Here is a 144,179-nt window from a genome sequence, read left to right as displayed (position 1 = left end):
TCTGGAAACCCTGCCCGGTAGCACTATTGCCGAGCACATGATGCAGCAACCAAGGAGGCAGAAAGCTACGTCACACCATGGAATTCCCAGGTGGGTTACAATAGCGAGCGAAATATTTGATTTAATACTATTCCTCAGCTTGCCCTTGGAAGGGACATAGTCCTACTCTTTGCTTATCGCACCATCTGTATCATTCTGCTTTAAACGCACCTTTTTGAATAAACAATGCATAACATTATGACTATTATTGCATTCTTGTCATACATATATGTGTTCATTAATGACGCCTTGCAACCGTACACTTTGGTACGGCCAATACACCAGGGGCTTACGTACCCCACAATATGGTGTGAAAAGTCCAAACACTTTCACAAGTGCGGCACCCCGAACTTATAGCATTATATGCATCAGCTCTGAATCATGTCTTTGGTCAAATGTTGGGTTTGCCCAGCTCCTATGTTTTGGTACCTTACGTTCCGCTCTATCGGCTAAGGTAGCGCTAGGAGAACTACTGCGATTGTGCCCTAGTTCTGCTGGGCTAAGCACCTCAGTAGAGAAAGCTAAAACTGACTATCATGATAAGGCGAGAGACTAGTCGCTGTTCGGCGAGGTTTTCGAGTCCCTAAAGACTTATGACGCTTAGAGCGAGGGGTCGGCCCTGACCGGCTTAAAGGCGTGTATCGCGCCCCGAATTCGGCCTTCCGAATACCAGGAGCTTCGCCGAAATTTAAAATTATAGAATTCTATGGCTAAGTGAGAGTGATAAAGCATTATTAGTCTGGTTGCCTTGTTCGTTGTGCTGAGCACCTCCCTCGAAGGACCCAAACATGGGAGCAAGAGTGCTCAGGTTTATCCTGAACACCCCAGCACTCGTGGCATGGGGGCAGAAGCCGAGGACTAGCCATCTCTCAGATTGGATAAACAGCCAAACAGAAGGTAATATTTTAAATTCACACAAGCGTTGCATAGCGCATATGAGACAAGTTTTCATGATACAGGATCACACGAGCAAGTTTACTCAAATATTACATCCTTTGAACATTCGTCCGCTACAAGACAGGCACCCTTTAGGACACCCTCATAATAAATTTAAGGGGTGCGATGCTCCTTGCCCTGCGGCGGTCCTTCCTTGATCAGCTTCATGACGTCTAGCTTGGCCCATTGCACCTTCACACAGGCGAAAGCCCGGCGTGCACCTTAGATGCAGACGGACCGCTTGACGACTTCCATCCGTGGGCAGGCATCCACAAGCCGCCTCACCGGGCTGAAGTAGCTGTTCGGAAGGGCGTTGCCAGGCCACAGCTGGACTATAAAGCCCTTCATGGCATGTTCGGCTGCCTTGTGTAGCTCGACTAGCTGCTTCAGCTGGTCGCTCATAGGCACCGAGTGTTCGGTCCCAGTATACTGAGACCAGAACAGCTTCTCCGTTGAGCTTCCCTCCTCGGCCTGGTAAAATTTTGCGGCATCCGTCATGCTGCGGGGCAAATCTGCGAATGCTCCTGGAGAGCTCCGGATCCGGGTAAGTAATAGGTAATTTACTTTCACATGCTTTCTTTGCATATAGAATGCCTTACCCGCCGCTATTTTCTTCATTGCGTCAATATCCTGGAGGGCCTTTTGGGCTTCGGCCTTGGCACCCTTTGCGCTCTCGAGGGCCGCGGCAAGCTCAGACTCTCACGTCTTCGAGTCAAGCTCCAACGCCTCGTGCTTTGTCACGAGAGCCTGGAGCTCTCGCTGCACCTCACCCACCTCGGTGCACTCCTTGGCCGCTTTATCTTCGGCCTCGGATAGCGCTTGCTTCAGGGGCGCCACCTCGGTTGTGGCCCCTGACAAATATAAGATGATCCTGTCATTCTGCAATCGCGTCTTCTTTTATATATACATATCTATAGACAGGGTATTACTTACCCTTGTTCTCCTTGAGCCGCCCCTTGGCAAGGCCGAGCTCTTTCTTGGACCCCTCGAGGTCCCGCTTCAGTGTGGTGACCTCCGCAGTCAGTGCGGCTGAGGCCAGCAGCGAAGCCTGCATACGCATATAGACGTACTTATGTTAGACTCCTACGGTATTATTTGATCCTCTCTTCGGCTTTTCTTTTCAAACACCGAACAGAGCATCAGGGGCTACTGTCTATGCGGTAATATTTTTCCTATATTTCAAAATACTTACCTCAAAGCCTGTTAGAAGGCTGGCACAGGCTTCAGCCAATCCGCTCTTGGCGGACTGAACCTTCTGGACCACCGCACTCATAACAGTATGGTGCTCCTCGTTGATGGAAGCGCTGCGAAGCGCTTCCAGTAGATTGTCCGGTGCCTCTGGATGGACAGAGGTCACCAGCACAGGCGTATCGCCCCTCTTAGAAGGAGGCCACCTGCCTGAGTCCGGAACCACTGAAGGTTCCGACGCGGTGTTCGACTAAGGGCCGAACTCGGGGCCCTCAGGGGCCTTGTCCCCTCGGCTCCCGGAGGTCGGAAGGTCGCCTTGAGGCACCACCGGGACTATCTCCCCTCAACCCAGTGCCTCTTGAGACAACACCTCAGCATCGTCTGCAGGGCAAGGGGAGGTGGCGGTCAGAAGTGGATCGCTATCCATATCCGACGAGCCCAGGGAGCCGTCCGATGATACATCGATACTGGCTCGTGGCGGCCTGCATAATCATATTCGGCGTTAGGGGAAGTAGTGCGAAAAAGGATGCTATGAGTTACTCTGGTACTCAAATACTTACAACCTCCCCAGGGGCTTGGCCCTGGGTAACCACTCGTCTTCGCCTTCGGCGGCGGCGGTGGAGCTGTCCGGAAGGAGAGTCCTTCCCTTCTTGGACCCTTCGCCCCCCAGTTGGGACGGCCTTCCTTTTCTTGTCTCCCCCGCCTGGAGGGGGGGCATCTTCTTCTTCCTCCTCGTCTTCGGGGGAGGAGTGTGCCACAGAGTCATCGAACGATGAGTCCGATAACACCTGGTGTCGGGAACTCTTTTGGGTTCCCTTGGCCTTCTTGGTCTTCTCTGGCACCTTGTAAGGAGCCGGAGTCAGCATCTCCATCAGGAGAGCGTTTGCTAGGCCTTCGGGCAAAGGAGCCAGACGGTCGATCTGTCAAGCCATTTCCTGCCAGTCCTGTCAAAGGAACGGGAGCTTAGATCCCGCATAGAGTCAAACTATGTAAAACAAGTATCTTGTAAGAGGTAAAACAACTTACCACGCTAGCTTGGCGCTTCGCGCAGAATCCGCGATCCTCGGTAGTAGGAGGAGGAACCTCAGCGCCCTTGAATAGCACCTTCTAGGCATCCTCATGTGTTGTATCGAAGAGCCTGTTCAGAGTTTGGTGCTGGGCTGGGTCGAACTCCCACAAGTTGAAGGCCCGTTGTTGACACGGGAGGATCCGGCGGATGAGCATGACCTAGACTACGTTGACGAGTTTGAGCTTCTTGTTCACCATGTTTTGAATACATGTTTGGAGTCCGCTCAGCTCTCCCGAACTACCCCAGGACAAGCCCTTCTCTTTCCATGAGGTGAGTCGCGTGGGGATGCTAGATCGGAACTCAGGGGCCGCTGCCCATGCAGGGTCACGCGGCTCGGTGATGTAGAACCACCCCGATTGCCACCCCTTTATGGTCTCCACGAAGGAGCCCTCGAGCCATGTGACGTTGGGCATCTTGCCCACCATGGCATCTCCGCATTCCACTTGGCGGCCACCCACTACCTTCGGCTTGACATTGAAGGTCTTCAGCCATAAGCCGAAGTGGGGCTTGATGTGGAGGAAGGCCTCGCACACGACGATAAACGCCGAGATGTTGAGGATGAAGTTCGGGGCCAGATCATGGAAATCCAGGCCGTAGTAGAACATGAGCCCCCGGACGAATGGGTGGAGAGGGAATCCCAGTCCATGGAGGAAATGGGTAAGGAACACTACCCTCTCATGGGGCCTGGGGGTGGGGATGAGCTGCCCCTCATCTGGGAGCCGGTGCGTGATGTCGTCGGGCAGGTATCCGGCTCTCCTCAGCTTCTTGATGTGTCCCTCCGTGATGGAGGAGACCATCCACCTGCCTCCCGCACCGGACATGGTTGGAGAAGGTTGAGGTGGGAAGTGCGGACTTGGGCGCTGGAGCTCGAGTGTGCGAAAATGAATGAGCAAAGGAGGAAGAAGGCATGGATGAAAAGGTGAATCATTATCCCTTTATATGGGTGGACGAAACTATGCGTCCCCACTAGCCTGGTAAAACTCGCTTATCCCCCAAGCAACGTAATCGATGGCGCGGTTGGGTTACCCACGCCCGTATTGATGAGAATCCCGTGATAAGGGGACACAATCTCTGCTTTGACAAGACGTGTCAAAAAACTACCTCGCGTTATGTGCGGGGCTAGTTAAAGGAAAGGGTTCGAGTAATCACCGGGCCATGACATAATGTCGTGTTGCCAAAACAAGTCAGCAATTTGGATTTGTGGAAATATTATTCTCTCTATGGTGGTATGTGGAACTTATTTTGCAGGGTCGGACACTATCCTTATATTCAAATTCTTCCGTGGAATATTCGGAGGAGGAACCCGCCTTGCAATGCTGAAGACAATACTGCGCGCCGGACTCATCATCATTGAAAGCCTAGTTCAGGGGCTACTGTGGGAGTCCTGGATTAGGGGGTCTCCGGACAGCCGGACTATCTCCATTGGCCGGACTGTTAGACTATGAAGATACAGGATTGAAGACTTCGTCTCGTGTCCGGATGGGACTCTACTTGGCGTGGAAGGCAAGCTAGGCAATACGGATATGTGTATCTCCTCCTTTGTAACCAACCTTGTGTAACCCTAACCTCTCCGGTGTCTATATAAACCGGAGGGTTTTAGTCGGTAGGACAACATACAATCATACCATAGGCTAGCTTCTAGGGTGTTGCCTCTCCGATCTCGTGGTAGATCTACTCTTGTACTACCCATATCATTAATATTAATCAAGCAGGACGTAGGGTTTTACCTCCATCAAGAGGGCCTGAAACCTGGGTAAAACATTGTGTCCCCTGCCTCCTGTTACCATCCGCCTTAGACGCACAGTTCGGGACCCCCTACCCGAGATCCGCCGGTTTTGACACCGACAGAGGTTGTTCCACGTTCCCACATACGCCTGGATTGTCGGGTGGTTGTTCCCGTTTCTCCAGGTTTCAGGTAAAATGATTGAGCATTGAAAACAGATTAATGTTTGTCTCTGTATCTTCTGCTGACAAGGACGCAGAGAAGACATTCGACAGTTTCAATAGAATGCATATGATTTGGATAGATAGATTTGAGACGGGAGCATAGAAAGGTTAGGGTCCGATCACATTCACTTAGTTCAAAAGATTCAACTAGAAGACATAGATATAAGTGAATGTTGTAGAGGACAGAAACCAAATCAATATAGTGAAGATAAACATGAAGCCATGTTAATATTGAAGACAAACCAAATGCGAAGACTTTGCAAATGTAACTCCAACAGAAAGTATTCTAAACAAAAGTTTGGTGGTGGCGTTACCCACCGTATAGGAAGTATTAGACCCAGGCATGGCGCACAATTATCGTGGTGCTCCGAAGTCAAATTCCACGTTAATGTATTCACACTTAGAGTGTAAGTCTCCACTAGTTGAAGATATACGTTACTTTGTGTGTTTGCACATCTAAGTCATCGATATGCATAAGTGTTAGGATGTGTGCATGATCACAGGACATTTGAGGATTCCAAGATATTTAGCTCATACCGCAACTTGCAAAACCTTTTCTCATCCAAGGGCTTTGTGAAGATATCTACCAGTTGCTCTTTAGTGCTGACGTGAATGATATCAATATCTTCCTTCATGACATGATCTCTGAGAAAGTGATGACGGATCTGAATGTGCTTTGTCTTCGAGTGCTGAACTAGGTTGTTGGCGATCTTGATAGCGCTTTCATTGTTGCAGTAGAGTGGCACCTGCTTCATATGAATGCCATAGTCTATGAGTGTTTGCTTCATCCATAGAAGCTGAGCGCGGCAAGATCCAGCAGCAATGTATTCAGATTCAGAAGTGGAGAGATATACACAGTTCTGCTTCTTTGAAGACCAACACACAAGTGATCGTCCCAGAAAGTGACATGTGCCTGATGTATACTTGCGATCCACCTTGTCACCAGCATAATCAGCATCCGAGAATCCAACTAGATCAAACTCTGAGCCCTTTGGATACCATAATCCTAGTGTTGGGGTGTAAGCCAAATATCGAAGAATTCGCTTCACAGCTACGTGATGTGATTCCTTTGGTGCCGCTTGGAATCGGGCACACATGCAAACACTAAGCATGATATCTAGCCTAGATACACATAAATAAAGCAAATAACCAATCATGGAGCGGTATACCTTTTCATCGAACTCTTTACCATTGGCATCAGAATCCAGATGACTCTTGGTAGGCATTGGCGTCATATAACCCTTGCAGTCTTGCATTCCAAACTTCTTCAGGCAATCTTTGAGCTATTTCTCTTGAGATATGAAGATGTCGTTGCGTTGCTGCTGTATTTGAAGACCGAGGAAGAACTTCAGCTCACCCATCATGGACATCTGATATTGCTCTTGCATCATGTATCCAAACTCATCACTGTATTTCTGATTAGTGCAGCCGAAGATAATGTCATCCACATATATTTGGCACGGAAAAAGTTCACCATCATATGTCTTCGTGAAGAGTGTGGGATCCAAGGAACCAGGTTTGAAGCCTTTTCTCTTCAGGAAGTCTTTGAGTGTGTCATATCAAGCACGAGGGGCTTGTTTGAGGCCATACAGTGCCTTGTTGAGCTTGTAAACCATGTCAGGATGTTTTGGATCTTCAAAGCCAGGCGGTTGTGCGACATACACTTCTTCTTCAATCTTGCCATTGAGAAAGGCACTCTTCACATCCATTTGATACAGAAGGATGCACTACAAAAAAATACACTTCCGTGATGATACGTGTTTGTCACAGTAGGTTGCTTTTTTGTCATGCATGTACATCCATGACAAATTTATGACAGAATCAAGATAGTCATACCTGTGCTGTTGTAGAAGTGTTCCATGACATTACCAAAATTATCATCACGGAAGTGTCCACTTCCATGACGATAAATCGGGCGTCACAGAAGTGCTTTCGTCAAGGGTGACCGACACGTGGCATCCACCGTAACGGAACGCCGTTAAGCTATTGGGTCGGGTTTTGGATCCGATAACCCATTAACAGCCCCGACCAATGGGGATTTTGCACGTGTAAAATCATCATTGGCTGGAGGAAACACGTGTCGGCTCACCGTTGGGACAGATGTCAACCACTCATTGGACGGAAGGCGCCTATGATACATCGACACGTGGCACGGCCCAGCAGAGGCCCATTCCTGTGAAAAGGCCGGCCCGTTTGACTTGGTCAAAAGCTGGCGGGCCGGCCCATGGAAAGCCTGTTAACGGCCTATTCGAATATAGCCCATTTACAGCCCGCTAACCCAAGGCCTGTTACACCCTATCCGAATTAGGCCCAGTAGCATCATCTGGGCCATCCAATATGATTCCAGCCTGTTTTCACTTCTGGCCCATGTATGGCCCATGACGTCTTTCAACCCATATGAGGCCCTATGTAACTCTTGGCCTACTAATGGCCCGTGGTGAAACTGGGCCGTAATGAACAGTGTATCACTTTACACCCATTAACGGCCCGTGGTGAAACTGGCCCGTAATGAACAGTGTATCACTTTATACCCATTAACGGCCTGTTATTCCGTTGGGCCGTTTCCAGCCCATGTTATCTTTCGGCGTTCTCAAAGCCCATTTATTCTTGGGCTCATTTCCAGCATTCGTTTACTTATGGCCCGTTACTGTCATTTTCTGCTTGTGGGCCAAATTCAGCCCGTGGTTACAGTTGGCCCGTTTGTGGTCCGTTAATACGTTGGGCCGATTTCATAGCGTCATCAAATACGGCCTATTAACATGGCCTGTTATGGTCGGCCCATGAACGGACGATTCCAACTCTAGCCCGTTTACGGCCATAATGCGGTCTGTTTGGCCCATGTTTGGCCAATCGATTATACGGCCCGTATAAGGCCCATTGATAATACGGCCCATAGAAGGCCCATTGTTTCTACGGCCCGTAGAAGGCCCATTGTTTCTACGGCCCGTGGAAGGCCCATTGTTTCTACGGCCCGTAGATGGCCCACTATTTCTACGGCCAGTCGGAGGCCCAGTGTCACTACAGTAAATATTAGCCCATGGTTATTGTGGCCTAGTTTTAAAAAATAGGTTATTGCAGCCACTAGCTAACCGCGGACAAAGAACTGCAATGACTACAAGCAAACAAATAAACAAGACAAGAAGGAAATAAATAAGCAAGCAACTAACGCTAGGCTATCACGGCTATTACACATATTACATCCACTGGGCATCAAAGTTCGCCACCAGTGCAAATATAGGGAACAAAGAAGCATATCATATACACTGGTTGTCAAAGTTGGCGACCAGCGCAAATAAACGCCACAGCAAAACAAATCCAGAACTGAAACCACTTCAGAAGATCTCAAGAAACAATATCCTGGGTACCCATAATGCTGGCAAGATGCTTAGCAAGCTTATTAACTTTCTCTTGTTTGGCACTTAAATCCTCCAGCGCTTGCTGTTGCACCAGAAAATATGCATCTGAATTCTGCAAGGACTTCCTCAGTCCTTTAGCTTCCTGTCGCAGCACATCTGATCGATGTCTTTCAACTTGAAGTTGAGACTCAAGAAGACGAACTGATTCAGGCAGCGAGTTCGAAGAGCTTGTGCCAGCAGTAGTGGCCAGTAACTCGAACACTACATCAAGACAGGACTTTTGGGTTCCCTCACTGTCGTCAAGATAGTTTTTATCAGCTTTCTTGGAGACCAACAGGGATGTCTCACTATCTTGAACCTTATCTGCATTACTTCCTTTACCATTGGATAACGCGGTACTGTTCTCCAATATTTTGTTCGCATTCTAAAAGAGAAACAAGCAGACACATCACATGTTTACCATGTTGTATATGAAACTCATTTTGGTAAATGAGTTCAGTAGTAAAGTGGACAGGATAACAACATGAAACAAACATATATCTATGTACCATGGTCACTTTATGGTCTATACCATTCTAGTTTTTGTTGCCAAATCAAGATAGAGACACAGTTCAAATAATATTTGTTCAAGACAAAGCAGAATAGACAGAATATAAGTGTGGGTAACTAGAGAGCAATAACAACACTTGTAATGTGCATGACATGAGAACATAACTGTTTATTCAATTGAAACTGAAATCAACATAGAGCAGGTTACAACAGCAAACCAGTTAAAGAAACAGGTTTAAAACATATCTATTGCGCCATTGGAGTTTCAATTCCATCCTTCAAATTTGAAAATAGTTGGTATGAGTAAATACAGTCATGCAAGAGCAAAGGAGTATGAACCATAGCTACAGAACCTGACCTGAGAACAAATCTACTTCTCCTTTAAGCATTGAGTTGGGATTCGGAGTGGTGGTCCTCGTGCTGTGGGCACTGCAGTTCCCTTACTAACTGCTGGTGTTTGGGTGCTCTGTGGTGGAGACGATGCTGTGTCAACTAGAACTGGGTTACTATCTGCCGGGGTTGGGGTTAGAAGGGGTGTAGCTGGTTCTCTGTCCAACTGGGTAGGGGTACAATCTGCGAGAGTCTGGGTTATGTGTGGTGGATCTGGTCCTTGGGCAAGTACAACCGTGGTTCTATCTGCATCAACTGGTAGCACTATCTTTTCTAAAGACCGTGTTGTTACTCCCTTAGATACTGCTATCACGCTCTCCGATTCAAATGGCTGATAAACAAGAAAAGTAATTGAAAGTATAGACATTGTATGATAGACAGGTGCAATGGATAGTGGGGTATAAAAGAGGGCATGAAATAATTCATATTTATGTTGTCTAACCAAACAGGATAGCATGACACAATTTCACATATATGATGGCTAACTAAACAGGATAGCATGACACAATTTCACATTATGATGGCTAACTAAAAAAGATGGAAAGACATAGTTCAAAATATGAGACTATGTAAATAGGATGACATGACATAACTATATAATAACAACAACAAACAACAACAACAAAGCCTTTAGTCCCAAACAAGTTGTGGTAGGCTAGAGGTGAAACCCATAAGATCTCGCAACCAACTCATGGCCAGACGCACCCCTGTCCATAGCTAGCTCTTTGGTGATACTCCAATCCTTCAGGTCTCTCTTAACGGACTCCTCCCATGTCAAATTCGGTCTACCCCACCCTCTCTTGACATTCTCCGCACGCTTTAGCCGTCCGCTATGCACTGGAGCTTCTGGAGGCCTGCGCTGAATATGCCCAAACCATCTTAGACGATGTTGGACAAGCTTCTCCTCAATTGGTGCTACCCCAACTCTATCTCGTATATCATCATTCCGGACTCGATCCTTCCTCGTGTGGCCACACATCCATCTCAACATACGCATCTCCGCCACACCTAACTGTTGAACATGTCGCCTTTTAGTCAGCCAACACTCCGCACCATACAACATTGCGGGTCGAACCGCCGTCCTGTAGAACTTGCCTTTTAGCTTTTGTGGCACTCTCTTGTCACAGAGAATGCTAGAAGCTTGGCGCCACTTCATCCATCCGGCTTTGATTCGATGGTTCACATCTTCATCAATACCCCCATCCTCCTGCAACATTGACCCCAAATACCGAAAGGTGTCCTTCTGAGGTACCACCTGGCCATCAAGGCTAACCTCCTCCTCCTCACACCTAGTAGTACTGAAACCGCACATCATGTACTCGGTTTTAGTTCTACTAAGCCTAAACCCTTTCGATTCCAAGGTTTGTCTCCATAACTCTAACTTCCTATTTACCCCCGTCCGACTATCGTCAACTAGCACCACATCATCCGCAAAGAGCATACACCATGGGATATCTCCTTGTATATCCCTTGTGACCTCATCCATCACCAATGCAAAAAGATAAGGGCTCAAAGCTGACCCCTGATGCAGTCCTATCTTAATTGAGAAGTCATCGGTGTCGGCATCACTTTATCGAACACTTGTCACAACATTATCGTACATGTCCTTGATGAGGGTAATGTACTTTGCTGGGACTTTGTGTTTCTCCAAGGCCCACCACATGACATTCCACGGTATCTTATCATAGGCCTTCTCCAAGTCAATGAACACCATATGCAAGTCCTTCTTTTGCTCCCTATATCTCTCCATAAGTTATCGTACCAAGAAAATGGCTTCCATGGCCGACCTCCCAGGCATGAAACCAAACTGATTTTTGGTCACGCTTGTCATTCTTCTTAAGCAGTGCTCAATGACTCTCTCCCATAGCTTCATTGTATGGCTCATCAGCTTAATTCCATGGTAATTAGTACAATTCTGAACATCCCCCTTGTTCTTGAAGATTGGTACTAATATACTCCGTCTCCATTCTTCTGGCATCTTGTTTGCCCGAAAAATGAGGTTGAAAAGCTTGGTTAACCATACTATTGCTATGTCCCCGAGACCTTTCCACACCTCAATGGGGATACAATCAGGGCCCATCGCCTTGCCTCCTTTCATCCTTTTTAAAGCCTCCTTCACCTCAGACTCCTAGATTCGCCGCACAAAACGCATGCTGGTCTCATCAAAGGAGTCGTCTAGTTCAATGGTAGAACTCTCATTATCCCCATTGAACAGCTTGTCGAAGTACTCCCGCCATCTATGCTTAATCTCCTCGTCCTTCACCAAGAGTTGGCCTGCTCCGTCCTTGATGCATTTGACTTGGCCAATGTCCCTCGTCTTCCTCTCTCGGATCTTGGCCACCTTATAGATGTCCCTTTCACCTTCCTTCGTGCCTAACCGTTGGTAGAGGTCCTCATATGCCCGACCCCTTGCTTCACCAACAGCTCGCTTTGCGGCCTTCTTTGCCATCTTGTACTTCTCTATGTTGTCTGCACTCCTATCCAGGTATAGGCGTCTGAAGCAATCTTTCTCCTCTTTAATCGCCTTCTGGACGTCATCATTCCACCACCAGGTATCCTTATCTTTGCTTCTCCTTCCCCTGGACACTCCAAACTCCTCCGAGGCCACCTTACGAATGCAAGTCGCCATCTTCATCCACACATTGTCCGCATCCCCTCCTTCCTCCCAAGGGCCCTCCTTAATGACCCTCTCCTTAAACACCTGAGCTACCTCCCCCTTGAGCTTCCACCACTTCATTCTAGCGACTTTGGCATGCTTATCCCGCTGGACACGAATCCGAAAGCAGAAGTCAGCAAAGACCAGCTTATGCTGGGGTACAACACTCTCTCCAGGTATCACCTTACAGTCTAGGCACGCACGCCTATCTTCTCTTCTCGAGAGGATGAAATCAATCTGGCTAGAGTGTTGGCCACTACTAAAAGTCACCAGATGTGATTCTCTCTTTCTAAAGAGGGTGTTAGCTACAATCATGTTGTAGGACAGAGCAAAGCTTAAGACATCTTCTCCTTCTTGATTCCTGATGCCATGGCCAAAGCCCCCATGCGCCCTTTCAAAACCTGTGTTAGATGTACCCACGTGGCCATTGAGGTCTCCTCCTATGAAGTGCTTCTCACCAATCGATACACTCCTAACCATGTCTTCCAGGCCTTCCCAGAAATCCCTCTTGGTGTTCTCATTGTGGCCTACTTGCGGGGCATACGCGCTGATAACATTGAGAACCAAGTCCTCAACTACCAGCTTGACCAAGATAATCCGGTCCCCACGTCTCTTGACGTCTACCACTCCATACTTGAGACTCTAGTTGATCAAGATGCCTACGCCATTTCTGTTTGCAGCCGTCCCTGTGTACCACAACTTGAAGCCAGTATCCTCCACCTCCTTCGCCTTCTGTCCTCTCCATTTGGTTTCTTGGACACAAAGGATATCAACACCTCTCCTCACCATTGCATCAACTAGCTCCCGAAGCTTCCCTGTCAGAGACCCTACATTCCAGCTACCTAAGCGAATCCTCCTAGGCTCGGCTAGCTTCCTTACCCTTCGCACCCGTCGAGTCAAATGCGAAGACCCTTGCTCATTTTCCACTACACCCGGGCGCCGATGTAGCACACCACTAAGGATGCGACGACCCGATCCTCGCTCACTTGCCACCGTATCCGGATCAAGATACGGCGCGCCACTTGGGGGTGACGGCCCGGCCCTTGCCCACTTTCCACCACACCTGGGTTCCGATGTGGCGCGTCGCTGAGAGGGTTACGCCCCAACGAAAATCTTTTGGGTTTCATCTCCATCAGAGTGGCTGAGTTTTTACGTTGGCTCGCCAAGCCTATCACAACCCTCCTCCTTTACCCGGGCTTGGGACCGGCTATGTTGAGACAACATAGGCGGAGTTGACATAACTATATAATGTGTTTATTAAATAGGTTGGCATGCCATAATTCACATACATTCACGGATAGAATGCCATAATTCAAAATATGATGATTGTAAACACTAAACAGGATGAGATGATATAACTATATGATGTCTTTATTAAATGGGTTGCCATGCCATAATTCAGATAGATGATGTGTATGTACTATATAAACATGATGGCATGATATAATTCAAATATATGATTTATATAGTAAGCAAGTAAGCAGATGGCAATCCATATATGATGTAAAAACTAAGCAATGCAAGACAACATGCATGACATGGGTAATATAACCCTGCCAAGTTTGAGCATAGACCTCAGGGGGAAAATAGTACTGGTCAACAATCTCTGAATCCTCCTATGAGGAGCTCTCTATAACCAGCAAGATGTCTGCTTCAGCAGGTAGCATTGTTTGCTCTCAATACCTTGCTTTCGTTCCAGATACTTCCATCACCGCTTCAAATGGTGGATGCATAGGAAGAGTAGTTGAATATACAAACGTTGTCGCCAAATGGAACACGTAATACAAAAATATGATAGCATGATATAATTCACATACATGATGATTGGCTAAACAGCATGTCATTGCATAATTGACATATATAATGCCTTTGCAAGAAGATAACATTTTATAATTCACATATATAATGTCTTGCAACAAGATGGCAATGCATAATTCACATATATGGTAATTAGACACTAAACAAGTGCATTCACACAAAGCATGTCTAAACTAATCAAATGACATAGCAATGCGAGACACCATATGCACGATATGAGCAACATAACCCTGCCAAGTTAGAGCATACACCTCGGGGGGAATAGGACTGGTCATCTGTCTCTGAATCCTCCTCTGAGGAGCTATCCGTAACCAGCGAGATATGCGCTTCGTCAGATAGCATAATCTGCTATGAAGACCTTGTTTTCACTCTAGAATTTGCCATCACCGTGTCAAATGGCTGATGCACATGAAGAGCAGTTGAATGTAATAACATTGTAGACAAATGTAATATGTAACGAAAAAAGGATGGCCTGATATAATTTACATATAAGATGACTGGCTAAGCAGGATGGCATTGCAAAATTCACATATATGATGCCTGGCTAAACAAGATGGCGTTGCAACGATGGATAAACTAAACAGATGGCATTCGCACAAAGGATGTCTAAACTAAGCAATGCAAGACACCATATGCATGATATAACCAACATCAGCATGCCAAGTTAGAGCGAAGACCTCAGGGGGTAAATAGGAGTTGTCTTCTCCTTCTGAATCCTCCTCAGAATAGATATCTTCCTCTTAATTACAATCCGAAATGCGTGGAGGGGGCTGCCTTTGCGCCTACCATGGAGCGACGTCTGCATGAAATTTTATTGCCACACAAGGCTCGTCTCTTTTGATCTACATGTTCAGTTCCATTGTTTACAATAACTGTCATGCATAGGAATAGAACATAGTGAGATTATGTAAGGAGTGCATGCAGAAATCCAGAGTGATGGTAGCAACCTGTGGATAGACCCAAAACCAATAATAGCAGGCAGATAATGGCTTCAGTTAAAAAATACAGATAATGGCTTGTTTACTGTTTGTTTCCCACCCAACATGAAACTCATAGTAGACACCAGAGATTAACCAGATAGTAGATAGACACTATTGATAGCGGCCCCGATATGTACCCCACAACCATTTAAAAACTCAAGTTTGACAATTAGTTTGGAGCTGACTCAGAGTCTAATCGGTGAACAGGATGATAAAGTAGCATGTAATATTAAGCGATGCAGAACGTAAGCAGACACGAAAGAGTGTGACCTCTCTTGCGGACCCATGTAGTCCTCGAGGTCATCTTCTCGGTTGATGACGGTAGTGCAGTTTTCATGGCTGCCAGCGGCGGGGAAGAAGATATGAGGCAGCGAAAGACAGTCTGGAGGCCGGATCCCTGCTGTGCTGGACCCTTCTGTTGTTGGAGCAGCTGAGCTGGGGTGGACGACGGCGTAGCAGGAGCGGGACAAACCACGCAAGGTTTTCTTTGACAACTATCTGTAAGAGAAGTAATTCTGTAAGGGCTCATTTGAATTGGAGGATTACAACAATGCAGGGATAGGAATGCATGTGCAAAACAGAGAATTTAAAAACACAGGATTTTTGCCAATCTGGGTGTTTGATTCACAACAATTGGAAGATCACTGGATGCAAAGAAGCATGGTGAGATTAAGTCAAACCAAAAGAAAATGTACGGTTATAATGCTATTATGCTACTATCTCTTAGTCTTGTGCTTCATGAATAGGAATTTGAAAAGGAGGACAAGTGAAAATTAAAATTCCTACGTTTTTTCTTTCAAGGAGACACTAAAGGAACAAATCCGTGTGCTCAATGGACAATATATATAACATGTAGAGTAAAAACGAGATGCAACAAGTTTACAACCTCTTTGGCGGAGCCATGTCGATCTCAGTGTGATTGGGTTGGCCGGTGAGGATGCTCCGGCAGACTTGGCTGTCGGAGGAGGGGAAGAAGATCTTAGGCGTCTGGAGATGGAGCCCGAGGTATTGCTCCGCTGTGATGGAGGGTTTCGTCATTGGAGCAGCTCCGGTGAGTTGTACGACGTCGAGGCTGAAGCAGGACAAGAGACACAACGAACAACGTTAACCTGGGTGGAATTCTAATAGCTTCTCCAATACATGACGTAAAATACATAACCACAAAGTGCTAGATGTAAAATACATCAGCCGCTCATCTCTGAACTTAACTGTCGAAACTGAATTTAACTGTCGAAACTGAACTTAACTGTTGAAACTGAACTTAACTGTCGAAACTGAATTTTGCTGTTGAAACTGCATTTTGCTGTCGAAACTGGACACACTAGCAAGGTGAGGCTACACGTCGGTCGATTGACTTTTTCATCTCTGGTCAGTCGATTTTGCAGCCGTTGGATATGAAATCAAGGGCTTGCGGTTCATCTTCAACCTCCACCCCCTGAGCCGGCCAAACAGCAGCCCCCCGCTGCCCGCGGTGCGCCGCCCCGCCTGCCCCGAAAACACTCCCCACCGCCGGTCCGCCGCCGCCCCGGCCATCCCTCTAGGCCCCCCGTGCCATCGTCCCGCCACCGCCCCGCCACCGCCGGCGACCACCGCCCCCATCCTAAACCCTAAGATAGATAGTGGGGTACCTCTCCAGCGAGCCCCCCTCCCAGCTGCGGCTGGTTCTTCCTTCACCCCGGCGGCATCGGAGTGAAGTGTAGCTAAATCGGAGCAGCATTGCAAGCAAGAGCAACAACGAGAGCAGCAGCGCGAGCAAGAGCAATAGCAAGAGCAGACGAGGCAGGGGACCGAGAGCAAGAGCAGAGCAGCAGCGCGAGCGAGAGCTAAAGCAGCAGCAGGTCCTACTGATGTGGACGTTGCCGCTGAGGGAGCGACGCCGTGGAGGAAGTGGCCGGCGACGCCGCTGTGGATGGAGCGGCGCCGTGTCGGCTCAGGAGTGAGCATCGGCAGCACCGTGAGATCGAATCAAGAAGAAAATGCGGTGATTAGTGTACAACCTCTTTGGTGGCGCCGATTAGGCCGCAACTTCATCCGATGAAACGGTGATGATGATGCTCTTCTGGTGGTGCAGGTGAAGACGGCGGTGTGGGAATGGAGGTGGCGCGAAAGACAAGGGGAACGTCGGGGCAGCTCCTTGGAGGTGTAGTACGGTGTGACTGAACCAGCGGGACGATGAGATCGACGACGGATCCTCATCCGGTACGGTGGATGAGGGACGTCGAGGTGTTGCTGTGGAAGACGTCGTCGGGGAAGAGGCTCCGGCTGGGTGGCGGACGTAGCAGGGTGTGGGGTTTTGTCACGGGTTTTCGCGGCCTCAGTGTACGAATGGGTGGGCGGATGGGATGGTAGTGGGGAACCATGGCTTAGAGACGCTGAGGGAGACCTGGATTAGGGGGTCTCCGAACAGCCGGATTATATCCTTTGGCCGGACTACTGGACTATGAAGATACAAGATTGAAGACTTCGTCTCGTGTCCGGATGGGACTCTACTTGGCATGGAAGGCAAGCTAGGCAATACGGATATGTATATTTCCTCCTTTGTAACCGACCTTATGTAACCCTAGCCCCCTCCGGTGTCTATATAAACCGGAGGGTTTTAGTCCGTAGGACCACATACAATCATACCATAGGCTAGCTTCTAGGGTTTAGCCTCTCTGATCTCGTGGTAGATCTACTCTTGTACTACCCATATCATCAATATTAATCAAGCAGGACGTAGGGTTTTACCTCCATCAAGAGGGCCCGAACCTGGGTAAAACTTCGTGTCCCCTACCTCCTGTTACCATCCGCCTTAGACGCACAGTTCGGGACCCCCTACCCGAGATCCGCCGGTTTTGACACCGACATTGGTGCTTTCATTGAGAGTTCCTCTGTGCCATCCCCAGAAGGAAGGATGTCTCGTCTTGTCTTTAAAGACGGTACTACTGTCGGGGGAGCTTTCGCTGTCGGCCAAACTCTCCGGTTAGGCGGTTTCATCATGACCGCCTGTTTGGCACCCGCACCGACGATGACTTCTCGGGTCATCGAAAACAGCCTCCACGTCAGATCGGCATTCGCCGAACAGATGGATCCAATGGAGCTCGCCTCCTTAAACGAGCTCTTGGATCGCATCACCGCCTTGGGAGTCGCTACAGACTATGATCGGATTGGGCTTAAACCCGATCAAAGGGAGATTAACTCTCCACCGGTCACCCATCATATTGTAGTGGTGCAGGAACAATGCGGCGACCTTTCCTCTATCTTGAAGACCAACTATGTCCGGATTCCCGAGCTCTCTGAGCCGGACGCCCGTTCGCGGGAGGACAACATCCAATCCATGAACTTAGAGTCACACAGCGGACCAGGATTATCGGGTAGCACACCGGAACCGGAACTTCCAAAATTGGAAACTCCTCAGCCCCTGGATCCCAGATCGGGTAAGGGTTCGGATTCAATTCCACCTACCCACCCAAACATAAGCGATCTTTCCCACATCAGGCAAGAGCCCCAGGAAACAGTACATCACTATTGGGCCAGATTCCTCCTTGCGATAAACAAGGTTAAGGACTATCGTGAGGAAGACACAATCCTTTTTTTTGCAATAATTGCATGGTCAAGGGAATCCTTAACGCCATAAATCGCCGTGAGATAACACGCTTCGCTGACTTGGCGTCCATAGTACGAAAGTACTGTGTGATGGAAAGTGCCTGGAAAACCGAAACAAACTTTTGGGATAATCCGGCCCTGAATACTAACCCAGTCCGAAATAAAAGGGTGCATTATCACAATACACCCGGGTTAACGACCAAAATGCAAAAACCCTCTACAGGGCATGGAACCGTACTGGAGGGATGGCTCAACAGACCCTGCAAAATTCACGGTACAGCGGATACAATACCAACGCACAGCCTTAGAGCATGTTGGATACTCCGGCAGGTGGCCAAAAGTGGTGAGGATCTTCTTATCCCAAATACCACAAAGCACCATCCCGTGGATAACAATACGGTGTTAACAGTCTTTGAGACCTTCGCATCAAATAATAGGCGCAAGCGAACACTCCGAAGCATGGCCGAAATCTGCCACATAGCGGCAGTAAATCCATGGAGTGACACGGCTATTACCTTCAATGCCAGTGACGAACCTAAATTCTGAACAGCCCGAGCACCAGCCGCACTGGTCCTCAGTCCAATCATGGACGGCTTTCGACTCACCAAAGTACTCATGGACGGCGGCAGTGGATTAAACCTCATCTATGAGGAAACTCTTCAAAAGATGGAAATAGACTAGAGCCGCATTGAGCAAAGTAGCACAACCTTTAGAGGAATCATACCCAGCCGGGAAGCACACTATGTTGGGAAAATCACACTAGATTTGGTATTCGGCACGCCGGATAATTACATTCCAAGTGGCCCCGTTCAGCAGTGGTTATCATGCTCTTTTAGATGGGAGGCGTTCACAATCTTCCAAGCCATACCCCATTATGGGTACATGAAGCTCAAAATGCCCGGGCCCAACGGAATCATCACTCTCCCCAGTGATCCGGAAACAGCACTCCGCGCCGAAAACAAAACAACCGCACTAGCCCTCGAGGCATTATCCGAAGCCCTCTCGGCCGTGGAATTAACCATGCTACGCTCTACAGTGGACAGGGATGACGTGATACTCGACAAGAGATCCAAGTCCTCCACTTTTAAACCAGCGGATGAAATAGTCAAATTCCATGTCCACCCAATGGACCCTACAAAAACAGCCTCCATCGGGGCAGAGTTAAACCCTGTTGTGGATGCCGCACTACGAGAGTTCCTGCGCGAGAACTAGGACATATTCGCCTGGCATCCCTCAGATATGCCAGGAATCCCACGCAGGTTGGCCGAGCATAGCCTCAATATCATAAAGGGATTTAAGCCGGTCAAGCAAGCTCTCTGGCGTTTCTCTGAACCTAAGAGGCAGGCCATGGGAGAGGAACTAGCCAAGTTATTAGAGGCCGGATTCATCAGAGAAATAAAACACCCGGACTGGCTAGCAAACCTGGTAATGGTACCAAAGAAGGACAAATCCTGGCGCATTTCTGTCGATTTCAAAGACATCAATAAATCTTGCCCAAAGGATCCCTTCCCCCTCCCACGCATCGATCAAATCATTGATGCTACTGCAGGACACGAGTCATTGTGTTTCCTCGACGCATACTCCGGTTACCACCAAATCAAGATGGCGGAGTCCGACCAAGCCGCGACGGCATTCATCACACCATACGGTCCCTTCTGTTTTAACACAATGCCTTTTGGGCTCAAAAACGCCGGCGCAACATATCAGCGCATGATTCAAACATGTCTAGAGAAACAAATCAACAAAACAGTAGAGGCATACGTAGACGATGTGGTCATCAAAACTAAACACGTCGACTCTTTGATAGACGACTTGAGGCTCACATTCGACAACCTCCGAACATACGACATCAAGCTCAATCCGGAAAAATGCATTTTCGGCGTACCAGCCGAAAAGCTCCTGGGTTTCATTGTCTCCAGTAGAGGTATTGAGGCTAATCCAGCCAAAATCCGAGCTTTGTCATAGTTGGCTACCCCAACAGACCTCAAGCAAATCCAGAACTTAACTGGATGCATGGCGGCTCTAAGCCACTTTATCTCCCGCTTAGGAGAAAAGGCTTTACCCCTTTATCGCCTCCTTCGGCGGACCGAACACTTCGAGTGGACGGCCGCGGCCACAGCCGGACTGGAAGAAATAAAGGCCGTTTTGGCAACCAACCCAATCCTGGCCGCGCCAAACATCGGCGAACCAATGTTGTTGTACATAGCGGCAACTCATCATGTTGTCAGCGCAGTGCTCGTTGTCGAATGAGAAGCAGACGGACACAAATTCCCTCTTCAAAAGCCGGTATACTATGTATCCACTATCCTCACTCCATGCAAATCACAGTACCCACATTATCAAATAGCCTATGCGGTATTGATGGCATCCCGGAAGCTACAACACTACTTTCAAGAGTGTTCGATTACAGTAGCCTCGGAAGTACCACTTAATGATATTATAAACAACCGCGACGCTACGGGCCGGATTGCCAAATGGGCCATTGAGCTCCTACTGTTCGACATAACATACAAACCTCGACGAGCCATCAAGTCGCAAGTATTGGCCGACTTCGTCGCCGAATGGACGGAGGCCGAACACCCTAAAGAGTATGGCGCATACTCCAATTGGATCATGCACTTCGACGGTTCTAAAATGTTGGCTGGTCTAGGGGCTGGCGTCGTCCTGACGTCCCCAACCAGAGATACCGTTCAGTATGTACTGCAAATATTGTATACAGACTCTAACAATGCAGCCGAATACGAAGCTCTGTTGCATGGTCTTCGGATGGCAGTCTCCATGAGAATTCAACGCTTGGAGGTGCGTGGGGATTCAAACCTCGCAATATCCCAAATAAATGGATATTTTGACGCCAAGGATCCGAAAATGGCGTCCTATCGAAACGCCGTCCTAAAAATGTCAGCTCGGTTCGAGGGGCTCGAATTTCACCATGTGGCTCGGGAAAACAATCAGGCGGCGGATATCCTCACCCGCATCGGTGCAAAACGCGATGCAGTCCCCCCCAACATATTTTTGGAAAGGCTGTTTAAACCATCCGTAGTATGGGAAGGGGACACCGGTAACAACAGTTCGGACCCGGCCAAAATACCCGATACCGAACTCTCTGACACAATCGGAGGCTCCGCCACCGAAATAACACCTTCAGCCCACGAAATAATGGCCATTATTGCCCCGTGGATTGAACCATTCCTAGCCTACCTAACTAGACAGGAACTTCCGGAGGACCAAAACGAGGCACACTGCATAGTGCGACGATCCAAGGCCTACATGGTCCATGAGGGAGAATTGTACAAAAAAAAGTACTACCAGAGTCCTTCAAAGGTGCATCTCCGAAGTGGAAGGGCGGAATCTTTTGGCAGAAATTCACGCCGGACTCGGCGGTCATCAGGCCGCAGCCCGGGCTCTTGTAAGCAAGGCCTTCCGTACAGGATTCTATTGGCCAACGGCCCGGGCAGATGCACAGGACTTGGTCCAACGTTGCGCCGGTTGCCAGCTCTTTGCAAATCAAAGCCACATGCCGCCCACCGCCCTCCAAACAATCCCCATTACATGGCCCTTTGCGGTCTGGGGGCTTGACATGGTTGGACCCCTTAAAGGGGGAACCCGCAAGAAAAAATACCTATTGGTCATGGTGGATAAATTCACCAAATGGATAGAGGCCAAACCTGTTAAAACAGCCGAATCCGGACCGGTGATAGACTTCATATCCGGGGTTGTACACCGTTATGGCGTCCCGCACAGCATCATCACTGATAATGGCACGAACTTCACGGTCGACGAGGTAAAACTCTGGTGCAGTAAAATGGGCATCAAGCTCGATTATGCTTCAGTCTATCACCCACAAAACCAACGGTCAAGTCGAGCGAGCAAACGGTCTTATAATGAGCGGCATTAAACCCAGATTAGTGCGCTCCTTAATGGAGTCTAACACACACTGGGTAGAGGAGCTCGACTCCGTACTCTGGGGGCTGCGGACCATGCCGAATCGTAGTACCGGATATACACCCTTCTTTATGGTGTACGGCGCAGAGGCAGTCTTGCCCTGTGACATAATTCATGACTCACCTCGAGTGCGCATGTACGAAGAAAGAGAAGCCGAGCTCGATCGGCAGGACAGTCTAGACACCCTAGAAGAGGAGCGCGACGTAGCCAAAGCACGTTCCGCATTTATCAGCAACAGGCTCGCAGATACCAAAGCAGAGAAGTACGGGCCAAAACTTATAACATTGGCGAACTAGTTCCACGCTTGCCGGATAAGAAAAAGAACAAGCTTGAGCCCAAATGGGAAGGTCCTTTCATTATTGACCAAGTTTTGACCGGTGGAGCGTACCGACTGCGAGATGCATTGATTAGTCGACTCAAGCCGAACCCATGGAACGCGGCGAGGCTCCGAAGATTCTACGCCTAGCACCGGACTCTATGTTAGTCTCCTCCCTTTGTTCATTTTCTGCATATACATCATCTGTCTTGTTTCTCTTTCTTTCCTTCTTTTATTATTTCCCTAGGCCTTCAAGGGTCACCTTGTGCCTCACTTGTACATTACAGATGCGCTAGCTGCACTCTTCATACTTGGGGGCTTCTTTCATAGAAGCTTAAATTACTTATCTGGGCCTCATGCCCAACACATGTGTTATACTTCCGCATGTACCTTTTTTCACCATTATTTGCATTGATATGACTTAAGTTTTGGCCAAGCTGGGTTGCCTGGCTCTTGTATTTATGCCCTACGTTCCCGTTAATTCGACTAGGGCATAAGGGGAGCACCTCTGCGATTGTTACTGCCGGGTTAGCCGGATGTGTACCTCAGACTGGGTGAAGCCGAAAGCTAGCATTCTTAAGGGAATATTCGGTCGCTGAACAAAAGATGATTTTTATTTATTGTCCATACCTGCCCCCAGATGTTTTTTCTACGTTTCCTATCGCAGTCCGGACATGCACTTTAGGGCATGCTTACCCAGGGAAAGGAACCCTTAACGGAACTATTCTCCCTGGAAGATGTTTCTTACTACCCATGTAATATAACATAACTAGTTGGGCACTTGTCTGATAAAGCACTAATGACCCCTACACCTGGTCTCTACGCATACCCCGGTTTTATATAACTGAGCACGTATTCGGATTCACTCCGGACTATTGGGCCCGGAGGTTGAAGCGAAAAGGTCCGCAACGACAAATGATCTACAATCCGGCTAGAAGGCACTATACATGTCACTTTAATTACATAGTCATGCAGACTGACTAAACTCCTCCTCTATACCATCCAACAGGCGGTCTAGCTTACAATCCTATTGGGAATACTTCGCGGCTAATTCTACTTGCACATAAACTAAGCTAACGGGGATCTCTTTTCCGTCAGGCCCCACAGGTCCGACCTCGGCCATGTGATTTGGGTCTGCCTTGGTATACCGCGTCTTCACCATGGCCCAGGCTTCTCTGGCACCCTGTCGGCAGGCTGATATCTTCCATAATCGGAAGCGCCGCCATGCTCCCTTCATCTTCTCCGCAAGCTCTGCAATGCCTTCTGGCAGGAAGACGGACGGCCCAAGGCCTGGGCAACACCCTGCATCACCTACCGAACTTGTTCGTGCAGATGTGACAGCTCAGACAGAAGATCACCCGCAGACCCAGGCATTTCCTTTGCGGGACAATCCATTAGCATACCTACAGACATAATGCTGTTAGTCGACTTCTTTGCCGAACTCCTTTAACAGGATTCGTTCAAGCACTTACTGAAAATGCTGCGCCGAAGCCGCTTATTCTCCTTCTCGGAGTCTGCAAGCTGGCCCCGAACGTATTTTAGCTCAACACTCAGTTTAACATTGGCATCTTGGAGATTGTTTTTCTCCCGCCTAACCTCAGTCAGCACGCATTTGCCAGCTTCTAGCTGTCGTATAACATGCTGGTCCTCTGGATTCTCCCCAGAATCATCTGCAACATCTGTTGTTAGAACTGCAGCTATGCCACACCCGTACATCCTTTACAAACTGATCCGTGGCTCTAGCTAGACCATCTTGAGCAGCACGGAGGTACGCCTCTCCAGAATTAAAGGCGTCGAACGCCTCTGGTGAGAAACAAGCATCGTGTAGTATGGCCGACGGCGCCTATGATTCATGGCGCTTTCCACTTCTGAGTTTGTAGCGGATAATCTATCCGCATCCTCTGTAGGGCGATTATCCGGCGCCTGCCTCCATATCAGCTTCCGCCTCCATGTTCGGTCCTGGCACCCGACTGGTGGAAGCTTGATTGGCAGCATCGTCGGACATATTCCGGCGAGCGTTTTTTCTGTTAAAGAAATGCGGGCGTCATTACATTTTGAGAAAGACGACAACCACGGAGCGGGGTTTTTCCTATACCTTTGCGCCGGCGTCTCCGTCCTGACCGCCTTCCTTTTTTGCATACCCGGCCTCGGCGCCTCTTGTTCGCGAGTTGCTGCGGGTTCGGCAGGGCGTCCCGAATGCCTTCCCTATAAAAGATGCCATGTGTATATGGTGGGTGAAGTGCCTAAAAGGGGATCCTAGTTTTGGAGTTGGGACTTTTTGATTTTTCTTACCTGTGATGCAGGGAGCAGTTCGGGATAGTCGGCCGTAATGGCCACCAGGGCATCGTCGCAGCTTAACTGATAGAACTGCCGGTCTATCAGTTCCACATAGATAACCGGATCTTCTTCAAGTCTGGAGTCGAGGGCCTGGTCAGGGTCCTCTAGTTGTGGAGAAGGTCTGCTGACCTCCTTTATGGCTTTTCGCAGTTCCTGCCGCAAAGTGGCAAGGTGAATACTTACGACTACGAATGCAGGAAAAATGGGAGCAGGGAGATATAACTTACCCAGCTTGGAGGATTGTACATGGAGAATCCATCCCGTGGCTTGATGCGGGTGAACTCCTCTTCCTCACCCTTGAACAGTTCGGACAGAATCTTCGCTAGAGCAGCAACATTGTCCGAACCCTTACACCCGCAGCGGGTGGCGTCATCCGCCCCGTTATAACAACATAAGGGGTGCCCACGATATTGAAGTGGCTGCACTCCCCTCATTATGCAAATCGACATAACTTTGATTATTGTCAATCCTGATCGAGCCAGTGCTTTGACCTGGTTCATCAGATAGAGGACTTCTCCATTGTCTTCCGCCTAGGGGCTCTGTGGGCGCCAACTTCGGCGCTTCTTCAGAGGAGCATTGTTGAACTCAGGAAGACCCCACCGAACAGGGTCCGGAAGGGGGACGTCCTCCATATATAACCATTCTGAAGGCCAGTCTTCGGGCGGCTTCTTCGGGGTACCGGACAGGTATCCGGTATCTGTGATGCGCCATATTTCGGCTCCGCACACTTGATAAAGTGATTCCCTCTGTGTGTGAGGGACAAGGCAGAATAGCCTTTTCCACAGCTCGAAGTGAGCCTCGCAGCCCAGGAACAACTCGCAGAGAGCAACATAGCCGGTGATCTGTAGAATGGAGGCAGGGGTGAGATTGTGTAATTGGAGGCCGTAGAACTCCAGGAGCCCGCGGAGGAACGGATGAATTGGAAATCCGAGTCCCCTTAGTAAATAAGGAACAAGGCAGACCCGTTCCCCCATGGAGGGACAAGGAAGGCTCTCCGCTTGCGCCCCGCCACTGTAGGTGGCGAGCCTGCCTCGAATGGGCACCATATACGCCGGAGGGAGAAATCCCTTAGTCTGCAGCTCGACTAATCGACTGTGCGGGACTGAACACCTCTCCTAATCACCGGGCTTAGGGCTACGGGGGCGGGAGGAGGAGCTGCGGAGGTCGGCCATGCTGGAATGGATCTTTCTGAAACACGCTCTGATGAATTCTCGCTGGGGGAGGATGATATGGATCGGATCTAAGAATCCCCATCCCTTTAATAGACAATTTACTTATCTGGCTAGGGGGCCGAATGTAAAAACACCCTGGCGCCTCGCATTCGTTCGACGCATGGGAGATACCCTTATTGGGCACAGAAGCCAAGAGGTTCAACATTTATGCAGCCGGACACTACTTACGAACACTTGAAAGTTGGAGAAGAACCCGCCTAGCAATGCCGAAGACAACACTGCGCGCCGTACTCATCGTCATTGAAGCCTGGTTCGGGGGCTACTGAGGGAGTCCTGGATTAGGGGGTCTCCGGACAGCCGGATTATATCCTTTGGCCGGACTGCTGGACTATGAAGATACAAGATTGAAGACTTCGTCTCGTGTTCGGATGGGACTCTACTTGGCATGGAAGGCAAGCTAGGCAATACGGATATGTATATTTCCTCCTTTGTAACCGACCTTGTGTAACCCTAGCCCCCTCCGGTGTCTATATAAACTGGAGGGTTTTAGTCCATAGGACCACATACAATCATACCATAGGCTAGCTTCTAGGGTTTAGCCTCTCTAATCTCGTGGTAGATCTACTCTTGTACTACCCATATCATCAATATTAATCAAGCAGGACGTAGGGTTTTACCTCCATCAAGAGGGCCCAAACCTGGGTAAAACTTCGTGTCCCCTGCCTCCTGTTACCATCCTCCTTAGACACACAGTTCGGGACCTCCTACCCAAGATCCGTGGTTTTGACACTGACAGACGCGCTTGTCCGAAATGTGGGGTAAGTTACGAAAGTACCCCCACCGAATTGAGGCGGTTCTTTCGGTTCAGGGGTACCACGGGCATTTCACGTGTCGCTATTTCACAGGAGGTGGGAGTTTTCACGCGCGTTGTAATTTAGGAATAGCAAGGCGCGGGTTGAGATGGAGGGAGTTGTCGGAGCACAACGAGACAAAGATATATCTTAAATATTTCGGGCTAACAAGGCGCGGGTTGAAATTTCTGGACAAGCCTAACGTGTACTGTACCAAATCAATGCACCCTACAAATGTCATTCAAAACTTTGAATTCATGTTATGTTCAATTAAAATATTTCACTACGTGTATAATGCATGCAACCTACTACTCAAATGAACGTTTTAGTGCATTCCAAACGTATATACTACCGCTTCAATATGAACTAAATTTGAATTCGTTTCTCTATTTCAATAAGATCTACAGTAATGATTGTTGTGAAGTCAAAGCATTTGAATTCGTTTCTCTGTTTTAATAAGATCTGCAATCATCATTATTGTCAAGTTAAACCATCGTTTGTGTATTATCTTCACAGCACACCACATGATTAGTCTTGAGTTACATATGAACTATGTGTACTATATGAACTCGAACTAGATTTTTTGAATCCACTTTATTTTGATTTCAAATCACATTACATTTCTAGCTCTAGCTAGATCTTCATAATCTAAACCATGTCTCATATGTATAATGTGTTTATCACATTATGTATGGTGCCCCGCCCCATACACAAGTATTTAGATGTGAGTTGCAAACACCACACATTACCACAAATTCAAATAAAATGTGAGAATGTTTGATATATATATAGTATTGTTTAGATTGTTCGATATTTAGTTGTAAGCTGCAAACGCCACACATTATCACAAATTCAAATAAAATGTGAGATTGTTTGATGTATAGTATGGTTTAGATTGTTCGGCATTTAGCTGTGAGTTGCAAACACCATGCATTATCACATTATGGTATAACATGTGCACAGCACGTGTATCACCGCTATATTCATGCATGCAATGTTTAAAACCCTATGATCTCCTATTCAAATATATGAATCTGCTTTCATATCAAATTATGATCTTTGCTAGTCTCTTACACCCACACAATCCTCTAACCTTTGTAGCTACCACTAACATTCTATCGTGCATGCACACACCCTCCTCGCCCTCCCCCTCCCTCGGCATTCTATCCACCGGGCACATTCATTTTTTTCTTTAGGTCGTTCTCCTAGAGTCTCCACAACTCCTTTCTGACACACACCGATCGATAAACCTCTCCAGCGATGCCTGCCTACAACATACAAACACACCTTCAATATCCTCCTTTATGTGTCCTTGCCTTGTGTCTCTCATATGATCAGACACACGTGTAAACTCTCACCCCTCTTTTCATCGCTCTCTCACAACCACACACTCCTCCCCCTATCTAGCTAGTAGTTGGGCCTCTCGCACCACCTCCTAGCTCCATTCTCTCTGTCTATCCGTCTCGCTGGGCCTTATTAGCCTCTAACAAATGGACGTACACCGACCGATCTCTCGCTATACATATAGCTAGCTAGGTCCTTATAATTCGTTTTTACCCACACGTCAATCGATCTACCTCATTAGTTGTGTCTCTCCCTTCCTCCGACAAACAACAATTGATCTACCGATCTAGTTAGGTTTGCTTACAAAACACATGGTTCCCCTTCATCATCCATGGATGCGCCCCGACAGATCTATCACGCACAAGCACACACAGAAACACATCCCCACTCTTATTGATAACATTGCAGTTCCACCCTCAGTTTGTCTAGTAGGCCTCTCCCACCATCTTCGAGAAGCAACTCCATCACCCATCCAGCACTCTACCCCTCTCCCTCCCTCTCCCTCCCTCTCTCTCTCTCCTCTATCTCTCTCCCATCATATTTCCTGTCCTTCAGTTATGTATGGATGTCGACCGATCTCCCTCAAGACATAGCTGGGTCTCTCCTTCTCAACACATATAAGAGTCGTTCTACCTCTATAGTTAGGCCTCTGCCTACCCCTCCCATAACCCCCCTCCCCCCCACACACACCGATACATCGAGCGCTCTAGTCATGTCTCCCTGCCACACACAAACTTGACGTGTGCCCTCTAACGTTCCGGTAGGCCAGTCGCCCTATATCTTTGACTTGTACACACACACAATTTCGATGGCTCTATTCATCGATCTCGCACCCACCCACTTGATCCTCTCTTCGACTCTATCGATAGCTATGACCCCTCCCTCTCTTCTCGTGGATTGCCCGACCCTCTATGTATGATATGGATAGGCCTCCATTTCACACACATTGCATGCAAAATTTTGTTTGAGATGTCATCGACACATATTCCCACAAATATTTCATGAAATCAACCCCCCACCCAACCCCCCACCCCAAAACAAAAAACAATCATGAATGCGGTTTGTATCTCTCTCACACACCCACGTAGGTGGGGAACGTGCACGAAGAGAAGAGGTGCATGCATGACGCACGTACTCCCGTCTCTTTCCCAACCACACCCGCGCGGGTACACGGTGGAGCTCATTTCTGTACGAAAAAGGCAGCCCACGTGGTAATTTGGCACGTGTACTGGTTGTCCACTTGGTGGAGGGAGGATCGTCTACCACGGGTGAACAAACAAATTGTGACTTGACGTGTTTTGTTAAAAAAAGAGGCAAACCATGTGGGGCCTACCTTAGAGGCAAGGCTCTATACACTGGAGTACATTTGATGTGTCCCGTCAACTCGCAGAACGAGGAGAAGCTTCCTTAGTACGCCGTCTCCCCCGCCCACGGGCGCGGTGGCTCGCGGGATGAGGTGAAGCTTGCTTACTATGCCTTACGCCCGCTCCCTCGCCCATGCGCGCGGTGGCTCGCAGGACGAGGAGAAAAATTTACTAATCCCTCCGTTTACTCCTCGTCCCTACTACCTTGGTGATAGAGATTATATCATATTGTTTGGAATATATATGTCCTTTAGTAGATTTCAATATGAACTACTAGTACATACTCCAAACACTTATGTATATAGACGTATTTTAGAGTGTAGATTCACTCATTTTGCTCCGTATGTAGCACTCTCCCTCGCCCCTCGACCCTCGCCCACGTGGTGGACGTGCAGCAATTCATTCGGTCTCATATAGCCAGAACAATATATACTGCACTACCATTATTGCTCGACTTCCCGGAGAGGCGAAGAGCCAATCGCAAGGTCAATATTTTGGAGATGCCAAGCGCGAGGTTATGGGAGAACTAGTAGTAGGTGCCGCGTCATTTATAAATAAAGTTTTTTTCTTCAGTGGCACGTACGCAATATGATAGGTTCATATGGAGAGAAAAGGAGTACATAGTCAGGACGGGCCAGCCTACACGGTTGCTTGCTGGGGTTGCTCTCTTCACACTCTCTCGCACAAAACGACTGTGGCCACATCTCTAACATCCCGTCGGATCACGTCCGCTTGGGGAAGGGGTGGATTCTTAGTGTAGATGCGGTGGCCGTCGCCGACGGTGAAAACCCACGGTCGGCACGTCCCGATCAGGGGTCCCCACCGTTCTCTCTCACAAAGCCGGTGAGGTTGCCTTCGTCCCTTGCTCACTGCCGCAACATGGGCAGTTGCCGCCTCCCGCCGCCCTCCTCAAGGTTGAGCTATGTACCTCAGGTACAACTCCCTTTATAGCCGGCTTGCACCACTACTGGCTTCTATGTACTGTATTTGTGATGAGTTTATGTCTCATCAACTAGTCCCAGTAATCTTATTCTAATCACGCTTGTTCAATTTCTTTGCCACAGGGATGCTCATCTCGATTTTGGTGAAACTGTACAAAATGATCCGATGGTCAAAAGGTTGCAAACTTCATTTATTAAGAAGCTCGAACGTTGCCAGCAAATTGAAGCCTGGTCAGGGTTCACTGTTCAAGGGCTAGGGACTGCATGGATCGTTTTTTTCTTTAGCTGCCTCTGTTCCAAAATAAGTGTCAACTTTAGTAGTAGTACAACTTTGTACTAAAGTTTGCACAAAGTTGAGAAACTTATTTTGGAACGGAGGGAGTACATATTTGCTATGAACTGTCAATCATTGAGATGCAATTGCATGCATGTTAGTCTCCTTTGTATTTGATGAAATGTTGCAACGGGCAACCTTGGACGCAAGATACATGTAACAGAAGCTGGAAGCTTCATAGCATTGTACAAATTTATCTTGCTGATAAATTACAGTACGTACTATACTAGTACTTCCTCCGTTCCTAAATATAAGTCTTTGTAGAGATTTCACCATGAACAACATGCGGATGTATATAGATGCATTTTAAGTGTAGATTCATTCATTTTGTTCCGTATGTAGTGGAATCTCTACAAAGACTTATATCTACTAGTAATAGCTAGCCCCCACTACTAGGAATTCTCTATCCTCTCCTTGAGCCACGTCATCAAAATTGATGTAGCCGTTAGATGAAGTAAATCAGTCCATAATAGCCGTCTGATCTTGACGTTGAGAGGCTCCGCACTAAGCCACATGCAAGCATGCAAAAATACCGTGCCACATGCATGTCAGTGGGTTTTAGATCACATCAACATGTCTGCATGCAAGCATGCACCGGTAGCATGCATGTAAGTGAGATTTTAAGTCCCATTAACATGTCAAAAAGAAAAATATAATCCCATTATGCAGTAGGAGTTCAGGAGTTGGCTGATCTTTTTTCCTTACATGGGATGATCTAAATGATGATGGGAGTTTATTTAGTTTGGCTACCACATTTGTCATGCGGTTATAGAGTTTTTTTTGTTCTATGAAATCGATAATTTTGCGCAGAGAGATATACTGCTGTTCCGCGCCAACGCGCGGGGACTCATCTAGTAATATTTAGGAACGGAGGGAGTACTATGTAAAGAGTTAGGTGTCGCACGGTGATAGTAGTGTGAGGTGGGCCATGTAGTCACTGAGCCTGCGTGTTTTCACTGCTCTTGCACGCCTCCGCTATAAGAATGGAGAAAATTGTAATCTAGTAGTAGTAGTATACCTCCTTTCGCCGAAAGCGTGGGACATCCAGCAGTCCTACCACCTCAGTAATAAAGACCAATGAGCTGTCAAATCACATAGACCCAGCAGTAAGTTGGACGGACGAAGCAACCATCACTCTTGCGCCAATGAGAGGTCGCGTCCGCTCTGCCCGGGCATGAATGCGGCACCGATTCTTTGGAGCGGCGCTGACCGTTTCGGGCGGGAAGCGCGCGCGGGTGATGGAGGGGCTTTGGGTGGGACAGGCTGGTCAGGAGTGGGCGTGGTAGCTGTCCGCATGTCCCTACCGGACACGCCCGCAAACGAGAGGATGCACCGACTCTCGCGGCTAAAATCGTACACTACACAACATCTCTCTGTAGGAGTAGGTCGATCTGTCGCTCTCTCTAACACACACATGGTGTTAAACACACACACACACATACACACACGCACGCACCTTGGTACCGTTGCACCTTCTAACGTGACTTATTACACCTAGACGGAGGGAGTAGTAAGTATACGAGATACGGTGGCACACTGACTTAAGTCGAATACAAGTGGCCAAAATTTGTGTGCATGTTATAATAAGGATTCACTTAAAGTAGTACATGAGCGAACAGAGGGATCAATTGGACAGTGTTCCCGAGTAGTAGCGAGATGTGTGAGGTAAGATACACCGCTGGCGCTTTTAATTTTTCTTATTAATTTGCTTGTTTCACCCTCTGACTGGTGGGACCCAACGTACTACATGGAGAGAGGTAAGGTGACTAAGGCTGCATTATTTCTGCACCACTGTGGATAGTCTTACCACCAAAGCCACATTACACAATTATGATTGAAATCCCAATGACTCCCACACACACCAAAAAACACGGCATGCTTGTCACACGAATGCAGGAATGTATAAAAGGTTATTTCCCTCTCATTGAACATAACGGGAGGGTTGTGTAGCTGGTTAGCCTGTTCGCTCACTCTCTCGCCCTCTCCCGCTGGAGCCTCAGCGCTTGTAGTTGCTCTCTTCACACTCTCTCGCCCTCTCCAGATCTAAACAAGACTTCCTTGGCCTCTCTCTCCCCTCACTGCTGCTTAAAGAGCCGGCAGGATCCGTCCGCCGGGAAGGGAAGGAGGCTTAACGCTGTCGCCATCGGCGAGGGACTACCGGCGTAGCTGCTCACTTTCCACCCAACGGCGGCGCGGGAGGGCCTCCGACCCCTTCTTCTTCGCCGCCGTCCCGTCGCCCACCGAACCACGCCCCAAGAACCTTAAGGTATAATTTACTTACTCCACATGCATTGCTCTAGCTGCATGTATACCATGAATCTAGGATGTGGTTCAAAGAGGAAAGGAGTGGGGGAAAGTAGTGGGAAAAGTTGTATATAGCATGAATCTAGGACGTGGTTCAAAGACGAAATGAAGGGGGAAAGTTGTATAGCATTAATCTAGGACGTGGTTCAAAGAGGAAAGGAATGGGGGAAAGTACTGGGGAAAGTTGTATCGCATAAATCTAGGACGTGGTTCAAAGAGGAAAGGAAGGGGCGAAAGTACTAGTTCAAAAAGGAAAGGAAGGGACAAGGCTGTAGAGTTTGAGCAGGACTAGATGTGTTGCGCTCACATAGGGAAAGGTGTCTAAAGATAACAAAACTGGGACCAACACAAATATGCTCCTTGGTTGCTTGTTCTTTGTTGCAACAGACTGTGCATGACCACAGTACATCAGTAGATGCACATGGTGCTGGTGCGTCCACTGTCCCGTGCAACTCATTAGCTGTTGTTAATCTAAGGCCCTGTTTGGTTAAAAACTCCCTAGTCCCTACCTGCTGGGTTCCAGGGACTAAACATGGACTAGAGGTTATTAAATGACATGCTGAAAGACCATGTTACCCCTAGTAATGAACTAATAGAGACAAGGTGCGATGCGTGGCAGGGGCAACTGTTGGAAAAAGTCCCAAAAAGACTCCCTCGGGGTCTTCTTTCTTTAGTCTGAAATGCCCACTTTTAGTCCCTAAAAGTCCCTCCTCATTGGTTTAGATGGGACTGACACGGAGTTTTTTTAGTCCCTACACCAAAATGTCCCTGTAAACAAACACCCTCTAATAATGCCACTAGAAAATTGATGCAATGCCACAGTTAAAAGCAAATTACATGTTTAACGAATTTTATTGTTAATATAATATCTATGTTAATATTAATCAATGCCACCGTTTGAGAAATGCTACTGTCTTGCTTTCTTTCCCATTTAGATAAGGTAGATGCTTATTTTTGTTGGCTTCTATGGCATCCACCGTTATTGACCACTAATTGTTTTCTTTGCACCTCTGTGTAAACAGGGTTATCTGCTTCACCTCGTTGCCATTGTGACCTTTTGTTGCACTGCATACAACACTTTTGTTTTAAGAGTGTTTTGTGCAGTTCAACCAAAATGTCACACCGACAACGTTGCTTGATTGCTTGATCTTAGTGGAACTGCATAAGAGGAGATCTTACTTCCTGTCTGTTAAGGCGGATTTGGTTCAAATCTTCTTATTGTGAGTTGTTTGAATTCCGCATCATGAGAGGTTAGTACTAGCCTTCTTTCACATGATTCTGCAGTGTGCATTCATATGTTGTGCTACTTGTACAATAATGTTGCTTGATTTTAGTGAACTGCACAAATGGAGACAAGACTTCCAATCTGTATGTGCACCGTAATATCCCATTGAGGTAAGATAAGGATATTTCACAACTGCTGGCCTGTATTTTGCCACTTTCATCAGAAAATTAAGTTTAGTACTATACTTGTGCTCCTTAATTGACATGCCAAATCTTACATTGAAGGCGAAGCTTGTTTGTTATTGAAGCAAGTGATGAAGGGGAAGAACTAGGGGAAGAAAAACAAAAATCAACTCCCAGTGCTGTCATGAAAAAGTGGTATTGTCCTTGAGAAGTGCTTCATCTGTGATGTTTTAAATATTTCCTTTCCTTTTTTTCGAGCAAACAGTGATGCTAGAATTTAATAGTCCTCTTGTCTTTGCACAACAGGATCATCCTCCTCTGAAGAAGAATATGGAGTACGTGAAGTGACTAGTTCAGATTATTCCAGGATGAAGAAGCCCTGTCTATCTTATCATCAGAAGGAGCAGTTGAAGGATGGTTACATTACTCCCCACAAGACCAAACTAACTTCAGCTCAGAAGGACTGACAAAATCTCCATTTTTTTGCTCTGATGCGCGAGTACAATGTTGTTCTAGGATTCTTTCTGGTGAGCTCCATTTTTCTAAAAGTGTGCTCTACATCGACCATGTATGTGCCTGTTGAAACTGTCAATTCATAGTACAATTTGCTCTATACTAATCAATTTTTTGTATTTGTGCAAACAGGGGTGCTCAGCTTGATTTGAATGGGAACTGCACAAAATGTTCATGAATACATCGAATCATTCATTTCCACCACAAGAAAGGAGGTGCCGATAAGTTCAAGGCGTTGCAACATATAAGGGCGATATCATACAAGCTACGCGCGAATTTGGTTGATTTTGGTGGAACTGCACAAAAAGAACAGCTGGTTTATTTAGCACGAGGTGCCATGTAAATGTCCGAACTGATGGCAAACCCTGCCCATTCCACAATCGTAGGCATTTGATATTTTGGAATGGGACAACCTTGTCAAATTTTTCTCATTGATTTTAGCAAGACATGCATTTGATATTTTCGAATGGGACGCCCTTGCTGTCAGCAGCGTCGATCAATTTTTTCTTTATTCTTTAGTTGTGAAGTAAATATTGCCTCTGACATGTGAGTCGCTGAGATGCATAATCATCGATTTTTTTGAATTTTCTCTATGAATTGCTAGGCCTGTGTGTTTGATTGCAATGTATCAAAACGCTAAAAATCTGCTCAAACTCTTCGTACTCCTTCTGTTCCTATTTACTTCACACATTGTGAAAGTGCATACTTTTTTGTATAAGATTGGTCAAAGTAGAGATACTTTGACTGCAGACAAAACTTGAATGCAGACTAGAAAGGACCGGAGGGAGTACATGTGAAACTGCTGCAAACGAGGTGATCACCCTGGGAAGAATGCTAGTACATATTGTTTTGCATGTTCATCCAATGCCAGTGATACAGGAATACAAACTAATCAAAATAAATTCATTCATACACGGTCGGATTTCATATAAACATGCCAGATTTCATTACATTTCATACATTCTTCAACTAAAAAGGGGTGCGTTGGACGTATAATTAATTAACCGAAGCTACCCACCTGTGTCCCGCTGAGCCGAACAGAAGCTTCAGTGACTTAACTGCAAGTGTAGTTATGTAACTGACATGTGGCCTGTTGGGCCCACGTGTCAGTCAGCCAACTGCACCAGCAGTTAAGTAGAAGCAGCGTTATTCTCCAGCAGAACTCCCCGACTCCACGTCGCCGCCAAGAAGCTAACCGGCCGTCAATGGTCAACCCGCCTATCTCGTTGCAGCAGTGGCCTTACTTGGACCCGAGTGGTGGCGACCTACCGTGTTCTACTCTTCCTCGTTTTCTGTGTGGCGCGGCCTCGGCGGAGCTGGCGATGTCCTCTATCTCGTTGCCGGCGGGCGGCGCCTCAGCGGAGCGGTGGAAATCCTCCCCCGCGTTGCCGGCAGGGTGGGGCCTCGGCTGAGCCGGCGATGTCCTCTGCCTCGTTGTTGGCGGGGTGGGGCCTCGGCGGAGCCGGCGGTGTCCCCTGCCTCGTTGTTGGTGCTGCGGGGCCTCAGCGGAGCAGGGCCTCGTCGAAGCCAGCAGAGCGGGGACTCGTCGGAGCCGGCATTGTCCTCTGCCTCATCCTCGGTCTCGCCAAACAGCGCCTCGCCCGCTTCATCGCCCTCTTTGCTAGCCTCTTTGTAGGCGGCCGCAGCTTCCGCCACCCGCATGCGCTCCTGCCAGCGCTCGAGGCGGCCCTTGTGGGCGGAGCCATACGAGTCGAGCAGCGCCTCCTGCTCCGCCCGCTCCGCGACGATCTGCTCCTCCGCCTGCAGATGCTCCTGGAGGAGATGGTGGTTGTAGGCGGTGTCGGCCTGCGCCTCCCGGAACTGCTTCTGACGCATCTTCCTCACACTGTCCATATATTGGGCACGGGCCTCGCCGATGGTCATGGTGTAATGCACCGGCGAGGATGGCACGGAGGAGGGGGTTGGCGCCGGATCGTCGACTACCATGTTCTCCATTGGGACGTCGTCATCCTCCAGCTGGCTGCCGGCCAGCCGATCAGAAGAAATGGCTACCATCTCCTTGTGGTCCGTCGTCCGCCCGTCCCGAAGAGCGCTGAAGCATGAGGAAGCCATGGTGGGCAGTAGTGGTGTGGACAGGAGAAAGGGAACAGATGCAGATGACTGTGGCTATGGCCGGCACAGCAGTTTATATAGCAATGGTGGGCGGGCGGAGGGACGGACGTGTGGCGCCGGAGTAGCCGCCTCGGCAACCGCGTATCATTAATGTGGGCGGCAGATGGACGGACGGACGACACTTGTGTCTTTTGAAGGCAGAGCAATAGCCTGCACCAAGAAGCGGGGCGGGCAGCGCTGACTGTTTCGGGCGGAAAGTGCGCGCGGGCGAGGAGATGACTTTACTTGGAGAGGATGACAGCGGGGACTGTCGGTGTAAAAACCGGCGGATCTCGGGTAGGGGGTCCCGAACTGTGCGTCTAAGGCGGATGGTAACAGGAGGCAGGGGACACAATGTTTTACCCAGGTTTCAGGCCCTCTTGATGGAGGTAAAACCCTACGTCCTGCTTGATTAACATTGATGATATGGGTAGTACAAGAGTAGATCTACCACGAGATCGGAGAGGCTAAACCCTAGAAGCTAGCCTATGGTATGATTGTTGTTGTGTATGTTGTCCTACGGACTAAAACCCTCTGGTTTATATAGACATCGGAGAGGGTTAGGGTTACACAAAGTCGGTTACAATGGTAGGAGATCTACATATCCGTATCGCCAAGCTTGCCTTCCACGCCAAGGAAAGTCCCTTCCGGACACGGGACGAAGTCTTCAATCTTGTATCTTCATAGTCCAGGAGTCCGGCTGAAGGTATAGTCTGGCCATTCGGACACCCCCTAATCTAGGACTCCCTCAGTAGCCCCTGAACCAGGCTTCAATGACGATGAGTCCGGCGCACAGATTGTCTTCGGCATTGCAAGGCGGGTTCCTCCTCCAAGTACTTTATAGAAGATTTTGAACACAAAGATAATGTCCGGCTCTGCAAAATAAGTTTACACATATTGCCATAGAGAGAATAACATTTACACAAATCTAATCTGCTGACGTATTCCATAGTGTGACACACCACGGCCAAGCCTTTATCCGTGTCATTTTATTATCCCACCTCAGCGCGTCATGCGAGGCGGTTTCCTTGGCAAGTCTTGTTAAAGCAGAGATCGTGTCCCCTTATTCCGGGATTCTCATCAATACGGGCGTGGGTAACCCAACCGCGCCATTGATTACGGCGCTTGGAGATAAGCGAGTTTTACCAGGCTGGTTGGGACACGTAGTTGCGTCCACCCATATAAGGGGATAAGGATCCACCTTTTCACCTACGCCTTCTTCCTCCCTTGCTTATCCATTCCCGCGCACTCGAGCTCCAGCGCCCAAGTCCGCACTCCCCACCTCAACCTTCTCCAGCCATGTCCGGAGCAGGAGGCAAGTGGATGGTCTCCTCCATCACGGAGGGACACATCAAAAAACTAAGGAAGGCTAGATACTTGTCTAATGACATCGCGTACCGTCTTCCCGAAAAGGGGCAGCTCATCCCCACCCCTAGGCCCCATGAGAGGGTGGTGTTCCTCCCCCATTTCCTCCGCGGACTAGGCTTCGCTCTTCACCCATTTGTCCGGGGGCTCATGTTCTACTATGGCCTGGATTTCCATGATCTGGCCCCGAACTTTGTCCTCAACATCTCGGCTTTTATCGTCGTGTGCGAGGCTTTCCTCCGCATCCGCCCCCATTTTGGCCTATGGCTCAAGAATTTCAATGTCAAGCTGAAGGTGGTGCGCGGCAACCAGGAGGAGTGCGGAGGCGCCATGGTGGGCAAGATGCCCAACATCTTATGGCTCGAGGGCTCCTTTGTGGAGACCCTGAAGGGGTGGCAATCGGGGTGGTTTTACATCACCGAGCCGCGCGACCCCGAATGGGTCGCAGCCCCCGAGATTCGATCCGGACCCCCTACACGGCTCACCTCCTGGAAGGAGATGGGCCTGTCGTGGGGTAAAAAAGGAGAGCTGACCGGACTCCAAATATGCGTCCAAACCCTGGTGGACAATAAGCTCAAACTTGTCAACGTAGTCCAAGTTATGCTCATCCGCCTGATCCTCCCGTGTCAACAACGGGCTTTCAACCTGTGAGAGCTCGACCCGGCGCGACACCGAACTCTGAGCAGGCTCTTCGACACGACGTACGAAGATGCCTGGAAGGTGCTTTTCAAGGGCGCTGAGGCCCCCGCATCCGCTACCGAGGATCGCGGATTCAGTACGCAGCGTCACGCTCATGCGGTAAGCTGTTTTTTTCCTTTTACAGGGTATTAGTTTTTCATAGTTTGACTCCATGCGGGATCTAAGCTCCCTTACCTTTGACAAGATTGGCAGGAGACATCTGGACAGATCAACTGTCCGGCTCCTTTGCCCGAAGGCCCAGCGGACGCTCATTTGGCGAAGCTGCTGGTTCCGGCACCCCATGTGGTGCCGGAGAAGAAGGCCAAGAAGAGGTCCACGGTGACTCGAAAGAGTGCCCGGTGCCTGGAGGTGTCGGATCCCTCATCCGACGACTCCAAGACGCACTCCTCCCATGAAGACGAGGAGGAGGAAGAAGAGACCCCTCCCCCTCCAGCGGGGGAAGGAAAGAAAAGGAAGGCCGCCCCAGCTGGGGAGGCCGAAGGGTCCAAGAAGGGGAAAACCCTTCCTCCGGACAACTCCACCGACGCCGACGATGGCGGAGAGGAGTGGCCGCCTAGGGCCAAGCCCCTGGCTAAATCGTAAGTATCCGGATACCCGAGTAATTCATAGTATTCCTTTATTGCACAGCTTTCCCTTATGTCGAATATGTTTATGTAGCCCACCCAAAGACCGGCTCGACGCATCGTCGAGCGGTTCACTGGACTCGTCGGATGTGAATTCGCATTCGACGGCTTCCTCCCCCCGCCCTACGGACGACACCAAAGTGTTGTCCCAACAGGTTCCAATCTGGGAGGAGGTGGTCCTGGAGGTGCCGCCAGGCGACCTCCCGGACCCCAGGAGTGAAGGGGACAGAACCCCCCAGGGCTCCAAGTCTGGCCCTAGGCCGGACACCGCTCCGGAACCTTCAAAGGTTCCAAAGTCCGGCGGCGACCTCCTTCCAAGAGGAGCAAGCCCACCGTGCCGGTGACCCCCGTCCAACCGGAGGCGCCGGACAATCTGTTGGAGGTGCTCAAAGGCGCCTCCATCGACGAGGGGCACCGCACCATTATGAGTGCGGTGGTCCAGAAGGTTCAGTCCGCCAAGAGCGGACTGACTGAAGCTTGTACTAGCCTTTTAACAGGCTTTGAGGTAAGTAAAAAATGTGTAAATAATATTACCGCATAGACAGTAGCCCCTGATGCTCTATTTGGCGTTCGGGAAGAAAAGCCGAATAGAGGATCAAAATGAAATTCGCAGGTGTCTAACAAAAAGGAGTCAATATGCGTATGCAGGCTTCTCTGCTGGCGCCCGCCGTACTGACTATGGAAGTGGACATGCTAAAGCAGAACCTCGAGCAGTCAGAGAGAGAGCTCGGGCGTGCCAAGAAGCAGCTCGAGGAGAAGGAAGGTAAGAAATACCTTGTTTTAAATATATATATATAAAAGTGCAATTGCAAGAAATCACAGGATCATCGTGGCTATTGTAGGGGCCACGTCTGAGGTGGCGACCCTTAAGCAAGCGCTGGTCGAGGCCGAGAAGAGGGCGGCCATGGAGCGCACCGAGCGGGAGAAGTATGAGGCCGAGGTTGGCAAGGTGCGGCAAGAGCTCCAGGCTCTCATGGAAAAACATGAGAGTTTGGAGCTTGACTCAAAGACGCGAGCGTCCGAGCTCGCGCTGGCTATTGAAAATGCCAAGTCTGCCAAGGCCGAATCCCAGAAGACCCTCCAGGAGTTGGATGAGGCGAAGAAGATAGCGGCAGGTAAGGCATTCTTTATGCAAAGCAAACACATAAACGTGAGTTACTTGTTACTTACCCGAATCCCGAGCTCTCCAGGAGCGTTCCCAGATCTTCCCCGGAGTGTGTCCGATGTCGCTGCATTCTATCGAGCCGAGGAGGGCAGCTCGACAGAGAAGGTGTTTTGGTCTAAGTATGCTGAGGCCGGACACCCCGTGCCCCTGAGGGACCAGCTGAAGCAACTGGTCGAGCTCCACAAGGTGGCCGAACAGGCCATGAAGGGCCTCATAGTTCGGCTGTGGCCTAGAGAGGCTTTGCCAGGGAGTTATTTCGGGCTGGTGCAGCGGCTGGTGGAGGCCTGTCCAAGGCTCGAAGTCATCAAGCACTCCATCTGCATTGAAGGTGCCCGTAGGGCCCTTGCCCGTGCTAAGGTGCACTGGGGCAAGCTGGATGCTGAGAAGCTTGTGAAGGACGGGCCACCGCCGGGAAAAGAGCATCGCAAGCCCGAGAATTATTATAAGGATGTTCTGAAGGATGCCTGCCTTGTGGCGGATGAATGTTCTAGGGATGTAATTTTTGAGTGAAACTTGCTTGTTTTGTCCTGTGCACCGAAAACTTGTTCATATGCGCTAAGCAATGCTGTTGGAATTTAAAATATTACCTTCTGTGCGGCTCTTTATCAATTCTGAGAGATGGCGAGTCGTCGGCTTCTGCCCCCGTGCCACTAGTGCTGGGGTGTTCGGGGATAAACCTGAGCGCTCTTTTTCCCATGTTTGGGTCCTTCGAGGGAGGCGCTCAGCCCAATGAACAAGGCAATCGAACTATAATGCGTGAACACTCTCACTTAGCCATAGAATTCTATAATTTTAAATTTCGGCGAAGCCCCTGGTATTCGGAAGACCGAGTTCGGGGCGCTATCCACGCCTTGGCCGGATAGAGCCGACTCCTCGCTCTAAGCGGCATAAGTCTTTAGGGACTCGAAAAACCTCTCGAACAGCGACCAGCTCTCTCTTCATCATGACAGTCAGTTTTAGCTTTCTCCACTGAGGTGCTCGACCCAGCTCAACTGGGGCACAATCGCAGTGGTTCTCCTAGTGCTACCTTAGCCGATATAGAGGAACGTAAGGCACCAAAACATAGGAGGCGGGCAAACCCAACTACTGACCCAAGACATGATTCGGAGCCGATGCATATAATGCTATAAGTTCGGGGTGCCACACTTGTTAAAGTGTTCAGACTTCTCACACCATGTTGAGGGGTACTGAAGCCCCTGGCGTATTTTGGCCGTACCAAAGTGTACGGGTGCAACATGTCATTAAGGAACATATATTAAAAAAGAGTAATGCAAAAATAGACAAAAGCTAGGCATTGTTTATTAAAGAGGGTTGCGATCAAAGCAGAACGATACAAATAATGCGATAAGCAAAAGGTTGGACTATTTAACATGTCCGTTCCAGGGGCAAGCTGCGGAATAGTATGCGAAACAGGTATACTGCTCGTGTTAGAGACCACCTGGGAGTTTCGTAATGCGGCGTGGCTTGTCTGCTTCCCTGGTTCTTGCATCGTTTGTGTGGCAATTGAACTGCGGAACAGGCCTTTCGAAGAGTGGAGCCCTGAAAGTAAGAGAAAATTAAAAAATTGGCAGCCCCTGGTGCGGTTTAAGCCATGTTTCGGGCGTGCCGTGATGGAGCCCCTCCCCCTGTACCCATGGTATTTCTAGAGCGTAGTTATGTACGCGAAGTACTGGTGTCGCATTTTTGCGAGGGCTGGGGTTGGGGCCGCATTGCTACGCCTGCTCGGATCGTGCCAGGCAGTCTTGTTGTAGGTTACTCTGGGCACGCTTGACGGTGTCCGGTCGTTTAATGGCCGGACTGGAGAACTGCCTGGAGAGGCTGCTTTGTAGTTCCACTGTAAGGGCCGCCGTGTGCTCCTCCGTTCGGAGGGAGCGTTCGGTGTTTCCATTGACCGTAATTACTCCTCGAGGGCCTAGCATCTTGAGCTTAAGGTATGCGTAGTGCGGTACCGCATTGAACTTGGCGAATGCGGTTCGCCCGAGCAGTGCGTGATAGCCACTGCGGAATGGGACTATGTCGAAGATTAACTCCTCGCTTCGGAAATTATCCGGAGATCCGAAGACCACTTCAAGTGTGACTGAGCCTGTACAGTTGGCCTCTACACCTAGTATTATGCCTTTAAAGGTCATTTTGGTGGGCTTAATCCTTGAGGGATCTATGCCCATTTTCCGCACTGTATCCTGGTAAAGCAGGTTCAGGCTACTGCCGCCGTCCATAAGGACTCTAGTGAGATGAAATCCATCAATAATTGGGTCTAGAACCAATGCGGCGAATCCGCCATGACGGATGCTAGTGGGATGGTCCCTTCGATCAAAGGTGATCGGGCAGGAGGACCATGGGCTGAACTTTGGGGCGACTGGCTCTACCGCGTATACGTCCCTTAACGCGCGCTTCCGCTCCCTTTTGGGGACGTGGGTTGTGTATATCGTGTTCACCGTCCACACTTGTGTGGGGAAACCCTTTTGTCCACTGTTGTTCGGCGGCCAGGGCTCCTCGTCGTCATCGCTATGCAGCCCCTTGTCTTCATTTTCGGCATTTAACTTGCCTGCCTGCTTGAACACCCAACAATCCCTGTTGGTGTGATTGGCCGGCTTTTCGGGGTGCCATGTATCTGGCACAATCGGTCGAGTATTCGATCCAAACTGGACGGGCCCCTAGGATTCCTTTTGAATGGCTTTTTCCGCTGACCGGATTTAGAGCCTCTGAATCCGGCATTAACTGCCGTATCCTCAGCATTGTCGCCGTTAATGCGGCGCTTCTGCTTGTTGCGACGTGACCTGCCACTACTGTCCCTGGTATCCGAATTACCAGGGTTCTTGGTCATATTGTTGCTACAAGCAAGCCAGCTGTCTTCTCCCGCGCAAAAGAGGGTCATGAGTGTCGTGAGTGCTGCCATAGACTTCGGCTTTTCCTGTCCAAGGTGCCGGGCAAGCCACTCGTCACGGATATTGTGCTTGAAGGCTGCTAGGGCCTTAGCGTCCGAACAGTCGACTATTTGATTTTTCCTTGTTAGGAACCATGTCCAGAATTGCCTGGCCGATTCCTCTGGCTGCTGAATTACGGGACTTACGTCATCGGCGTCTGGGGGTCGCACATAAGTGCCCTGGAAATTGTCGAGGAATGCGGCTTCCAGGTCCTCCCAACAACTGATTGATCCTGTTGGCAAGCTGTTAAGCCAATGCCGAGCTGGTCCTTTAAGCTTGAGTGGGAGGTATTTGATGGCGTGGAAATCATCGCCGCGGGCCATGTGGATATGAAGGAGATAATCCTCGATCCATACCGCAGGATCTGTTGTGCCATCATATGATTTGATGTTTACAGGTTTGAAACCCTCGGGGATTTGATGATCCATTACTTCGTCTGTGAAGCATAGTGGGTGTGCGGCGCCTTTGTACTAGGCTATATCACAACGTAGCTCCAATGAGCTTTGTCTACTATGTTCGGCCCTACCGGATTTATGTCTGGCGTGACGGTTATTGTCTCGAGTCGTGGGGCGCCCACGCGATCCGTAGATCGATCTTGTTTGCCTTGCCTTGTCCTCCAACATATCTCGCAGGTCTGGCGCATTTTCCCCTGCCTTGGTACGGGGTGCGGCTTGAGTGGAGGACCGAGAGGCCTCTCTGTCGCGGCCACGAGGTGGCCGGTCGGCCGTATCAAGTGCTTCCTCCTCTAACCGGGGTAGCAACCTGCGCTTTGGGTAGCTCTTGGAGGGGCGTTCGAGTTTATGCTCTTCGGCCGCAAGGACTTCAGTGCATCTATCGACTAGCAAATCTTGATCAGCTCTAAGCTGTTGCTATTTTTTCTTGAGGCTTCTTGCCGTGGCCATAAGCCTGTGTTGAAAACGCTCTTGCTCGACGGGATCCTCTGGTACGACGAATTTGTCATCGTCGAGGCTTGCCTCATCTTCGGAGGGAGGCATATAATTATCATCCTCGACCTCTCTGTCTGCCGCTCTCTCATGAGGGCTGGTTTCTCCATCCTCCTGTGCTGAATCTTGCGGGAGGGGGTTTTCTTCGGCACTCTCCGGAGTGTTATTATCTCTCGTGCTGGAATCGCCGTATTTGTCTTGGCGGGATTTTGAGCGGCGCTGCTGGTGCCGGCGCTTAGGCTGTTTCTTGGAGGGGTCATCCTCCGCTGTTCCATCGCCATCTCCTTCTTTTGGGGTGTCCACCATGTGTATGTCATATGATGAGGTGGCTTTCCAGGGCCCGATAGGCGCTGGTTCTTCATCGTCTCCTTCATCGGCGTCCATACCGTCGATGTCTTCGGAGTCGAAGTCGAGCATGTCGGTTAAATCATCGACAGTGGCTACAAAGTGGGTGGTGGGTGGGCTTTGAATTTCTTCATCGTTCGTACCCCAACCTTGCTGACCGTAGTCCGGCCAGGGCTCTCCTGATAAAGAGAGAGACTTTAGTGTCTTCAGAATAGCGCCGAAAGGCGAGTGCTAGAAGATGTCCGCGGCAGTAAACTCCATGATCGGCGCCCAATCGGATTCGATCGGCAAGGGCGCGGAGGGTTCGGAGTCCGGAGAGGAGTCCGGCTCCTTGGAGTCACGAGTCTCACGGAGTGCGGGGCTGATGTTCGGCTCGATCGCCGTTGGGATCGCAGCCCCCGAGGCGCCATCCAACCACCCATCCTCGATCGGCGCAGTTGGCTCCGAATTAAGGGTCGAAGCCGATGCGGGTGCGGCCTCCAGGGCACTGTTCGGCGGCAGAGCTAGATCATGCTCATCGTGACAGTGCGGCACGCTCGGCAGTGGCTCGAATCCGTCGAAGATCAAGTCCCCGCGGATGTCAGCCGTGTAGTTTAAGCTTCCAAATCTGACCTGACGGCCAGGGGCACAGCTTTCGATCTGCTCCATATGGCCAAGTGAATTGGCCCGTAGTGCGAAGCCGCTGAAGACGAAGATCTGTCCGGGGAGGAAGGTCTCACCCTGGACTGCATCGCTATTGATGATCATATGAGCCATCGAGCCTGACGGCGACGACACAGAGGAACTCTCAATGAAAGCACCAATGTCGGTGTCAAAACCGGCGGATCTCGGGTAGGGGGTCCCGAACTGTGCGTCTAGGCCGGATGGTAACAGGAGGCAAGGGACACGAAGTTTTACCCAGGTTCGGGCCCTCTCGATGGAGGTAAAACCCTACGTCCTGCTTGATTAATATTGATGATATGGGTAGTACAAGAGTAGATCTACCACGAGATTGGAGAGGCAAAACCCTAGAAGCTAGCCTATGGTATGATTGTTGTTGTGTATGTTGTCCTACGGACAAAAACCCTCCTGTTTATATAGACACCGGAGAGGGTTAGGGTTACACAAAGTCGGTTACAATGGTAGGAGATCTACATATCCGTATCGCCAAGCTTGTCTTCCACGCCAAGGAAACTCCCTTCCAGACACGGGACGAAGTCTTCAATCTTGTATCTTCATAGTCCAGGAGTACGGCTGAAGGTATAGTCCGGCCATCCGGACACCCCCTAATCCAGGACTCCCTCAGGGACCCACCAGTTCCATAGCCTACGTACGCAAGTGCCTCCGTCTAGGTGAATAAGTCGTATTGGAAGGTGCATCATGACCTAGGTGCAAGCAGATTGGTGGAAAAGAAGAATATTTCTCTCTTCTAAACACAACATTTAATCACAGTAGTTAAGAGGATGCCTTATTAGCTACCCATGCAGTCCATCGTAATTCATAGCATGCAAAGCGCTTTTATTTCTTGCCTAATAACCGCATGGACGTGCTGCATGCATTGGTCCTTGCCCGAGCAAAAAAAAGGGAGGAAATGGGTTTCCACGGGAGACAACGAGGCAGAGGTGGAAGCGCTCGCTGGAGTTATTTATTTTGCTTCCCCCTGGTTTCCTGACATCACGGTCCCACACCATTGTCAACCTATGTTGTACTAGTCAATAAACGAGAGAATTGCACAAGAAGCGGCCGACAGCTAGGACCAAGCAGCTCGAGCAGTATTTGTGTTTTTGAGGTGTGAGCACTGCAGAGTTTTTCGATGTTTAGCCCAGATATTAATTTTTCTCCTCTAAACAACAACGAAAACATCGCTGCAGGTATTAACTGGGCGGGCTGTGGTCCGTCTAGCCCAGGCTAGATATCCAACCAAGATATTAATTTTTTTTCAAGCTGAAAATGGCTAGCCCAGCTATACTTTTTTTAGGAATACCCAGGCAAGGTCAAGTTGTTATTCTCCGCCCCGCTGGGCTGCAAATCTATCCTAGGAGGGATGCATTAGGCTTAACAAGAAAATGGGCTTTAAGAAATAATAAATGGGATGTAATTACAAAAACCGTGCAGTAACTATAAAAAATGCACCAAACACGTGATTACTTTATAAAATATTATTTTTGGATATTGAAAATTTTAATTTCATTAATTGTTGCGAGCGCAATGTTTCATTGGATTTTTATGTAATATAAATTTATATTGAAATTGTATTTAATTTGAATAGAAATTTTGGGATAAAAATATTTTGGATCCCATCAAAATGTGGGAAATTTTATTGAATTCTGTTTTGAACGGTTGGTTGAAATGGGCTGTACTTTTAACAAACTGTAAATGGGTTGTAGTAAATTCCATTAGAATTCAAAAATGGGCTACACATTCTTACAAATCTCAAATGGGCTATAAGTTTTCTGCCACACACTTCTGGCCTTACTAAGTTGACGCGTCCCCTAAAAAACAGAGTTGACGCGTATGCAAGGCTTTGTCAACTTATAGTCAACACACGGTTCTAGGAGCAGTGGCCGTTGGTGAAGGAAATATGCCCTAGAGGCAATAATAAAGTTATTATTTATTTCCTTATTTCATGATAAATGTTTGTTATTCAAGCTACAATTGTATTAACCGGAAACATAATACATGTGTGAATACATAGACGAACAGAGTGTCACTAGTATGCCTCTACTTGACTAGCTCGTTGAATCAAAGATGGTTAAGTTTCCTATCCATAGACATGAGTTGTCATTTGATTAACGGGGTCACATCATTAGAGAATGATGTGATTGACTTGACCCATTCCGTTAGCATAGCACTTGATCGTTTAGTTTGTTGCTATCGATTTCTTCATGACTTATACATGTTCCTATGACTATGAGATTATGCAACTCCCGTTTACCGGAGGAACACTTTGTGTGCTACCAAACGTCACAACGTAACTGGGTGATTATAAAGGTGCCCTACAGGTGTCTCCAAAGGTACTTGTTGGGTTGGCGTATTTCGAGATTAGAATTTGTCACTCCGATTGTCGGAGAGGTATCTCTGGGCCCTCTCGGTAATGCACATCACTTAAAGCCTTCAAGCATTGCAACTAATAAGTTAGTTGTGGGATTATGTATTACAGAACGAGTAAAGAGACTTGCCGGTAACGAGATTGAACTAGGTATTGAGATACCGACGATCGAATCTCGGGCAAGTAACATACCAATGACAAAGGGAACAACGTATGTTGTTATGCAGTTTGACCGATAAAGATCTTCGTAGAATATGTGGGAGCCAATATGAGCATCCAGGTTCCGCTATTGGTTATTGGTCGGAGACGTGTCTCGGTCATGTCTACATAGTTCTCGAACCCATAGGGTCCGCACGCTTAAAGTTTTCATGACAATTGTATTATGAGTTTATGTGATTTGATGTACCGAAGGTAGTTCGGAGTCCCGGATGAGACCGGGGACATGACGAGGAGTCTTGAAATGGTTGAGACGTAAAGATTGATATATTGGACAACTATATTCGGACATCGGAAAGGTTCCGAGTGATTCTGGTATTTTCGGGAGTACCGGGGAGTTACGGGAATTCATATTGGGCCTTAATGGGCCATACGAGAAAGAAGAGAAAGGTCTCAAAGGGTGGCCGCACCCCTCCCCATGGGCTGATCTGAATTGGACTAGGGAGGGGGGGCGCCCCCTTTCTTCCTTCTCCTTTTCCCTTCCCTTTCCTTCCCTCCTACTCCTACTACTTGGAAGGGCTCCTAGTTCTACTACGAAAGGGGGAATCCTACTCCCGGTGGGAGTAGGACTCCCCTAGGGCGCGCCATAGAGAGGGCCGGCCCTCCCCCTCCTCCACTCCTTTATATACGTGGCCAGGGGGCACCCCATAGACACACAAGTTGATCAGTTGATCTTTCCCAGCCATGTGCGGTGCCCCCCTTCACCATATCCCACCTCGGTCATATCGTAGCGGTGCTTAGGCGAAGCCCTGCGTCGGTAGCAACATCATCATTATCACCACGCCATCGTGCTGACGGAACTCTTCCGTGAAGCTCTGCTGGATCGGAGTCCGCGGGACTTCATCGAGCTGAACGTGTGCTGAACTTGGAGGTGCCGTGCGTTCGGTACTTGGATCGGTCGTATCATGAAGACGTTCGACTACATCAACCGCGTTGTGCTAACGCTTCCGCTTTCGGTCTACGAGGGTACGTGGACAACACTCTCCCCTCTCGTTGCTATGCATCACCATGATCTTGCGTGTGCGTAGGAAATTTTTTGAAATTACTACGTTCCCCAACAGTGGCATCCGAGCCAGGTTTTATGCGTAGATGTCATATGCACGAGTAGAACACAAGTGAGTTGTGGGCGATATAAGTCATACTGCTTACCAGCATGTCATACTTTGGTTCGGCGGTATTGTTGGATGAAGCGGCCCAGACCGACATTATGCGTACGCTTACGCGAGACTGGTTCTACCGACGTGCTTTGCACACAGGTGGTTGGCGGGTGTCAGTTTCTCCAAGTTTAGTTGAACCGAGTATGGCTATGCCCGGTCCTTGAGAAGGTTAAAACAGCACCGACTTGACAAACTATCGTTGTGGTTTTGATGCATAGGTAAGAACGGTTCTTGCTAAGCCCATAGCAGCCACGTAAAACTTGCAACAACAAAGTAGAGGACGTCTAACTTGTTTTTGCAGGGTATGTTGTGATGTGATATGGTCAAGACGTGATGAGATATAAGTTGTTGTATAAGATGATCATGTTTTGTTGAAGTTATCGGCAACTGGCAGAAGCCTTATGGTTGTCTCTTTATTGCATAAGATGCAAGCACCAAATAATTGCTTTACAATTATCGCTATGCGATAGCAATAGTTGCAAGAGCAATAGTTGGCGAGACGACCATGTGATGACACATTGATATAGATCAAGATGATGGAGATCATGGTGTCATGCCGGTGACGATGGAAATCATGACGATGTCTTGGAGATGGAGATCAAAGGCACAAGATGATGATGGCCATATCATGTCACATATTTTGATTGCATGTGATGTTTATCTTTTATGCATCTTATCTTGCTTTAATTGATGGTAGCATTATAAGATGATCTCTCACTAAATTTCAAGATAAAAGTGTTCTCCCTGAGTATGCACCGTGGCCAAAGTTCGTCGTGCCCAGACACCACGTGATGATCGGGTGTGATAAGCTCTACGTCCATCTACAACGGGTGCAAGCCAGTTTTGCACACGCAGAATACTCAGGTTAAACTTGACGAGCCTAGCATGTGCAGATATGGCCGCGGAACACTGAGACTGAAAGGTCGAGCGTGAATCATATAGTAGATATGATCAACATAGTGATGTTCACCATTGAAAACTACTCCATTTCACGTGATGATCGGTTATGGTTTAGTTGATTTGGATCACGTGATCACTTAGAAGATTAGAGGGATGTCTTTCTAAGTGGGAGTTCTTAAGTAATATGACTAATTGAACTTAAATTTATAATGAACTTAGTCCTGGTAGTATTAGCATATCTATGTTGTAGATCAATAGCTCGTGTTTAGCTCCCCTGTTTTATTTTTGATATGTTCCTAGAGAAAACTAAGTTGAAAGATGTTAGTAGCAATGATGCGGATTGGATCCGTGATCTGAGGTTTATCCTCATTGCTGCACAGAAGAATTATGTCCTTAATGCACCGCTAGGTGACAGACCTATTGCAGGAGCAGATACAGACGTCATGAATGTTTGGCTAGCTCAATATGATGACTACTTGATAGTTTAGTGCACCATGCTTAACAGCTTAGAATCGGGACTTCAAAGACATTTTGAACATCACGGATCATATGGATGTTCCAGGAGTTGAAGTTAATATTTCGAGCAAATACCCGAGTTGAGAGATATGAAGTCTCCAACAAGTTCTATAGCTAAAAGATGGAGGAGAATAGCTCAAGTAGTGAGCATGTGTTCAGATTGTCTGGGTACTACAATCGCTTGAATCAAGTGGGAGTTAATCTTCCAGATAAAATAGTGATTGACAGAATTCTCTAGTCACCATCACCAAGTTAGTAGAACTTCGTGATGAACTATAGTATGCAAGGGATGATGAAAGCGATTCCCGAGCTTTTCATGATGATGAAATCGATGAAGGTAGAAATCAAGAAAGAGCATCAAGTGTTGATGATTAACAAGACCACTAGTTTCAAGAAAAGGGCAAAGGGAAAGAAAGGGAACTTCAAGAAGAACGGCAAGAAAGTTGTTGCTCAAGTGAAGAAGCCCAAGTCTGGTCCTAAGCCTGAGACTAAGTGCTTCCACTACAAAGGGACTGATCACTGGAAGCAGAACTGCCCCAAGTATTTGGCGGATAAGAAGGATGGCAAAGTGAACAAAGGTATATTTGATATACAGATTATTGATGTGTATTTTACTAGTGTTCGTAGCAACCCCTCGGTATTTGATACTGGTTCAGTTGCTAAGAGTAGTAACTCGAAACGGGAGTTGCAGAATGAACAGAGACTAGTTAAGGGCGAAGTGAAGATGTGTGTTGGAAGTGGTTCCAAGATTGATATAATCATCATCGCACACTCCCTATACTTTCGGGATTAGTGTTGAACCTAAATAAGTGTTATTTGGTGTTTGCGTTGAGCATGAATATGATTTGATCATGTTTATTGCAATACGATTATTCATTTAAGTAAGAGAATAAATTGTTGTTTTGTTTACATGAATAAAACCTTATATGGTTACACACCCAATGAAAATGGTTCGTTGGATCTCGATCATAGTGATACACATATTCATAATATTGAAACCAAAAGATGCAAAGTTAATAATGATAGTGCAACTTATTTGTGGCACTGCCGTTTAGGTCATATTGGTGTAAAGTGCATGAAGAAAATCCATGCTGATGGGCTTTTGGAATCACTTGATTAAGAATCAGTTGATGCTTGCAAACCATTCCTCATGGGCAAGATGACTAAGACTCCATTCTCCGGAACAATGGAGCAAGCAACAGATTTGTTGGAAATCATACATACTGATGTATGTGGTCCGATAAATATTGAGGCTCACGGCAGGTATCATTATTTTCTGATCTTCACAGATGATTTGAGCAGATATGAGTATATCTACTTGATGAAACACAAGTCTGAAACCTTTGAAAAGTTCGAAGAATTTCAGAGTGAAGTGGAGAATCATCGTAACAAAAATAAAAGTTTCTACGATATGACCGCGGAAGGAAAATATTTGAGTTATGAGTTTGGCCTTATGTTAAAACAATGTGGAATAGTTTCACTACTCACGCCACCTGGAAGACCACAGTGTAATGGTGTGTCCGAACGTCGTAACCGTACTTTATTAGATATGGTGCGATCTATGATGTCTCTTACCGATTTACCACTATCGTTTTGGGGTTATGCATTAAGACAGCTACATTCACATTAAATAGGGCACCATATAAATCCGTTGAGATGACACCGTATGAACTATGGTTTGGCAAGAAACCTAAGCTGTCATTTCTTAAAGTTTAAGGTTGCAATGCTTATGTGAAAAAGTTTCAACCTGATAAGCTCAACCCCAAATCGGAGAAGTGCATCTTCATAGGATACCCAAAAGAATATGTTGGGTACACCTTCTATCACAGATCCAAAGGCAAGATATTCATTGCTGAGAATGGATCCTTTCTAGAGAAGGAGTTTCTCTCGAAAGAAGTGAGTGGGAGGAAAGTAGAACTTGATGAGGTAACTGTACCTGCTCCCTTATTGGAAAGTAGTTCATCATAGAAATCTGTTCCTGTGACTACTACACCAATTAGTGAGGAAGCCAATGATGATGATCATGTAACTTCAGATCAAGTTACTACCGAACCTCGTAGGTAAACCAGAGTGAGATCCGCACCAGAGTGGTATAGTAATCATGTTCTGGAGGTCATGTTACTTGACCATGACGAGCCTATGAACTATGAGGAAGCGATGATGAGCCCAGATTCCGTGAAATGGCTTGAGGCCATGAAATCTGAGATGAGATCCATGTATGAGAACAAAGTATGGACTTTGATTGACTTGCCCATTGATCGGCGAGCCAATGAGATTAAATGGATCTTCAAGAGGAAGACAGACGCTGATAGTAGTGTTACTATCTACAAAGCTAGAATTGTCGCAAAAAGGTTTTCGACAAGTTCAAGGTGTTGACTACGATGAGAGTTTCTCACTCGTATCTATGCTTAAATCTGTCCAAATCATGTTAGCAATTGCCGCATTTTATGAAATCTGGCAAATGGATAAACAAAACTGCATTCCTTAATGGATTTATTAAAGAAGAGTTGTATATGATGCAACCAGAAGGTTTTGTCAATCCTAAAGGTACTAACCAAATATGCAAGCTCTAGCGATCCATCTATGGACTGGTGCAAGCATCTCGGAGTTGGAATATACGCTTTGATAAGTTGATCAAAGCATATAGTTTTATACAGACTTGCGTTGAAGCCTGTATTCACAAGAAAGTGAGTGGGAGCACTACAGCATTTCTGATAAGTATATGTGAATGACATATTGTTGATCGGAGATAATGTAGAATTATTATGTAAAGCATAAAGGAGTATTTGAAAGGAGCTTTTTCAAAGAAAAACCTCAGTGAAGCTGCTTACATATTGAGCATCAAGAGATAGATCAAGATGCTTGATAAGTTTTTCAATGAGTACATACCTTGACAAGATTTTGAAGTAGTTCAAAATGGAACAGTCAAAGAAAGAGTTCTTGCCTGTGTTACAAGGTGTGAAACTGAGTAATACTCAAAGCCCGACCACGACAGAAGATAGAAAGAGAATGAAAGTCATTCCCTATGCCTTGGCCATAGGTTCTATAAAGTATGCCATGCTGTGTACCAGATCTATTGTGTACCTCACCATAAGTTTGGCAAGGGAGTACAATAGTGATCTAGGAGTAGATCATTGGACAGTGGTCAAAATTATCCTTAGCGGAATAGGGATATGTTTCTCGATTATAGAGGTGACAAAAGGTTCGTCGTAAAGGGTTACGTCGATGCAAGTTTTGACACTGATCCAGATGATTCAAAATCTCAATCTGGATACATATTAAAAGTGGGAGAAATTAGCTAGAGTAGCTTAGTGCAGAGCATTGTTGACATAGAAATTTGCAAAGTACTTACGGATCTGAATGTGGTAGACCCGTTGACTAAACTTCTCTCACAAGCAAAACATGATCACACCTTAGTACTCTTTGGGCGTTAATCACATAGCGATGTGAACTAGATTATTGAATCTAGTAAACCCTTTGGGTGTTGGTCACATGATGATGTGAACTATGGATGTTAATCACATGGTGATGTGAACTATTGATATTAAATCACATGGCGATGTGAACTAGATTATTGACTAAAGGAAATATGCCCTAGAGGCAATAATAAAGTTATTATTTATTTCCTTATTTCATGATAAATGTTTATTATTCATGCTACAATTGTATTAGCCGGAAACATAATACATGTGTGAATACATAGATGAACAAACTGTTACTAGTATGCCTCTACTTGATTAGCTCGTTGAATCAAAGATGGTTAAGTTTCCTAGCCATAGACATGAGTTGTCATTTGATTAACGGGGTCACATCATTAGAGAATGATGTGATTGACTTGACCCATTACGTTGGCATAGAACTTGATCGTTTAGTTTGTTGCTATTGCTTTCTTCATGACTTATACATGTTCCTATGACTATGAGATTATGCAACTCCCGTTTACCGGAGGAACACTTTGTGTGCTACCAAACGTCACAACGTAACTGGGTGATTATAAAGGTGCTCTACAGGTGTCTCCAAAGGTACTTGTTGGGTTGGCATATTTCGAGATTAGAATTTGTCACTCCGGTTGTCGGAGAGGTATCTCTGGGCCCTCTCGGTAATGCACATCACTTAAAGCCTTCAAGCATTGCAACTAATAAGTTAGTTGTGGGATGATGTATTACAGGACGAGTAAAGAGACTTGCCGGTAACGAGATTGAACTAGGTATTGAGATACCGACGATCGAATCTCGGGCAAGTAACATACCGATGACAAAGGGAACAACGTATGTTGTTATGCGGTTTGAACGATAAAGATCTTCGTAGAATATGTGGGAGCCAATATGAGCATCCAGGTTCCGCTATTGGTTATTGGCCGGAGACGTGTCTCGGTCATGTCTACATAGTTCTCGAACCCGTAGGGTCCGCACGCTTAAAGTTTCTGTGATGATTGTATTATGAGTTTATGTGATTTGATGTACCGAAGGTAGTTCGGAGTCCTGGATGAGATCGGGGACATGACGAGGAGTCTCGAAATGGTCGAGACGTAAAGATCGATATATTGGACGACTATATTCGGACATCGGAAAGGTTCCGAGTGATTCTGGTATTTTCGGGAGTACCGGGGAGTTACGGGAATTCATATTGGGCCTTAATGGGCCATACGGGAAAGAAGAGAAAGGCCTCAAAGGGTGGCCGCACCCCTCCCCATGGGCTGATCCGAATTGGACTAGGGAGGGGGGGAGCCCCCTTCCTTCCTTCTCCTTTTCCCTTCCGTTTCCTTCCATCCTACTCCTACTACTTGGAAGGGCTCCTAGTTCTACTAGGAAAGGGGGAATCCTACTCCCGGTGGGAGTAGGACTCCCCTAGGGCGCGCCATAGAGAGGGCCGGCCCTCCCCCTCCTCCACTCCTTTATATACATGGCCAGGGGGCACCCCATAGACACACAAGTTGATCAGTTGAACTTTCCCAGCCGTGTGCGGTGCCCCCCTTCACCATATCCCACCTAGGTCATATCGTAGCGGTGCTTAGGCGAAGCCCTGCGTCAGTAGCAACATTATCACTATCACCACGCCGTCATGCTGACGGAACTCTTCCGTGAAGCTCTGCTGGATCGGAGTTCGCGGGACGTCATCGAGCTAAACGTGTGCTGAACTCGGAGGTGTCGTGCGTTCGGTACTTGGATCGGTCGGATCGTGAAGACGTTCGACTACATCAACCGCGTTGTGCTAACGCTTCCGCTTTTGGTCTACGAGGGTACATGGACAACACTCTCCCCTCTCGTTGCTATGCATCACCATGATCTTGCGTGTGCGTAGGAATTTTTTTGAAATTACTACGTTCGCCAACAGTTGGATGTCCATCCAACGGATGCCGTGCTTCTTCTTCAATCTTGGATATTCTAGCTTTACCCACCCAAAAAATGATTTCTCCCCCTAATATCTGGGGCGCACCGTTTCGGAAGCTGACCTGTGGGCCTACTAAGTTGACGTACCAAGGGCTTTGTCAACTTAGTCAATATAAACGATTCTAGCTGCAGTGACCGTACGATGTGCATCCAACGGCCATAGTGCTTCTTCAACCTCTGGTCTTCTTGCTCCAACCGCCCAAAGCAGCGCCAGTCGTGCTGCCTGCTCCGGCCTCCCATGGCCGGCTGTGCTGCCATGGAGGCCTCACCGCCCCCTACTATTCCCACCACTGGCCAGGCCCTGCGGCGATGGCAGCCTCACACCGTAACCGAACGAGTGAACCCTCATACTCCTCTCCGTGTGGGCATCCACTATCGCGTCTTCACCGGCTCCGCGTCGTCCCCTTCCTAGGCCTCGTTGTCGTCCACCGCCCTGGTGCTCTCAGCGCGGCGTGGTCAACGTGGAAGGAATGACTTCCATCGGATGTGGACTGTACGCGGAGAGGCTGACAGCTGGGTCCACGGCGGCAGCAAGGAAGTGCCTCCTTATTACGCAAAAAATAATGATTCCTCCACCTGACAGCAGGGACCCACCGGACGGACCACCAGTATTTTGCGAAAAAAATTGTTTCCCCCTGACTGCTGGGACCCACCGGACGGGCCACCGTATTTCGTGAAAAAAACGTTCCCCCCGCTGTCAGCTCGGACCCACCGGAAGTGCCTCCTTATTACGCACAAAAAAATGAATAATCCCCCGGCTAGCTGGGACCCACCTTGCTGGGAGGATGACTTGTGGGCCTACTAAGTTGACGGGGACGAAGGGCTTTGTCAACTTAGTCAATATGAACGATTCTAGCTCCAATGCCCGTATGATGTCCATCCAACGGCCGTAGTGCTTTTTCAACCTCTAGTCTTCTTGCTCCAGCCGGCCAAAGTAGCACCGGTCGTGCCGCATGCTCCTGCCTCCCATGGCCGGCTGTGCTGCCGCAGAGGCCTCACCGCCCCTACTATTCCCATTGCTGGCCAGGCCCTGCGGCGACGGCAGCCTCGCACCGCAGCCGAACCAGTGAACCCTCGTAGTCCTCTCCGCGCGGGCTTCCACTACCGCGTCGTCCCCTTCCTAGGCCTCTCCGTCGTCCACCGCCGTGGTGCTCTCCGCACGGTGTGGTCAACATGGTCAAGGAACGACTTCCATCAGAAGAGTACTGTACGTGGAGAGGCTGACAACTGGGTCCACGGCCACAACACAATTTTTGTGATTTGCCAAGTAAGTCGCTTTGTCAGGCCTGTTGGGCTGCAAATCTTTCAAGACGAGGAGAGCTTTCATTCGGCTGGCCGAGAAAATGGCCTATCAGTAATGAGAAATGGGATGTACATTTTTAAAACACATCAAACCGGCAATTAGTTTCAAATAGCTTTTTTTCATTTCAAGATTTTAAATTACATTAATTTTTATGCGTGGAGAATTTGTTGGATTTTATATTGATATACATTTATTTTTAAAATCAGTTTGAATGTGAGTCGAAATTTCGAGATTAAAAACAGTTCAGACCGCACTGAAATATGCAAAATTTCGTATAATTTTTGAACTGTTGCCACAATATGGGCTTTAATGCTAACAAAAAGAATATGGGCTCCAAAAAAAACCTTAAGAATTAGCAAATGGGCTGTAAATTATTAGAAATAATGGCAGATGGGTTGTATGATGTTTTCCATAGATTTGAGGCTTTCCTAAAAAAAAGGTTGACGCACAGGCACTGACTGTTGGATGTCCATCCAACGGCCGTCGTGCTTCTTCAGTCTCTGCTCTTCCTGCTCCAGCCACTCAAACAAGGGCCGGTGGGATTGCCTGCTCCCTCCTCCTCGCGGCCGGCTGTGCTGCCGCGCAGGCCTCACCGCCCCACTGTACTCCCATCGCTGGCCTAGCCATCCCTCTACTTACCCACACCTGCTGTTATTCTCCGGCAACGGTAGATGAACCAGTAAACCCTCGTACAATTGTACTCCCCTCCGCGTTGGAAACAACTGCCGAGTCTTCCCTGCCTCCGTGTCGTCCCCTTCCTAGGCCTCGCCATCGTCCACCGACCTGGTGCTCTCGACGCGGCGTGGTCAACGTGGTCATGGAATGACTTCCATTGGACGTGGACTGTACGTGGAGAGGCTGACAGCTGGGTCCACGGCCGCAGCAAGGAAGTGCCTCCTTATTACGCGGAAAATAATGATTCCTCCACCTGACAGCTGGGACCCATCGGACGGGCCACTGTATTTCGTGAAAAAAACGTTTCCCCCTGACTGCTGGGACCCACCAGCTACATCTTCGCACGCAAAGAAGTGCGTCCGGGCAAAAAAAACGATTCACCCCCTGACTGCTGGGACCCACCAGCTACATCTTCACAGGCAAGGAAGTGCCTGATAGTCGGGATCCACCTGGTCGAAGCGTATGTAGCGTTGTCATTCTGGTTGCGAACGTGTACGTACATACTGGTCGATGTAGAGGCACACGTGTCGTAGTAGAGGCGCGCACGTGTCGTAGTAGAGGCGCGCATGTAGCATGTACACGTACGTACAACGGCCAGGGTGCAAGAAAGAAAATACGGCCACGTATGTGTACATACGGGCGGGGTCTCGAACGCCTACTCGCGCCTACGTACGGCCAGGGCTCGTGTACATTGCTGGGTCGGAACGGAGAAACAGCATCGTCGTCGTGTTCATGGGGAGGCAACGGAATGCGTCGTGTTCATCGGGAGGGCTTGGACAGAACAGGCGATGGAAACGAGGCCTGGCGTACCGCAGAACGGAGGAAACAGCCTTGTGTTCGACCGGCCATGTTCGAAACGGGATCCTGTTCATTGGGAGGGGTCTGGCGTACCGCAAAACGGAGGAAACGGACCTCCTACGGTCGAAACGGACCTCCTACGATCGAAACGGGGGTCCTATTGATCGGGAGGGGTGTGGCGTACCGCAAAATGGATGAAACGGACTTGTGTTGGAGCACTATGGTCGAAACGGGGGTCCTGTTCATCGGGAGGGGTGTGGCGTACCACAAAACGGGACTCCACGGGATACTGTTCATCTCCACTGTCGACCCCCTCCAGCCTCCACGAGCTACTGTTCATCCACCGTTGACCTCCTCCAGCCTCCACCTGCGACTATTCATCCACGGGCTCCTGTTCATCCAGCCTCCACCGCGCGCTACTCCACCGGCTACTGTTCAACCAGCCCTCTCCACGGGCTCTTGTTCAACCACCCCTCCACTGGCTACTGTTCATCCTGCCCTCCACCGTCTACTGTTCATCCTGCCCTCCACGGGGTGGTCCTGTTCATCCAGCCCTCCACGGGGTCCTGTTCATCCAGCCCCAACCGGCTCGATCGATCGGGGTCCTGTTCATCCAGAGGCAACACCACGGGGTCCTGTTCATCCACCCCCACCGGGAACTGTTCATCCACCCCCCCCCCCCCCCCCCCCCCCGCAACGCTCACTGTTCATCCAGAGGCAGCATCGATTGGTTCAGTTAGCAGCAGTAGCGAAGGAATCGCTTGATCGGGTTCAGTTAACAGCCATCGATCGATCGCTCGGGTTCAATAACGCATAGCCTGCAGTGCAATCGCTCGGGTTCAGTTAGAGCCCAACGCCTCGCTCGGGTTCAGTTAGAGCCAACACCTCGCACACACGTGCATACGTGTACAAGAGAAACGCGCATCGCTCGGCCCCGACCTCCCACCGTAACTGGGAACTCCCCGAAATTTTCCTCCCCCTCGCTTCTACCACGGTTTTTTCCGTCATGGACGGCCCAAAGAATGTCATGCAGCTGCGTCTCCGGCCCGCCCAGGACAAAAAGCCCATTTTCTGTCATGATTTTTTGTCATAGAAGTAGGAGCCCACCACATCTATGATGATACCGGGTTTTGTCACAATTATCGTCATAGAAGTGTCATATGTATGACAGAAAAAAATTCGTTCAGCCCAAAATGTCACGGATGTGTCTTTTTTTGTAGTGATGTTATGATGATTTGCATAGGCTAGCAGTATGCGTATGGCTTCAAGCCTAGCCACAGGAGAAAATGTTTCATCGAAGTCAATTCCTTCAACTTGAGTGTATCCTTGAGCAACGAGACAAGCCTTGTTTCTCACAACTTGACCATGCTCATCTTGCTTGTTGCGATATATCCATTTAGTGCCTATGATATTGTGTTTACGAGGATTAGGACGCTTGACCGGTTCCCATACATTATTCAGCTCGAACTGTTGAAGCTCTTCTTGCATAGCTTGAATCCATTCAGGTTCCATGAAGGGTTCATCAACTTTCTTGGGTTCAGATATTGATACGAATGCAAAGTGCCCACAGAAGTTTGCTAGTTGTGTTACCCTTGAACGAGTGAGTGGACCAGGTGCATTGATGCTATCGATTATACTCTCAATATGTACTTCATTTGCAACACGAGGATGAACTGGACGAAGATTTTGCTCTTGCTGAGCATTGTCATCGTTTGAAGGATTATCTTCAGGCTGAGCATTGTCTTCAGGTTGATCAGGTGCAGAGATGATAATTTCCTCTTCAGGTTGTACTTCAGATGGTATGATTTCTCCAGTTCCCATAAGCTTGATGGATTCACTGGGTGGAATTTCATCTAGCACATTTGGCAGGTGCTCTCTTTGCGAGCCGTTAGTCTCATCGAACCGCACATCCACAGTTTCAACCACTTTATAGTGAAATAGGTTGAAGACTCTGTAGGAGTGCGAATCCTTTCCGTAACCAAGCATAAAACCTTCCTGTGCTTTCGGTGCAAATTTTGAAGTGTGATGTGGATCCTTGATCCAGCACCTGGCACCAAATACTCTAAAGTAACTGACGTTTGACCTCTTAACAGTGAGGAGTTCATAGGATGTTTTCTTCAGAAGCTTGTGAAGATAAACATGGTTGATGACATGGCATGTAGTATCAATAGCTTCAGGCCACAACTTCCTTGGAGTCTTGTATTCATTGAGCATCGTCCGAGCCATCTCAATGAGTGTTCTGTTCTTGCGTTCCACGATGCCATTCTGCTGCGGCGTGTACGGAGCTGAGAACTCATGAGTAATGCCTAATGCCCAATGAGCCAGCATTCTGAAGCTTTTGCAAGAAGACATACGGCAAGATGTGGTCCTGCTGAGAAATCTACCATGTACAAATCATCTTTCCGATACCCTTCAAAGACTAGAGAGTTGCCAGATTCCATTAGAACTAGGCAACGATATTTTCCAAATATCACAATCATGTTCAAATCGCAAAGCATTAAGACAGACATTAAGTTGAAACCAAGGGATTCAACAAGCATCACTTTATCCACGTGCTGATCCTTTGAGATTGCAACTCTACCTAGACCCAATACCTTGCTTTTACCAGTATCAGCAAATGTGATGTGACTTTTGTCAGATGGACGTAAGGTTGAGTCCATGAGAAGACTTTGCTTACCAGTCATGTGATTAGTACATCCACTATCAATAATCCATTCTGAAGCAGCTGGTGCCATACCCTTGGCATCGCGTGCCATGAAGCAGTAGGTGGGAGCGGAGTTGTCCTTGTCATTAGCATCAGCATCGGTGACGAAGTCATTGTCTTGAGTGTTGAAGATGGACTTGGCAACATAGGCTGTAGCTAGACTTGCAACGCCAGAATCGGACTCCTCCTCAGACTCCACCTCTGCCTCCTCAGAAGCAGACTCCTTCTCTGAATCCATTTCCTTGCCAACAAACGCACGAGTCTTGCCAGATGAGCTCTTCTTGTGTGATGAAGACTTTGAGGAAGACTTGGAAGAATACTTTGAGTATTTCTTCTTCTTCTTGTCGTCAGAATCATATTCCTTGCTCTTCTTCTTGTTGTTCTCATTGTCCCACTGTGAACACTCAGAGATGTAGTGACCAGGTTTCTTGCACTTGTGGCATGTTCTCTTCTTGTAGTCATGAGCAGAAGCTTCATCATTCCTTGAGCTATATCGTGAGGACTTTCTGAAGCCTTTCTTCTTGGTGAATTTCTGGAACTTCTTCACAAGCATAGCAAGCTCCTTTCCAATGTCTTCAGGATCATCAGAACAGCAGTTAGATTCTTCTTTAGATGAGGAAACAACTTTTGCCTTCAAGGCATGAGTTCGGCCATAGTTGGGACCGTAGATGTCTCTTTTCTCAGAAAGCTGAAACTCATGTGTGTTGAGACTTTCGAGTATGTCAGACGGATCGAGTCTCTTGAAGTCAGGGCATTCTTCAATCATCAGGGCTAGGGTGTCAAATGAGCTGTCAGGTGATCTCAGAAGTGTCTTGACGATTTCATGCTTGGTGATCTCAGTAGCACCGAGAGCTTGAAGCTCATTTGTGATGTTAGTGAGTCGATCAAACGTGAGCTGAACATTCTCATTGTCGTTTCTCTTGAAGCGGCTGAAGAGGTTGCGAAGGACACTGATCCTTTGATCTCTCTCGGTTGAGATGCCTTCGTTGACCTTGGAGAGCCAGTCCCAGACTAGCTTATAGGTTTCCAGAGCACTCACACGGCCATACTGCCCTTTTGTCAGATGACCACAGATGATGTTCTTGGCAGTGGAATCTAGTTGAACGAACTTCTTGACATCAGCAGCGGTGACACCTTCACCAGCCTTGGGAACGCCATTCTTGACGACATACCAGAGGTCGACATCAATGGCTACAAGATGCATGCACATCTTATTCTTCTAGTAGGGATATTCAGTTCCATCAAAGACAGGGCACGCAGCGAAGACTTTGATTATCCCTGCAGTCGACATAGCTAAAACTCCAGGTGGTTAAACCAAATCACACATAACAAGGGAGTACCTTGCTCTGATACCAATTGAAAGTGCTAGTGATCGACTAGAGGGGGGTGAATAGGCGTAGTCAAGTACTCAATAAAGTGAAATAATAGACAAATAATAGAAATAATCCTATTACCATGCAGCGGAAGGTAGACTACACTGGGCAAGCCATAGTCAAGTATTCAATGAAGTGAAAGCACAAAGACTAATAGCAGCTAGGCAGTACGGATCAGGATGGAAGATAGTATGAATCCAATCAGAACAAGCAGTCACATAGTGAAGACAAAAAGATAATGCAAATAGGCAATGACTTCACAAGGACTAACTGCAAATAAGGAGATGGGAAGGATAGAACCAGTGGCTCGTTGAAGACAATGATTTGTTGCACCAGTTCCAGTTGCTGTGACAACTGTATGTCTGGTTAGGGAGGCTGAGATTTAACTCAGAAGACCGCGTCTTCAACTTATTCCCCTTGAGCTAAGGACACACAGTCCTCGCCCAATCACTCTGGTAAGTTTTCAAGGTAGACTTCCAAACCTTCACAGACTTCATTCACTGGCGATCCACAATGACTCTTGGATGCTCAGAACGCTACGCCTACTCGGCTGAGGATTCACAGTCCTCAAGTGTAATACGTCTTCAGATCACACAGACAGGAAGACTTCAGTGATGCCTAACACTCTTTGGCTCTGGGTGTTTAGGGCTTTGTCCTCGCAAGGATTTCTCTCTCAAAGGCTTCGAGGTGGGTTGCTCTCAAACGACAAAAGCCATGCACTAACTCTGAGCAGCCAACCAACTTATGGTGTAGGGGGTCAGCTATTTATAGCCACTAGGCAACCCGACCTGATTTTTCCAAAATGACCCTGGGTCACTAAGGAACTGACACGTGTTCCGATGGTCATATTTCAAACACACACGGCAACTTTACTTGGGCTACAAGCAAAGCTGACTTATCCAGCTCTGGATAAGATTTGCTCTCATTGTCTTCACTCGAAGACATAGGATTTTGGTTAAGCATCACTTCAGTCATTCTGACTGGTTCACTTGGACCCCACTTAACAGTACGGTGGTTCCTATGACTCAACAAAGAAGAAAAGGAAACAACGAAACAACTAAGTCTTCATGCTCCATAGTCTTCACTCAATGTCTTCTCTTGTCATAGTCTTCAATGTGAATATCTTCACATACCACCTTTGTCTTCAATGTCTTCATACATTTTTAGGGGTCATCTCTGGTAGGAAAACCAAATCATTGAGGGACTCCTACCTGTGTTATCCTGCAATTCTCACAAACACATTAGTCCCTTAACCAGGTTTGTCGTCAATACTCTAAAACCAACTAGGGGTGGCACTAGATGCACTTACAAACTCATTGGGATTCAAGCATGAAGATATAGCTATGAGTGAATGTTGTAGAGGACATAACATGGATATATATATATCAGACCAACTCAACATTGCGAAGATAAACCTTGAAGTTAAAATAATGTTGAAGACAAATCAAATGCGAAGACTATGCAATTATGATGCCACATGAAATCCTTCGAAGATATTGTGGTGGCGGCGTTACCCACCGTATAGGAAGTATTAGACCCGGACACAGCACACAATTATCGTGGCGCTCCGAAGACATATTCCGCATTAATGTATTCACACTTAGAGTGTATGTCTTCATTGATTGAAGATATACGTTACTTCGTGTGTTGCACATCTAAGTCATCAATATGCATAAGCGTTAGGATGTGTGTCCAATCACAAGACATTTGAGGATTCTAAGATATCTAGCTCACACCGCAATTTACAAAACCTTTTCTCATCCAAGGGCTTTGTGAAGATATCTGCCAATTGCTCTTCGGTGTTGACATGAATGATATTGATATCTTCCTTCATGACATGATCTCTAAGAAAGTGATGACGGATCTGAATGTGCTTTGTCTTTGAGTGCTGGACTAGGTTGTTGGCAATCTTGATGGCGCTTTCATTGTCGCAGTAAAGTGGCACTTGCTTCAGATGGATGCCGTAGTCCATGAGAGTTTGCTTCATCCATAGAAGCCGAGCATAGCAAGATCCAGCAGTAATGTATTCTGATTCAGAAGTGGAGAGAGATACATAGTTCTGCTTCTTCGAAGACCAACTGACAAGAGATCGTCCAAGAAAGTTACATGTGCCTGATGTGGACTTGCAATCAACCTTGTCACCAGCATAATCAGGATCTGAGAATCCAACTAGATCAAACTCTGAGCCCTTTGGATACCATCATCCTAGTGTTGGGGTGTAAGCCAAATATCAAAGAATTCGCTTCACAGCTATGTGATGCGACTCCTTTGGTGCCGCTTGGAATCCGGCACACATGCAAACGCTAAGCATTATATTTGGCCTAGATGCACATAAATAGAGTAAAGAACCAATCATGGAGCGGTATACCTTTTGATCGAACTCTTTACCATTGTCGTCAGGGCCCAGATGACTTTTGGTTGGCATTGGCGTCGTGTATCCTTTGCAGTCTTGCATTCCAAACTTATTCAGGCAATCTTTGAGGTATTTCTCTTGAGATATGAAGATGTCATTGCTGTGCTGACGAATTGGAAGATTGAGGAAGAATTTCAGATCACCCATCATGGACATCTGATATTGCTCTTGCATCATGTGCCCAAACTCATCACTGTATCTCTTGTCAGTGCAGCTGAAGATAATGTCATCCACATAGATCTGGCACACAAACAGTTCACCATCGTATGTCTTCGTGAAGAGAGTGGGATCCAGGGAACCGGATTTGAAGCCTTTGCTCTTCAGGAAGTCTTTGAGTGTGCCATACCAAGCATGATGGGCTTGTTTGAGGCCATACAATGCCTTATTGAGCTTGTATACCATGTCAGGATGTTTTGGGTCTTCAAAGCCAGGTGGTTGTGCAACATACACTTCTTCTTCAATCTTGCCATTGAGAAAAGCACTCTTCACATCCATTTGGTATAGGAGGATGTTGTGATGGTTGGCATAGGCTAGCAGTATGCGAATGGCTTCAAGCCTAGCCACCGGAGCAAATGTTTCATCGAAGTCAAACCCTTCAACTTGAGTGTATCCTTGAGCAATAAGACGAGCCTTGTTTCTGACAACTTGACCATGCTCATCTTGTTTGTTGTGATAGATCCAGTTGGTGACAATTATGTTGTGCTTGCGAGGATCAGGACGCTTGACCTGTTCCCGCACATTGTTCAGCTCAAATTGTTGAAGCTCTTCTTGCATAGCTTGAATCCATTCTGGTTCCATGAAGGCTTCAGCAACTTTCTTGGGTTCAGATATAGAGACAAATGCAAAGTGCCCACAGAAATTTTCTAGTTGTGTTTCTCTTGAATGAGTGAGCGGAACAGGTGCATTGATGCTATTGCTTATCTTTTCAATCTGCACATCATTTGCAACACAAGGATGTACTGGACGAAGACTTTGCTCTTGCTGATCTTTGTCTTCATTGTCGGCATTGACTTCAGGCTGTGCATTATCTTCGGGTTGATTAGGTGCAGAAATGATGAGTTCTTCTTTAGCCTGATCCTCTGAAGGTATGATTTCTCCAGTACCCATAAGCTTGATGGATTCACTTGGTGAGACTTCATCTAGCACAATTGGCCGGTGTTCTCTTTGCGAGCCATTAGTTTCATCGAACCGCACATCCAAAGTTTCAACCACTTTATAGTGAAAGAGGTTGAAGACTCTGTAGGAGTGAGAATCCTTTCCGTAACCAAGCATTAAACCTTCATGTACTTTCGGTGCAAATTTTGAAGTGTGATGCGGATCCTTGATCCAGCACCTAGCACCAAATACTCTGAAGTAGCTGATGTTTGGCTTGTTACCAGTCAGTAGCTCATAGGATGTCTTCTTTAGAAGCTTGTGAAGATAAACACGATTGATGACGTGGCATGCAGTATCAATGGCTTCAGGCCAGAACTTCCTTGGAGTCTTGTACTCATCAAGCATCATCCGAGCAATCTCAATGAGGGTTCTATTCTTGCGCTCCATGATGCCATTTTGCTGAGGTGTGTATGGAGCTGAGAACTCGTGAGTGATGCCCAATGTATCCAGATAAGTGTCGAGGCCAGTGTTCTTGAACTCTATGCCGTTGTCACTTCTGATGTGCTTGGTCTTGATGCCATAGTTCGTCATGGCACGATTTGCGAATCGTCTGAAGACATCCTGCACTTCATTCTTGTAGAGAATTATATGCACCCATGTATATCTTGAGTAATCATCAACAATGACAAAACCATAGAGGCAAGCAGTGGTAGTAATAGTGTAGTAGTGAGTAGGGCCAAATAAGTCCATATGAAGCAGCTCGAAGGGACGTGATGTCGTCATGATTGTCTTCGAGGGATGCTTGGTCCTTGTCATCTTTCCAGCTTCGCAGGCACCACACAGATGATCCTGCTTGAACTTGATGCCCTCGATGCCTATGACATGCTTCTTCTTTGCAAGAGTGTACAAGTTCCTCATGCCAGCATGCCCTAGCCTTCGATGCCAGAGCCAACACTCTGAAGCTTTTGCTAGAAGACATACAGCCAACTGTGGTCCTGCTGAGAAATCTACCATATACGAATCTTCCTTTCAATACCCTTCAAAGACTAGAGATTTATCAGATTCCATAAGCACAAGGCAACGATATTTTCCAAATATCACAATCATGTTCAAGTCACAAAGCATTGAGATAGACATTAAGTTGAAACCAAGGGACTCAACAAGCATCACTTTATCCATGTGCTGATCCTTTGAGATTGCAACTCTACCTAGACCCAATACCTTGCTTTTACCAGTGTCAGAAAATGTGATGTGACTCTTGTTAGATGGACATGAGGTTGAGTCCATGAGAAGACTTCGATCACCAGTCATGTGGTTAGTGCATCCACTGTCCATAATCCACTCAAAAGCCTTTGGTATTGTACCCTACAGTGCAGTTAGGGGGATAGGCTTCACCAAGGGAAATGTGAAGCATAAAAATTTGACGAACAAGCATAATATCAAAGTTCAGATCTTGGTTAGGGCATATAGGATGACTGTCGAGAAATCCAAGAACAAAATACATAGTAAGACCATTTGGGCATTTTATCTTGCGCCCCACAAGATGTTTTAGGTCCCCAGCATAAACATCAGATTCCTTTGATTTCCGGCTGGAGACCTTTCCCTGCAAAGGAGAGTTAATTTTTCTTAACCACCCACATCTTCAAGGGTGGCATAGAAGCAATGAGTCTAAGTGCAGCATCTGAGAACTTTGGCTTTGGAGCCCTAGGAAATAATCTTGCAGGAGGAGAATAATACTCATAGGAATAAGCAGAATAGTTCTTGGTCTTATGAACATAGCGGTGTCGAATGAGCTGTCGAGCGATCTCAGAAGTGTCTTGACAATTTCGTGCTTGGTGATCTCAGTGGCGCCGAGTGCACAAAGCTCATTGGTGATATCAGTGAGGCGATCAAATGTGAGCTGGACATTCTCATTGTCATTTCTCTTGAAGCGGTTGAAGAGGTTGCGGAGAACACTGATTCTTGAGTCTCTCTAGGTCGAGACGCCTTCGTTGACCTTGGAGACCCAGTCCTGGACTAGCTTCGCAGTTTCCAGAGCACTCACATGACCATACTGTCCTTTGGTCAGATGACCACAGATGATGTTCTTGGCAGTCGAGTCCAGTTGAATGAACCTCTTGACATCAGCAGCAGTGACACCTTCACCGACCTTGGGAACGCCATTCTTGATGACATACCAGAGGTCGACATCAATGGCTTCAACATGCATGCGCATCTTATTCTTCCAGTAGGGGTAATCAGTGCCATCGAAGGCAGGGCACGTAGTGGAGACTTTGATTATCCATGTAGTCGACATAGCTAAAACTCCAGGTGGTTAAACCGAATCACACAGAACAAGGGAGCACCTTGCTCTGATACCAATTGAAAGTGCTAGTTATCGACTAGAGGGGGGTGAATAGGTGATTTTTATAGAAGTCTTCAAAACACGGGGGCTTTGAAGACAAACGATAGAAATGAACCTATTGATATGTAGTGGAAGGAAGACTACACTAGACAAGCCATAGTCAAATAAGCAATGAAGTGAACACACGAAGACTATTAGCAGCTAGGTAGTATGGATCAGGATGGAAGATAGTATGAAGCCAAACAGTAAAGAGTCTTCACTTAGTGAAGTCAATCAGATCATACAGGCATGCAATGACTTCACGAAGACAAACTGTAAAGTAAAGGAAAGTGAAGGACAGAACTAGTAGCTTCATGAAGACAAGGATTTGGTAGACCAGTTCCAGTTGCTGTGACAACTGTACATCTGGTTAGGGAGGCTGAGATTCAACTCAGAAGACCGTGTCTTCACCTTATTCCCTTGAGCTAAGGACACACCGTCCTCGCCCAATCACTCTGGTAAGTCTTCAAGGTAGACTTCCAAACCTTCACAGAATTTGTTCACCGGCGACCCACAATGACTCTTGGACGCTCAGAATGTGACGCCTAACCGGTTGGAGGATTCACAGTCCTGAAGTGTAACAAGTCTTCAGGTCACGCAGACTGAAAGACCTCAGTGATGCCTAACACTCTTTGGCTCTGCGTGTTTTGGGCTTTGTCCTCACAAGGATCTCTCTCTCAAATGCTTCGGAGGTGGGTTGCTCTCAAACAACAAAAGCCATGCACTAACTCTGAGTAGCCACCAATTTATGGTGTAGGGGGTCGGCTATTTATAGCCACTAGGCAACCCGACCTGATTTGTCCAAAATGACCCTGGGTCACTAAGGAACTGACACGTGTTCCAATGGTCAGATTTCCAACACACACGGCAACTTTACTTGGGCTACAAGCAAAGCTGACTTATCTAGCTCTGGATAAGATTTGCTCTCATTGTCTTCACTCGAAGACATAGGATTTTGTTAAAGCATCACTTCAGTCATTCTGACTGGTTCACTAAGACCCCACTTAACAGTACGGTGGTTCCTATGACTCAACAAAGAAGAAAAGGAAACAACGAAACAACTAAGTCTTCATGCTCCATAGTCTTCACTCAATGTCTTCTCTTGTCATAGTCTTCAATGTGAATATCTTCACATACCACCTTTGTCTTCAATGTCTTCATACATTTTTAGGGGTCATCTCCGGTAGGAAAACCGAATCATTGAGGGACTACTACCCGTGTTATCCTGCAATTCTCACAAACACATTAGTCCCTCAACCAGGATTGTCGTCAATACTCCACAACCAACTAGGGGTGGCACTAGATGCACTTACACATACAATAAAATTTAGCATCTTGTCTTGACTATATCACATCACAACATGCCCTGCAAAAACAAGTTAGATGTCTTCTACTTTGTTTTTGCAAGTTTTACGTGGCTACTGTGGGCTTAGCAAGAACCGTTCTTACCTACGCATCAAAAACCACAACGCGGTATAGTGATTGCTTTTTGATCTTCAGAAAGAACCCTATTCATTGAATCCGATTCAACTAAAGTTGGAGAAATTGACACCCACTAACCACCTGTGTGCGAAGCACGTCGGTAGAACCAGTCTCGCGTAAGCGTACGCGTAATGTCGGTCTGAGCCGCTTCATCCAACAATACCGTTGTATCAAGAATCAACTAGTGACGGGAAGCAATATGTATATACCCACGCCCACAACTCCTTTGTGTTCTACACGTGCATATAACATCTACGCATAGACCTAGCTCGGATGCCACTATTGGGGAACGCAACAATTTAAAAAAATCCTACGTACACGCAAGATCCATCTAGGTGATGCATAGCAACAAGAGGGGAGAGTGTTGTCCACGTACCCTCATAGGCCATAAGCAGAAGTTTTATGACAACGCGGTTGATGTAGTCGTACGCTTCACGATCCGACCGATCCTAGCACCAAAAGTACGGCACCTCTGCGATCTGCACATGTTCATCTTGGTGACATCCCACGAACTCTAGATCCAGCTGAGTGTCGAGGGAGAGCTTCGTCAGCATGATGGCGTGATGACGGTGATGATGAAGTTACCGACGCAGAGCTTCGCCTAAGCACTACAACGATATGACCGAGGTGGAAATCTGTGGAGGGGGGCACCGCACACGGCTAAACAATCAACATGTGTGTCTATGGGATGCCCCCTCCCCATATATAAAGGAGTTGAGGAGGGGGAGGGCCGGCCTTCTATGGCGCTCCTCAAGGGGGGAGTCCTACATCCAGTGGGAGTAGGATTCCCCCTTCCCTAGGTGGAGTAGGAGAGAAAGGAAGGGGGAGAGAGAGGGAAGGAAGAGGGGGCGGGCGGCGCCCCTCACCCAATTCGGATTGGGCTTGGGGGGGCGTGCCCTCCACCTTGGCCGCCTCCTCCTCTCTCCCACTAAGGCCCAATAAGGCCCATACACTCCCCGGGGGGTTCCGGTAACCGCCTGGTACTCTGGTAAATGCCCGAACTCACCTGGAACCATTTCGATGTCCAAACATAGCCTTCCAATATATTGATCTTTATGTCTTGACCATTTCGAGACTCCTCGTCATGTCCGTGATCATATCCGGGACCCCGAACTACCTTCGATACATAACAACATATTCTACGAAGATCTTTATCAGTCAAACCGCATAACAACATATGTTGTTCCCTTTGTCATCGGTATGTTACTTGCTCAAGATTCGATCATCGGTATCTGTAAGTGCATCTAGTGCCACCCCTAGTTGGTTTTGGAGTATTGACGACAAACCTGCTTGAAGGACTAATGTGTTTGTGAGAATTGCAGGATAACACAGGTAGAAGTCCCTCATTGATTCGGTTTTCCTACCGGAGATGACCCCTAAAAATGTATGAAGACATTGAAGTCAAAGGTGGTATGTGAAGACATTCACATTGATGACTATGACACGAGAAGACATCGCATGAAGACTATGGAGCGCGAAGACTTAGTTGTTTCGTCGTTCTTTTGCTTCTTTGTTGAGTCATAGGAACCACCGTACTATTAAGTGAGGTCCAAGTGAACCAGTCAGAATGACTGAAGTGATGCTTAACCAAAATCTTATGTCTTCGAGCGAAGACAATGAGAGCAAATCTTATCCAGAGCTGGATAAGTCAGCTTTGCTTGTAGCTCAAGTAAAGTTGCCGCGTGTATTTGAAATCTGACCGTTGGAACACGTGTCAGTTCCTTAGTGACCCAGGGTCATTTCGGACAAATCAGGTCAGGTTGCCTAGTGGCTATAAATAGCCCACCCCCTACACCATAAATTGGTTGGCTACTCAGAGTTAGTGCACGGCTTTTGTCGTTTGAGAGCAGCCCACCTCGAAGCCTTTGAGAGAGAAATACTTGCGAGGACAAAGCCCTAAACATCCAGAGCCAAAGAGTGTTAGGCATCACTTAAGTCTTCTTGTCTGTGTGATCTGAAGACTTATTACACTTGAGGACTGTGAATCCTCCAGCCGGTTAGGTGTCGCGTTCTGAGCATCCAAGAGTCATTGTGGATCGCCGGTGAACGAAGTCTGTGAAGGTTTGGAAGTCTACCTTGAAGACTTACCAGAGTAATTGGGCGAGGACTGGGTGTCCTTAGCTCAAGGGGAATAAGGTGAAGACGCGGTCTTCTGAGTTGAATCTCAGCCTCCCTAACCAGACGTACGGTTTTCATAGCAACTGGAACTGGTCCAACAAATCATTGTCTTCCACGAGCCACTGGTTCTATCCTTTTCATCTCTTTATTTACAGTTAGTCCTTGTGAAGTCATTGCCTGTTTGCATTATCTTTTGTCTTCACTGAGTGACTGCTTGTTTTGATTGGCTTCATACTATCTTCCATCCTGATCTATACTGCCTAGCTGCTATTAGTCTTTGTGCCTTCATTTCATTGAATACTTGACTATGGCTTGCTTAGTGTAGTCTACCTTCCGCTGCATGGTAATAGGTTTATTTCTATCGTTTGTCTTTGAAACTTCCATGTTTTGAAGACTTTCATAAAAATCGCCTATTCACCCCCCCTCTAGTCGATCACTAGCACTTTCAATTGGTATTAGAGCAAGGTACTCCCTTGTTATGTGTGATTTGGTTTAACCACCTGGAGTTTTAGCTATGTCGACTGTAGGGATAATCAAAGTCTCCGCTGTGTGCCCCGTCTTCGATGGAACTGAATATCCCTACTGGAAGAATAAGATGCGCATGCATCTTGAACCCATTGATGTCGGCCTTTGGTATGTCATCAACAATGGCGTCCCCAAGGCTGGTGAAGGTGTCACCGCTGCTGATGTCAAGAAGTTCGTTCAACTGGACTCCACTGCCAAGAACATCATCTGTGGTCATCTGACCAAAGGACAGTATGGCCGTGTGAGTGCTCTGGAAACATCTAAGCTAGTCTAGGACTGGCTCTCCAAGGTCAACGAAGGCGTCTCAACCCAGAGAGATCAAAGAATCAGTGTCCTTCGCATCCTCTTCAACCGCTTCAAGAGAAATGACAATGAGAATGATCAGCTCACGTTTGATCGACTCACTGACATCACAAATGAGCTTCGAGCTCTAGGCGCTACTGAGATCACCAAGCATGAAATCGTCAAGACACTCCTGAGATCACTTGATAGCTCATTCGACACCCTAGCCCTGATGATTGAACAACGCCCTGACTTCAAGACACTTGATCCGTCTGACATACTTGAAAGGCTCAACACACATGAGTTTTAGCTTTCTGAGAAAAGAGACATCTACGGTCCCAACTATGGGCGAACTCGTGCTTTGAAGGCAAAAGCTGTTTCCTCATCTGAAGAAGAATCTGACTGCAGTTCTGATGATCCTGAAGACATTGGAAAGGAGCTTGCTATGCTTGTGAAGAAGTTCCAGAAATTCACCAACAAGAAAGGCTTCAGAAAGTCCTCACGATCCAGCTCAAGGAATGATGAAGCTTCTGCTCATGACTACAAGAAGAGAACATGCCACAAGTGCAAGAAACCTGGTCACTACATCTCTGAGTGTCCACAGTGGGACAATAAGAACAACAAGAAGAATAAGAGCAAGGAATATGATTCTGACGACAAGAAGAAGAAGAAATACTCAAAGTCTTCTTCCAAGTATTGCTCAAAATCTTCATCACACAAGAAGAGCTCATCCGGCAAGGCTCGTGCGTTTGTTGGCAAGGAAATGGATTCAGAGGAGGAGTCCGCTTCTGAGGAGGCGGAGGTGGAGTCTAAGGAGGAGTCCGATTCTGGCGTTGCAAGTCTGGCTACAGCCTACGTTGCCAAGTCCATCTTCAACACTGAAGACAAGGACTTCATCACCGACGCCGATGCTAATGACAAGGACAACTTTGCTCCCACCTACTGCTTCATGGCATGTGATGCCAAGGTAAACTCATGCACTACTCACTATCAAACATCAAGTGAAGATGACTCTGATTGTGGTTCCAAACCCAGCTACAAAACATTTGCTAAAATTGCAAATGAACAACAGAAAGCTATGGAATGTTGGAAATATGCCCTAGAGGCAATAATAAAATGGTTATTATTATATTTCCTTGTTCATGATAATTGTCTATTGTTCATGCTATAATTGTGTTATCCGGAAATCGTAATACATGTGTGAATACATAGACCACAACACGTCCCTAGTGAGCCTCTAGTTGACTAGCTCGTTGATCAAAAGATAGTCATGGTTTCCTGACTATGGACATTAGATGTCATTGATAACGGGATCACATCATTAGGAGAATGATGTGATGGACAAGACCCAATCCTAAGCATAGCTCAAAGATCGTGTAGTTCGTTTGCTATAGCTTTTTCGTATGTCAAGTATCATTTCCTTAGACCATGAGATTGTGCAACTCCCAGATACTGTAGGAGTGCTTTGGGTGTGCCAAATGTCACAAGGTAACTGGGTGACTATAAAGGTGCACTACGGGTATCTCTGAAAGTGTCTGTTGGGTTGGCACGAATCGAGACTGGGATTTGTCACTCCGTATGACGGAGAGGTATTCTGGGCCCACTCGGTAATGCATCATCATAATGAGCTCAATGTGACCAAGTGGTTGATCACGGGATCATGCATTACGGTACGAGTAAAGTGACTTGCCGGTAACAAGATTGAACGAGGTATTGGGATACTGACGATCGAGTCTCGGGCAAGTAACGTACCGATTGACAAAGGGAATTGTATACGGGATTGATTGAATCCTCGACATCGTGGTTCATCCGATGAGATCATCGAGGAGCATGTGGGAGCCAACATGGGTATCCAGATCCCGCTGTTGGTTATTGACCGAAGAGTCGTCTCGGTCATGTCTGCATGTCTCCCGAATCCATAGGGTCTACACACTTAAGGTTCGGTGATGCTAGGGTTGTTGAGATATTAGTATACAGTAACCCAAAAGTTATTCGGAGTCCCGGATGAGATCCCGGACGTCACGAGGAGTTCCGAAATGGTCCGGATGTGAAGATTTATATATAGGAAGTCAAGTTTCGGCCATCGGGAAAGTTTCAGGGGTAATCGGTATTGTACCGGGACCACCGGAAGGGTCCCGGGGGTCCACCGGGTGGGGCCACCTATCTTGGAGGGCCCCATGGGCTGAAGTGAGAGGGGAACCAGCCCCTGGTGGGCTGGTGCCCCCCCCCATGGGCCTCCCCCTGCGCCTAGGGTTGGAAACCCTAGGGGTGGGGGCGCCCCACTTGGCTTGGGGGGCAAGCCACCCCCTTGGCCGCCGCCCCCCCCTTGGAGATCCCATCTCCTAGGGCCGGCGTCCCCCCTAGGGGTCCTATATATAGTGGGGGGAGGGAGGGCAGCCGCACCCTAGCCCCTGGCGCCTCCCTCTCCCTCCCGTGACACCTCTCCCTCTCGCTGAGCTTGGTGAAGCCCTGCCGAGATCACCGTTGCTTCCACCACCACGTCGTCGTGCTGCTGGATCTCCATCAACCTCTCCTTCCCTCTTGCTGGATCAAATTGGAGGAGACGTCTTCCCAACCGTACCTGTGTTGAACGCGGAGGTGCCGTCCGTTCGGCGCTAGGTCATCGGTGATTTGGATCACGACGAGTACGACTCCATCAACCCCGTTCTCTTGAACGCTTCCGCTCGCGATCTACATGGGTATGTAGATGCACTCCCCTCTCCCTCGTTGCTAGATGACTCCATAGATTGATCTTGGTGATGCGTAGAAAATTTTAAAATCCTGCTACGTTCCCCAACAGTGGTATCATGAGCTAGGTCTATGCGTAGTTTCTATGCATGAGTAGAACACAAAGCAGTTGTGGGCATCGATATTGTCAATTTACTTGCCGTTACTAGTCTTATCTTGATTCGGTGGCATCGTGGGATGAAGCGGCCCGGACCGACCTTACACGTACGCTTACGTGAGACTGGTTCCACCGACTGACATGCACTTGTTGCATAAGGTGGCTAGCGGGTGTCTGTCTCTCCCACTTTAGTCAGATCGGATTCGATGAAAAGGGTACTTATGAAGGGTAAATAGAAATTGACATATCACATTGTGGTTTTGGCATAGGTAAGAAACGTTCTTGCTAGAAACCTATAGCAGCCACGTAAAAACTTGCAACAACAATTAGAGGACGTCTAACTTGTTTTTGCAGCATGTGTCATGTGATGTGATATGGCCAAAAGGATGTGATGAATGATATATGTGATGTATGAGATTGATCATGTTCTTGTAATAGGAATCACGACTTGCATGTCGATGAGTATGACAACCGGCAGGAGCCATATGAGTTGTCTTAATTTATTTATGACCTGCGTGTCAACATAAACGTCATGTAATTACTTTACTTTATTGCTAAAGTGTTAGCCATAGTAGTAGAAGTAATAGATGACGAGACAACTTCAAGAAGACACGATGATGGAGATCATGATGATGGAGATCATGGTGTCATGCCGGTGACAACGATGATCATGGAGCCCCGAAGATGGAGATCAAAAGGAGAAAATGATATTGGCCATATCATGTCACTATTTGATTGCATGTGATTTTTATCATGTTTTACATCTTATTTTCCTAGAACGATGGTAGCTTAAATAAGATGATCCCTCGTAATAATTTCAAGAAAGTGTTCCCCCTAATTGTGCACCGTTGCAAAGGTTCGTTGTTTCGAAGCACCACGTGATGATCGGGTGTGATAGATTCTAACGTTTGAATACAACGGGTGTAAGCCAGATTTACACACGCAATACACTTAGGTTGACTTGACGAGCCTAGCATGTACAGACATGGCCTAGGAACACGGAAGACCGAAAGGTCGAGCATGAGTCGTATAGAAGATACGATCAACATGAAGATGTTCACCGATGTTGACTAGTCTGTCTCACGTGATGATCGGACACAGCCTAGTTGACTCAGATCATGTTTCACTTAGATGACTAGAGGGATGTCTATCTGAGTGGGAGTTCATTGAATAATTTGATTAGATGAACTTAATTATCATGAACTTAGTCTAAAATCTTTACAATATGTCTTGTAGATCAAATGGCCCACGCTAATGTCGCCCTCAACTTCAACGCGTTCCTAGAGAAAACCAAGCTGAAAGATGATGACAGCAACTATACGGACTGGGTCCGGAACCTGAGGATCATCCTCATAGCTGCCAAGAAAGATTATGTCCTAGAAGCACCACTAGGTGACGCACCCATCCCAGAGAACCAAGACGTTATGAACGCTTGGCAGTCACGTGCTGATGATTACTCCCTCGTTCAGTGCGGCATGCTTTACAGCTTAGAATCGGGGCTCCAAAAGCGTTTTGAGAAACACGGAGCATATGAGATGTTCGAAGAGCTGAAAATGGTTTTCCAAGCTCATGCCCTGGTCGAGAGATATGAAGTCCCCGACAAGTTCTTCAGTTGTAAGATGGAGGAAAATAGTTCTGTCAGTGAGCACATACTCAAAATGTCTGGGTTGCATAACTACTTGACTCAGTTGGGAGTTAATCTCCCGGATGACTCGGTCATTGACAGAATCCTTTAGTCGCTTCCACCGAGCTACAAGAGCTTTGTGATGAACTTCAATATGCAGGGGATGGAAAAGACCATTCCTGAGGTATATTCAATGCTGAAATCAGTGGAGGTGGAGATCAAAAAGGAACATCAAGTGTTGATGGTGAATAAAACCACTAAGTTTAAGAAAGGCAAGGGTAAGAAGAACTTCAAGAAGGACGTCAAGGGGGTTGCCGGGCCCGGTAAGCAAGCTACCGGGAAGAAGCCAAAGAATGGACCCAAGCCCGAGACTGAGTGTTTTTATTGCAAGGGAAGTGGTCACTGGAAGTGGAACTGCCCCAAATACTTAGCGGACAAGAAGGCCGGCAACACTAAAGGTATATGTGATATACATGTAACTGATGTGTACCTTACCAGTACTCGTAGTAGCTCATGGGTATTTGATACCGGTGCGGTTGCTCACACTTGTAACTCAAAGCAGGAGCTGCGGAATAAGCGAAGACTAGCGAAGGACGAGGTGACGATGCGCGTCGGGAATGGTTCCAAGGTCGATGTGATCGCCGTTGGCACGCTACCTCTACATTTACCTACGGGATTAGTTTTAAACCTCAATAATTGTTATTTAGTGCCAGCTTTGAGCATGAACATTGTATCAGGATCTCGTTTAATTCGAGATGGCTACTCATTTAAATCCAAGAATAATGGTTTTCTATTTATATGAGAGATATGTTTTATGGTCATGCTCCGCTGGTGAATGGTTTATTCTTAATGAATCTCGAGCGTAATGTTACACATATTCATAGTGTGAATACCAAAATATGTAAGGTTGATAATGATAGTCCCGCATACTTGTGGCACTGCCGCCTTGGTCACATAGGTGTCAAACGCTTGAAGAAGCTCCATGCAGATGGACTTTTGGAGTCTCTTGATTACGAATCATTTGACACGTGCGAACCATGCCTCATGGGTAAAATGACCAAGACTCCATTCTCAGGAACAATGGAGCGAGCAACCAACTTATTGGAAATCATACATACTGATGTGTGCGGTCCAATGAGTGTTGAGGCTCGCAGTGGCTATCGTTATGTTCTCACCCTCACTGATGACTTGAGTAGATATGGGTATGTCTACTTAATGAAACACAAGTCTGAGACCTTTGAAAAGTTCAAGGAATTTCAGAGTGAGGTTGAGAATCAACGTGACAGGAAAATCAAGTTCTTGTGATCAGATCGTGGGGGGATACTTGAGTCATGAATTTGGCACGCACTTAAGGAAATGTGGAATAGTTTCACAACTCACGCCGCCTGGAACACCTCAGTGTAATGGTGTGTCCGAACGTCGTAATCGCACTCTATTGGATATGGTGCGATCTATGATGTCTCTTACCGATCTATCGCTGTCATTTTGGGGCTATGCTTTAGAGACTGCCGCATTCACTTTAAATAGGGATCCGTCGAAATCCGTTGAGACGACACCGTATGAATTATGGTTTGGGAAGAAACCTAAGCTGTCGTTTCTAAAAGTTTTGGGATGCGATGCTTATGTCAAGAAACTTCAACCTGAAAAGCTCGAACCCAAATCGGAAAAATGCGTCTTCATAGGATACCCTAAAGAAACTATTGGGTATACCTTCTAGCTCAGATCCGAAGGCAAGATCTTTGTTGCCAAGAATGGATCCTTTCTAGAGAAAGAGTTTCTCTCGAAAGAAGTAAGTGGGAGGAAAGTAGAACTTGATGAAGTATTACCTCTTGAACCGGAAAGTGGCACAACTCAAGAAAATGTTTCTGAGGTGCCTGCACTGACTAGAGAGGAAGTTAATGATGATGATCATGAAACTTCAAATCAAGTTGCTACTGAACTTCGTAGGTCCATAAGGACACATTCCGCACCAGAGTGGTACAGCAACCCTATCTTGGAAATCATGTTGTTAGACAACGCTGAACCTTCAAACTATGAGGAAGCAATGGCGGGCCCAGGTTCTGACAAATGGCTGGAAGCCATCAAATCCGATTAGGATCCATGTATGAAAACAAAGTATGGACTTTGACTGACTTGCCCGATGATCGGCGAGCCATAGAAATAAATGGATCTTTAAGAAGAAGACAGACGTGGATGGTAATGTAACCATCTATAAAGCTCGGCTTGTCGCTAAGGGTTATGGACAAATTCAAGGGGTTGACTACGATGAGACTTTCTCACCCGTAGCAAAGCTGAAGTCTGTCCGAATCATGTTAGCAATTTCCGCATTCTATGATTATGAGATATGGCAGATGGACGTCAAAACGGAATTCCTTAATGGTTTCCTTAAGGAAGAATTGTATATGATGTAGCCGGAAGGTTTTGTCGATCCTAAGAATGCTGACAAGGTGTGCAAGCTCCAACGCTCGATCTATGGGCTGGTGCAAGAATCTCGGAGTTGGGACATTCGTTTTGATGAGATGATCAAAGCGTTTGGGTTTACACAGACTTATGGAGAAGCCTGCATTTACAAGAAAGTGAGTGGGAGCTCTGTAGCATTTCTCATATTGTATGTGGATGACATACTGTTGATGGGAAATGATATAGAATTCTTGGAAAGCATAAAGGCCTACTTGAACAAGTGTTTTTCAATGAAGGATCTTGGAGAAGCTGCTTACATATTAGGCATCAAGATCTATAGAGATAGATCGAGATGCCTCATTGGTCTTTCACAGAGTACGTACCTTGACAAGATATTGAAGAAGTTCAATATGGATCAGTCAAAGAAGGGGTTCTTGCCTGTGTTGCAAGGTACGAGATTGAGCACGGCTCAATGCCCGACCACGGCAGAAGATAGAGAAAAGATGAGTGTCGTCCCCTATGCCTCGGCCATAGGGTCTATCATGTATGCTACTATGTACCAGACCTGATGTAAACCTTGCCGTAAGTTTGGTAGGAAGGTACCAAAGTAATCCGGCATGGAACACTGGACAGCGTCGAAGAATATCCCTGAAGTACCTGAAGAGGACTAAGGATATCTTACTCGTTTATGGAGGTGATGAAGAGCTCGTCGTAAAGGGTTACGTCGATGCTAGCTTCGACACAGATCTGGATGACTCTAAGTCACAAACCAGGATACGTGTATATTTTGAATGGTGGGGAAGTAAGCTAGTGCAGTTGCAAGCAAAGCGTTGTGGCGGGATCTACATGTGAAGCGGAGTACATGGCAGCCTCGGAGGCAGCACAAGAAGCAATCTGGGTGAAGGAGTTCATTACCGACCTAGGAGTCATTCCCAATGTGTCGGGCCCGATGACTATCTTCTGTGACAAGACTGGAGCTATTGCCCTTGCCAAGGAGCCCAGGTTTCATAGGAAGACCAGACATATGAAGCGTCGCTTCAACTCCATTCGTGAAAGTGTTCAAAATGGAGACATAGATATTTGTAAAGTACATACGGACTTGAATGTAGTAGATCCGTTGACTAAACCTCTCCCTAGAGCAAAACATGATCAACACCAGAACTCTATGGGTGTTTGATTCATCACAACGTAACAAGATTATTGACTCTAGTGCAAGTGGGAGACTGTTGGAAATATGCCCTAGAGGCAATAATAAAATGGTTATTATTATATTTCCTTGTTCATGATAATTGTCTACTGTTCATGCTATAATTGTGTTATCCGGAAATCGTAATACATGTGTGAATACATAGACCACAACACGTCCCTAGTGAGCCTCTAGTTGACTAGCTCGTTGATCAAAGATGGTCATGGTTTCCTGACTATGGACATTAGATGTCATTGATAACGGGATCACATCATTAGGAGAATGATGTGATGGACAAGACCCAATCCTAAGCATAGCTCAAAGATCATGTAGTTCGTTTGCTATAGCTTTTCCGAATGTCAAGTATCATTTCCTTAGACCATGAGATTGTGCAACTCTCGGATACCGTAGGAGTGCTTTGGGTGTGCCAAACATCACAACGTAACTGGGTGACTATAAAGGTGCACTACGGGTATCTCCGAAAGTGTCTGTTGGGTTGGCACGAATCGAGATTGGGATTTGTCACTCCGTATGACGGAGAGGTATCTCTGGGCCCACTCGGTAATGCATCATCATAATGAGCTCAATGTGACCAAGTGGTTGATCACGGGATCATGCATTACGGTACGAGTAAAGTGACTTGCCGGTAACGAGATTGAATGAGGTATTGGGATACTGACGATCGAGTCTTAGGCAAGTAACGTACCGATTGACAAAGGGAATTGTATACGGGATTGATTGAATCCTCGACATCGTGGTTCATCCGATGAGATCATCGAGGAGCATGTGGGAGCCAACATGGGTATCCAGATCCCGCTGTTGGTTATTGATCGAAGAGTCGTCTCGGTCATGTCTGCATGTCTCCCGAACCCGTAGGGTCTACACACTTAAGGTTCGGTGATGCTAGGGTTGTTGAGATATTAGTATACAGTAACCCAAAAGTTATTCGGAGTCCCGGATGAGATCCCGGACGTCACGAGGAGTTCCGGAATGGTCCGGAGGTGAAGATTTATATATAGGAAGTCAAGTTTCGGCCATCGGGAAAGTTTCGGGGGTAATCAGTATTGTACCGGGACCACCAGAAGGGTCCCGGGGGTTCACCGGGTGGGGCCACCTATCCCTGAGGGCCCCATGGGCTGAAGTGGGAGGGGAACCAGCCCCTGGTGGGCTGGTGCACTCCCCATGGGCCTCCCCCTGCGCCTAGGGTTGGAAACCCTAGGGGTGGGGGCGCCCCACTTGGCTTGGGGGGCAAGGCACCCCCTTGGCCGCCGCCCCCCCCTTGGAGATCCCATCTCATAGGGCCGGCGCGCCATAGGGGTCCTATATATAGTTGGGGGAGGGAGGGCAGCCGCACCCTAGCCCCTGGTGCCTCCCTCTCCCTCCCGTGACACTTATCCCTCTCGCTGAGCTTGGCGAAGCCCTGCCGAGATCACCGTTGCTTCTACCACCACGCTGTCGTGCTGCTGGATCTCCATCAACCACTCCTTCCCCCTTGCTGGATCAAGTTGGAGGAGACGTCTTCCCAACCGTACGTGTGTTGAATGCGGAGGTGCCGTCCGTTCGGTGCTAGGTCATCGGTGATTTGGATCACGACGAGTACGACTCCATCAACCCCGTTCTCTTGAATGCTTCCGCTCGCGATCTACAAGGGTATGTAGATGCACTCCCCTCTCCCTCGTTGCTAGATGACTCCATAGATTGATCTTGGTGATGCGTAGAAAATTTTAAAATTCTGCTACGTTCCCCAACAGTTGCCACACCCCCTTGGAGACACCAGCTGCTTCAGAATGGATTATTGACAGTGGATGTACTAATCACATGACTAGCAAGCGAAGTATTCTCATGGACTCAACCTTATGTCCATCTGACAAGAGTCACATCACATTTGCTGATACTATTAAAAGCAAGGTATTGGGTCTAGGTAGAGTTGCAATCTCAAGGGATCAACACATGGATAAAGTGATACTTGTTGAATCCCTTGGTTTCAACTTAATGTCTGTCTCAATGCTTTGCGATTTGAATATGATTGTGATGTTTGGAAAATATCGTTGCCTTGTTCTAATGGAATCTGACAAGTCTCCAGTCTTTGAATGGTATCGGAAAGATGATTTGTACATGGTAGATTTCTCAGCAGGACCACAGCTTGCCGTATGTCTTCTTGCAAAAGCTTCAGAATGTTGGCTCTAGCATCGGAGGCTAGGGCATGCTGGCATGAGGAACTTGCATACTCTTGCAAAGAAGAAGCATGTCATAGGCATCGAGGGCGTCAAGTTCAAGAAGGATCACTTATGTGGTGCCTGCTAAGCTGGAAAGATGATGAGGGCCAAGCATCCCTCGATGACAATCATGACAACGACTCAACCCTTCGAACTACTACACATGGACCTCTTCGGTCCCACTCACTACTCAACTCTTACTACTACTTCTTGCCTCTATGGCTTAGTCATTGTTGATGATTATTCAAGATATACATGGGTGCCTATAATCCTCTACAAGACTGAAGTGCAGGATGTCTTCAGACGCTTCGCCAATCGAGCCATGAACAACTATGGCGTCAAGATCAAGCACATCAGAAGTGACAATGGCACTGAATTCAAGAACACCAGCCTCGACACTTATCTTGATACTTTGGGCATCACTCATGAGTTCTCAGCTCCGTACACGCCGCAGGAGAATGGCATCGTGGAACGCGAGAACAGAACACTCATTGAGATGGCCCGGACGATGCTCGATGAATACAAGACTCCAAGAAAGTTCTGGCCTGAAGCCATTGATACTGCATGCCATGTCATCAACCGTGTTTATCTTCACAAGCTTCTGAGCAAAACATCCTATGAGCTCCTCACTGGTAAGAAGCCAAATGTCAGTTACCTCAGAGTATTTGGTGCCATGTGCTGGATCAAGGATCCACATCACAGTTCACAATTTGCACCAAAAGCACATGAAGGTTTTATGCTTGGTTACGGAAAGGATTCACACTCCTACAGAGTCTTCAACCTCTTTCACTATAAAGTGGTTGAAATTGTGGATGTGTGGTTTGGTGAGACTAACGGCTCGCAAAGAGAGCACCTGCCAAATGTGCTAGATGAAGTTCCATCCAGTGAATCCATCAAGCTTATGGGAACTGGAGAAATCATACCATCTGAAGCACAGCCCGAAGAGGAACTCATCATCTCTGCACCTGATCAACCTGAAGACAATACTCAGCCTGAAGACAATCCTTCTAACGATGACAATGATCAGCAAGAGCGAAATCTTCGTCCTGTTCAACCTCGTGTTGCAAATGAAGTACAGATTGAGAAAATAATTGATAGCATCAATGCACCTGGTCCACTCACTCATTCAAGGGCAACACAACTAGCAATTTTTTGTGGGCAACCGCCTGGCTTTGAAGATCCAAAACATCCTGACATGGTCTACAAGCTGAACAAGGCGCTGTATGGCCTCAAACAAGCCCCTCGTGCTTGGTATGACACACTCAAGGACTTCCTGAAGAGCAAAGGCTTAAAACCTAGTTCTCTGGATCCCACTCTCTTCACAAAGACATATGATGGTGAATTGTTTGTGTGCCAAATATATGTGGATGACATTATCTTCGGCTGCACTAATTAGAAATACAGTGATGAGTTTGGATACATGATGCAAGAGCAATATCAAATGTCCATGATGGGTGAGCTAAAGTTCTTCCTTGGTCTTCAAATACGATAGCAACACAACGGCATCTTCATATATCAAGAGAAATACCTCAAGGATTGCCTGAAGAAGTTTGGAATGCAAGACTGCAAAGGTTACATAACGCCAATGCCTACCAAGAGTCATCTAGATTCTGACGCCAATGGTAAAGAGTTCGATCAAAAGTTTTACCGCTCCATGATTGGTTCCTTGCTTTACTTATGTGCATCTAGGCCAAATATCATGCTTAGTGTTTGCATGTGTGCCCGATTTCAAGTGGCACCAAAGGAATCACATCACTTAGCTGTGAAGCGAATTCTTCCTTATTTGGCTCACACCCCAACACTAGGATTATGGTATCCAAAGGGCTCAGAGTTTGATCTAGTTGGATTCTTGGATGCTGATTATGCTGGTGACAAGGTGGATCGCAAGTTTACATCAGGCACATGTCACTTTCTGGGACGATCACTTGTGTGTTGGTCTTCAAAGAAGCAGAACTGTGTATCTCTCTCCACTTCTGAATCTGAATACATTGCTGCTGGATCTTGCTGCGCTCAGCTTCTATGGATGAAGCAAACACTCAAAGACTATGGCATTCATCTGAAGCAAGTGCCACTCTACTGCGACAATGAAAGCGCCATCAAGATCGCCAACAATCCAGTTCAGCACTCGAAGACAAAGCACATTCAAATCCATCATCACTTTCTCAGAGATCATGTAATGAAGGAAGATGTTGATATCATTCACGTCAGCACTGAAGAGCAACTGGCAGATATCTTCACAAAGCCCTTGGATGAGAAAAGGTTTTGCAAGTTGCGGTGTGAGCTAAATATCTTGGAATCCTCAAATGTCCTGTGATCATGCACACATCCTAACACTTATGCAAGTTGATGACTTAGATGTGCAAACACACGAAGTAACGTATATCTTCAACTAATGAAGACTTACACTCTAAGTGTGAATACATTAACGCGGAATTGGACTTCGGAGCGCCACGATAATTGTGCGCCGTGTCTTGGTCTAATACTTCCTATACGGTGGGTGACGCCACCACCAAACTTGTGTTTGGAATAATTTCTGTTGGCGTTACATTTGCAAAGTCTTCGCATTTTATTTGTCTTCATGGTTAACATGGCTTCATGTTATCTTCAATATACTGATTTGGTTTCTGTCCTCTACAGCATTCACTTATAGCTATGTCTTATAGTTGAATCTTTTGAACTAGGTGAATGTGATCGGACCCTAACCTTTCTATGCTCCCGTCTTAAGTCTATCTATGCAAATCATATGCATTCTATTGAAACTGTCAAAATGTCTTCTCTGCGTCCTTGTCAGCAGAAGACACAGAGACAAACATTAATCTGTTTTCAATGCTCAATCCTTTTTACTTGAAACCCGGAGAAGTGGGAACGACCACCCGACAATCCAGGCGTGCGTGGGAATGTGGAACAACCTCCAATGTGTTGCATGATCGCCACGTGTCCTTCAGATGTGAACCGCCAGGGGCACATGTGTAATAACATTGTGCCGTCCCTGTCCCTATAAATACACGCCACACCCCAGTCATTATCTCTTCTTCCACTCTCGCAGAAACCCTAGCGCCACCGCTAGCCTCGACGACGCCGGCGATGAAGTGCTTAGCTGCCGCAACCTCACCGACGCCGTCCTCACGCCGGCCGCGGACATCGTTTTCTCCGCCGTCGCCGTAGGTGTCTTCCGTCGCCAAGTTAGGGCACGGAAGATCGAACTGCTCGGCCTCCTCTCCCACTCCGTCTAGGAGTTCCTCGTGTGGTCAATAAAACCTCTTTTTACAGTCTTTTTGATCTGATAGATTCATCCTTTTCAACCACAAGTGGTTTCTGTTCCTACAAGTTGGATCTATCTCATTGTGCAACTCATAGCATGCCTAGTATGTTCACTTATGCTTCACAAAGTAGTTAGATTCCTCACTTGTACTTATTCGTGGATTCGTACAAATCTGGAACCAACTCTCTACATATGAGTGGATGTCTTCGCACTATGAGGTCAATGTCTTCTGAACTGATTTATCTTCAAAATCTTCTGAGAATGCATATGACCTCTTCCCCTTCCCTCGCATCTCTAATGTTATCACAGGTACATGTCCGTGGGAGAATCCCTTGGTTCTCATAGTCTGCATTCATTTGCAGAGCTCTTACAGCGTCACATAAATTCTCCTGAAGCCAGTTCCTGTCTGACCAGTAGACGAAAGACTTCGACAGTGTTGAAGCCTTTCAGTCTAAACTTCATGACAACTCATGGAAACACTGCTAAGGACCTGCCACCGGATCTCTATGAGTTATACAAGTCAGATCCAGAAGAAACCTATGGAGAACGCAAGAACCAAATCCAATGGATTCGAAGACATTGGGCAGAGGAATGGTTCAAGTACAGATTCGTCACCAAGGAGTATGCTGAGAAAAATGCCTTAAAGGGCCCGTGGGGAGATATAATATACAATGGTCTTCAGCCCAAGTCGAAGTCCGAAGCTATTGCTCAAGGCTTCTACCCCTGCATGATTTGTGGACCTCAGCCTCCTAATGCCGACCCATCCTCTCTCTTATGGTGTCATGAAGATAATCTATTCAAGCGCAACTATCAGGCTGCAAAGAACTCGGCCAAGGAAAACAAGAAGTCTTTGGGATTAGACTTCAACCCAGGCCCCTCTGCACCACGAGCTAACGGCACACGCGAAGCTGAACCCAATCTTATTGGGCCCTTCTACAACTTAGAAGGTCTCATCACTCACATTTAGGTTCAAGGGCAACCGTGGATCACTCTGTAGATGACACTGATTCTGATGAAGCACCTGCACCACCGAAGCCTGTGAAGCAAAAGAAACCACCAAAAGAAACCAAAGGCTTCAAAGCCTTCTTCTGCACCAAAGGTCTCATGGACGAAGCCTCTGGCCACTGCACCTCCTGAAGTCAGTGTGCAGTCTGAAGATCTCTCACGCATCTCCAAGTCTGACAAGTTGAAAAAGCCCACACAAACCACTGGTCAAGCACTGACTCCTGCTGCTATTTTGAGAAACGAGAATGACGCCATTGATCTTTCCAGCGACGATGATCTTAGCGATGACGGTCTTGAGCAGTTGATAAAGAGCAAGCAAGAGGCGGAAATCTTCAATGATCTTCTCCTCTTTGATGTGGAAATCTTATACAAGTTTATTGATGTCAGAGTAAATAGCCATGGTAGCCTAGCCGGCTTCCCTGGCCCTTCTGAAAAATTACGAGCCCGTCCGACTCTCAAGAATCCAAGACATGGGGCCGCCTTCCCCTTGCTGGCTGTCATCCAGGCCGGCTTTCGGAAGGCGGCCCGACTTTACCCCTCATGAAGAAAGCCATGGGAGGCCGACTCGAAGAAGCCGGCTCCAAGATGCCGACTCCAAGAAGCTGGCCACGAGGAGGCCGACTCCAAGAAGCCGGCTCCCATAAAGCGGTCGAGACCGTGCCCTCAAAGTTTCCATCCACCTAGCGGCGATGAGACGGGGCGTGGCTACAGTAAAGCATGCCACCCCCGAATCATGGAGCACGCCTGGCACAGTGCGCCGTACGGAGTGGCCATGACCCGTCCGGCGCGGCACTGTTGCCATGTTGACCCTGATGTCACCCACGACGGGCCGCCAGCGCGGCCCACGGGCGGTGGGCCCCTTCGGGCAGAGAGACGCCCGAAGGCGGCCGGGCCTCCCCCAGTCGGCCCGAGACGGGGCCGGCTCCCCGCAGCCGGCTCGCTTCCCCCCTCGAAGAAGACGCCCCATTAAGGAGACAAGACGCGGTAAGTCTACAGTGATCGCCCGCAGGACGGCGGCACTGTAGCCATGCTTACCTCGACGAAGCCCACGTCATCAGGTTGAGGCAATAGTAACCAGCCACCGACAAGACCCTTGGCAGTGGGGCCTGTCTGTCGTCAAGGAGTTGGCAGCCGGCGGGCCCCAGCAGTCGGCACAGAAGCCGGCGAGCATAGTCACAGACGGCTGGGCCCCGCGCCCAGTCGGATTACCATTGTACCCCCGGGGGGTAGGCCTATATAAACCCCCCGGGGCATCCACACAAAGGGTTCGACCCCCTGCTAGTACTAGACACCACACGAGGAGAAGAAGCAAGCTAGTCGTGGCCTTCTTCCTCCTCCCACCGAACGGCTCAAGGAGCATTGTGTAGCTACTTGTCCATCTAATGATCATGCGGAGACCCCGCAGAGCAGCAGTAGGGGTGTTATCTCCACGGAGAGCCCCGAAGCTGGGTAAGATTCGCCGGCTTGCATGTCTTCGCCTCATCCCGTTTCCAGGCACCGGCGATGTCTTACTAGCTCCCACAATGATAAGCCACCCGTTGGCATATGTCGCACCTACCACCCGACATTTGGCGCCCACCGTGGGGCCAGGTGCACCGTCGTCTGGTGACCTGTTCTGGACGGGAACCCTCTTCCTCCCCAGCGAGCGTAGCCAGCCCGGCACGCCCGATGGCGCTTGCCACGACGCGCTGCAAGGCATCACCAGCGTCTGCGCGGCGAGCAGCCTCGCCGATATCCTCGACGAAACCCTCACCTCCGACGAGCTCGCCTCCGATGCGGGCACCGACCACCTCGCCAACCTCCTCGGCCAGCTCCATGTCTCCAGCGAGCCCGCTGTGGATCTGGAGTCGGTTGGCTACATCGACCTGATGCCTGTCGACTCCGACACGGCCTCCTTCGACACCTTCCCCACCAACGTCGCGATCTACAATGACCCGCTTCCTCGGACCGACGGCCGCGATACTGTGACCACCGAGGTGATGGTCATCGGCCACGGCGGCCCGGCCGACGAGAGCGCCCACGACGCCCCGCACGCGGCGGCCCATGACTTGTCCACCCCACTCCCGGCTAATGCCGACGACGAAGCACTGGAGGCACGCCGCCTCGCCCTCCTTGCAGCTGGCTTTCGTGAGACGCCTCACAGAGGCCTACCAGCGCGAAGCTGACCGCGCCGCCTTCGGCACGCCGGCCCCGGGCGGGCCAAGCCGGGCCGGCCTTGTCAAGCGACGCGGCGCCGTCATCGCCGACACGCTAGGGGTCGACCGCCCGGTCTATGCCACTCCGCTCGAGAACTTGCGTGCCGCCCAGGCTGCCGTAGACGAGTTGGACGGCTCGGAGGCCAAAGACCTCCCCCACATGACCCGGCGCATCCAGCAACTAATTGACGCGGCCGCACGGCGGCAAGAAGCCGATGCCCGCGCGGGAAGCCCTCCCCTGCACCGAGATCACGGTGCGACGTCCCGGACACCGACTACGAGCAACGCCCGCGCGCGGCGCGAGAAAGAGCCGGCGGCCAGCCGAAGCCGGACCCGAATCTCCATCGAGCGAGACGCGGACGGCCATCCCCGAGCCATGGAATGGCGGGGCAACCCGCCTCCGCCTCGACCCCGTGGAGTGAGATATCCCACCCCGCCGCCAGTGGCACACCCGACTCTCAGCGGCCGACTAGGTCGCCGCGAAGGAGTCGGCGAGAACGACGCCCGCCGTCGGATTGACCGCCTGGCGCGATCCCTGGCGCTGGAAGAAGAAGACGATGTCGGCCCGCCTTGTTTCGGCCCCCGCTTTCGCGACGAGCCCTTCCCCAAAGGGTTCTCGCTCCCAAGAGACACGCCCAAGTACAACGACTCCGTGAAGCCAGAAGATTGGTTGATCGACTACTCCACGGCGGTCAGCATAGCCAACGGCAACCGGCACGTTGCCGTGAAGTACATGCCCCTCATGCTGCAAGGCACGGTGCGGACCTGGCTCAACAGCCTCAAGACTCTCAGCATCAACAGCTGGCTAGATTTCACCGAAGCTTTCATCCGCAACTTCACCAGCACCTACAAGCGGGCCCCCAAGCCCAGGCAGCTCTCCCTGTGCGTATAGGGCCCCACCGAGTCCACTCGCGACTACCTCATGCATTGGGCCGAGCTCCGCAACTCTTGTGAAGGGGTGCACGAGGTGCAAGCCATAGAATACTTCACGGCCAGGTGCCGAGAAGGTACCCTCCTCAAGCACAAGCTCCTCTGCGACGAGCCGACTACCCTCGACGAGCTTCTGGACATAGCCGACAAGTACGCCACCGCCGACTCCTCAATGAAGACCGAGCTTTGGGTAGACGCGTCCGGAAAAGTACTCAACCCGGCGCTCAAGACGCCGGCTGGGGATTCCGGCCGACGCCCACACTCGAACGACCACAAGCGCAAGGGCCCCGCGCCGCCTCCCGCTAGTCGGCAGGTGGCCACAGTTGAAGAGGCGCCGCCTGAAGGGCGACCCGCGCCCAAGAAGCCCAAGGGCGGCCGGCCGGCTTGGCAGCCGGCTTTCTCCTACGAGCAAACTCTCGACGCCCCGTGCAAGTTCCACAGCGGCGTGAAGCCGTCCAACCACACAACCCGGAAGTGCCATTGGCTCACCCGAATCTCTAAAGGCGAGGGGCTCGCGCCGCCTCCGCCTGCCGGCCCGCCGCCTCCAGCCCCGCCGCCTCTGGCCGCTCGGCCCGCAGTCAGAGCCGTGCACGACGAATTCCCCGATGAGCAAGCGACCTACATCGTCTTTACGAGCCAGCCCGAAGACCGGCACAGCAAACGCCGAGAGCACCAGGAAGTCAGCGTGGTCGCTGCCAACCCCGCCGGACACATGCATTGGTCAGAAAAGCCCATCAGCTGGAGCCGGGCCGACCATCCAGAGGTGATGCCGTCTCCCGGCTCTTATGCACTGGTCCTGGAAGCCACCCTCGCGACGGACAAACGCGCTGCCCGCTTCTCCCGCGTGCTGATAGACGGCGGGAGCAGCATCAACATCCTGTACCGTGACACCCTGGAGAAGCTAAATGTCAGGACGAAGCAGCTCATGCCTACTCGAACAGTGTTCCATGGCATCGTACCCGGCCTGTCCTGCGCCCCCATTGGCAAGATCAAGATTGATGTACTTTTTGGGGACAAGGCGCATTTCCGCCAGGAAGCGATCTGGTTTGAAGTGGTGGACCTGGAGAGCCCTTACCATGCATTGCTTGGCCGACCTGCCTTGGCCAAATTCATGGCAGTTCCCCACTATGCATACCTCAAGATGAAGATACCAAGTACCAAAGGTGTCATCACCGTAGCCGGCGATTACAAGAAGTCCTTTGAGTGCGCGGCAGCCAGCAGCCGGCTGGCCGAGTCCCTTGTGATTGCCGAAGAAAAGAAGATGTTGGACCGAGTCGTGGCCATAGCCGGTAAGCAGCTGGCCGTGTCCCCCGACCCCAAGGAGCACGATGCTCAAGGATCCTTCCAGCCGACCAAGGAGACGAAGAAGATACCTCTTGACCCCGAGCATCCAGAGAGGTTTGCTATCATCGGGGCAAGCCTAAACAGCAAATAGGAAGGCGAGCTCGCCGATTTCCTCTATGAGAATCGGGACATCTTTGCGTGGTCCCCCAAGGACATGCCGGGTGTTCTGAGGAAATTCGCCGAGCACAAACTACACGTCCGAGAAGACGCAAAGCCAGTCAAACAACCCCTTCGCCGACTGTCCGAGGAGAAACGCAGGATTGTGGGAGAGGAGATAGCCCGGCTTCTGGCAGCCGGCTTCATTATGGAAGTTTTCTTTCCAGAGTGGCTCGCCAACCCGGTCCTTGTGCTAAAGAAGAATAACAAGTGGCGCATGTGTATAGACTACACGAGCCTCAACAAGGCTTGCCCCAAAGATCCCTTTGCCCTGCCAAGGATTGACCAAGTGATAGACTCCACGGCCGGATGCGAGCTATTGAGTTTCTTGGATGCTTACTCAGGATTTCACCAGATAAAGCTAGATCCGGACGACCGCCTGAAGACCGCCTTCATCATGCCATTTGGAGCCTTCTGCTACCTGACTATGACATTCGGCTTAAGAAATGTCAGTGCCACTTTTCAGCGTTGCATGCGGAAGTGCCTCCTCAAGCAACTCGGCAGAAATGCCCACGTCTACGTGGACGACATTGTGGTGAAGATGGAGAAGCGCGGCACTTTGCTGGGAGACCTCAAGGAAATGTTTGAGAACCTACGCCGGTTCCAAATCAAGCTTAACCCCGAGAAATGCGTGTTCGGAGTGCCAGCCGGCCAGCTCCTAGGCTTCCTGGTCTCCGAACGCGGCATCGAATGCAACCCGGTGAAGATCAAGGCCATCGAGAGAATGGCGATCCCCACCAAGCTTCGAGACATCCAAAAGTTCACCAGATGCTTGGCCTCCTTGAACCGCTTCATCAGCCGGCTCGGAGAGAAGGCTCTCCCCCTCTACCGCCTCATGAAGAAGAGCACTCACTTCGAGTGGAACGACCAGGCCGACCAAGCTTTTCGCGAGCTGAAGAAGATGGTGGCCACGCCGCCCTGGCGGCGCCGACTGAGAAAGAGCCCATGCTCCTTTACATTTCCGCAACCAGCCGGGTGGTTAGCACCGTCATCGTAGTCCAACGCCTAGAAGAAGGCCGAGCCCAGCCGGTTCAGAGGCCGGTGTATTATTTGAGCGAGGTGCTGTCCGCTTCAAAGCAGAACTAGCCGCACTACCAGAAGATGTGTTACGGCGTGTACTTCACCGCCAAGAAGCTGAAGCCCTACTTTCAAGAGCACCCCGTCACGGTCGTATGCACCGCCCCGCTGGCCGAGATCATAGGCAGCCGGGACGCATCCAGCCGGGTGGCGAAATGGGCCATCGAGCTGGCCCCTTACACGATCTTCTACCAGCCCCGCACCGCCATCAAGTCCCAAGCGCTGGCCGACTTCCTCGTCGACTGGGCCGAGACCCAGTACCCGCCGCCGGCTCCCGACTCCACCCATTGGCGCATGCACTTTGACGGGTCCAAGATGCGCACCGGCTTGGGAGGGCATCGTCCTTACCTCTCCCAAAGGCGACAAGCTCAGATACACGCTGCAAATTCACTTTCCGCCTCCAACAACGTGGCCGAGTATGAGGCGCTCATACATGGGCTCCGGCTTGCCAAGGAACTCGGCATCCGTCGGATCCTATGTTATGGCGACTCGGACTTGGTGGTCCAGCAATCATCCGGCGACTGGGACGCCAAGGACGCAAATATGGCAAGCTATCGCTTCCTGGTCCAACAACTCAGCGGATACTTTGAAGGATGCGAGTTCCTCCACGTACCGCGAGCCGACAACGAGCCAGCCGATGCCCTGGCTCGAATAGGCTTCACTCGGCAAGCAATACCAACTGGCGTCGCTCTACAACGCCTCCTCAAGCCGTCCATCAAGCCGTCTCCAGAGTCCGATTCCATATTCGTGCCGCCTGACCTTGACGCGGCCGGGTTCGGCTCGAAGAACCAAGCGGGCGACCCCGGGACTTCAGTAGTCGGCCCGAGGACTTCGGCAACCGGCTCGGGGACTGTCACACCCGGCTCGGGGACTGCAGTAGCCGGCTCGGGGACTGCAGTAGCCAGGGACTGCACCAACACAACAGCCGGCGGCCGACTCCAGCATTTCATCACCCAGCCCGCCCACCCTGGTGGCAGTAGCCACATTAGCAGTAGGAGAAGTCACGACTCCGTCATGGGCTTAGTCCATCCTCAACTTCCTAGTAAACCAAGATCTGCCGGCTGACGAAACAGAGGCAAGACAAGTCCAACGTCGAGCCGGAGCATACACAATCGTCAACAGAGAACTAGTCAAGCGCAGTGTCACTGGAGTCCTCCAACGGTGCGTCGAGCAAGAGAAGGGCATCGCAATCCTCAGAGACATTCACCAAGGAGAATGCGGCCACCATGCGGCCTCAAGATCACTCGTCGCCAAAGCCTTCCGCCATGGTTTCTTTTGGCCAACTGCTTTAGATGACGCCAAGGATTTAGTTAAATATTGCAAAGGGTGCCAACTTTTCAGCTCCAAGCAACACATGCCGGCTTCGGCACTCAAGACCATTCCCCTCGCCTGGCCCTTCGCTGTTTGGGGACTGGACATGGTGAGCCCATTCAAGACGGCGCGCGGCGGCATGACGCATTTGCTCGTCGCCGTGGACAAATTCACCAAGTGGATTGAGGCAATGCCGATCAAGAAGCTGAATGGGCCGACTGCTGTGACATTCATCACAGACATAACAACTCGGTACGGCGTGCCACACAGCATCATCACCGACAATGGCATGAATTTTGCTAAAGGAGCCTTGGCACGTTTCTGCGCAGCCCAAGGTATTCGGCTTGACTTAGCATCCGTCGCCCACCCGCAGTCAAACGGCCAGGTCGAGCAAGCCAACGGCCTCATCCTCTCCGGCATCAAGCCCCGACTGGTCATACCTCTGGAGCGTTCAGCCGGCTGTTGGCTCGATGAGCTGCCGGCTGTCCTCTGGAGTCTGCGCACTACACCAAACAAGTCAATCGGCTTCACCCCTTTCTTCCTTGTGTATGGTGCCGAGGCGGTCATCCCAACTGACATCGAGTTCGACTCGCCTCGAGTAACCATGTACACGGAAGCGGAGGCCAAGGAAGCACGAGAAGACGGCGTCGACCTGCTGGAAGAAAGCCGGCCGTTAGCCCTCAGCCGGTCTGTCATCTACCAGCAGGGCCTGCGCCGCTACCACAGTCGGAAGGTCAAGCCAAGATCCTTCCAAGAGGGCGATCTTGTGCTCTGGCTGATCTAGCGAACAGCCGGTCAGCACAAGCTCTCGGCCCCTTGGGAGGGCCCCTTTGTTATCAGCAGAGCCTTAGGCAACGACTCCTACTACCTGATCGACGCGCAGAAGCCGAAGGCACGAAAGAGAGACGACTCCGGCAAGGAGTCGGAACGACCATGGAACGCCAACCTCCTTCGAAGATTTTACAGTTGAAATGCAGTATGTATCACGCTAACTTTTGTATTAAGTACGAGACAATAGGCCCCCCGAGGAGGGCTCGGGGACTGCCATCTCTTATCTATGAATGAAAAGTATCATGCTTATGACTTTGTCATTTCATTTACTTATTCCGTCCGGCACAGGGTTCGACTAGTCGGCCCGGGGACTGGCCGACTGGAGTTATATTAGAAGCCCTACCCGCGGTCAGACAAGTTGTGTGCCGACACCCAGGCTTAGCTCTTGCCAAAGTGGCAGTTCGAAGAACCGGCTGTCCGACTGGCAAGATTCAAAAGCAGGAAAGGATGCCCACACGAAAAATGGCTAGGGACCAACGGACTAATATAATGAAAGCCGTTTCGCCGCCTAGCACCGACCGACTACCAAAGTAGCCGGCCTGCCTGTTTCCATTCACTTCACTTCAACCCGAAAAGCTCGAGTACTTGCCTCCCCAAAGAGGGAAGGTGGCAAAGGAAAAAGCCTAAGGGTAAAAAGCATACGCGAATGGAAACCAAACATGCACATAATAATATTTACATAAAAGACCTCCGAGAGGCCGGCATTCAATATAGTTTGGATACTCCCCCAGTGGGTGGAAGTGCAAAAACTTAATGAAGATTGTTCAAAAGACAACAAGCAGGAAAAATAAGGATGGCAGGTCAAGCTGGCGGAGCGACCGACGAGTCGGGCTGGTTGGCGGAGACGGGTGTGCCGGCTGAGGGAGCGGCCGGCTGGCGAACCTCGGCTTGGTCACCGCCTCCCGCAGAGGGCGCGCTTCCACGCGCCTCGTTGCTGGAGGCACGGTCGGCCTGAGGTCGGCCGGTTGTTCCACCAGCCGGCTCGACGTCTTCCCCGTCCTCCTCTTCGTCATCCTCGCCCTCATCGCTGGAGGCGATCTCCTCTGCCGAGTCCTCGCCCACCGCCGGGTTCAGCCCGAACCACTCCTCCGGCTGGGCAACACCGTCATCATCGATTTCGGGTGCAAAAACGCTGATGTCGGTGCACTCGGCGATCGTCGAAGCACGCTGCGCGATAGCCGGCCTCACCTCCTCCAGCTCCGCGTCGGCCTCCATCCGCCAAGTGCGCAGCTGGTCCAGGCTCAGCCCTGGGTACCAAGCCCGAAGGAACTCCAACGCCCGCCCGGCTCCAAGGCGGGCCGCCGACGCCTTCCAAGCCTCAAAGCGACCGACTGCGACCTCCAGCCAGTCGGCAGTCCGGCTTGGGGTGCGGGGGATCGTCTCGCCAGGCCAGAGGGCGGCCAACACCTGCGCCCCAGCACGTTGGAGCCGGTGAAGCATCCGATGAGCCGGTTGTAGCCGCGCCTGGACAGCCAAGAGCTGCTCTTCAAGCATCCGGTTCGCGTCCGGCGCGATGTTGGCCCCCGCCTGACGGCGCGCCTCGCGATGGGCCTCGATGCTTTGGGCGGCGAAGGCGGAGTAGCCGGGAAAGTAGTCTGCACAAGAAACAGGCAGCAGCACGAATCAGGCCAAAAACCAGGCGCCAAGGGGTAGGAGAGGAGCGTGGAAGGCGGCTTACCGTCGATCAAGTCCTCGATGTGGCTGAAGCCTTCATCCAGTGCTCGCCGGGTCTCAGCCCAGCTCGCCGCCTCAGTCTCAAACTCTACCTTCAGGGCAGCCTCGCTATCCTGCGCTTTCTACAGGGCCGCCTTGTGGCTTTTCTCTTGGTCAGCCAGCTTCTTCGCCAGGCGGTCACGCTCCTGGACCAAGGCTGCGTACTCAGCATCCTTGGTATGAAGGGCGGCCTGCGCTTCGCCGAGCTCCTTCCTCAAGTCGGGGTTGGCCCCTGAAGACAAAGAAAAAGAAAAACCAATAAGGAAAAAGTCGCCAAGGAAGATCCGACCTGACTGCTCAGCAGTCGGCCCGAATCTCGGGGACTACACCCAGTGGGTGCGCTGACGCGCCCCCACAGGAAGACAGGCGAGATCAAGCACTTACTTCGGCTGTCGGCCAGGTCGTCGGTCCTCCGACTCAACTCCCGAGCCTGGGAGTTGAAGGCAGCAGCGCGGGAATTATGATATTCCTGGAAGTTCAGACAGGAAGCAAAAATAAGGTAGTCGTCAAGAAAGATCCGACCCGACTGCGCAGCAGTCAGCCCGAATCTCGGGGACTACACCCAGTGGGTGCGCTGACGCGCTCCCACGGAAGAAATCAAGAGATCAAAGCGGCCAAGAACGAAGGAATCACCCGGATGGCGGCTCGCGTCGACAGGAACTCCTGGGTGAACTGCTGCAGCAAGGGGCCTGAGCTTGAAGCCGGCTCCAGACCCCTTGAGCCGCCACATTCAGCTCGCCAGTCCCCCCGCTGGGAGTCCACTCGGACATGGCGGTGCTGGCCGCCTCCAGATCCTCTGCCGACTGGCCTGCGCCCGCGACTCGACGCGACTCCGGCGGAGCGGCGCCTCCCCCTGCGCGCCGACGCGTCACCGGCTGCACCTCGAGGCCGGCTCCGCCCTCCGGCTCACCCCCGGCCGGTTCCTCTGGCGCTGCTGACGATTGGCCGCCTTGGCCCGCCCCGGTTGGCGCTGCCGGCGGCGCTCTCCCCGCGAAGACCACGGGGTCCTCCCTCCTCTCCATCAGCGGCGGGTCTCGGACGATTTCCAAGGGCAATGGGGTGTCAGGGGCCACGGCTCGGAGGGGAATGGCGAGCAGGGGAGGCTGGTTGCGCGAACCCTCCACCTCCGTCCCCGCGGTCGCCGCCTCCGCCTGGGCCTTGGCTAACGCGTCGGCCTGCTCCCTCGCCGCCTGGGCCGCCGCTTTTTCCACCGCCTCATGCTCCTCCCACGCCTCGCGAGCGTTCCGCTCCGTGGCTTCCCTGAGGTCGGCGCGGGGGTCCACGCGGCGGGAGCTCGAAGACCCTCCAGCCAGCCCCACTACGGAGCCGCCCGGACCCCGCTCAAGGGAAAGCGGCGCCCTGTCCAGCAAGCGGGTTAGGGTTAAGAAGAATTTTCGAACAAGAGAGAACGATGAAAAGCCTGCGACAGGGCAATTGACGACTTACGCTGAGACCGCCTGAGGCTACTTCACCGCCTTGTGGAAGCGGGCCGCTTTCGCAGCCACCTCATCTCGCTTGGTCGCCGCGGTGGAGGCTTTGGACTTCTTCGGCCGACTGCCGAAGAGGCCTGAAGCGGCCCGGCGCTTCTGTGCACCGCCGCCGGCAGCCGGCGCGATGGACGAGCCCGCGCTTTGATGGTCGGCCGCCGGTTGGCGACGCGGGGCGACTTCGGCTTCAGCATCATCCGGCCAGTCCTCGAAGCTGGCGGTAAGCCTTGAGCCCCCGGGCTCGGCGTCGTCCCCCACGACGGCGTCTTCCATGGCGGCCGCCCCCAAATCCGGGTCGTCAACGTCGTCCGCCGTGCGGTCGGGGGCATACTGGCGTTCTATCCCCGCTGCCCCGGTCGTCGGCTGGAGAAGGGGGTTCTGTTAAGAAGAACCGACTGACCAGAAGCCGGCCATCATAAAGCCGGCTACCAACGAAAAGAAGGAGAGGAAGGCTTACCACGGGCGGAGGGTTGGCGCGAGAATACGGCGCCTTGCCGTATCACCAGTCTTCGGCGAGCTTGCAATTGGAGATGTAATTTACCATGTACGATACCTCCGCATGAGGCATCTCCCTGGTGCTCAACCGGCTTGGGTCGAAGGGGCCGCTCGTCTGGCACATCATGTGGGCCGGCTTTGGAGAGGAGATATCTGGCGTTCCACGAAGGCGGCCACCAAGTCGGCCCCGCTCAGGCCTTCCGACTGGATCATCACCCGAAGCCGGGAGACGGCAGCGTTCCCGGCCTGAGACAATGACCGGGACCGGAAACTCCATGAGGGCTGCCTCCCAGCCGGCGGGCCGGCTACGTAAGCCGGCAGGTTGACGTGGTCTCCATGCTCGGTGACGTTCTTCACGTAGAAGTATGACTTCTGCCAGATCTTCACCGACTGGATCAGGGGAATGGGCGGGAATGGGTTGTTCTCTCCCGCCCTCCTCATGGCGATGAAGGCCCAGCAGGGGGCGGGCACGCCTGCGACGACGGTGCCGAGTTTGCTCTGGAAGAACTCCCCCCGGAGCTCCAGCGTGGGGAGCAGCCCCAAGAAACCTTCGCAGAGGGAGACGAAGGCCGACAGCAGCATCAACGCATTGGGCGTGAGGTGATGCGGCTGAAGGTTGTAGAATTCGAGGAAAGAGCGCAGGAACCCGCTCGCCGGAAGGCCGAAGCCGTGTAGGAAGTGCGAGCGGAAGACGACCCGCTCGCCCTCCTCCGGTGCCGGCGAGATCTCCGTCTCCGGCGCCAGGCAGATCCGCACGAGGTTGGCGTCGGGCAGGCGCCGGGTTTGGCGGAGGAACGCAACATGGTCCTCATGGACGTTGCAGCCATCCCATGAGCTCGACAGCGCCATGGGAGGAAGATGATGTGGCGGCGCGGCGGCGCTGAGACGGGAAGCTACGGCGGCAATGAGAGGAAGAAAGGAGGACGAGAAGGGACGGAGCGAGAGAGAGCGTGCGAACCTCTGTCCCTCCCCCTCCTCCTCCTACTTATAGGCTCGCGTGGCGGAGCCGAGGAGGCGCGGCGTGGGGAAACGTGGGGATCGATCGTGCCCACTCCCCCACGTCCCGCGTTTATTGCGCCCTAACGGCAAAATTAAATCGCCACGGGAAGGCGAGCAGTCCACCTGGGCCGCAGAAGATCAGCGTTCGGGCCGAGGCCTAGGAGTGGCGGGCCTGGGCCTGCGGCGGCGTCCCGTCGCGCGCGTGCGACGGCAGGGTCTCGCTGCCACGTGGCCCGCGGGAGGGCCCGCGGTCAGCACGCGGGTCGACCACTTTCCCGCCTGCAAAACGCAGGGCTCCCCAAAATCGGCATACATCAGCAAAGCCGGCTCTTCAGGATAGGAAGCTGACCAAGCTTCTCGTCCCTTCGTCCGCCTCGAAGCTCGATCAGATTCGGGGACTACTGTCGGAGTAAATAGCCATGGGTAGCCTAGCCGGCTTCCCTTGGCCCTTCTGAAAAAATTACGAGCCCGTCCGGCTCTCAAGAATCCAAGACATGGGGCCGCCTTCCCCTTGCTGGCTGTCATCCAGGCCGGCTTTCGGAAGGCGGCCCGACTTTACCCCTCATGAAGAAAGCCATGGGAGGCCGACTCGAAGAAGCCGGCTCCAAGATGCCGACTCCAAGAAGCCCGCCACGAGGAGGCCGACTCCAAGAAGCCGGCTCCCATAAAGCGGTCGAGACCGTACCCTCAAAGTTTGCATCCACCTAGCAGCAATGAAACGGGGCGTGGCTACAGTAAAGCATGCCACCCCCGAATCACGGAGCACGCCTGGCACAGTGCGCCGTACGGAGTTGCCATGACCCGTCCGGCACGACACTGTTGCCATGTTGACCCTGATGTCACCCACGACGGGCCGCCAGCGCGGCCCACGGGCGGTGGGCCCCTTCGGGCAGAGAGACGCCCGAAGGCGGCCGAGGCCTCCCCCAGTCGGCCCGAGACGGGGCCGGCTCCCCGCAGCCGGCTCGCTTCCCCCCTCGAAGGAGACGCCCCATTAAGGAGACAAGACGCGGTAAGGTCTACAGCGATCGCCCGCGGACGGCGGCACTGTAGCCACGCTTACCTCGACGAAGCCCTCGTCATCAGGTTGAGGCAACAGTAACCAGCCACCGACAAGACCCTTGGCAGTGGGGCCTGTCTGTCGCAAGGAGTTGGCAGCCGGCGGGACCCACCAGCCGGCGGGCCCCAGCAGTCGGCACAGAAGCCGGCGAGCGCAGTCACAGACGGCTGGGCCCCGCGCCCAGTCGGATTACCATTGTACCCCCGGGGGGTAGGCCTATATAAACCCCCCGGGGCACCCATGCAAAGGGTTGACCCCCTGCTAGTTTCTAGACACCACACGAGGAGAAGAAGCAAGCTAGCCGTGCCCTTCTTCCTCCTCCCACCGAACAGCTCAAGGAGCATTGTGTAGCTACTTGTCCATCTAGTGATCATGCGGAGACCCCGCAGAGCAGCAGTAGGGGTGTTATCTCCACGGAGAGCCCCGAAGCTGGGTAAGATTCGCCGCGTGCATGTCTTCGCCTCATCCGTTTCCAGGCACCGGCGATGTCTTACTGGCTCCCACAATGATAAGCCACCCGTTGGCATATGTCGCACCTACCACCCGACATTTGGCGCCCACCGTGGGGCCAGGTGCACCGTCGTCGGAGACCTGTTCTGGACGGGAACCCTCTTCCTCCCCAGCGAGCGTAGCCAGCCCGGCACGCCCGATGGCGCTTGCCACGACGCGCTGCAAGGCGTCACCAGCATCTGCGCGGCGAGCAGCCTCGCCAGATCTCCTCGACGAAACCCTCATCTCCGACGAGCTCGCCTCCGATGCGGGCACCGACCACCTCGCCAACCTCTCGGCCAGCTCCATGTCTCCAGCGAGCCCGCTGTGGATCTGGAGTCGGTTGGCTCCACCGACCCGATGCCTGTCGACTCCGACACGGCCTCCTTCGACACCTTCCCCACCAACGTCGCGATCTACAACGACCCGCTTCCTCGGACCGACGGACTGCGATACTGTCACCACCGAGGTGATGGTCATCGGCCATGGCGGCCCGGCCGACGAGAGCGCCCACGACGCCCCGCACGCAGCGGCCCACGACTTGTCCACCCCACTCCCGGCTAATGCCGATGACGAAGCACTGGAGGCACGCCGCCTTGCCCTCCTTGCAGAGGGCCGGAGGCTGGCTTCCGTTAGACGCCTCACAGAGGCCTAACCAGCGCGAAGCTGACCGCGCCGCCTTCGGCACGCCGCCCCGGGTGGGCCAAGCCGGGCCGGCCTTGTCAAGCGACGCGGCGCCGTCATCACCGACACGCTAGGGGTCGACCGCCCAGTCTATGCCACTCCGCTCGAGAACTTGCGTGCCGCCCAGGCGGCGTGGACGAGTTGGACGGCTTGGAGGCCGAAGAACTCCCCCACATGACCCGGCGCATCCAGCAACTGATTGACGCGGCCGCACGGCGGCACGAAGCCGACGCCCGCGCGGGAAGCCCTCCCCGCGCCGAGATCACGGCGCGACGTCCCGGACACCGACTACGAGCAACGCCCGCGCGCGGCGCGAGAAAGAGCCGGCGGCCAGCCGAAGCCGGACCCGAATCTCCATCGAGCGAGACGCGGACGGCCATCCCCGAGCCATGGGATGGCGGGGCAACCTACCTCCGCCTCGACCCCGTGGAGAGAGATATCCCACCCCGCCGCCAGTGGCGCACCCGATTCTCAGCGGCCGAACTAGGTCGCCGCGAAGGAGTCGGCGAGAACGACGCTCACCATCGGATCGACCTCCTGGCGCGATCCCTGGCGCTGGAAGAAGAAGACGATGTCGGCCCGCCTTGTTTCGGCCCCCGCATCCGCGACGAGCCTTTCCCCAAAGGGTTCTCGCTCCCAAGAGACACGCCCAAGTACAACGGCTCCGTGAAGCCGGAAGATTGGTTGATCGACTACTCCACGGCGGTCAGCATAGCCAACGGCAACCGGCGCGTTGATCGCTGCAATTTGGTATCATCGCCTATTCTCACGAACAGCAAACTCATCAACATTGGTCGTCCATTGACGCCAATTGCTCAGGATGACTCATGGGCTGATCACCCTCAAGAATCCCCTCGTGCTGAAGAAACACCAGTCACTCCCCCACCACAGGTCACCACTCCGGTGATTGACAGTGAAGACTTTGTGGCCCAACCAACTCCATCTCCACAGGCGTGGCCAGCATTTCGCAGGCTTCGCAAAGGACCAAGGCCACAGGTCACATTGTCAAGTGTTCCAGAAGGAGAAGAGCGCCAATCTGTTTCACGTGAAGTCTTTCCTGAAGCCTCTCCTACTGTGAACATCCCTGAATCTGAAGCCAAAGCGGTTGAAGATATTCCAGCTGCATCAGCCGATCAAGAAGAAGAACCACGTGATGAAGAAAGAGTTGCTACACCCCCGTCCAACCCTGAAGTTGTTCTCGAGGAGAACGTGTCTGACCCTCCAGCTCCTGAGGTGGAGGTCACCAATACTGAGGCGGCCACCAACATCAACACTGAAGTCAATGACGTTGTCATGGCTGAAGCTAATGTGGTGCCAGATGACGCTGCACCTGAAGCCAATGCAACACCAGAAGCAAATCCGCTGCCTAAAGCCAATGCCTCTGCTCCTCTACCTCCTCCAAGGCCACACACCATCGAGCAAGCATATGATCATGGACAGCTTGTTACCATCCGCTGGCCAATCCTGGTTCCTCCGCCTGCTCCCGGACCTCAGTTTGCCTATCATGTGGAGCACATGACTCAGGTCCAGAAGCCAAAGCCAAGGCTACCACAGTTTCCAGGTACTGTAACTTCACCAGGATCATTTAATCTGAATGGATTCAAGGCACACAACACATTCTTCAACAATGCCAAGAACCCCTACACAAGGCCAAGAATCTCTTCGGACCGATTCTGGAGTTATCAGCAGCGAAGCGATTATTCATGCATCTTATACAATCAGGGACGCATCTTCCCTCACATGCATCTTGACTACGAAGCCATTGCTGGACTGCCATGCCTTGAAGAAGCCCTTGACTGCTTCCATGATGCGGGTCTGCTTAATTTTTTGACTGCAAAGGAACATAGGAATGAAGAACTTCTGGTTCAATTCTATGCTACCCTCCACATTCATGGATACAACAGAGATCCGAAGACTTGGATCCTTGAGTGGATGACAGGAGATGTTCATCATGAAGCTAAAGCTCAAGACATCACTGAGCTCACAGCCCTGCCCACTCCTGGTGAATACTATGAACCAGGTTGTCAACAACACCAGAATGCTTTGGAGAGCATCTTCCAGAAGCCAGAACCCAACATGAGTCAAATGCGGAGCATGATGAAGCCTTTGCCACGCGGCACTGAATACCCAACCGAATTCTTTGTTGAAGACCTAGAGTATCTGCCCCGCACCATTTATCATATCATCAGAAAGACTCTATGGCTTGTCAAAGGACATTCATCTGCAGCGAAGCTTGAAGGAGCAATGAAGACTTTGGTTTGCTATATCTTCAATGGCATAAGCTTCAATTCTCAAGACTTCTTCATCAGGCAGTTGGCTGCATCTGGCTCCGACATTTTTGGTCTGAAGTTCTACGCTCCATGGGTAATGCGCCTTATCAAGCTTCACTCTGCCTTCAACTATCAGCCGTTTGCGCGCAATCATCTTGTATTCTTGCCAGAGGTTGATCTGTCTATTGAAGCTATTTACCCAGAGCCTGCTAAGGATCCAATCTATCTTCACAACATTGATCGTCAAAGCTTCACCCATCCCATTGAAGGAGTTCAGGCAGTCTCTCATGTTTATCCCTTGGCTGGTAACACACGTGCACCTCGCGCCCAAACTGACGCAACTGGAAGCACCATTGCCCAAAGTCCTCGGAAGCGATCTCGTGTTCTCAATGACCGAGAGCTTCTCGTCGCGCTACATCAGAAACAGGATAAGCATCATGACTGCCTTAAGCATCAGATGCAAAGCCTCTTGGTGGACGTCAATCGCATTCGCAATCTTGCCACCAAGAATGCCTTTGTCACACATGAAACCTGTCAGAGGTCTTGGAAGAGTTTTACTTTGCTCACTACTGAAGAAGATCTTCAAGATGATGGCTTCACAGAAAGATTCAAGTTTGACTCCACTCCTCCAAGGAATGCTCACTTGCGTCGGACTCCCTCCCTTGAAGACTCTGACTATTCTTCCTCAGCTGCCACGGTGAATGCCAGAGTTATCGATGAACAAGATGATGCCACTTCACCACCTCCACCTTCAGCGTGTCTCGACACTCCACCAAGTTCTTCTGCACCACCGGACCTCAACAACGACCCTGCTGCTTCGCCTGCACCTCATGGGGACACTACTAGGAAAAGGCCTACTAATGGCGCACCAGTTTTGCCTACTAATGGCGCATCACTGGTGCGCCATTACTAGCACGCCATTAGTAATTTTTACTAATGGCGCACCACTGATGCGCCATTAGTATCTGGTATACTAATGGCGCACCACTGGTGCGCCATTAGTATAGGCCACAGTGCGCCATTAGTATAGGCCACTGGTGCGCCATTAGTATAGGCCACGGTGCGCCATTAGTATTTTTGAATTTTGAAAGCGGGAAAATAGTAGTGGCGCACCGTCTAACCACCACCGTGCGCCATTGCTATTTTTGAATTTTGAATTTGGATCTGGATCGTGATTTTTTTGCCCATTTTTTGCTAGTTTTTTTTGCTCGTTTTTTGGCACGATATTATTTCAAATTTTGTTCCTATTTTTGGATCTTGTACGTTCTTTTGCCGTGTTCTTTTGCCGGAGAGGAGTTCGCTAGAGAGGAGGAGGAGGTCACCGGAGAGGCGCTCGCCTACATCGCCGGAGAGGAGGAGGAGGTCGCCGGAGAGGAGTTCACCGAAGCATCAGAGAGGAGGAAGGAGAAACCATGAGGGAATGGAGGAGAGGAGGGAGGAGGAGCCTCACCGAGAGGAGGGAGGAGAAACCGTGAGGGGGGAGGGGAGGAGAGGAGGGAGAGGAGGGAGGAGGAGGTCCCGGAGGAGGAGGAGGTCGCCGGAGAGGAGGAGGAGGTCCCGGAGAGGAGAAGGAGGTCGCCGGAGAGGAGGGAGGAGTGGAGGAGAGGAGAGGAGGAGATGGAGTGGAGGAGAGGTGGAGTGGAGGAGAGGAGAGGAGGAGATGGAGTGGAGGAGAGGTGGAGTGGAGGAGTGCGCCCAGCCATAACGATACTAATGGCGCACCATGGGCAGGTGCGCCATTAGTAACTTTTTTTTATTTTTTTGACTTATTTTGAATTTTGAAGGCGGGAAGATACTAATGGCGCACCATGGGCAGGTGCGCCATTAGTAACTATTTTTTATTTTTTTTGACTTATTTTGAATTTTGAAGGCGGGAAGATACTAATGTCGCCCCATGGGCAGGTGCGCCAATTAGTAACTTTTTTATTTTATTTTTTTGACTTATTTTAAATTTTGAAGGCGGGAAGATACTAATGGCGCACCATGGGCAGGGTGCGCCATTAGTGAGTTTGAATTTTTTTGAATTTTTTTGCCTCTCCAGATCTTAAAAGCCCCGTATCTTTTTTTCTGTTAGGTTTTTGAGGATTTTGAAAATGTTTAACGGGGTTCCCCTAGTTAAATTCGGATGTAACTTTTCGAGTAGATGATTTTTCATATAAAAAACTTTTTCATCCTAGTTAGTATGCAAAAGTTATGCCCATTTTTACAAATTCTCAAGAGATTTTGCAAATCAAGTCGAAATTCATATTTGCAAATTTTCCCAACAACTAGACCACATATCACATGGGAAACTTATTTTCTTTTATTTTTTTGACATTTTCATCATTTTCTTTTATTTTTTTTTAAATTGAAAAGGCGATCCACCGGGGGGGTGCATTCGGTGGAAGTGGTGGCCAAGTTACTAATGGCGCACCGTGGCATGGTGCGCCATTCAACTAGTAATGGCGCACCACTCCCATGGTGCGCCATTAGTAGTTTTGACAAAAAAATTTAATTTTTTTTTACTAATGGCGCACCGTGGATGTGGTGCGCCATTACTAGTTCAACTAGTAATGGCGCACCACTCCCACGGTGCGCCATTAGTAGTTTTGAAAAAATTAAAAAAAATTACTAATGGCGCACTCGCGGATGTGGTGCGCCATTAGTATTTGGACACTAATTGCGTACCAAAACATGGTGCGCCATTAGTATATAGTAATGGCGCACCACATGTCTGGTGCGCCATTAGTGTCAATTCCATCTATAGCCCATTTCCTTGTAGTGGGACGAGTAGAAGCTCTATGTCTTCAAACCTTTTTGGTCATTACTAACAAAAGGGGGAGAAGCATATGAGTTGATTGTCTTCAAGCGGGTCCATATGGGTGGTTGCTTTACTTTTTTCTACTTTTGCCAAGTGCTTACAACTCTCGCTTTTGAAACATTTGGTTCCTTTTGAGTTGTAACACTTAAACTTGATGGTCGTCTGCTACCTTTTCTCGACACTATGTGATGCGATGATAAATTCCGCATGTGCGACGATAAATTCCGCATGAAGTCATTTTGCAGACGTCCATTTTTCATTATGCATGTCATTATCTTCATTATATCATTTCATGCATGATGAATTGTCTTCATAAGTAGAAGAGGAGCTCCGCAAGTAAAACCTGCCATGTGCATTTGCATTCAAAAGCAAAATACTTATATGCACATCTTCAGGGGGAGCCTTTCTGCTACTTACGAAGACAATACTTAAATCCCTTACAATTTCACATATTTCTATCCCCGTTGAAAACTTCAACCAGTTTGTCATCAATCACCAAAAAGGGGGAGATTGTAAGTGCATCTAGTGCCACCCCTAGTTGGTTCTGGAATATTGATGACAAACCTGGTTGAGGGACTAATGTGTTTGTGAGAATTGCAGGATAACACAGGTAGAAGTCCCTCATTGATTCGGTTTTCCTACCGGAGATGACCCCTAAAAATGTATGAAGACATTGAAGTCAAAGGTGGTATGTGAAGACACTCACATTGAAGACTATGACAAGAGAAGACATCGCGTGAAGACTATGGAGCGCGAAGACTTAGTTGTTTCGTCATTATTTTGCTTCTTTGTTGAGTCATAAGAACCACCGTACTGTTAAGTGGGGTCCAAGTGAACCAGTCAGAATGACTGAAGTGATGCTTAACCAAAATCCTATGTCTTCGAGCGAAGACAATGAGAGCAAATCTTATCCAGAGCTGGATAAGTCAGCTTTGCTTGTAGCTCAAGTAAAGTTGCCGTGTGTGTTTGAAATCTGACCGTTGGAACACGTGTCAGTTCGTTAGTGACCCAGGGTCATTTCGGACAAATCAGGTCGGGTTGCCTAGTGGCTATAAATAGCCCACCCCCTACACCATAAATTGGTTGGCTACTCAGAGTTAGTGCACGGCTTTTGTCGTTTGAGAGCAACCCACCTCGAAGCCTTTGAGAGAGAAATCCTTGCGAAGACAAAGCCCTAAACACCTAGAGCCAAAGAGTGTTAGGCATCACTTAAGTCTTCTTGTCTGTGTGATCTGAAGACTTATTACACTTGAGGACTGTGAATCCTCTAGCCGGTTAGGTGTCGCGTTTTGAGCATCCAAGAGTCATTGTGGATCGCCGGTGAACGAAGTCTGTGAAGGTTTGGAAGTCTACCTTGAAGACTTACCAGAGTAATTGGGCGAGGACTGGGTGTCCTTAGCTCAAGGGGAATAAGGTGAAGACGCGGTCTTCTGAGTTGAATCTCAGCCTCCCTAACCAGACGTACGGTTGTCACAGCAACTGGAACTGGTCCAACAAATCATTGTCTTCAACGAGCCAATGGTTCTATCATTTTCATCTCTTTATTTACAGTTAGTCCTTGTGAAGTCATTGCCTGTTTGCATTATCTTTTGTCTTCACTGAGTGACTGCTTGTTCTGATTGGCTTCATACTATCTTCCATCCTGATCTATACTGCCTAGCTACTATTAGTCTTTGTGCCTTCATTTCATTGAATACTTGACTATGGCTTGCTTAGTGTAGTCTACCTTCCGCTGCATGGTAATAGGTGTATTTCTATCGTTTTTCTTCGAAACTTCCATGTTTTAAAGACTTTCATAAAAATCGCCTATTCACCCCCCTCTAGCTGATCACTAGCACTTTCGGTATCTCAATACCTAGTTCAATCTCGTTACCGGCAAGTCTCTTTACTCGTTCCATAATGCAACATCCCGTAACTAACTCATTAGTCACATTGCTTGCAAGACTTATAGTGATGTGCATTATCGAGAGGGACCAGAGATACCTCTCCGACAATCGGAGTGACAAATCCTAATCACAAACTATGCCAACTCAACAAACACCATTGGAGACACATGTAGAGCATCTTTATAGTCACCCAGTTACGTTGTGACGTTTGATACCACACTAAGTGTTCCTCCGGTATTCGGGAGTTGCATAATCTCACAGTCATAGGAACATGTATAAGTTATGGAGAAAGCAATAACAACAAACTAAAAGATCATCGTGCTAAGCTAACGGATGGGTCAAGTCAATCACATCATTCTCTAATGATGTGATCCCATTCATCAAATGACAACTCTTTGTCCATGGATAGGAAACTTAACCAACTTTGATTAATGAGCTAGTCAAGTAGAGGCATACTAGTGACACTCTGTTTGTCTATGTATTCATACATGTACTAAGTTTCCGGTTAATACAATTCTAGCACGAATAATAAACATTTATCATGATATAAGGAAATATAAATAACAACTTTATTATTGCCTCTAGGGAATATTTCCTTCACTCTTCAGTGTTGATGTGAATGATATCAATACATTCCTTCATGACATGATCTCTGAGAAAGTGATGACGGATCTGAATGTGCTTTGTCTTCGAGTGCTGAACTAGGTTGTTAGCAATCTTGATGGCGCTTTCATTGTCGCAGTAAAGTGGCACATGTTTCAGGTGGATGCCATAGTCCTTGAGAGTTTGCTTCATCCATAGAAGCTGAGCGCAGCAAGATCCAGCAGCAATGTATTCGGATTCAGCAGTGGAGAGTGATACACAGTTCTACTTCTTTGAAGACCAACATACAAGAGATCGTCCAAGGAAGTGACATGTGCCTGATGTGGACTTACGATCAACCTTGTCTCCAGCATAATCAGCATCTGAGAATCCAACTAGATCAAACTCTGAGCCCTTTGGATACCATAATCCTAGTGTTGGGGTGTAAGCCAAATGTCGAAGAATTTGCTTCACAGCTAAGTGATGCGATTCCTTTGGTGCCTCTTGGAATCGGGCACACATGCAAATGCTAAGCATTATATCAGGCCAAGATGCACATAAGTAGAGTAAAGAACCAATCATGGAGCGGTATACCTTTTGGTCAAACTCTTTACCATTGTCGTCGGGGCCCAATTGACCTTTGGTTGGCATTGGCGTCGTGTACCCTTTGTAGTCTTGCATTCCAAACCTCTTCAGGCAATCTTTGAGGTATTTTTGTTGTATATGAAGATCTCTTTACTCTGCTGATGGATTTGAACACCAAGGAAGAATTTCAGCTCACCCATCATGGACACCTGATATTGCTCTTGCATCATATGCCCAAACTCACCACTGTATCTCTTGTTAGTGCAGCCGAAGATAATGTCATCCACATAGATTTGGCATACAAACAGTTCACCATCATATGTCTTCGTGAAGAGAGTGGGATCTAGAGAACCAGGTTTGAAGCCTTTGTTCTTCAAGAAGTCTTTGAGTGTGTCATACCAAGCGCGAGGTGCTTGTTTGAGGCCATACAGTGCCTTGTTGAGCTTGTATACCATATCCGGACGCATTGAGTCTTCAAAACCAGGTGGTTGTGCAACATATACTTCTTCTTCTTCAGTTTTGCCATTGATAAAGGCACTCTTTACATCCATTTGGTACAGAAGAATGTCGTTGTGGTTGGCATAGGCTAGTAGTATGTGAATGCCTTTAAGCCTAGCCTCATGAGCAAATGTTTCATCGAAGTCATTCCCTTCAACTTGTGTGTGTAACCTTGAGCAATGAGATTAGCCTTGTTTCTAACAACTTGACCATGCTCATCTTGTTTGTTGCGATAGATCCATTTGGTGCCGATGATATTGTGCCTGCGAGGATCTGGACGCTTTACAAGCTCCCATACATTGTTCATCTCGAACTGTTGAAGCTCTTCTTGCATAGTTTGAATCCATTCAGGTTCCATGAAGGCTTTGTCAACTTTCTTTGGTTCAGATATAGAAACAAAGGCAAAATGTCGACAAAAAATTGCTAGCTGTGTTGCTCTTGAATGACTGAGTGGACCAGGTGCATTGATGCTATCAATTATCTTCTCAATCTGTACTTCATTTGCAAAACGAGGATGAACTAGACGAAGATTTTGCCCTTGCTGATCACTGTCTTCATCTTCAGCATTGGCTTCAGGTTGAGTAGTGCCTTTAGGCTGATTAGGAGCAGAAATGATGATTTCCTCTTCAGCCTGTGCCTCTGAAGGTATGATTTCTCCAGTACCCATAATCTTAATAGATTCACTTGGTGTTGCTTCATCTAGCACATTTGGCAGGTGCTCTCTTTGCGAGCCGTTAGTCTCATCGAACTGCACATCCATAGTTTCAACCACTTTGTAGTGAAAGAGGTTGAAGACTCTGCAGGAGTGCAAGTCCTTCCTGTAGCCAAGCATAAAACCTTTATGTGCTTTCGGTGCAAATTTTGAAGTGTGATGTGGATCCTTGATCCAGCACCTAGCACCAAAGATTCTTAAATAGCTGACGTTTGGCTTCTTACCAGTCAGGAGCTCATATGATGTCTTCTTTAGGAACTTGTGAAGATAAACACGGTTGTTGACGTGGCATGTAGTGTCAATAGCTCCAGGACAGAACTTCCTTGGAGTCTTGTACTCATCAAGCATCGTCCGTTCCATCTCAATGAGGGTTCTGTTCTTGCGCTCCACGATGCCATTCTGCTGAGTTGTGTATGGAGCCGAGAACTCATGTGTGATGCCCAATGTATCAAGATAAGTGTCGAGGCCAGTGTTCTTGAATTCAGTGCCGTTGTCACTTCTGATGTGCTTGATCTTGATGCCATAGTTAGTCATGGAACGATTGACTAATCGTGTGAAGACATCCTACACTTCAGTCTTGTAGAGAATTATGTGCACCCATGTATATCTTGAGTAATCATCAACAATGACAAAACCATAGAGGCAAGCAGTGGTAGTAAGGGTAGAGTAGTGAGTAGGGCCGAATAAGTCCATGTGAAGCAGCTCGAAGGGACGCGTCATCGTCATGATTGTCTTAGAGGGATGCTTGGCCCTAGTCATCTTTCCAGCCTCACAGGCACCGCATAGATGATCCTTCTTGAACTTGACGCCCTCAATGCCTATGACATGCTTCTTCTTTGCGAGAGTGTATAAGTTCCTCATGCCCGCATGCCCTAGCCTCTGATGCTAGAGCCAGCACTCAGAAGCTTTTGCTAGAAGACATACGGTCAACTGTGGTCCCGCGGAGAAATCTACCATATATAGATTGTCTTTACGATATCCTTCGAAGACTAGAGATTTGTTAGATTCCATAAGCACAAGGCAACGATATTTTCCAAATATCACAATCATGTTCAGATCACAAAGCATTGAGACAGACATTAAGTTGAAACCAAGGGATTCAATAAGCATCACTTTATCCATGTGTTGATCCTTTGAGATTGCAACTCTACCTAGGCCCAATACCTTTCTTTTACCAGTGTCAGCAAATGTGATGTGACTCTTGTCAGACGGATGTAGGGTTGAATCCATAAGAAGACTTCGATCACCACCCATGTGGTTAGTGAATCCACTGTCCATAATCCACGCAGAAGCCTTTGGTGTCATACCCTACTGTGCAGTTTGGGGGATAGGCTTCACCAAGGGAAATGTGAAGCATAAACATTTGACGAACAAGCATATTATCAAATCTCAGATCCTTGTTAGGATAGATAGGATGTTTGTTAAGAAATCCTGGGACGAAATATATAGTAAGACCATTTTGGCATTTTATCCTGCGTCCCACAAGATGTTTTAGGTCCCCAACATAAGCATTAGAAGCCTTTGATTTCCGGCTGGAGACCTTTCCCTGCAAAAGAGAGTTAATTTTTCTTAACCACCCACATTTTCAGGGGTGTCTTAGAAGCAATGAGTCTAAGTGCAGCCTCTGAGAACTTTGGCTTTGGAGCCCTAGCAAATATCCTTGTAGGTGGTGAATAATACTCATAAGAATAAGCTGAAAAGTTCTTGGTATTATAAACATAGCGGTTTCATGAAGCACGCTCATATTCATAAGTCTGCGTAAGGTTTCCCTACAAAACATTGGCATTAGGGTGACCCTGGTGAATTCGCTGTCTGTATGAAGCCTTTGAACCATATGACGCCTTTGGTTTGTCTTCTTCCCAGGTGGTGTCATGATGACATTCACAGGAAGCTTATCAAGACAACTTTTAGGCAGCCAGATCTTCTTCAAAGGATGTCCATTCCTGTAGTTAGTACCTATATACCTGGAAAACACTTCACTATTTTGATTCTTAAATAGTTTATAGTTTGCATCGAAGGATTCATCAATGATAATCGGGTTTGCACAAGTGAAACCGGATAAGGTAGATGTATCCACCAAAGGACCCTTTGCAGCAACCCATGTGGTTTTGGGGTACTGCTCAGGCTTCCAGTATGAACCATCAACGTTCATTTTCCTCTCGAACCCAACACCCTCTTTCCTAGGGTTTCGGTTCAGAATCTGTTTCTCGAGGACATCACATAGTGTTTGATGCCCTTTGAGGCTTTTGTACATCCCTGTTTCAAGCAATGTCTTCAACCTAGCATTCTCATCAGCAATAGTAGTGGTATCCTCAGAAGAGGGGTTAGTTACCACATCAGCAGTTGAAGATATAGAAACAGTAGCAGCAGTAGAACATTCAGCAACAAAGACAACATTATCACGCTCAAGACATTTTAAACATGGTGGCTGAAAGTCTTCCTGAGGGGTACTGATTTGTTGAGCGCGAAGTGACTCGTTCTCCTTTTGAAGATCTTCATGAGGCACCCTCAGGTTCTCAAGTTCTTGCTTCCTTTGAAGATAATCATAGGAAATCTTCTCATGAGTAGCTGAGAGTATTTCATGACGACTTTCAAGTTCCTCATACTTAACATGAAGATTTTTAATGTCTTCAATTAAGGACTGAGTTCGAGTCATTTCCGCGTCCAATATGTCGTCGCTTTTATCTAGGAACTTTTGAATATGTTCCATAGCATTTTGTTGTTCAGTTGCAATTTTAGCAAGTGTTTTGTAGCTAGGTTTAGATTTACATTCAGATTTATCTTCACTGGATGTTTGAAAGTAAGCATCGCGCGAGTTTACCTTGGCACCACATGCCATGAAGCAGTAGGTAGGAGCAGAGTCATCCTCATCATCAGCATCAGCGTTGGCGACGAGGCCATTGTCTTCGGTGTTGAAGATTGACTTGGTGATGTGAGCTGAAGCTAGAGCCAGGCTTGCCACACCTGAACCAGACTCCTCCTCAGACTCCACCTCCGCCTCCTCATAAGCAGACTCCTCCTCTGAATCCATCTCCTTTCCAACAAATGCACGAGCCTTGCTGGATGAGCTCTTCTTGTGAGATGAAGACTTTGATGAAGACTTTGAGGATTTCTTCTTCTTCTTGTCATCAGAATCATATTCCTTGCTCTTCTTCTTGGTCTCATTGTCCCATTGAGGTCACTCAGAGATGTAGTGACTAGGTTTCTTGCATTTGTGGCATGTTCTCTTCTTGTGGTCACGAGTGGAAGCTTCATCATTTCTTGAGCGGGATCTTGAAGACTTTCTGAAACCTTTCTTCTTGGAGAACTTCTGGAACTTCTTCACGAGCATAGCTAGCTCCTTTCCAATGTCTTCAGGATCCCTAGAACTGCAGTCAAATTCTTCTTCAGATGAGGACACAACCTTTGCCTTCAAAGCCCGGGTTCGTCCATAGTTGGGGCCATAGATGTCTCTCTTCTCAGATAGAACTCATGTGTGTTGAGCCTCTCAAGTATGTCAGATGGATCGAGATTTTTGAAGTCAGGACATATTTGAATCATCAGGGGTAGGGTGTCGAATGAGATGTCAAGTGATCTCGGGAGCTTCTTGATTATTTCGTGCTTGGTGATCTCAGTGGCGCCAAGTGCGCGAAGCTCATTTGTGATATTACTGGGGCGATCAAATGTGAGTTGGACATTCTCATTGTCGTTTCTCTTGAAGTGGTTGAAGAGGTTGCGAAGAACATCAATCCTTGAATCTCTCTGAGTTGAAACGCCTTCGTTGACCTTGGAGAGTCAGTCCCAGACCAGCTTCGCAGTTCCAGTGCACTCACACAGCCATACTGTCCTTTGGTCAGATGACCACATATGATGTTCGTAGCAGTCGAATCTAGTTGAATGAACCTCTTGACATCAGCAGCGGTGACACCTTTGCCGACCTTGGGAACACTATTCTTGACGACATACCAAAGGTCGACATCAATGGCTTCAAGATGCATACACATCTTATTCTTCCAGTAGGGGTAACTGTGCCATCGAAGACTGGGCATGCAGCGGAGACGTTGATTATCCCTGCAGTCGACGTAGCTAAAACTCCAGGTGGTTAAACCGAATCACATAGAACAAGGGAGCACCTTGCTCTGATACGAATTGAAAGTGCTAGTTATCGACTAGAGGGGGTGAATAGGAGATTTTTATGAAAGTCTTCAAAACACAAGGTCTTTGAAGACAAACAGTAGAACCGAACCTATTGATATGAAGTGGAAGGTAGACTACACTAGACAAGCCATAGTCAAGTAATCAATGAAGTGAAAGCACGAAGACTATCAGCAGCTAGGTAGTATGGATCAGGATGGAAGACAGTATGAAGCCAACAGTAAATAGTCTTCACTCAGTGACATCAATCAAATCAGACAAGCAGGCAATGACTTCACGAAGACAAACTATAAAGTAAAGGGAAGTGAAAGATAGAACTAGTTGCTTGGTGAAGACAAGGATTTGGTAGACCAGTTCCAATTGCTGTGACAATTGTACGTCTGGTTAGGGAGGCTGAGATTTAACTCAGAAGACCACGTCTTCACCTTATTCCCCTTGAGCTAAGGACACCCAATCCTTGCCCAAGCACTCTAGTAAGTCTTCATGGTAGACTTCCAAACCTTCACAGACTTCGTTCACTAGCGATCCACAATGGCTCTTGGATGCTCAGAACGCGACACCTAACCGGCTGGAGGATCCATAGTCCTCAAGTGTAACAAGTCACGCGGATAGAAAGACTTCAGTGATGCCTAACACTCTTCGGCTCTGGGTGTTTTGGGCCTTGTCCTCGCAAGGATTTCTCTCTCAAGTGCTTCGGAGGTGGGTTGCTCTCAAAAGACAAAAGCCATGCACTAACTCTAAGCAGCCACCAATTTATGGTGTAGGGGTGGGCTATTTATAGCCAGGAGGCAACCCGACCTGATTTGTTTGAAATGACCCTGGGTCACTGAGGAACTGACATGTGTCCAACGATTCAAACACACGTGGCAGCTTGACTTGGGCTACAAGTAAAGCTGACTCATCCAGCTATGGATAAGATTTGCTCTCATTGTCTTCGTTCAAAGACATAGGATTTTGGTTGAGCATCACATAAGTCACTTTGAGTTTGTTCACTTGGACCCCACTTAACAGTACGATGGTTCCTATGACTCAACAAAGAAGAAAAGGAAACTACGAAACTACTATGTCTTCGCACTCTATAGTCTTCACATGAATGTCTTCTCATGTCATAATCTTCACCGTAAATGTCTTCACGAACCACCATTGTCTTCAATGTCTTCACACATTTTTAGGGGTCATCTCTGGTAGGTAAACTGAATCAATAAGGGACTACTACCTGTGTTATCCTGCAATTCTCACAAACACATTAGTCCCTCAACCAAGTTTGTCGTCAAAACTCCAAAACCAACTAGGGGTGGCACTAGATGCACTTACATAACTGCTGCTGTATCCATGGGTTAGAGTTAGTTTGAGCTAGTTCGGGCTCAAATAGCCCTAAAGTATATCCAAACATGAGGGCTAGTTTGAGCTAGTTGCATCTAACCCACCAAAAGAAACTATCCAACCCAAGAGGTGCTAATTGGAGCTAGTTCTCCTAGTGCATTTATTGTCAATCTAACCCTGTCATCCAAACACCTCTTTGGATGGAGTTAGTTCAGGGTTAGTCATGAGCTACAAACTAACTCTAACCTCTAACTAAGTTGAGTATCCAAACAGGGCTGTGTTGTTGTTGTTGCTTGTTCTGCTCTTCTACGTATATCTAAACATCATCAGAACATTAAGGTAACACTCTTCCTTGTTGCTATGTAGCCTAGGATTGCATATTTAGACATAAAGTACAATGCATGTTGCTATGTAGCCTCAGATATATTACTTATGGCCCTAGTTCCGATGATGTTTTGAATATGTAGTCTAGGCCTAACGATAAATGAGTTACAGATATATTCAGCTAAAAGTCTGATTCACCGATTAGTCCCTTATCATCCCCCGGCCTATATGGTACCAGCTAGCGATATCCTGTACAGTGAGTATATATAAGCCATGAGATGAAACTAACCTCGATGGAAAACAATAGTCATTCCCAAAATTGTCCTGTGTAGGTACATGATGTCTACTACGCAACTTTATTCTTGTAGACTCGTGTTGGGCCTCCAAGCGCAGATTTTTGTAGCACAGTAGCAATTTTCCCTCAAGTGGATGACCTAAGGTTTATCAATCCATGGGAGGGGTATATTGAAGATGGTCTCTCTCAAACAACACTACAACCAAATACAAGAAATCTCTTGTGTCCCCAACACACCGAATACAATGGCAAATTGTATAGGTGCACTAGTTCGGCGAAGAGATGGTGATAAAAGTGTAATATTAATGGTAGAAATATATTTTTATAATCTGAATAAATAAAAACAACAAGGTAACAAATAGTAAATGGGCACAAAAACGACATTGCAATGCTTGAAAATGAGGCCTAGGGTCCGTACTTTCGCTAGTGTAATCTCTCAACAGTAATATAATTGGATCATATAACCACCCCTCAAAGTGCGATGAAGAATCACTCCAAAGTTCCTATTTAGTGGAGAACATAAGAAGAAATCATTTGTAGGGTACGAAACCACCTCGAAGCTATTCTTTCCAATCAATCTATCCAAGAGTTCGTACTAAAATAACACCAAAAAATTTCAGATTCATAATACTCAATCCAACACAAAGAACTTCAAAGAGTGCCCCAAGTTTTCTACTTGAGAAACAAAAGACGAGAACGTGTATCAACCCCTATGCATAGATTACCCCAATGTCGTCGCGGGAATCCGCAAGTTGAATGCCAAAACACATATCAAGTGAAGCAATAAGATACCCCATTGTCACCACGAGTATTCGTATGCAAGACATATATCAAGTGCTCTCAAATTCATAAAAGTATTCAATCTGATAACAAATCTCAAAGGGAAAAACTCAATTCATCACAACAAGATAGAGAGGGGAAAACACCATATGATCCGACTATATTAACAAAGCCAGCGATACATCAAGATCTTGGCATCTCAAGAACACGAGAGAGAGAGAGAGAGATTAAACACATAGCTACTGTAAAAAACCCTCAACCCTGAGGGTGGACTACTCCCTCCTCATCATGGTGGCCGCCGGGATGATGAAGATGGTCACCAGAGATGATTCCTCTCTTCGGCAGGGTGCCGGAACGGGGTCTAGATTGGTTTTCGGTGGCTACAGAGCCTTGCGGCAGCGGAACTTCTGATCTAGGTTAACCCCGAGGGTTTTTGGAATGTTTGGGAATTTATAGTGTAAAGAGGGGGTGCGGGAGGCCACTGAGGTGGGCACAACCCACCTGGGCGTGCCTGGGCCCCCAAGTGCGCCCTGGTGGGTTGCGCCCCCTCGGGGCACCCCCAGGTGCTGCTCTGGCCCATTGGTGGTCTTTTGGTCCATAAAAATCCACAAAAAGTTTCGCGGTGTTTGGACTCCGTTTGATATTGATTTCCTGCAATGTAAAAAACAAGCAAAAAACAACAACTGGCACTGGGCACTGGGTCAATATGTTAGTCCCAAAAAATGATATAAAGTTGCTATAAAATGATTGTAAAACATCCAAGAAAGATAATAAAACAGCATGAATACTTCATAGATTATAGATATGTTGGAGATGTATTAGCATCCCCAAGCTTAATTCCTACTCGTCCTCGAGTAGGTAAATGATAAAAGAAATAATTTATGATGTGTGAATGCTAGCAAGGTGCACAAGTTTGATCAAATAATTTCAGTCACTTTTCCTAGCATCATAACATCAATTCTTTCTTATAAAACTTCTCATGTTATAGTAGCAACCAATTCACATGTTAAGGTTCAAACAACGAATTCTCTTGAAATTCAACAACCCATGTTCTCAGTCACCAAGCAATTACAATTCAACTTATTCAATAGAGTCTAAGTAAGAGCTCAACATACTCAACCATCATATTGTCTTCTATGATTGCTAACACTCACCGCATACACATGAGCAAAACGTTTCAACCGGACACATAGAAAGATAGGGGCTTATAATTTTGCCTCCCAACGTATTCACCTCAAGGGTGATGTCAACAATAATAACTCATGCTACCCATATCCAACTGGATATATGTGCCTAGATCTTTCCTCACCACATGATGCTTCCAAAAGAGAAAAATAAAAAGGAATAGAGAGAAGAACTTTGACTCTTGCATGAAAGTAAATACATAAAAGTAAAAGATAGGCCCTTCGCAGAGGGAAGCAGAGGTTGCCATGAGCTTATTTGTATGTATGCTCACCCTTAGTTCAAAAGAACATTACGTTATATTGACCCTTATGATAGCAACCTTTATTATGCAGTCCGTCGCTTTTATTCTTTGCCATCACAAGTTCATACAACGCTCAATTTTCTCTTACATTAAATGATCTAACACTTTTAGAAGCAATTTGTATTGCCTTATTGCACCGATAACAACTTCTTGAAGGATCTTATTCAATCCTTAGGTAGGTACGGTGGACTCTTGAAAATAAGATTTGGGTTTAAGGGTTTTTGGATGCACAAGTAGTATCTCTACTTGGTGCAGAATTTTTGGCTAGCAAAGATGGGGGGCAAGCACCACATGTTGAAGGATCTATGACAATATAACTTCTACATGAATATGAACAAATATAAACCATTACGTTGTCTTCCTTGTCCAACGTCAACAATTTTGGCATATAATATTTTGATGGGGACTCACAATCAGAAAAGATTTCCAACATAGTGTATTTGCATGTGAAAGTTCTCTTATACTAATTTATCATGAATTGCTTGTATGACCAATATTGTGATTGTCAAGCCTCAAAAGATTCACTTTCTAAACCCAATGTGTATATACCACTAGGCATGATATAATTTCAACTTCATGACATTCAATTTATTCAAAAATTTACTCATAGGATATAAGTGAAGCACAAGAGTAAATGACAAGCTACTCCAAAAAGATATAAGTGAAGATCATGCAAGTAGTTAACTAAGTGGGTAGCTAATTGAGGACTCTCTCTTATTATAAACTTTCAGATCTAAGAATTTTACTAAAACAGCAAGCAAAACAAAACAAAATGACATTCCAACAACAACACAACTCATGTGGAGAAGCAAAAAATTTGGCTCAACCGATACTAACAGATAATTGTTGAAGAAGAAAGATGGGATGCCTACCGGGGCATGATAACCCACAAGTATAGGGGATCGCAACAGTTTTCGAAGGTAGAGTATTCAACCCAAATTTATAGATTCGACACAAGGGGAGCCAAAGAATATTTGAAGGTATTAGCAGCTGAGTTGTCAATTCAACCACACCTGGAGATTAATTATCTGCAGCAACGTGATCAGTAGCAAAGTAATATGATAGTTTTGATAATAGTGACAGCAGTAATAGTAACGGTAACAGTGATAGCAATAATTTTATAGCTAGTGCAATAGTATCAATAGCAGTAGTAACTTAGCAAGAAAAATATAAGATAAATTCGTAGGCATTGGATCGGTGACTTGTTGGATGATATTCATCATGAGACAGTTATAACCTAGGGCGATACGGCACTAGCTCCAGGTCATCAATATAATGTAGGCATGTATTCAATAGTCATACGTGCTTATGGAAAGACCTTGCATGACATCTTTTGTCCTACCCTCCCGTGGCAGCGGGGTCCAATTGGACACTAAGGGATATTAAGGCCTCCTTTTAATAGAGAATCGGAACAAAGTATTAACACACGGTGAATACGTGAACTCCTCAAACTACGGTCATCACCGGGAGTGGTCCCGACTATTGTCACTCTGGGGTTGCCGGATCATAACACGTAGTAGGTGACTATAACTTGCATGGTCGGATCTAGAACATGAATATAATGGTGATAACATACATGATTCAGATCTGAAATCATGGCACCCGGGCCCAAAGTGACAAGCATTAAGCATAGCAAAGTCATAGCAACATCAATCTTATAACATAGTGGATACTAGGGATCAAGCCTTAACAAAACTAACTCGATTACATGATGAATCTCATCCAACTCCTCACCGACCATCGAGCCTACGAAGGAATTGCTCACTCCCGGTGGGGAGCATCATGGAACTGGTGATGGCGAAGGGTTGGTGATGACAAAGAACGAAGATCCCCATCTCCGAAGCTCCAAACGGACTCCAGATCTGGCATCCCAATGAAGAACAGGAGGTGACAACGGCTCCGTCTCGTGGATCGCAATAATTCTCTCTCCCTGATTTTTTCTCCAAATATGTGATTTTATAGTATCAAGGTTGAGGTCTGCAGGGCCACCAGGTGGGGACAACCCACCTGGGCGCACTAGGAGGGGGGCACACCCTGGTGGGTTGTGCCCACCCAGGTGCCCCCCTCCGGTGGATCTTGGATCTAGAAATTCTCTTTATTGATATAAAAAATCCTCGCAAAGTTTCGTTCCATTCCGAGAACTTTTATTTCTGCACAAAAACAACACCATGGTAGTTCTGCTGAAAACAACATTAGTCCGGGGTTAGTTTCATTCAAATCATGCAAATTAGAGTCCAAAACAAGAGGAAAAGCATTAGGAAAAGTAGATACGTTGGAGACGTATCAACTCCCCCAAGCTTAAACCTTCGCTTGTCCTCAAGAAATTCAGTTGATAAACTGAAAGTGAAAAAGAAAAACTTTTACGAACTCTTTTGCTCTTGTTTTCATAAATAAGCTTAAACTTACCATGCCGACAATAACTCTTAAAAATTATATTAACTCATATCAATGACATAATCAGCTAGCGAGCAATACTAAGATATCTCAAACGACAACACGTTGTTAAAACAACCATGATATAATATGACAATAATGGTATCTCACTAGCCCTTTCTGAGACTGCAAAACATAAATGCAGAGCACCTCCAAAGTTCAAGCAGCGACTAAACATTGTAATTCATGATAGAAAAGATCCAGTCATGATGCACCCAACATTATCTACACACAATGCATAAGCATGACAACAGTGCTCTCAGGTTCTGGCGCTTATTTTAGAAGGTGATGACACAACATAAAAGTAAATAGATAGTCCCTTCGTAGAGGGAAGCAGTGATTTGCAGAGGTGCTAGAGCTCAAGTTTCAAAATAGAGGTAAATGATATTTTAAGACATGCACCCTTCTCATTTACTTCACGACCATCAGTTATCAATATCTTCCATGCTAAGCACGCTAGTGGCGGTTCCCAAGCGATAAAAGTAAAGGTTTTGACTCCATTGGGAGTTTTTGTTTGATTATTTTTAAGGTTTTTCTGTTTACAGTTTCGGACTGGGCATCCCTATTACCGCCCTTTTCTCATGCGGTGGCGAATGAATAAACACTCGACCTGAGAATAACCCACTTAGCATGGAAGATACCGACCACCTCCTGTTGTTCCATGAACGATCTAGGCACACAAAAATGATATTTATTAGAAGTTTTAAGAGGTGGCACATGCAAATTTAATTAGGAATGCAGGGTAATACCGCATATAGGTAGGTATGGTGGACTCATCTGGAATAACTCGGGTTCAAAGTTTTTGATGTATAAGCAGAATTCCCACTTAGTATAGGCGAAGGCTAGCAACTAGGTTGAGAAGCGGCAAGCTAGAGAGCAACAACGGTCATGAACATGCATTATGCATAAGTAACATTGGACACTAGCATGAGTAGGATATGAACACCATGAACATAGATATCATAGAGGCTATGTTGGTTTAGATTCAACTACATGCATGAACATGTGCCAAGTCAAGCCACTCGAACATTCAGAGGAGGATACCATATCATCATACTACATCACAATCATTTTAACGCAATGTTGATACCCAAGATAAATCATTATCCACTCCTAGATACTTATGCATGGCATGAGAAAGTATAATATCTAATTGTCATTGCAAACATGTTTAATCATAATGGGCCAAATCATGGATACTAGGTTAAACATATTTACACAAACAGAACAAGTCGAGTTCATACATGTTTCTCTCTGCCACGGCCAATTCATCGAATATCGCCATTATCGCCTTTCACTTGCACGACTGAACAATGTGAAAATAATAATAGTGCAAGAGTGTCGTGGACTAAGCTGGAATCTGCAAACATTTTATTCAATAGGAGAAGACCAGGTAAAATGGGCTCTTTATTAGATCAACAATTATTCAAATGAGAGCCACTCAACATTTTCATCGCGGTCTTCTCCTGGGTAAGACTCAAATGAAAGAAAAAGAAGTTCAGAGAAACACACTGAAATATTTTTGGAGTTTTTGGTTTTCTTGAACAAGCAAATAAAGTGGAAAGCAAAAATGAGAAAAACTATTTACGCGGGAAAGCTCCCAACAAGCAAAAGAAGAACAAATAAATCTTTTTGGGGTTTTCTTTTTAATGCTACATCTAAGCATGCATAGAAAGTAAATTACCTACAACTAATTTTTTTTGTTTTTCTAAGGTTTTTAAAACATACAAGAAGAAAGCAAGGAAATAAAATTAGGCATGGATGATACAATGAAAAAGTGTGAACACCGGCAACTAGAATGAGATATCTGAACATGAATGTAATGTCGGTGAGAAACACGTACTCCCCCAAGCATAGGCTTTTGGCCTAGCTTGTCGATCAGTAGCCTGGATAGTAGTCGGAGTGGTAGCTCACGGAGGCTCTTGGTGCGGATGTCTCGGCCTACTGTGCCACTTCGACTGCAGTGTTGTGGCATCGGGCCTCGCTCTCAAGGACGAAATATCTTCCCTTGCTGTGATAATCAAAAAGAGCAGGCGCATGCAAATATGTGTGCACAACAAACGCTTGGTTAAATAACAAGTTATAGGTGAAATTATGAATATTTCCTTTAAGGATCTTATGATTTTTCATAGCATCCAAGTCCAAATACTGTGTGGGTAGGATAGGGTCAAAGGGCAAAGGGGAAACACCCAACCCTTGTGCTAAACGCGTGGCATAAATTCCACCATAGAAATAGCCACTATTAGTGTTATGCTGCAGTTTGCGTGCAACAATCGCTCCAAGATTATAACTCCTATCACTAGTGAGAGCGGTGCGTATGAGGCTCAAGTCGGAGCATAAAGTGTACTACAATCTTGTTTGCCTATAACACATTTTCCATTGAATAAAGCAAAGTATTGAATTGCGGGAAAATGAATGCTCTTTATTCTACCTTGTGTCACTCCCCTAGTCTCACCGTATCAAAGACTAGTCAAGAATGATTGGTACTGATCCCTTGGCGGTTCGTCAATCGAACCCCAGAATGGGAGTTTGCAGTGGTGAGCAAAACTCTATAGAAATATGGTAAAAGGATTTTCATAAAGCTTAAATGGCACCCTAGACTCACGGGGATGGAATTTAAATGCTTTGACAAATGGTTCAGTGAGAGTGTGGTGTTGATCGCACTTATCTGAAATGTAGGGACTGAGACCGGCATTGTGAACATACTGCTCAAATTCCTCCTTAATGCCCACACGCACCATATAATCATCGCATAGCCATAGGCATGTTTTGGTGGCGGCATCTCGAATGGATCTTTTGCTTGGTTCAACATAAGACCGATGAGCGGAGCTGTCACTAGAAGATGCCCCCGAGGATCTCCTCCTCAAAGAGCTCCTTCCAAATAAGCTCGTCATGTCCGCGTACAAATTTCTGAAGAAAAAATTGGGTGAAAGAAATTTATCAACAAAACTTTAAAAGATTGAGAGCAACTACTCATAGGGATACATAGAGGCCATATCAAGTATTCAAACTACTTAGAACTCTAAGAATTCAACATGCAAGCTCATCTACAGCAGCACCAAGAGTAGCTAATTATTCAAAATATAAACAAGAAAAACAAAAACTAATTGGACAAACTCGTAGCCCCTTCGTCCTTAGCCAATCTTCGTTTAATCCGTAGCCCCTGTTTCGAGTTGCAAATATGAGCAACAGAATCAGTATCAAATACCCATGCGCTACTACGAGCATTAGTAAGGTACACATCAATAACATGTATATCAAATATACCTTTCACTTTGCCATCCTTCTTATCTGCCAAATACTTGGGGCAGTTCCGCTTCCAGTGAACAGTCCCTTTGCAGTGGAAGCACTCAGTCTCAGGCTTAGGTCCAGACTTGGGCTTCTTCCCTTGAGCGGCAACTGGCTTGTTGTTCTTCTTGAAGTTCCCCTTCTTCCCTTTGGCCCTTTTCTTGAAACTAGTGGTCTTGTTCACCATCAACACTTGATGCTCCTTCCTGATTTCTACCTCCGCAGCCTTTAGCATCGCAAAGAGCTCGGGAATTCTCTTTTCCATCCCTTGCATATTATAGCCTTTATAGCTTGGTGGCAGTGATTGAAGAACTCTATCAATGACACTATCATCAGGAAGATTAACTCCCAGCTGAGTCAAGTGGTTATGGTACCCAGACATTCTGAGTATGTGTTCACTGATAGAACTATTCTCCTCCATTTTGGAGCTGTTGAACTTGTTGGAGATTTCATATCTCTCAACTCAGGCATTTTCTTGAAATATTAACTTCAACTCCTGGAACATCTCATATGCTCCATGATGTTCAAAACGTCTTTGAAGTCCCGATTCTAAGCCGTAAATCATGGCACACTAAACTATCGAGTAGTCATCATCTTTGCTCTGCCAGACATTCATAACGTCCAGAGTTGCTCCTGCAACGGGTCTTGCACTTAGCCGTGCTTCCAGGACGTAATTCTTTTGTGCAACAATGAGGATAATCCTCAAAATACGGACCCAGTCCTTGTAGTTGCTACCATCATCTTTCAACTTAGCTTTCTCTAGGAACACATTAAAATTCAAGGGAACGGTAGCACGAGCCATCGATCTACAACAACATAGATATGCAAAAACTATCAGGTACTAAGTTCATGATAAATTAAAGTTCAATTAATCATATTACTAAAGAATTCCCACTTAGATAGACATCCCTCTAGTCATCTAAATGATCACATGATCCATATCAACTAAACCATGTCCGATCATCACGTGAGATGGAGTAGTTTTCAATGATGAACATCACTATGTTGATCATATCTACTATATGATTCATGTTCGACCTTTTGGTCTCAGTGTTCCGAGACCATATCTGCATATGCTAGGCTCGTCAAGTTTAACCCGAGTATTCTGCATGTGCAAAACTGGCTTGCACCCATTGTATGTGAACGTAGAGCTTATCACACCCGATCATCACGTGGTGTCTCGGCATGAAGAAATGTAGCAACGGTGCATACTGAGGGAGAACACGTATACCTTGAAATTTAGTGAGGGGTCATCTTATAATGATACCGCCGTACTAACAAAATAAGATGCATAAAGGATAAACATCACATGCAATCAAAATATGTGACATGATATGGCCATCATCATCTTGTGCCTTTGATCTCCATATCCAAAGCACCGCCATGATCTCCATCGTCACCGGCTTGACACCTTGATCTCCATCATAGCATCGTTGTCGTCTCGCCAACTATTGCTTCTACGACTATCGCTACCTTTTAGTGATAAAGTAAAGCAATTACATGGCGATCGCATTTCATACAATAAAGCGAAAACCATAAGGCTCCTGCCAATTGTTGATAACTTCTACAAAACATGATTATCTCATACAACAATTTATATCTCATCACATGTCGGTGCAACAGACCCCGGGTATGTTGCCCAACTGTGCACAGGCACAATATCAAGATTGTAGCACCAGTTTAAGTTAGAGGTTGAAGAATCAAGAGACTTGAAGAACCAACATGCAGTTCTGAGGGATCGAGATTGAGCCAAAGGAACAGGATATCGGCAAGAGAAGGGACTCCCTCACCGGGCAGGCGAGCTCGCAAGGGGCCAGGCAACCACCAAAAGCAAGCAACCAAGACTCCCCAGCAGCACCTACCGGGGCTTGCGGGGCCTGAATCACCCCGCCAACCACGCAAGTATGACCCACGTCGTCAATCAGTGCGGTGTTAAGCCGCAAGGTGTTTAAGTGGCAGGATTTGCCACATGGCAGCCATCTCCTACAGAAGAAACCCACGGGTGACACCCGTCCAGTGACGTGTCAAGAGAACAGGTGCGAAGCTGGCAAGATAAACCTAGCATGCCTTCCCGGGCAGCTAGTGATGTGACACTGAGCGGTGCATTTAATGCACCCTACCAGCCCGCAGAGTTAGGTATGATAGCACTATTTGCTACCTTATCAGTGGGTAATGACTATTTTTCCACTGTGGTGACCCCTTAATCTATAAAAGGAGGCCCATGGCAATCGTAGGATGGGGTTAGAGAGGGTTGGAAACTTGACAAAACCCAAGCCACCATACGCTTGTGGTCACCGTAGCCTTGAGGCATGCCTTGTCGGGCAAGTGTACCACACACCACCACGTTCACTTCCACCATGAATCCACCAAAGAAGGAGTAGGGTCTTACGCCTCGCGGCAGCCTGAACCTGGGTAAATTGCTTGTGTGCTCTCTGCCGTGTTGCCGCGCGCTGTTCTGCTCTTTGTGCAACACGACGTCCCCCGCCGAACCAGCAAGGGGCTGCCCGGTCCCATAGGTGGCCGCGGATATCCCATGACATCTTTGGCGCGCCAGGTAGGGGGCTTGCTTGTGCGAACCTGAAAGCATGCGCAGCGCGTCATCTTCATCGCCATCTTCATCTTCGACGACACCACCGACCATGGCGCCTAAGAAGAAGAAGACCGGCCCTTCGGCCCAGCGATCCACCTCGAAGGCTCCGCCGCCCGCATCCTCAAATGCCACGAGAGATGCGGGGACAAGTGAGGACGTGAGCGCTACTGGGGTTGTGGCAGGAGCAGGTGGCGCCATCACCACTTCCCCTGCGGCAGGCACGGGAGCTGAAGGCGTTGGAGGAGAACAGGTTCAGTAGCGTGTCGACAGTCAAGCTCTGCAAGGTGTGGACGGGAGGGTAACTCTGCTTACATCCCCTCCTCTCACCGACGGAGCCGCAGATCCTCGAGCACCATAGCCGCACGACCCCGCTTCCCAGGTGGCCGCCCCACTGCAGCGGGGGTGCGCCACTGCCTCCGCCGCAAGCACCGTCAGGAGCCAAGAGACGGTGCGGTCGAGGTCATCAACTTCCATGCCAAGCACAGCCACGGAGGGTATGGCGCAGGCCCAGCTTCTACTGAGGTTCCCGCCAGCAGCCGAGCAAATGGATGAATGGCGTGCCACCATCCAGAGTTTTCTCAGTTTCACTGAGGCTGGGGGCTCGCGGCCCGCCGGCCCGCCATGGCCTCCCCAAGTGACAACGACTGCTCGAACTGCTGGCCGAACGGAGGGGGCTGTCCCTACCGTGCAGTCCCCACCACGGCAGCAGGCGCGGGCGCAACAATAACAAGATCCTAACAATGTATCGATGGCCTCTTCTGACCCTCGAGCACATCCGGGCCAATGGCGAACCTCGGAGGATAGGCGGCGGGGAGACGCGTGCGTTGTCGTGGGACGACCTCTCGACGACCCCCGCCGAGCCGACGGGTGCGGCTGCCTGAACGTCGACGAGCCTACGTTCGGCGTTAGCGGGTCCCTACTTTTCGAGGTTGGCTTCCTTGCCTTTACACGCAAGCTGCGGCAAGTTTGTTGGCCGTCCGTCCGCACGTTCAAGCCGGAGATACCCGAGAAGTACGACGGGAGAATGAACCCGCAGAGTTCCTGAGCATCTACACCATCACTGTTTAGCCTGCCGGGGGAAGAGACGAGAAGGTGTTCGCCAACTACTTCTCATTGGCTCTCAAGTCTAACGTGAGATCTTGGCTCATGCACCTGCCAGAGAACTCCATTTCATCCTGGGCAGACCTGTGCCACGAGTTCATCGGTGCCTTCACCGGTGGCCACGAGGAGCCCGGCAGGCCCAGCGACCTACAACTTCTCCAGCAGAAAGAAGGAGAAAATCTCCGTAAGTATTTACAAAGATTCAGTAAAGTCCATAGGAATATTCCGAATATCCATCCTACAGCTGTTATATCAGCCTTCCAGTCCAATGTGCGCAACCGTCACATTTGTTCTAAAATGAATGTGCGGCTGCCCAAGACTGTGATGGAGCTGTACACACTAGTGGATAAGTGTGCTCGGATGGAGGAAGGAAGGAAGTTGCCCGGAGATGAGGATTGCATCAATGTTGATTCAGAGGAATAAGATGAATCAAGCAGTCATAGAAAGGGCAAGAAGCGCAACAAGAAGCCAAGAGATAAGACAGTGATGCCTGTGGAAGGTTCTAGCACACCTAGTACCTGCAAGAAGGCCAAGGCTGAAGCCCCCGGCAAGGAAGTTGCCGCGTGCACTGCCTGCCGGGAAGCCGCTGCGGCGGAGAAAGCCGGGAAAGGTGAAGTGTTGTACTGCAAGATCCACTGGACCAAGAGCCACGACCTCCATGAATGTTATCAAGTTGAGCAGTTTGTCAAGAGACAGAGAGCGGAATATGATAAGCGTGATAAGGAGAAATTTTAGAATGCTGCTGGCAGAAAGGGCCGAGGCGGTGAAGCAAACCGCCCCAGAAAACCCTTTTGGAACCAAGGAAAACCCGCCAGGGGCCAAGAGAAGGAAACCTATGATGATTTGAGTGATGGAGGGAATGAAGCGGAAACCAGTGAGCAGGAATTTCAGAAGGCCACTGACGCCTTATGCATTGATGCGGGTGAATCCTTGCACTCCTCCCATCGCTAGCTCAAGCGATGGGAATGAGAGGTCAATAATGTGGAGCCAGCGCCAGAGGCCTAGAAGCCGCTCAAATGGTCCCGCACACCCATCATCTTTGATGGGGAGGACCACCCTTGCCGCACCATTGATACGTCTCCAACGTATCTATAATTTTTGATTGTTCCATGCTATTATATTATCTGTTTTGGATGTTAATGGGCTTTATTTTAAACTTTTATATTATTTTTGGGACTAACCTATTAACCGGAGGCCCAGCCCAAATTGCTGTTTTTTTGCCTATTTCGGTGTTTCGTAGAAAAGGAATATCAAATGGAGTCCAAACGGAATGAAACCTTCAGGAACGTGATTTTTGGAACAAACATGATCCAGAGGATTTGGAGTGGACGTCAAGCAATCAACAAGGCGGCCACGAGGCAGGGGCGCGCCCTCCCCCCTCGTGGGCCCCTCGTAGGTCCACCGATCAACTTCTTCCTCCTATATATGTTCACATACCCCGCAAATATCCAGGAGCACCACGAAACCCTATTTCCACCGTCGCAACCTTCTGTACCCAAGAGATCCCATCTTGGGGCCTTTTCCAAAGCTCCGCCGGAGGGGGCATTGATCACGGAGGGCCTCTACATCAACTCCATGGCCCCTCCGATGATGTGTGAGTAGTTTACCTCAGACCTTCGGGTCCATAGCTAGTAGCTAGATGGCTTCTTCTCTCTCTTTGGATCTCAATACAAAGTTCTCCTCGATTCTCTTGCAGATCTATTCGATGTAACTCTTCTTTTTGCAGTGTGTTTGTCGAGATCCGATGAATTGTGGGTTTATGATCCAGATTATCTATGAACAATATTTGAATCTTCTCTGAATTCTTTTATGTATGATTGGTTTATCTTTGCAATTCTCTTGGAATTATCAGTTTGGTTTGGCCTACTAGATTGATCTTTCTTGCAATGGGAGAAGTGCTTAGCTTTGGGTTCAATCTTGCGGTGCTTGATCCCAGTGACGGAAAGGGAAACGACACATATTGTATTGTTGCCATCGAGGATAAAAAGATGGGGTTTATATCATATTGCATGAGTTTACCCCTCTACATCATGTCATCTTGCTTAAGTCGTTACTCTGTTCTTATGGACTTAATACTCTAGATGCATGCTGGATAGCGGTCGATGTGTGGAGTAATAGTAGTAGATGCAGGCAGGAGTCGGTCTACTTGTCACAGACGTGATGCCTATATACATGATCATGCCTAGATATTCTCATAATTATTCTCTTTTGTATCAATTGCTCGACAGTAATTTGTTCACCCACCGTAATACTTATGATATATTGAGAGAAGCCACTAGTGAAACCTATGGCCCTCGGGTCCATCATACAAGTTTCCAATCTATTTTATTTTGCAATCTTTACTTTCAATCTATATCATAAAAACACAAAAAATACTTATCTTATTATTATCATCTCTATCAGATCTCACTCTTGCAAGTGGCCGTGAAGGGATTGATAACCCCTTTATCGCGTTGGTTGCGAGGTTCTTATTTGTTTGTGTAGGTACGAGGTGACTCGCGCATGGTCTCCTACTGGATTGATACCTTGGTTCTCAAAAACTGAGGGAAATACTTACGCTGCTTTACTGCACCACCCTTTCCTCTTCAAGGGAAAACCAACGCAGTGCTCAAGAGGTAGCAAGAAGAATTTCTGGCGCCGTTGCGGGGGAGATCTACGCCAAGTCAAGACATACCAAGTACCCATCACAACTCTTATCCATCGCATTACATTATTTGCCATTTGCCTCTCGTTTTCCTCTCCCCCACTTCACCCTTGCCATTTTATTCGCCCTCTTTTCCTTTCGCCCTCTCTTTTCCATTCGCCTCTTTCTTGTTTGCCTCTTTTGCCTGTTTCTTGTTTTCTTGTGTGTTGGGTTGCTTGCTTGTCATGATGGCTCAAGATAATACTAAATTGTGTGATTTTGCCAATACCAACAATAATGATTTTATTATCACTCCGATTGCTCCTCTTACCGATGCTGAATCTTGTGAAATTAATACTGCCTTGCTGAATCTTGTCATGAAAGATCCGTTTTCTGGCCTTCCTAGTGAAGATGCCGCTACCCATTTAAACAACTTTGTTGATTTGTGTGATATGCAAAAGAAGAAAGATGTGGACAACGATATTGTTAAGCTTAAGCTATTTCCGTTTTCGCTTAGAGATCGTGCTAAAGCTTGGTTTTCATCTTTGCCTACAAATAGTATTGATTCATGGAATAAGTGCAAAGATGCTTTTATCTCTAAGTATTTTCCTCCCGCTAAAATCATCTCTCTTAGAAACGATATTATGAATATTAAGCAACTTGATCATGAACATGTTGCACAATCTTGGGAGAGGATGAAATTAATGATACGTAATTGCACTACACATGGTTTACATTTATGGATGATTATACAAAAAATTATGCCAGATTGAATTTTGCTTCTAGAAATCTTTTAGATTCGGCCGCGGGAGGCAATTTTATAGAAATCACTTTAGGAGAAGCTACCAAACTCCTAGATAATATAATGTTTTGAGTGCAAAGATGGATGAACTTATGAAATTGTTTGCTAATAAGAGTGCTCCTACTGGTCCTAATGATATTCCTTTGTCTACTTTGATTGAGAATAATAATGAATCTATGTATGTGAACTTTGTTGGTAGGAACAATTTTGGTAATAACGCGTATAGAGGTAATTTTAATTCTAGGTCGTTTCCTAGTAATTCCTCTAATAATTATGGTAATTCCTACAACAATTCTTATGGAAATTATAATAAGATTCCCTCTGATTTTGAATCTAGTATTAAAGAATTTATTACTTCACAAAAGAGTTTCAATGCCTTGATTGAAGAAAAATTTCTTAAGATTGATGAGTTGGCTAGGAACGTGGATAGAATTTCTCTTGATGTTGATTCTTTGAAACCTAGATCTATTCCACCTAAGCATGATATCAATGAGTCTCTCAAAGCCATGAGAATTTCCATTGATGAGTGCAAGGAAAGAACCACTAGGATGCGTGCTAAGAAAGATTGCTTTGTGAAAGCGTGTTCTTCTAGTTTTCATGACAATAAAGATGAAGATCTAAAAGTAATTGATGTGTCCCCTATTAAATCCTTGTTTTGCAATATGAATCTTGATAATGATGGGACTGGAGATGAGTCAACTTTAGTTAGAAGGCGTCCCAATAATTTGGAGTTTTTAGATCTTGATGCAAAAATTGGTAAAAGTGGGATTGAAGAGGTCAAAACTTTAGATAGCAATGAACCCACTATCTAGGATCTCAAGGAATTTGATTATGATAATTTCTCTTTGATATATTGTATTTCCTTGTTGCAATCCATGCTAAATTCTCCTCATTCTTATAGTCAAAATAAAGCTTTTACTAAACATATCGTTGATGCTTTGATGCAATCTTATGAAGAAAATCTTGAGTTAAAAGTTTCTATCCCTAGAAAACTTTATCATGAGTGGGAACCTACAATAAAAATTAAAATTAAAGATCATGAGTGCTATGCTTTGTGTGATTTGGGTGCTAGTGTTTCCATGATCCCAAAAACTTTGTGTGATTTGCTAGGTTTCCGTGAATTTGATGATTGTTCTTTAAACTTGCACCTTGCGGATTCCAATATTAAGAAACCTATGGGAAAGATTAATGATGTTCTTATTGTTGCAAATAGGAATTATGTGCCCATGGATTTCATTGTTCTTGATATAGATTGCAATCCTTCATGTCCTATTATTCTTGGTAGACCTTTCCTAAGAACGATTGGTGCAATTATTGATATGAAGGAAGGGAATATTAGATTCCAATTTCTGTTAAGGAAGGGCATGGAACACTTTCCTAGAAAGAAAATTAAATTACCTTATGAATCTATTATGAGAGCCACTTATGGATTGCATACCAAAGATGACAATACCTAGATCTATCTTTGCTTTTATGCCTAGCTAAGGGCGTTAAACGATAACGCTTGTTGGGAGACAACCCAATTTTATTTTTATTCCTTGCTTTTTGCTCCTGTTTAGTAATAAATAATTTATCTAGCCTCTGTTTTGGTTTTGTTTTTGTGTTTAATTAGTGTTTGTGCCAAGTAGAACCGTTGGGAAGACATGGGGAAAGTCTTTTTGATCCTGCTGTAAAAAACAGAAACTTTAGCGCTCGCGAGAATTGCTGCCATTTTTTACTGGAGAGCGGTATTTAGTTAATTATTTTTAAGATAATTAAGAGATAAATTCCTCACATCCAGCAATTTATTTTAGAATTTTGGGGGTTCCATAAGTATTGGAAACCTACAGATTACTACAGACTGTTCTGTTTTTGACAGATTCTATTTTTTGTGTGTTGTTTGCTTATTTTGATGAATCTATGGCTAGTAATAGAGTTTATGAACCATAGAAAAGTTGGAATACAGTAGGTTTAACACATATATAAATCAAGAATGAGTTCATTACAGTACCTTGAAGTGGTGGTTTGTTTTCTTTTACTAACGGAGCTCACGAAGATTTTTCTTTTAAGTTTTGTGTTGTGAAGTTTTCATGTTTTGGGTAAGGATTTGATGGATTATGGAACAAGGAGTGGAAAGAGCCTAAGCTTGGGAATGCCCAAGGCACCCCAATGTAAAATCCAAGGACACCAAAAATCCTAAGCTTGGGGATGCCCCGGAAGGCATCCCCTCTTTTCTATTCGTTCATCGGTAACTTTACTTGGAGCTATATTTTTATTCGCCACATGATATGTGTTTTGCTTGGAGCGTCTTGTATGATTAGAGTCTTTGCTTTTTAGTTTACCACAATCATCCTTGCTGTACACACCTTTTGAGAGAGACACACATGAATTGGAATTTATTAGAATACTCTATGTGCTTTACTAATATCTTTTGAGCGATATAGCTTTTGCTCTAGTGCTTTACTTATATCTTTTAGAGCACGGTGGTGGTTTTATTTTATAGAAATAATTGATATCTCATGCTTCACTTATATTATTTTGAGATTCCTTGGGAACAACATGGCAATTTGCTTTTATGCATTATAAGAACTTCCATATAAGTGCATTGAATACTAAGAGAAGTTTGACACTTGATGATTGTTTTGAGATATGGAGATGGTGATATTAGAGTCATTCTAGTTGAGTAGTTTTGAATTTGAGAAATACTTGTGTTGAAGTTTGTGATTCCCGTAGCATGCACATATGGTGAACCATTATGTGATGAAGTGAGAGCATGATTTATTTATTGATTGCCTTCCTTATGAGTGGCGGTCGGGGACGAGCGATGGTCTTTTCCTACCAATCTAACCCCTAGGAGCATGCGTGTAGTACTTTGTTTCGATAACTAATAGATTTTTGCAATAAGTATGTGAGTTCTTTATGACTAATGTTGAGTCCATGGATTATACGCACCCTCACCCTTCCACCATTGCTAGCCTCTCTAGTACCGCGCAACTTTCACCGATACCATAAACCCACCATATACCTTCCTCAAAACAGCCACCATACCTACCTATTACGGCATTTCCACAGCCATTCCGAGATATATTGCCATGTAACTTTCCACCATTCCGTTGTTATGACACGCTTCATCATTGTCATATTGCTTTGCATGATCATGTAGTTGGCATCGTATTTGTGGCAAAGCCACCATTCATAATTTTTTCATACATGTCACTCTTGATTCATTGCATATCTCGGTATACCGCCGAAGGCATTCACATAGAGTCATATTTCGTTCTAAGTATTGAGTTGTAATTCTTGAGTTGTAAGTAAAAAAGAAGTGTCATGATCATCATTATTAGAGCATTGTCCCAGTGAGGAAAGGATTATGGAGACTATGATTCCCCCATAAGTCGGGATGAGACTCCGGACGGACAAAAAAGGCCCAATTAAATGAAAAAAAGAGAGAATGATAGAAAAGAGAGAACGGACAATGTTACTATCCTTTTTCCACACTTGTGCTTCAAAGTAGCACCATGATCTTCATGATAGAGAGTCTCCTATGTTGTCACTTTCATAAACTAGTGGGAATTTTACATTATAGAACTTGGCTTGTATATTCCAATGATGGGCTTCCTCAAATTGCCCTAGGTCTTCATGAGCAAGCAAGTTGGATGCACACCCACTTAGTTTCTTTTGTTGAGCTTTCATACACTTATAGCTCTAGTGCATCCGTTGCATGGCAATCCGTACTCACTCACATTGATATCTATTAATGGGCATCTCCATAGCCCGTTGATACGCCTAGTTCATGTGAGACTTTCTACCTCTTGAGCACTGCGTTGATTTTCCCTAGAAGAGGAAAGGGTGATGCAGTAAAGCAACGTAAGTATTTCCCTCACTTTTTGAAAACCAAGGTATCAATCCAGTAGGAGACCACGCGCGAGTCACCTCGTACCTACACAAACAAATAACAACCTCGCAACCGACGCGATAAAGGGGTTGTCAATCCCTTCACGGCCACTTGCAAAAGTGAGATCTGATAGAGATAATAATAATAATAGTAATAAGATAATTATTTTTGGTATTTTTATGATATAGATTGAAAGTAAAGATTGCAAAATAAAATAGATTGGAAACTTGTATGATGGAAAATAGACCCGGGGGCCATAGGTTTCACTAGTGGCTTCTCTCAAGATAGCATAAGTATTACGGTGGGTAAACGAATTACTGTCGAGCAATTGATAGAAAAGCGAATAATTATGAGAATATCTAGGCATGATCATGTATATAGGCATCACATCCGTGACAAGTAGACCGACTCTTGCCTGCATCTACTACTATTACTCCACACATCGACCGCTATCCAGCATGCATCTAGACTATTAAGTTCATAAGAATAGACGAACGCCTTAAGCAAGATGACATGATGTAGAGGGATAAACTCATGCAATATGATATCAACCCCATCTTTTTTATCTTCGATGGCAACAATACAATACGTGTCGTTTCCCCTACTGTCACTGGGATCAAGCATCGCAAGATTGAACCCAAACCTAAGCACTTCTCCCATTGCAAGAAAGATCAATCTAGTAGGCCAAACCAAACTGATAATTCGAAGAGACTTGCAAAGATAAACCAATCATACATAAAAACACTGAAAGTCTCCTAGATTGTTTCTTGACGCCCACTCCAAGTCTCCTGGATCACGTTTGTTGAGAAAATCACATTCCCGAAGGTTTCATTCCGTTTGGACTTCTTTTGATATTCCTTTTCTGCAAAACACTGAAATATGCAAAAAAACAGCAATTTGGGTTGGGCCTCCGGTTAATAGGTTAGTCCCAAAAATGATATAAAAGTGTAAAATAGAGCCCATTAACATCCAAAACAGATAATATAATAGCACGGAGCAATCAAATATTATAGATACGTTGGAGACGTATCAAGCATCCCCAAACTTAATTCTTGCTCGTCCTCGAGTAGGTAAATGATAAAAAAGAATTTTTGATGTGGAATGCTTTCTAACATATTTCTCAATGTATTTTTTCTTTATTGGGGCATGAATGTTCAGATCCGAAAGATTCAAGATAAAAGTTTAATATTGACATAAAAATAATAATAGTTCAAGTATACTAACTAAGCAATCATGTCTTCTCAAAATAACATGGCCAAAGAAAGTTATCCCTACAAAATCATATAGTCTGGCTATGCTCTATCTTCACCACACAAAATATTTAAATCATCACAACCTCGATGACAAGCCAAGCAATTGTTTCATACTTTTGATGTTCTCAAACTTTTTCAATCTTCACGCAATATATGAGTGTGAGCCATGGATATAGCACTATATGTGGAATAGAATGGTGGTTGTGGAGAATAAAAAAAGGAGAAGATAGTCTCACATCAACTAGGCGTATCAACGGGCTATGGAGATGCCCATCAATAGATATCAATGTGAGTGAGTAGGGATTACCATGCAACGAAAGCACTAGAGCTATAAGTGTATGAAAGCTCAACAAAAGAACTAAGTGGGTGTGCATCCAACTTGCTTGCTCATGAAGACCTAGGGCAATTTTGAGGAAGCCCATCATTGGAATATACAAGCCAAGTTCTATAATGTAAAATTCCCACTAGTATATAAAAGTGATTACACAGGAGACTCTCTATCATGAAGATCATGGTGCCACTTTGAAGCACAAGTGTGGAAAAAGGATAGTAACATGGTCCCTTCTCTCTTTTTCTCTCATTTTTTTCTTTTTTATTTGGGCCTTCTTTCTTTTTTTGGCCTCTTTTCTCTTTTTTCCTTTTTTTTATTTTTCGTCCGGAGTCTCATCCGGACTTGTGGGGGAAGCATAGTCTCCATCATCCTTTCCTCACTGGGACAATGCTCTAATAATGATGATCATTAGACTTTAATTTACTTACAACTCAAGAATTACAACTCAATACTTAGAACAAAATATGACTCTATGTGAATGCCTCCGGCGGTGTCCCAGGATGTGCAATGATGCATGAGTGGCATGTATGAAATTATGAATGGTGGCTTTGCCACAAATACGATGCCAACTCCATGATCATGCAAGCAATATGACAAATGATGAAGCATGTCATAATAAGGGAATGGTGGAAAGTTGGATGGCAATATATCTCGGAATGGCTATGGAAATTCCATAATAGGTAGGTATGGTGGCTGTTTGGAGGAAGGTAAGTGGTGGGTTTATGGTACCGGCGAAAGTTGCGTGATACTAGAGAGGCTAGCAATGCTCGAAGGGTGAGAGTGCGTATAATCCATGGACTCAACATTAGTCATAAAGGACTGGCATACTTATTGCAAAAATCTATTAGTTATCGAAACAAAGTATTACGCGCAGGCTCCTAGGGGGGTAGATTGGTAGGAAAAGACCATCGCTCGTCCCCGGCCGCCACTCATAAGGAAGACAATCAATAAATAAATCATGCTCCGACTTCATCACATAACGGTTCACCATACGTGCATGCTACGGGAATCACAAACTTCAACACAAGTATTTCTCAAATTCACAACTACTCAACTAGCATGACTCTAATATCACCATCTCCATATCTCAAAACAATTATCAAGTATCATACTTCTCATAGTATTCAATGCACTTCAATGAAAGTTTTTATATTATTCCTAAAAGAAAATTTCCATGGTGTTCTAAAGGAATCTCAAAATAATATAAGTGAAGCATGAGAGATCAATTATTTCTATAAAATAAAATCACCGCCGTGCTCTAAAAGATATAAGTGAAGCACTGGAGCAGAACTATATAGCTCAAAAGATATAAGTGAAGCACATAGAGTATTCTAATAAATTTCAAATCATGTGAGTCTATCTCAAATGGTGTGTACAGCAAGGATGATTGTGGTAAACTAAAAAGCAAAGACTCAAATCATACAAGACGCTCCAAGCAAAACACACATGATGTGGTGAATAAAAATATAGCTCCAAGTAAAGTTACCGATAGACGAAGACAACAGAGGGGATGCCTTCCGGGGCATCCCCAAGCTTAGGATTTTTTGTGTCCTTTAATTTTACCTTGGGGTGCCATGGGCATCCCCAAGCTTAGGCTATTTCCACTCCTCGTTCCATAATCCATCAAATCTTTACCCAAAACTTGAAAACTTCACAACACAAAACTCAAAATAGAAAATCTTGTGAGCTATGTTAGCAAAAGAAAACAAAACACCACTTCAAGGTACTGTAATTAACTCATTCTTGATTTATATTGGTGTTAAAACTACTTTATTATAACTTCTCTATGGTTTATAAACTCTTTTACTAGCCATAGATTCATCAAAATAAGCAAACAACACACGAAAAACAGAATCTATCAAAAACAGAACAGTCTGTAGTAATCTGTAGCTAACGCAAACGTATGGAACCCCAAAAATTCTAAAATAAATTTCTGGGCCTGAGTAATTTATCTATTAATCATCTTCAAAAGGAATTTACTAAATAGCACCTTCGAAATAAAAATGGCAGTAATTCTCGTGAGCGCTAAAGTTTCTGTTTTTTACAACAAAATCAAAAAGACTTTCCCCAAGTCCTCCCAACGGTTCTACTTGGCACAAACACTAGTTAAACACAAAAAACACAACCAAAACATAGGCTAGATAAATTATTTATTACTAAATAGGAGCAAAAATCAAGGAATAAAAATAAAAGTGGGTTGCCTCCCAACAAGCGCTATCGTTTAACGCCCCTAGCTAGCCATAAAAGCGAAGATAGATCTAGGTATTGCCATCTTTGGTAGGCAATCCATAAGTGGCTCTCATAATAGATTCATATGGTAATTTAACTTTCTTTCTAGGGAAGTGTTCCATGCCTTTCCTTAATGGAAATTGGAATTTAATATTCCCTTCCTTCGTATCAATAATTGCACCAATCGTTCTAAGGAAAGGTCTGCCAAGAATAATAGGTAATGAAGGATTGCAATCTATATCAAGAACAATGAAATCTATGGGCACATAATCCCTATTTGCAACAATAATAACATCATTAATCCTTCCCATAGGTTTCTTAATAGTGGAATCTGCAAGATGCAAGTTTAAGGAACAATCATCAAAATCACGGAAACCTAGCAAATCACACAAAGTTTTTGGAAGCGTGGAGACACTAGCACCCAAATCACACAAAGCATAACACTCATGATCTTTAATTTTAATTTTTATTGTAGGTTTCCACTCATCATAAAGTTTTATAGGGATAGAAACTTCCAACTCAAGTTTTTCTTCATAAGATTGCATCAAAGCATCAACGATATGTTTAGTAAAAGCTTTATTTTGACTATAAGCATGAGGAGAATTTAGCACGGATTGCAACAAGGAAATACAATCTATCAAAGAGCAATTATCATAATTAAATTCCTTGAAATCCAAAATAGTGGGTTCATTTCCATTTAAAGGTTTAACCTCTTCAATCACACTTTTCCAACTTTTGCATCAAGATCTAAAAACTCCGAATCATTGGGATGCCTTCTAACTAAAGTTGACTCATCTCCAGTCCCATCATTATCAAGATTCATATTGACAAATAAGGATTAATAGGGGACACATCAATCACTTTTAGATCTTCATCCTTATTATCATGAAAACTAGAAGAACACGCTTTTACAAAACAATCTCTTTTAGCACGCATCCTAGCGGTTCTTTCTTTGCACTCATCAACGAAAATTCTCATGGTTTTGAGAGACTCACTGATATCATGCTTAGGTGGAATAGATCTAAGTTTCAAAGAATCAACATCAAGAGAAATTCTATCCATGTTCCTAGCCAACTCATCAATCTTAAGCAATTTTTCTTCAATCAAAGCATTGAAACTCTTTTGTGAAGTAATAAATTCTTTAATACTAGATTCAAAATCAGAGGGCATCTAATTTCCATAAGAATTGTTGTAGGAATTACCATAATTATTAGAGGAATTACTAGGAAACGGCCTAGAATTAAAATTACCTCTATACGCGTTATTACCCAAATTATTCCTACCAACAAAATTCACATCCATAGATTCATTATTATACTCAATCTAAGTAGACAAAGTGTAGCGACCCGACCTCAAACGGTCAAGTCTCTGTACTTCAGTGTCATCCCTGGATCGGTAATGCTGAGACACACAGTACTCGAGGACTTATAACAGAGTAGCAATCACACACTTATTACATTGAATGTCTCAAAAGAGAACTTATTACAATAAATATGGCTTAAGGCCATCTAAGGAGATAACAACGGAAGGCTTGGAAGATAAAGTGAGTCCATCAACTCCAACGGCATAGCTGAGCTGCACGGCAACGACCTAATGAACCTTACTCCTCATTTGAAAAGTTTGCAACATAATACGTTGCAGCCCGAAAACCTGTCAGCACATGGAATATGCTGGCAATATAACACAGTAGAGCAAGAACAGAATAATGCTATCACTACATGCATATTTGGCTGGTGGAAAGCTCTATGGTCATAGTTTTTGCGAAAAGCCAATTTTTTCCTACAACAAAGGAATAGATTTTAATTTGACTATTATGGTAGTTGAAACATCATTGAGAAGGTTCCTCCAACTCAATCCCAATTAAAGTAATTATCAACCCAACAATATTAATTTAAAGATTGATGAGATACTTAAGATATTCCAAGTACTAGATACTCGAGATTGTCCATAACCGGGGACACGGCTAACCATGATTAGATTGTACACTCTATAGAGGTTTGCGCACTTTTCCCCACAAGACTCGATCGCCTCCATTGAATTTCTCGCAATACATGGTGTTTGAGAAACGGATGACCGAGACACAGTCTTTCAGAAACATTAACTCTCTACTCCGGGTAGACCATAACAAACCTACAACCCACTACCTGCTGATCTACCTCTTCGAGAGCTTCACGTAACTTACTCAACTATGCTAGAGCCCATAATAGCTTGTGGCTGCACACAGAAGTTTCTAGCATGAATCATCTCAGTTCCCTTTGAGCCTGGTGGCGGTCCATAGGAAAATCACACGGAACCCCGGGATTTCCAAAAAAATACAGGCAACACTAGATTCTCCAGGTGCCTCAATCCACCCAGATGTGTATTCAAGTTGCCACCTTAAGTTGAACCATTAATTAACAATCTCACATCTGTCATGGATTTCACTCACACAAACCACGTCTATGAGCATAACATAGCAATATAAGCAATGCGTAGAAGTAACTCCCAAGGGTTTGAATGTAACAGGGCAATAGGTTCTACCTCCTCAACTACTTCCCAACCCACATGTTAATGGCATCCTAATCATGCAATGTTTGAGGATTGAAACTAATGCATAAAACTGGGTATGGAAAAAAATATGTCAATGTGTTACTTGCCTTGCTGACGATCCGCGAGACCTAGGGATTCGATGTAGCATGCTTCGCACTACGGGAATTCTATCACAAACAAATAATAGCATACATAAGCAATCAAGCAAAGAAGCACTGGTAAATCTCAAATAAGAGGATCTAACCAGAAAGTTCAACTTAAGAACTCCGGTT

The sequence above is a fragment of the Triticum urartu genome, chromosome 1, assembly GCF_003073215.2.
Source record: "Triticum urartu cultivar G1812 chromosome 1, Tu2.1, whole genome shotgun sequence".
In the NCBI taxonomy this organism is placed as follows: domain Eukaryota; kingdom Viridiplantae; phylum Streptophyta; class Magnoliopsida; order Poales; family Poaceae; genus Triticum; species Triticum urartu.
This window is presented reverse-complemented; position numbering follows the sequence as displayed.